Source organism: Diadema antillarum, unplaced genomic scaffold (genome assembly GCF_040938485.1).
Source record: "Diadema antillarum isolate AM-2024a unplaced genomic scaffold, OU_Dant_1.0 seq00000768_RagTag, whole genome shotgun sequence".
NCBI lineage: Eukaryota > Metazoa > Echinodermata > Echinoidea > Diadematoida > Diadematidae > Diadema > Diadema antillarum.
The window spans coordinates 2,746,308-2,890,486 of NW_027271658.1; the positions used below are offsets into that span (position 1 = coordinate 2,746,308).

Sequence of the window (144,179 nt, forward strand, 5' to 3'; positions counted from 1 at the left end):
GCGCCATGAGAATCCTTGGCTATCAGTGACAGTTTTTTCACATCAAGGACCGTGACGGATCATCAAGGCAGCTACATGGACCTACACGGCAGCCACACAGCAACTACATGGACCATTATGTTCAAACATGGTATTACAGGGATGAACATGGATCTTCACGGTCCATAAGTGATGAGAACGAGTATAAGATTGATGAAAATCCAAAATCAGCTTGCTTTTTGATAGATTTTCCTCTGCTGGTGTGGTACGTGTCACTGCCTTGTTGGTATGTGTAGACGCCCTGATGGTCCGTGTAAATGCTGTGCTCTGCCGGCATGGACCGTGTAGTTGCTGGGTGGGTCCGGCATGGTCTGTGGAGGTCCGTGTAAGTGCCATGGGGATGCCATGTAGATGCCGTGCTGGTCCAGCCTCATGCCGTGTTGATACCGTGTGTACAATCATCAACGCTCATTGACACTCCATCCGGGGCAAAACTAGCCCGGAACTCCCCGGATCATCACCGGCATGATCGGGGATGGCCTTGTAGATCCTCCTGGATCCGTGTTTATATATGACTGGGGCTTAAACTACAGTCACAACACTTTAGATTAACAGGTAGGCAATGCAATAGATCTATCAGTTATTCACTATGACTCTGATTTCACTGAATGCATCTAATGATACATAATTCACACTTCATAATTCCCATATTTATACAGGTGGAAACTATCATGGTGTGGAATTTTAGCACATTTTGCGCAACCAAAAACAAGAGTGAAAATGAAAGCATGTAAATATTTTTGCTTGTTATATGTACCACTGTCTAATGTCTTGATTCCATGGAATTAGAAATATGTGAAATTCATCTTACTCAGCAGAATGCGACAAATTATTTGTGTGAAAATATCCACTTTTGCAGTAAATAATTCATAACCAGGCTTGACTTCTGAAAAATAAAAGCCAAGAAAATGTGTATTACCCTGTATATCAAATTGCCTTTCAGAAATCAATAACAAAATATGTTTCACCAAACGTATATCAGTATCAACATTTTTGTCTATCTGGAATTAGTCGGTTACAATAGAAACCCTGGCAACAAAGGGAGCAAGATTTGGACATTAACCCCAGCCTAGCTGGAATTTTTTGAGTCCTTGCTTAAACAGCTAGGTGCATCAAAGTGATAGAATTCATGATTGATATAAAATTGAAAACTGAAAAAAAAATCATATTTCATTCAATATTCAATGAAGTTAGCAGATGTTCTAGTACCTTAGTCAAATCATCTGCAGTTAAATTAATGAATGCTGACTATTTCTGTTTATTCAGAAGATTTGCAGGAAAATAAATTGAAAGAGCATTACCTGAAAAACTGCAGACAAATCGGTCATAATAAGATGGGAAGTGGTTTCGTACTTATTCATTTCTTATATAGACAAGAAGCAAAAGCACCAACAAATAAAATGCATTTCACAGATTCTGTAGCATCTGCATTATACATGTATGTACTTACATTTATACAAGTGTACAGATAACATTTCTTTGGTGATGACCCTAATTCATGTCCACATGACACTGCTATTTCACCCCCCCCCCCCCAAAAAAAAAAAAAAAAAAAAAAAAAAACTAGAAATGTCGCTTTGGCGACTGGTATGCCTCCGCCATAATGCATGATTTTCCCAATAGGTCTAGATAGTACATGTGGACAATGTGTGATTACATTTTCACAAAATTGGCAAAATATTGAAATGACAAGTTTGTCACAAATGTGTTGAATGTTCACCTTCCTTGACCTAGGTTTAATTGGATGAATAGGAGAGCATGTATCTAGGGATTGAAGGACTTTAACTCGACTTTGACCCATTCATACATTTAGGCATTGAGTAATTTTCAAGGTACAGGTGTGGAGAAAAAGTGCAATTTCTGAATTGAATAGTAAATTGTTACCATTTTCATCTGGCCCTTGACCCTAAAATTCATAAGATAATCACTTTCAGGTAGAACATGCATAATATGTACTAAGTTTCAAGATAACTTGAGCCACTTCCGAGATATGGAGGAAAAAGTTAGTTCAGCACTTTCACTTGATCTTTGACCTTTGAGGCAAAAAAAGAAGAAAAAAAAACTTTCCAGAGAATTTCTATTAGGTTACACATGTATGCATACACCAAGTGTAAAAAAAAATAACCCTGCTGGCATTGCATGATAGGAGGGAAATAGTAAAATTTTGAAGTGTTGCACTTGACCTTTGACCCCTGACCTTTGACCCCATGAACCCTACATTCTCTAGATAATCACTTCCAGTCAGCATATGTACAAATTGTATATACTATGTTCCAAGAAGATACCTTGAACAATTTTCCAAGGTATGGAGAAAAAAAAAGAAGTTTTAATATTTTTACTTGACCTTTTGACCTTTGACCTTTGACCTCATGACCCAAACTTTCACCAGAGAATCTTAATTGGGTAATACATGTATACACTAAGTTTTAAGAAAATATCTTCAGGCATTCAATAGATATGGTGGAAATAGTGAAATTTTATGTATTTGACCCTGACCTTTTGACCTTTGACCTTTGACCTCATGACCCAAACTTTCACCAGAGAATTTTAATTGGGTAATACATGTATACACTAAGTTTCAAGAAAATATCTTTAGGCATTCAATAGATATGGTGGAAATAGTGAAATTTTATGTATTTGACCTTGACCTTTTGACCTTTGACCTTGAGCATGTGCACCCAAAAGTTGATAGACACAACTTCACCCCCTAATACACATACATGCCAAGTTTCATTAGGATACCTCAACAGGTTTTGATAGTTACCTTGTCCACAAAATTCATTACGGACGGACGGAAGGACGGACGGACGGACGGAAGGACGGACGGACGGACAACCCGAAAACATAATGCCTCCGGCACCACTTCGTGGCGGAGGCATAAAAATGTACCAAAAGTCAGTAAAGGACATACACAAAGAAGCTTCATACCTCTTTGGAGTAAACACAACATGCCAACTGGCGAAGGTTAAAGGGACTGTACAGTAGTTGTTGAGGTGGGGATTCATGTTTTGAACATTCCTAAGTGAGATAATGAGAAACCTCTTATGAAATATGAAAGAGCATGTGATTTTAAGAAGGATTCAACGTTTATTTGATGAAAATTGGTTTTCAAATGGCTGAGATATCCCCAAAAGTGATAATAATAAAAGGCGACATGCCCCACCTTTATTAGGATCTCTTTGTTTCGCCTTGTTTTTGGATATCTCAGCCATTTCAAAACCGATTTTCATCAAATAAACTTTTTATACCCCTTAGAATTGCATGCTCTTTGACATCTCATAGAGTGGTTTCTGAATATCTCGCAGAATGTTAAAAGCTAAATCCTCACCCCGACCAGAACTGTACACACCCTTTATTAACATGAAACACTCTTCCCTTTCAATGAAAAGAATTCATAATGGCATTCTTTTGATGTTTTCATATGGTGACATGGAATTCACGCCAAATATCACTCACATAGACAGCAAACTTTTGATGCACATTAGAAACATCCACACAACATATTTAAGCGAAAGAAACATGGGACAACTTATAGTCATGGGTCTATCATGTACACATCTTTCCTTCCCACTGATGAATAAATCATTTTGTTTCATCTTTTCTGATCAGCAATAGTCAATGCAAAGAGAAGTACACCTCTCACACATTGAGTGTGCCTTCCAAGTGCTGTACACTCTGCCAGGTAGAAAAGAGTGGAATGTTTTAAGATGGACAGATTGGTTTGTGGATGATGCCTTATCCTCACAACACAAGTAGTCTGGGCTTCCTCCCCTGTATCACATGTTTCTGTAAGGTAAGACAAAAGTAGAGAGAGAGCATGAAAGAGAAGGACGGACAGACAGAAAGGCAAACATACAGAACATAATACTTGAAAATAGAAACAATCATAAAATTGCAAATGATGTTGCAAATCTGGTCTGCAAATATCTAAATAGACATAAAATCCTACTTCAGACCTTCACTAAAATAACTGAAGTTTGAACATATCAGAGTTTTCTGGTTAAAATGTTGATACAAATAAATGAATTCTTTACAAAAACCATAAGTTTGAGGTTTCCACATATTTGTTTCAGTCAATTTCCTGCCACTTACCAGAACTTAGACATAAGTCTCTGTCTTTACATGACATCATTCTAATTTATCTTCCATCCACAATACTAGACTGATGTTTAAAGGCTTATCTTACTCTAAGCTGTGAGTTCATGACTCCCCCATCTTCTCATATTACAGCTTGTATTAACAAAAACTGCTGTGTGTGAGGGCAGTGTTCAGTAAATAAGCTGATGTAGATTATCATTCATCCAGTTGAAGTGTAAACTCCAAAATTATTCTAAATCACAAAACTGGAATGGAAACTTACGTCGGGCGATGTTTCACCGATTAACAATCAGCTTCTTCTGATGTCCTGCCAGTGGAAGAATGGTCCTTATATGTGTGAAGTCTTGCAGGAATTTCATGCACTGATGCATTTTCAGTGCGTGAAAGACGGCTCGGAATCTCTGGGATCGCCCAGTCCCAGGCATGTGAGAGGTTGAAATGGAGGCCCCCCTTCTTGTTGAGGCTGGGTTCCTCCACTCGTTCCCAAATCGATTCTTTTGCGCCTCGTTCAAACCAATGTGCTTCTCTGTCAAGCACTACCACATCCTTGTTGTTGAATGAGTGGTTGGTCTCTTTAAGGTGTGAGTAAACAGCTGATTCTGGGATGCTGTCCATGTTGCTTGGTCTGAGACTAGGCGATCTGAGAGATTCTGAGCTGTCTTTCACCTACTGAAAGGGCGTCAGTACGTGAAATTCTTGCACGACTTCACACATATAAGGACCATTCTTCCACTGGCAGGACGCCAGAAGAAGCTGATTGTTAGTCGGCGAAACATCGCACAACGTAAGTTTCCATACCAGTTTTGTGATTTAGAATAATTTTGGTGTTCAGTGAATACTTTGGGCAAGGAAATTAATGTGTTATAGCTTCAGATCAAACTAGAAATGTCGCTACAGCGACTGGTTATACCCCCGTCAAACAACATTTCATAAGCTTTGGTCAAAACAACATTTCATAAGCTTTGGTCAAAAAACTGAGGAAGTAGTTAAATCCGCAAGATCTTTCCTTGATCTTCTGCCATTAATATGCCGTTACCATGGCAACGTACTTTCGGGTACTGTCGAAAAATGCGTCTTGCACATCTACAACCAAAGGCACACGTCTGTACCAAGTTTCATGGAAATTGGGCAAAAACTGAGGAAGTAGTTTGCAACACAAAATTTTCCATCATTTTGGCTCATAATATGTGAGCTGTTACCATGGCAACATACTTTTTGTCACTGTCAAGAAATGTGTCATGCTGACCTATATCCTAAGACAAACATTCAATATGAATTCCATGAGAATTGGAAGAACACTGATGAAGCAGTTTTGCCATGAAGCATTTTGCCCTATATTTTACCGATAACATGCCGTTACCATGGCAACGCACTTTTTGCCACTGCGGAAATATGTGTCTTGCACATTAACATATTCAGATGAACATCTGTACCTAATTTCATAAAAATTGATCAAAAACTGCGGGAGGAGTTCGCGACGCAAGATTTGTACCCATTTTTGCCCATAATATGCCGTTACCATGGCAACGTACTTTTGGGTACTGTCAAAAAATACGTCTTGCACATCTACAACCCAAGGCACACATCTGTGCCAAGTTTTAGGGGAATCGGTTGAAAACTGAGGAAGTAGTTCGCGACGCAAGATTTGTACCCATTTTTGCCCATAATATGCCGTTACCATGGCAACGTACTTTTGGGTACTGTCAAAAAATACGTCTTGCACATCTACAACCCAAGGCACACATCTGTGCCAAGTTTTATGGGAATCGGTTGAAAACTGAGGAAGTAGTTCGCGACGCAAGATTTGCAACGGACCGACCGCCCGACCGACCGCCCGACCGCCCGACCGCCCGACCGCCCGACCGACCGCCCGACCGACCGCCCGACCGACCGTCCGCTGATTCCTATATACCCCCTTCAAACTTCGTTTGGCGGGGGTATAACTAAAGGACATTGTACTCTTTGGAAGTATGCAAGTGACATGCATCCTTTCTGACGCTACAATGGTTTTAGCTATAAATTTGGCCACTGCAAAAGCAGATATCTTGGATCACTCACAGAGAATGGGGCCATAGGCTTGATGACATCATTGTATCTCCTCACGGCTTCCATGATGTGATGCGGCTGAATAGCCCTGTACTGGGTGAGGGCAAGGAGAGATGAACCGTTGCCCTGGCAACAAGAAATGGAAATGAGAGTTCCATAATACAGCTGACATCAGTTTGGACATTGTTCCTTCACATCAATGACTTTCATATCTTCACACTATGGGCTTTCATGGCATTTTGAAGAGCGGTTATCACAGTTTGGCATCACACCAAGTGTATGTGTTTAAGCACAAGGTTTGATCTCTTGCATTTACACCCATAACTTTGCTCTTTCTTTCCATAAACAAAGAGATATATGACAGCCAATGCATACCAAAGCATATTTTGAAATTTCTTGGTAAAAGAGATTGCCTCTTATATGCAGATAAATACAACATACACTGAAATTGAGAACACTATTAGAGTTTCACTTAGGTCACTACAATCTGATTCTCTGACTTAGGAAATTCACAAGGTGAAAGTATTTCTGGTGCGAGGTACATCATTGTTATCTCAAAAAACCTATGACGGGAAACAATATGAAAGATGGCAACAAATATGAACTGTTTGAGAAAACACGCTTCAAAAAATATATGCAGTCAAGGAAAAGCATTAAACCATGATAGCTTGATTTAAAACACTGCAGCAAGATGCTTTATAAAAATATCCTTGAAATATATCATGTCTTCATAAAACTATCACTGAGTAAAACATTGGATTGCATTCATCGGTACATGTCCAATGCCTAGGTACCTTCTTCTTCTTCTTAGACTTTGCCTTGGGTGTTCCTGCTGCTGACAGAGCTGACTTGCTCTCCCCCTGTGACTGGGTGGAGCTCTCTGAAGGGTTGCTGTTATTGGCTGTTGCCAGGTTACCACCACTGTTGCCAGCACTGCCATTGGTGGAGGAGAGAAAGGGCAGTGCCATTTTGTCTGTGGGGGACTTTGGTGAGGAGGGGACAGGGGACTGGGAGGGGGTAGAGGGAGGGGTAGTGGTGGCTGACTTAAACTTGGTGTGAGGGTGGGTAGTTAAAGGGGAGATGTTGCTGAAGCACATTGGGGCCATGGATTTTGAGATAGGGTCACAAGGGGATGCTAACATGTCCCTCTGAACCAGAAGAGATAGGTCCATAAGCTGTTGGGGGAGGGATGAAAAGATGTGGAAGGTTACATACAGGAGTTAGAGCAATTTATCAGGTGCAATGTACACACCAATCATATTATAAATGGTACTTATCAGGAAATAATGGAGCATAAGTCTACCAAATCTTTACCAGTAGCATGCAAAATCTTTGAAAATTCTACAAAAAAATTGTGAATAAAATTTTACCAGTTAGCCCAAACAGAGGGATGGTGCACACCTACTGGGGCAATTGTCTATGGGAAATGCATGTTGCAGCAAAATTAGTCCGTCCTCAACAGGTTAATATAGGATAGCACACCTCAGAGAGGAATAATGCAAACTTGAGAGTCAAGGTTACAGTAAAAGGTTCTCACCTGAGCCACTGTCTCATATGCCAGGTATCCAACAATCTCCATGGCAAAGGCGTTTGGTTTGGGCTCAAGGTGACTGATGTCTAGCCACTCCTTGAACTTACTCGCTTTCTTGACTGGATAAAATAGAATATGATTTCAAGTGATAAAGAAAACGTCTTTGTCAACAAACCCAAGTGACATCATTCTATACACAGTGTGAAAAAGCAGCTTTGAACGGCTATACTAATGTTATTTCTCTTACAATGTTTTGTTTGCAGTCTTTTTTCTACACAGTGTATATATGTATGAGAGACTAGGTGTTATTAATATTTTATGACATACTTTGACAGAGAACAAACTTCAAGTTCAGATGAAGTTGCCTCACATTTTAGCATAAAAATGTAAAGATTCCAAACAGAAGTCAACTGAGTGACAAATATGATACAATGAATGCACGAGAGACTATGTGATTAAAACAAAAATGTTCTCTCTTGCACTAGAAAGAAATACTGTCAAGTAATACATGTTTGATAGCAACGAGTTTGATATACATTATTACTGGATAAAAAAGGAAGATTTAATATATGAAGAGACAATTTGGCAGACATCAAAAAAGCAGAGAGGGTAGCGAAAGGAAGAGGGACAAGAGGGTGAAGTCAGGAGGATAGGAGAGGAAACGAAATGAGGAGAAAGAGGAGGACAGAGGATAAGATGACTTCTGTCTCTCAGAAGTTGATTCACTCCAGCATCTGACTCACTGAAATTCATCTGTCGTGCTTCAGTGTACTCCTTGTATGCAGTGAGGTCCATTCCTCGTGCCTTCTGGTCAGCTCGGTCCTGTCGCTCCAATTTGATTGGGTCCACTTCATCCGAGTCCAGCAGGACTGAGAGCTCCCCCGTGTGGTCAATGCTGGACAGGATATCTTGGCACAACCGTCTTCGTTTGGCCTGAGATGCTTTTTGCTCTGGGAAAGAATTGGGGCAGGGGATGGAGTTGTTTCACGAGTTTAATCACTGAACTTTACAATCACATAGTAGCTTATAAAATGTTTAATCATCAGGTCAGCAATTAAAATGTATAATCATCAAGTCAGTATAAATTTCACTTTAATGACTGTTCACATGATTACACAAATCTGATCAATGAGTAGGTGATTTGAAGTTTAGTGTAAGTGTATAGGTAGTGTTAGTACCATCTCAACTCTTGCACCAGTGATAATCCTGAACTTGAAATCAGGTGCTCTCTTTCCCTCACTGGCTAACATAAGCCCCTAAGGATCATTATGCCTCCGCCACGAAGTGGTGCCGGAGGCATTATATTTTCGGGTTGTCCGTCCGTCCGTACATCCGTACGTCCGCATTCGTTTACGCGATAACTTGAGAAATATTGACTGGAATTTTACCAAACTTGGTCCAAGTATGAAGTATGATGGGGCAATTGCTTGATTAGATTTTGGTTGAAATCGGCCAAAGGTCAAAGGTCAAGGTCAAATCGTGAAATTGTATCCGTTTATGCGATAACTCAAGACTGGATTGAGCAAATTTCACCAAACTTTGTCCGAGGATGATGTATGATGGGACAATTACATGATTAGTTTTTTAGTGAAATCGGACAGAAGTCAAAGGTCAAAGATCAAGGTCAAATCCTAAAATTTATCTGTTTACGGGATAACTCAAAACTGGATGAAGCAGCTTTCACCAAACTTGGTCCAAGGATGATGTATGATGGGACAATTAGTTGAGGAGATTTTAGTGACATTGGCAAGAGGTCAAAGGTCAAAAGGTCAAGGTCAAATGCTAAAAATGTTGCTATTTCCCCCATATCTATGCAATGCCCGAAGGTATTTTATTGAAACTTAGTGTAGACATGTATTACTGTGTAAAGATTCTCGAGAGAGTTTCATGTCATTAGGTCAAAGGTCAAAAGGTCAAAGGTTAGGTAAAAATGTTGCAATTTCACTTTCTCGCAAATGGTTCAATATATCTTCATGGAACTTGGTACATATGCATGTACTGACTGGCAGGGATTATCTAGGGAATTTAGGGGCCATGGGTCAAGTCAGGGGTCAAAGGTCAAGGTCAACTCCTCAAAATTTTACTGTTTCCCTCATATACTATTATATGCAATGCTTGCATTATTAGTTTTAAAACTTAATATATACATGTATTAACTAACTTTGGAGATTCTCTGGGAAATTTCCAGCCAGACAGTCAAAGGTCAAAGGTTAAGGATCAAAGGTCAGGTTTAAATGTGAAAAAAAAATCTATTTTCAGTACTGTAATTACACTCTTTCTTCATACCTTGAACATTACTCAATGCATAAACTTATGACAGGGTCGGTCAGAAGTCAAGTAAAAATCCTCAATTTGCCAAATATATGTACCTGCACTCTTAGACAATTATAGCAAACCCAGTTTGAGGGAAGTGAACATTCAAGACATTTCTGACAAACCTGTCATATCAATATTTTGCCAGTTATGTGAAACTGTCATCACACATTGTGAAGACATTGTACTATACACCTATTGGGAGAATCATGCATTATGGCAGAGGCATCAGTCGCCATAGCGATATTTCTAGTTAAATATGTCATTTCAAGTTTGGTATTGGTGTCAGCATTTCAATATGAATGAGATCAACAATCACATCTTGTAGGTTGAGAAAGACAAAGACGTTAAGGTGCCACTAACCCTATGGCGTTAATGCCCTTATCTTTCTCAACCGACAATCCAATGATGCATGTAATCTCAAATCACATTGCATTATTCTTACTGTTGGTGTTGGAGTTATCTAGCACCAAACTTGAAATCACCCTTGGTTAGAAGCACAAATCTTATAAGTCTCTCAAGGACCTGCATCCACAAATCTGCGTTTTGTATTAGTTTCTTTGTTTGCATAAAATCAAAATAAAAACTTGCATCATTTGCATCATGTTATTGGTTTGTTGTACTGGACTAGCACTAATGACTCTAAGAGGTAAAGGAGTTGCCGTAGCTAAGTCTACCAGTAGAATAAAGAACATGACAGACTCGTGAAAGAGTTGTGAGGTGACATTATTGCCATATCTAATGTGCATATATGGTTGCAACAGATATCACTGTTTTGTGAAAAGATATGAAACTGTGATATTTCTCATTTGATGTCAAATTTTGATTGAACATCCTACCATTTGATTTGTTCAAATCCAATCTGTCATTAAATCAACTTGACTATGGAGTTGCATGGCACCTTAAAGGACAAGTCCACCTTTATATACATGTGGATTGAGTGAATGCAACAATATTAGTAGAACACATCAGTGAAAGTTTGGGGAAAATTGGACAATTCATTCAAAAGTTATGAATTTTTAAAGTATCTGCATAGTCACTGCTGGATGAGAAGACTACTACAGTGTATGATGTCATATGCGTACAACCATATAAAGAAAATAAAAAGAGAATTTCACAAAACTTTACTTTTTGAATAAAGTGCACATTTCTTCGACTTGTTACTGACATATGTTAAGGGTAATATTATTCCCCCTGCCTTCTGAAAGAGAGAAGTCAAGTGTTCTTTTGTTATGCGAGAAAAGTGAAAATATGTTGAATTTTCTTTATTCTTTCTTTATATCGTTGTACTCATGTGACATCACAAGCTATAGTAGTCTTCTCATCCAGCCTTGAGTGAGCAGAAACTTCAAAAATTCATAACTTTTGAACGGATTGTCCGATTTTCCTCAAACTCTCAATGATGTGCTCTACTAATATTGCTGCATTCACTCAACCCACATGTCTATGAAGGTGAACTTGTCCTTTAATGCAATATCTCTTCATGCCATCAGTGCAAGAACGTCATTAACTGTCTCACCGTCTGTTATCCCTCCTTCTTCCTCTTCACAGCTCATCTGCCTTGTTATCTTGTGTCTGGTGTCCTTAAAGTTAAGAAACTGGAAGAGTCTCCTCAGCTTGCTGTGGTCTTTTCTCAGGAGGAAGATGAAATCCTCAATACTGATGAATCTGGCTCCACGTAATGTACAAATGTCTGCTGCCCTTTGGAGCTGGGATACAAGTATTGAAATGATAAATTACATTTTTTTTTTCATAAATAATCTTAACACCACTATGCTTATCATGCACGGTAAACAACTATCTATACTAGATGCTTTTCATATATTGAATTTCCTAAGATTAAGAAATCCACATTGTTAAATGTTACCATATTTTCATTTCATTTTCATTTTCCTTTCATCTCATTTCAGTTATTGTCCAAACGCAAAATTATTATATGCCATTCTACAGCCTAACAATTCCAGTCCATCCAGTAGTTGGGCTCTCAATATCAACATCCTCACACATGATACATTGGACAACTTCACTTACCAGGACCAGCATCTGGTGGTGTACAATGTCTTCCACTATGTATGCAGACTCATACAGAGGATTTTTACAGTCTCCAAGTGCAAACCTACATGGGAAACATGAATGGAATTCACTTATCACAGCTATAGGTAATGTATGATAAAGCTCAACAAGAAAATTCACAAATCTGCAGATACAAGATTAAAGGTTTTGGCTGCAAGATGAAAATCTGTAAGAATACAAGAGTTGGAAACCACCAAAGTGCAAAGTTATACTTTGCTATTGCTTTCACAATTGGTTTTATTTTTTGTATGCAACTGCATAGTCTACTGCCAAGTACATGTACATGTACATGTACTTGTAAATATTGATTTGTAAATACTGTATATATTTCGTTTGTTTCTGTTTTTTGTGTAGGTCACCTATTGTTTGTTTTAATCTGAAAGTTTATGTATGCATTGTAAACAGGGTTTCCTTGAAAAGCAGGTCTGCTGGCTGTCAGCAGAACTGAACGGAATGTCCCTGTTAAAAGATGTAAGTTGGGGATAAATAAATAAATAAATAAATACTGTGCTTCATGACTCATCATAACTTACAGGCCAGTGACACCTTGAAAAATAACCATGTTTACAAATCTATGCACACATATGGAATTCAGAAAAGTATGTTCACCCTTTTCTGAAGTATACATATATGATTCAAAAGTCAAAGTTAATGCCATTCAGGATTGTAATGAACATGTTCAGTCCTCCACCAACACGTTATGCACATATAGGTCCTACCAGCTGAAACTGTTTTTTTCTTCACTATTTACATGTCTTTTCCCATTAAAGGATAAACACACAAAATCAGTTTTACTTTGTATTTCCAAACTTTGTGTACTTAGTAGATATATCATCCACTTAAATTTTCTATGTCATTCAAATTTTGATTTTACACATGGCATTTCTGTATCTTTGTTATAGCATTAGTACTCATGCACCTACATGGAATAGCCCCCTCTTGTGTTAGCTTTGTCATTGAATAGAGAGTGTACAATGCTTTCACCAATCTATAGTTTTCCTCTTTCTTTCTTTCTCTCCCTCTCTCTCTCTCTTTTCTTGAATAAAGTTGTAACAGCATAATGTAGTAAATGTTGCATTGAGATTTGTTTGTCTAATTTCAATACATTCATAGCAAATTCTTCCATGGCAGTAACTGCAGGGGAAAAGTAGACACTTTTGAAACTCCACAGTAGAAGGGGGAGGGGGATATTTTTTTCTTCTTCTTCTTCTGTAGACCACTTCAGGCATTCCTCATGACTGATTGGTCAGAGTAAGACGAACATGGACAATTTGATCTCCAGTGCATACAAAATGGTGCAGCTTTAAACAACTTTTCATATCACAAGAGGTAAATACATCCTTAATTTCATTATAAACTATTATCAGCATCATCAGGCTCTTGTGTTAAATACTTGCACAGGCATTCCTTATCTTCTTCATTATAAAGCTAGCTGTTTCTATACAGGCCATGGACTTTTCTTTATGCCATGTCAGTAAGTCTTGCATGAAGAGTGTGTATTGCTCTCCATTCTATGCAAATTAGTTTATGCAGTAGGGCCACTTCTTCAAACCTGAAAAGACATTCATGTAAACTCATCTAGGTGCCTTGCTCAGGCCAGAAGGTGACTCATGAAAACATGTTTTGGACAAGAGGGTGAGTTTTTGACAAATAGACCTGTTTATGAATTGCTACAAAGGAAATCACCTTTTCTTCCCAAGGCAAGTTTGAACATGTTGTTATCTCACCTTTTAGGAGGGCTACTGTCTTGCAACCTTCTCATTATACACAAAGCCTGGTTAATTCCACAACATTGCCCTCTTTTTTTTCTTTCTGTTTTGCCTCCTCATCATAAACAAAGTTCCTAGCAAGAATTGTGAAGTTGTCTTTTTGCCTTCTCAACTTTATTCAAATGTCATTCAATTTCATATCACAGAAACAATTCAATTTCAATTCATTCAATTTTCCACAATCAGACAAAATATAAACAAAATATGACTGTGATTAAAAATAGCAACAAACAATACAAAACTGTGTTTACATGACATTATTAATATGTACATGTGTATAATCACCACAAAGGGCTGTACGAATTCAAGAAAGTGGATGGGGATAACAAAAGCAAAGTTGCTTATCGAGGTTAACCCTACAAGCATGCCACACACAGCGAATCCCATCAATCAAGTATCATAAAAGCTATGTATGTATGTATAGAATAAAATTGTATGTAAAGGGAATGAAATATGTTCCTAAATCATAAAGAAAACACAGTCATACAAGCAATCAAGAACACACACTCTCAGACATACACACACACACACACACAACAGACATGCACATGCATACAACTATGAGTGCAAATATCATACACGAACATATTATTATGCCATTATACTACCTAAACATTGTCCTTACTAAGGTACATGTACCAACAGAAGTTTCAACAGGTGTGAGCAGTTTGAAACCATGTATTTGCATGCATGTTCATAAAAGTTTCTGTACTGATCCCTTTCCATGAATTATAGAGGCCAACAATCACTGGGTCGAATCTTCACTCTGACATAGTTGAGAACATATTTTATAGAGGAAAGACTGAACTGTATCAAGTGTATTACTACTGGAGATGTTAATAGATTTCATGGAACTGGTAATCATCTTCTCTGAATGACCAGGGGAAATAAGGGGAAAAGACTATCCGGTACAGAGAGAGAGAAAAAAAAAAGTTCAATAATCAAGGACAAAGTGCCAGGATTAGCACTCTCATATGACAGTGATATAGATTTACAGCTCGCTGGAGTGAGTCCAAATTCAAATCTAAAAGCTTGAAAAGAGCTGAACTGAAATTTTTTAATGAAAGGGACATTTGCTGTGATGAAAATAACAGTAGAATCTAATATGGCAGGTAACTGGGGAGGCTTCAAATATCTCCCACCTAAAATTGTCCAAGAATACAATAATGAGGATGACTAATGTTCCTCACTTTTCCTGTGAATTCTGTAACCTTTACCATGTTTTCCAAACAGCACTCAGATTCATGATTACACTATCAAGTATTGCATGGTAAACAGCCCATTATGATGTGATAAATGTGAGATATGGCACCACGTGGTAAATCAAAAAATGGACAAATAAAACAATAATATTAATAATAAAAAGAAAAAATATGCAGCTTGGTTGCAGCTGAAACCACATCTAGAAGTGGTCCCAAATTATCATTTACACCAAGCTTGCATTGTGGCAAAAGCTAGGTGTAGACACGGCCTAAGACAAATTAAGAAAAGAATGCACGAACGTAGTTCAAATCTAGTCCGTGGTTTAGGCATATTTCAATTGTGTATGACACATCTTGATAGACAACAGACATACCTACATGTAATAATGATTGTGCACAAGGTATGCTTTTTTTACCTCTGCCAAGGAAAGAGGACGTTTTGTGATCATCTGCGTTCGCTTGTCGGTTTGCAAAATAACTCAAAAAGTTGAGAACAGATTTGAATGAAACTAGCAGGAAAAGTTGATAATGACACAAGGAACAGAATGATTCAATTTTGGTAGTGATCCAGGAATTCATATGGATTTTTGAAGGATTTTTTATCTTTTTGCAGATGGAGTCAATGAACTTGGGAGTTCAAGCTGCGCCTACATGAGGTTTGCATATTATGCGCTCTAAAGCGCACGCTCTGCTCGGGCAAGGCGCTACATAGCTGAAAGCTGATGACGTAAACAAAAGGTTTCGACTTCTATTTGGGAAATATTTGGCGATTTTCAGCATGGGTGAACAATGGGTGGAAATGAGCTGCTTGCAGGATGTCTGCACTATATGAGTGCTTTTCTAGTTTCATATTGTATATGCTATATATTTAGAGAGTCTAATTTTTAGCTAATTGGGACTTCCCAACAATTTCGAGAGTAGTTAAATTTGTGATAGTAAAGTATAGTACCAAACTGAAAAATATAAGCGTGCATGTCACATTCACGTCAGGATCAGAGTCATAATTTTTGTGTGTCTTAAAATTCATGAATATGGTAGCACCTGACCTGTGAAATTTGTAAGAATAAAAACTTTGTGAAATATTTGGTGTATACACTAATACAGTACTCGCTTTAGCCTCTGGACTAAACCATGAATTTCATTTAAACCACTTTTGTTAGTTTTTGAAAAAAATGTTTGTTTCACTCTGCTTTGCTTTCCAGAAATGCCCTGTGAGATGCAACATGAATCACTGCCCCTGCTTCGAATAAAACCAATGGTCCATGAAAACCCAGACAGGCCCAAAGACTGGGGTTGGTTGCAAGGGGAGTCACTAAAACCATATCTCCGCACCCCCTTGATAGAATGCTCGTTGACATTTGACATTTGAACCAGATTCACACATCTTAGAAGATCACAAGGTTCATGAACCCCTATGGTCTCGCATAGAAGATTACTGCTCTATTTTGTTCCAGTTTTTGTGTGTGCATCAGGACATAATTGCTTTGACATAATAGGGATGTTTCATTCCATGACATCACTGGGCAACCTTTCCAGGCACTTCCCTCACTGTGCTGAAATTCCCAGGAGGTGACTGATCTGCATTCTACTATTTACTGGCTTGTTACAATGCTGAATGTTCCTGCAAGAGACTGTACCTGTTTAAACTAATTCTGTTGCAATGTCCTCCAACATGGTTATTGGGGTGGGGGGGGGGGGGGAACCATTAAAAAAACATTAAAACACTTTGTCTTTCGCTACCATGTGAACAAGGACAAATGTCATAATGTTCAGGCCAGAATATCAAGTTTAGAGCACAACTCAAAACTTGACTCTCGTGTTTCTGTCACAATCTACTGGTACTGGTTTAATAGTCATTTTAGTTGTGATGTAGGCCTAAATAGTTTCACATGGTCTTACTATAAATGAGCATTGGTAGTCACTTGCTTGGTTGTCAGCAATTTACTCCTGCTTTTAATTTCATTTTCAGAGTTCCACTCACTAAAAAAAAAAGAAGATGGGAATTCCACTGAGTGCGCAAATGGTACATTGAAATATAGCCTCCCTTCTAAGTAGAGAAAGATTATCCCTACCAGAAATATCCTTACCCTCACCTTCTCCCCTTAAAACAAAAACAAACAACAATAACAAAATGATGTAGCTTTTCACTTTTCACAAATGAGTTGCTTGAAATAAGACAAATACAGTTGGTTCAGTAAAACATGAAATATGATATCTTTTCACAATATTGATGAAAGTTTTTGACAATATTGCAGTTGTTGAAAACTGTAGGCCCTATGTACTAAAGAACCAGTATGTATGCCCTCCAGTAGCCCCATCGCTGTTGTTAAAAGGGTGCTTCTTGCAATGTTCACCAAATTTGACTAGCCCTTGTTCACACTTTTGTGCCAAACCTGTGGTACTTGCCCTTCTTGTCTTATCAAACCCAGTGTGTGAAGTGCAAGACATATATTCATACACAGACCGTTGACAATGCACACACGATGAAGTTGTCATAACCACGATGCTGACACACTTGACTGAGTTGAACATTACCTTCACCTGGCAAGCTTTGCTCACTATGTTCACAAGCACTGTAGTCTTGATTCTGGACTGTTTGTTTTGGTGTCATTACTGTACCATGACATTATTATGTACTGAGAGGGTGACTTGTACAGTGTAAATTAAACTCACCTAGATGCCTTGTTTAAGACAAGAGGACAACTTAATATCAAAATGTGCCAAGGTGTCTTCTTCTCTCAAATAGAAAGCACTTGGTGAGTTTGGAGATGTCTATGTCCTGTAGTTGTCCCATAGAAGGTACCTTCTCTTCCTACAGGAGGTGCCGACGCAAGTTTCAAAGAGTAACCTCGCCATGCTTTAAGCTCCAATTCAAGATGCGTTGTGTGTGTCGAAGAGGGTAATCGCAGGATCCTCAGAATCTGTTTGTTCTTCTCAGATCAGAACAGATTCTCAGGATTGTGCCATTACACTGTTTGATGCATGTATTGGACATGCTGATACTGTAGGAAACAACTACAAACTACTACAGCAACAATATCAGTCAAGAATCCAGACTAGAGCCAAAGAAGCATGCAACCTCTTTTGGCTTTGGTTTCAAATGTGACATTCAAATATTATGCTAACTGAGAACATAGTTTATTTCGTGCAAAATGCGCTGCAGAGCATGCATGCAGAAACATCAACATGAAGCATATCTACATGGTGCATTGCAGATCTGTACAGCTGTTTCAGGTGAAACATTACCCTTTGCTGATCTTATGCAATCAGGATAACTTACAGAAACATGCAAACTTCTGTACTATTACCATAGAAATAAACTCATACTAGAAATTTGATGCTAATAAGCAATGGCAAATCAGTTTTCTTCCTGTGAGAAGTATAAGAGTGCCAGTGATTGTATCAATAAATTGGTTACCCTAATACGCTAACACCAATAAATATGAAATGGGGCATATTTCACTTCTTTTGAACCACACTTGATCGACACCATTCACTGTAATAAAAAATCTGTAAACCACAGAGGGATTAACAGGATTATCTCATCAAGTCACGTCTCAGCGTTTTTCCTACACATCATGAGGGGGGTTGTGTGTGCGTGCACACACATGATCATACAGTCTTCAGTTGAGCACTGGAGACATGTTGAAAGTCAGCATCCCTGTGAAAGGGTCAACAACCGTGAATCCTCAAGGCCTGTGACATGAGAGACAGATCTGACTTCAAGGAAGTGATCAAACGTCGTCTGTGATTGATCCTGACACATTGTGTTGTCACTGATCAAGTGGAGGTAATGCAAAAGGCATGGCATTTCCAAGCACACAATTTTAGGAAGGGCTGGTTTACTGTCGGCAGTCATATCGTAGGTTTATTTTGCATGACAGATACAACCGTGCCTACATCTGGTTACTCTATAATGATCTCTTACCCTACCGAGAAGTATGAGAATAACTTAAAGCATACATTATGTAAGAGTATCGTGATATTTTCGGCAAGGGGTGAAAATATGTTGTGACAAATGGGGTTATTCATGAGAAAATCACTCAGTGAATCCATATATTTGCTAAAAAACTAAGATAAGATTTTCTCCCTCATTTTTACATTTCGGGAAAAAGAATAATGCTTTGATAGCTTTGATTTTTGTCAATATACAAGCACTCAGAATCACATCTGCAGCATCTTAGGAAAGACATGCAGCAGTGAAGAAAATATCTGAAACACATATTTTGGAACAATGGCCTGATCCGGTAAGAATGATTGTGCATTACATCAAATAGGCAAATAAAGAGATCATATTATGGGAATAGCAATAATTTACACATTTTTAGGTGTTATCAATTTTTGGGGAACAATTTGAAAATTGATGTGCTACCGTTCACTCACAGCAAAAATATAATCACTTGGTTGTAAATGAAGCATTTTGAATATCAAGACTGCACATGCCTCAACTATAACTGGAGCCATCTAGTGTGATTAGATGCATTATAAAATGGGTTCAAGAATGTAGCCAATAGGAAGCGCTGAAATGAGACACACCTCCTTCCTTTACTTCAGTACAACTGCACTGCCTGTAATCCTATGGTAGATTGCCGATCGTCTGTGCGCGCGGCGGCTCCTTTGATGAATTGCATGCATACGCGTACGCGCTGTCAATCCTGTAAACAACTTCTAGTTCGGGCTGCCGGCCGGCCGGCCTGTCTTCCCTTGTGCATAACATATGTGGCGTACGTACGTATACTGTACTATACGTACACTTTGTACAGTACAGTAGACCAAGCGTTATGGGACCGGACGCGTACATGGAGTCACTTTGAAGAGCAAATCCAACGATTTAGCAGGTTAATTCTCACGCCGTTTTCAGAGTATGTTGTCTAGTAGGCCTATATGAGGAGTCTATATCAAGTCTTTAAGGTAAAGGGTGCATATTCTATGTAAAATAAGTAAGTTTTCATGCGGGTGTCCGGAAACCCAACCCCCCATTATACTTATACTGTATGTGCGGGACTTCCGCGAGTGCGACGTGCGTAAAAGTTTGGGACGAACATCTTCGGACGTCTTGACCCACAAAGGTACGTGAAAAACACTGAAAAATGATGTTAGTTTTCGAATTTTCGACCCATTTTATAAAACAAATGATGCACAGGATTATTTCGTGGCGTTAGTGTAGGCGTAGTGCACTCGAGGGTATTTACAATTGTGAAACATGCACGAGGCGAACCTAACGCACTCTATCCTGTGCATCATTTGTATATTTTGAGATTTTAAAAATTGCCATTTTTTCACCTGCTGTTCACACAATCCACACAAGGCAAATTATCCCAAGAGTTTGAAAAAAAAATAAGCTGTACTGATTTTTGCAGCAAGATTTACATCATAAGAGTTTACAATTTTATTGTGTGTCCACACACAAGAATTAACATTTTGTGAAAATCAGTTTCAAAAACTGTTACCAGTCATTTTGGGTGTGTGTGAATGGGACTTATAACTGGTCTGGGATGCATTATGCCACAATCCATGTGAGGGGTTTGAAATGCTATTAAATGAGGTTATAGGAGTCTGGAGACAAAGGCAAAAGACTCATAACCTCCCTGCATTTAAAACCCTGACTTTTGGAACATTCTACAAATTCTTGACAACAAAAGTCATCATATGTATAATCTAATATCATATGGTTTCCTATAACTTTAATTTTCAAACTGCATAAAAAGACATTGCTTGTATCAACTAGATAGTATAAAATCTTTGTTTAATGTAAGCATAAATACAAGCAAGTAAAAAGTTGTGGTAATTAACAAGAACAAATTAAAAAAAAAAATATCGCTTATCAACTAGATGTGATGTAAATTTTACATAATGGAACTTAAAGGGGAAATCCAGTCCAAACATAAGTAAGTCTGATAAGAAAGAGTAAAATATTACGAGTTTGACGGTAAAATTTTGATCGAAATCGGGTGAAAAATAAGAAAGTTATGACATTCTGAAGTTTCACTAATTTTTGAGGAAACAGTTCTTGAACAGCAAATAATGAATATGCAAATGGCATAGTGAGCATGTCATTCCCTCACAACTTTGTGCATAAAATTGTGAAATTTCCAGCTTTTCATTCAAACGCAATTATGCTCGAGGCTCAAATCCTGATATATCTAGCTGACCATTATTCTGAAGTTATTCAACCAGGAATAACATCATGTTTCAGACTTCAATGACAGAAACATTAAATTTTCATCATTTTTTGTACACGTTCAATGAAAAATTGTGAGGTTATGACATGGTCAGCTAACTCATTTGCATATTCATATCCACTGTAACTGTTTTACAAAAATTAGCAAAACTCATCTGATTTCAGCCAAATTCTTTCCACTAAACTCATAAAATTTTACTCTTTTTTTATCAGACTAACTTATTTTTGGACTCGATTTCCCCTTTAAGACCCCAGTTATCACACAGTACAGAAAGATTAGTGTCACACAGACAAAATGAACTTGATTGAAGGGTTTGTAGGGTCTGAATAAAATACTGAGTTATTTCTAGAATTTCCCCTGCACTGTACAAAAGATATAAAAATTAGGGATAGTGAGGTGAGAGAAGGTAGCAATCACTGACAAACATCCTTGGCCGACATCACTGAGAGGACATATTTGTTGGTAGGCTTAATTGCTTACCGGTAGTACCATTTCCAAAGAACAGTCTAACACTTCCTTCCTATCATCTACTTTCTAGGCTTGAATACAATGTGGAAATGTTGTGAAATACTAAAACAATGGGGGGGGGGGGGGAGGGGCTTCATGCTCACCTGAGCTTTCAGATGGATTTGACTCTGATGTCACCCCATGTGACTAAAGGGCTTTTTACACTTGTAAAATTTTGCTTAGCCCCGGACCAACGGTGGGGCTAAGGGGGGGGGGGGGGGGGGCCTTAGCCCCACCGTTGGTACGGGACTATCCTTAGCCCACTTTCTGTTTACACTCGTTTTTGCCAAAGTGGGCTAGCCCCACCGATAGTACGGTACTATCTGGCCCTGCAAAATAGCAGGGGTTAGCACCGCAATTGCGGTGCTAGCACCGCAATTGTGGTGCCAAGCAAGTGAGTGTAAACAGAACGAAAAAATAATCCTGGGCTAAGCGACGGAGACGAAGTCCGACCCTCACTGACCAATCAGAAACGAGGTCATCAAGTGCTGCCGGTGCGTGCGTGTACGTGTACAGTACACAGCGTAATTATGAATATTCATGTGGTTTGGAAAGTCCTGGGCTAAGAAATACGAGTGTAAAAAGGTCAGTCTTCTCCTTAGCCCCGGACAAGAGATAGTACGGGACTAATTGGCGAGTGTAAAAAGCTGAAAAAATTGGTACGGGACTAACGATAGTCCTGGGTCAGAGAAAGTCCGGGGTTAAGAAACACAAGTGTAAAAAGCCCTTAAGACTCAGAGAGGGAAGTGATCTTTTTAAACACACCTTGGGTTTAATCTGCATTATTTTGGAATCATATTCACAAACTCCAAGTCTATGGTCATGATGCTAATATTATGTGGATAACAGCAGCATCAACATAATGAGGATTACTCTGGTCTCGCTCCAATTTCATGACCAAGTTAATGCAGATATTATCTGCATACTAAAGTGACTTTATGAAGGGGTGAGATACAAGATTCCTTCAAAATTTGGTTAAAATCCCATATCTAAATTTTAGAGGAGGTAAGTGTCAAAGATCACAGACAATATGGTGCATGATGCATCATAGATGACAGTTAAGAAAAAAAGCTTGCAGTTAGCTCACTATAACCCTTGGCTTTGGCAAGCTCAAAAGGGAAAAAGGAACGAAACCAAGTGTATTTTCATATGTCCTATAAATACAATTATTGTAAACAGAGCTCACAGTAAGAGAATTCTGATTTATTCATCCACACTCCCCATGCACAGCTGAATCACTGGTGCAAGTCTGCAGTTTTTCATACCACTCGTTACTTTTTTCCTGCTACCATCAAATGGCATTGACCTTCTATGAGACTGACCTTGCTGTATAGAGCAATTATTTGCAATAGATTGATTAAATATCCCTACAGAATATTGCCTTTTTTTCTATCTGTGTCAACAGCATTGAAGCTATAAGTAGATAATAGCAAGATCATAGTAATCGAATAAAAAAAAACTAGGTCATGAATACACAGAGTCAATAGTGGCACTGCTAGTGATGGACGCACATTGCATACAAAACCAAAAATCACGTTTCTGATACATCCCCTTTGAAGGTCTATAAATCTAGCACTTATGTTGTGCATGCACAGTGGTTAAAATGACTTGGCACACAATTCTTTCTCTTCCATTTTCAGTTTTCTCTATATACTTCAAGCACATCAATGGAAAACATATTCACTTCCTAAATTCTAAATCACTACTCTGTTTATCATTTCTTTGATTTATTTATGTCTGTATAACATGGTATCAGTTTAGTATCTTAATCACCATGTGGTGCCATTTAGCTCTGAGTGTGTAAATGGTGGGAATGTGCAAGTGTGTGATCTGTGTTTTTGTGTCTCCCCAAACTAACCTCTGGGCATTTTATCATTAGAAAAATAAAGTTCAATATTTAGCTATGTAAAGGGAATGTATCATAATGTAACATGTAATCATAAAATGGAACTGGGAATAAGACACTAGTCCTTACTCTTCATGTTATTGTCACGAGGCTATTATTTGTACTGCTACTGTTATCAAGACCACCATGAGATTGTATCCAAATCATTGTTAGTAGCAGAAGAAATTTCACTTTTATTATTACTTCAGCTGTCACCTACCTGGAAATGTATTCCTACAACATGGCTGCACACTGGTGCCGATCCGACGGTCCCAGACCGGTAAAAGTCACTGTCGGGCCAGTAACTTTTCAGGAAATCCACAAGTTACCGGTCCGACATGACCAATAAAAAATAGCATTGACGGGGTCAGTAGAAAGAAAAAGAGCAGCCCCGATCAGGGAGAAATAGAATGCAATATATTGCATTGTTCAACAAGTTTTGCGCAAGTTTTCGTTTATGTTTACCGGTGCAATTTGTACAGTTAACATAATTAGTTTTGAGCATAAGCAGTCGATGAGATGGTTATTCGCGCTCGCTTGCGCATTGGCACTGGTCACACACTGCCATGCCATGCAATACATGCAAAGTATGTACAATGTAATTTCCCGACCCCGGTTTATTCGTTCGTTTGCTTGCAATTGGCGGTCATGCCAGACACAGAGTATTGACAGAGGAGCATGCATTTCTGGGTCATTTCACTAATGACTTTTTAACGCAAGATCCGATCCGGGCTTCGAAGCAGTGTGGCAGTTGACACGTTAGAACTAATTTACTTGTGCCGATTTTTAGAAAAACTAAAAACATATTCAGCAGTAAATGAATCTGATTGCATTTATTTTCAATTTATGCATTTCACAAATGAATATTTTCATTTCTTCAGAATAGTCTCATAAGGAAGACAGGTGCAAAAAGGATCAAGAAATCGGCCTTGCAGTGTACCTTTCAAGAACACATGCACAAAATATGACGAGATTATCGGGAGAAAAAAATAATTCATGAAATCACCGCAGTCCCGTTGAAATTTTAGGAAACAATAGGCGCAAAAAGGATCTTGAACTCAGTCCTGCATGCCGTGTTGGTTATCAAAAACGTATGCACAAATGCGAAGAAATTATCGGGAGAAAAGGAAAGCACGCATTTTCAACCCTTCTGGTGGGTGCATCACAACAGGTCACAGGGGAAATAATTCATTAAATCATCGCAATCCCGTTGAAATTTGAGGAAACACTAGGCGCAAAAAGGATCTCGAATTCGGCTCTGCATGCTGTGTATTTTTTTCAAAAAACGCATGCACAAATGCGAAGGGATTTCCGGGAGAAAAATAAAGAACGCATTTTCAACCCTTCTGGTGCGTGCATCACAAAAGATTACAGCCGAAATAATTCATGAAATCATCGCAATACCGTTGGAGTTTAAGGAAATAATACATAGGCGCCAAAAGAATCATGAATTCGGCCGTGTCATATCATCTGAGAATGCATTTACGAAATGCGAAGAATTTATCGGGAAAAATAAAGGACACATTTTCAAAACCTTTTAGCGCGTGCATCGTAAAAAGATTACAGCCGTAGTAATTCATGAAATCATTACAATCCCCGCTGATATTTGAGGTAGAAATAGGCACAAAAAGGATCGCGAATTCGGCTCTGCATGCCATGTACCTTTCAAGAACGTTCGCACAAATGCGAAGAGATTATCGGGAGAAAAAGAAAGAACGCATTTTCAACCATTCTGGTGCGTGCATCACAAAAGATTACATCCGAAGTAGTTCATGAAATCGCCACAATCCCGCTGATATTTGAGGTAGAAATAGGCGCAAAACGGATTGTGAATTCGGCCATGTCGTATATCTTACAAGAACGCATTTATGAAATTCGAAGAGTTTATCGAGAAAAAAATAAAGGACACATTTTCAACCTCTTTTGGCACATGCATCGTAAACGATTACAGCTGAAGTAATTAATGAAATCATCACAATCCCGCTGATATTTGGAGGTAGAAATAGGCGCAAAAAGGATCGCAAATTCGGCCCTGCATGCCGTGTACATTTCAAGAATGCTTATACGCAAATGCAAAGAGATTATCAGGAGAAAAAGAAAGAACGCATTTTCAACCATTCTGGTGCATGCTTCACAAAAGATGACATCCAAAGTAGTTCATGAAATCGTCACAATCCCGCTGATATTTGAGGTAGAAATAGGTGCAAAAAGGACCGTGAATTCGGCCATGTCGTATATCTTATAAGAACACATTTACAAAATTCGAAGAGTTTATCGAGAAAAAATAGAGGACACATTTTCAACCCCTTTTGGTGCGTGCATTGTAAAAGATTACATCTGAAGTAGTTCATGAAATCGCCACAATCCTGCTGATATTTGAGGTAGAAATAAGTGCAAAACGGATTGTGAATTCGGCCATGTCGTATATCTTATAAGAACGCATTTACGAAATTTGACGAGTTTATCGAGAAAAAATAAAGGACACATTTTCAACCCCTTTTGGCACATGCATCGTAAACGATTACAGCTGAAGTAATTAATGAAATCATCACAATCCCGCTGATATTTGGAGGTAGAAATAGGCGCAAAAAGGATCGCAAATTCGGCCCTGCATGCCGTGTACATTTCAAGAATGCTTACGCAAATGCAAAGAGATTATCAGGAGAAAAAGAAAGAACGCATTTTCAACCATTCTGGTGCGTGCTTCACAAAAGATGACATCCAAAGTAGTTCATGAAATCGTCACAATCCCGCTGATATTTGAGGTAGAAATAAGTGCAAAAAGGACCGTGAATTCGGCCATGTCGTATATCTTATAAGAATGCATTTACAAAATTCGAAGAGTTTATCGAGAAAAAATAAAGGACACATTTTCAACCCCTTTTGGCACGTGCATCGTGAATGATTACAGCTGAAGTAATTAATGAAATCATCACACTCCCGCTGATATTTGGAGGTAGAAATAGGCACAAAAAGGATCGCGAATTCGGCTCTGCATGCCATGTACCTTTCAAGAACGTTCGCACAAATGCGAAGAGATTATCGGGAGAAAATTAAGAACCGCTTCTGGCACATGCATCAGAAAATACTACAGCCAAAATAATTCATGAAATCATCGCAATCCAGCTGAGCACCAAGAGTGTGAAATGCGCAGCAAGTTAAGTAACTCATGTTACTCTACGTGCGCCGATGTATTAGTCACAAACGCATTTGATACAATCTGATTTTGTTCATTATCATTTTATACTTCACAAACAAACATTCAATTCTTTTTAAATGGTTCTATACACGAAGAAGAGATATGAGTACAAAGCATCACAAATTCGACAATGCAGTGTACTTTCAAGAACACATAAAAGATATTGCGAAGAGATTTTCGGAAGAAAATTAAAAACCACATTTCAATCCCTTCCTTTTTTTATTCTTCCTTTTCATACCAACAAATCAATTTGCAAATGATTCCTTTTTGTTCCTTTTCAATGTAATGATCCATAAAGGCTTTCTTGTGCAATAAACAATGCAAGTTTACAAAATATTGATCTGTAAAATGTACATTTCTTTTTTCTTTTTTTTTCTTTTTTTTTTGGGGGGGGGGGGTAATGATAGTCGACAAAAAACATGAAAATAAATTTGCAAGTCATTTAATGCTTTTTTAGGTGGTTCTTGATGACCAGTAAATTTTCTGTTCGGACCAGTAAAAAATTGGTGAAACGGGGTATTACTGGTCCGACAGAGACAGGTCAGACCAGCAGAAAAAATGGGTTAGTGTGCAGCCCTGCCTAAAATATTACTAGAAATATTGTGAAGAATTACCTCAAGCATGCTAGATCAGTAGGAAACTTCCCATTAGTATGTTTTTGCACATGCACACATACAATTGCAAAGTCAGCTACAATATGATGTGGTTGCTGTACAGGCGTGATATCTAATTGAACTGAATTTGATGGATTCTCAAATCATCATGCACTCACATACTTCTCCCTCTCTCCTTTTCTCTCTAGATATTTAAATTATGGCCCATGACTTTGCAAAAAATGAAACAATTAAGCACTGTGACTGTATAAAACTGCATGATGTCAACACTCGTCTTGTGCATAATGCTCCATTTTTGGATTACAAGCATGAGACCAGCCTTTCACACACAAAAGTTAAATATCCGGGAGAGATATCAAAACTGAAATCTCTCTCAAGTGCTTATTATCAACTAAAAGCAAAATGTAAACTCATTTACCAGGGTGTTTCAAGAGACAAGTAGAAAACTTTCTCTCTCAATATCTCATGGTAAGATAACAGCACTGTTTACTTTTGTGGATTGTACAGGCTCAGTCCCTTTATGAAGCATCATTACCTGTATTTGTGAATAAGATTCTTTCAGGCTTTGATGTTAAACTTTCTCGCACAAAATAATTTCTTTGAACTTGTTCACTAATATGTGCTTCAAAGGACTTTTAAACTAACATAATCATATTTGTGTGTATGTGTGAGAGAGAGAGAGAGAGAGAGAGAGAGAGAGAGAGAGAGTTTTGTGGGAAATTTCATAACTATATGTCACCAATGATTCATATATCTATTTAGTCTGTGAAATATAAAACACAGTCTTTAAGCATGACATGAATATATTAAGTAAACACATATACTGTACTACATCAAAATGTTTGCACGATTATTCTTTGGTGCTGAGTGGCTCGAAAACATATTCGCGGCTTCTTGAATTCGCTCTGTGCAATTGTCAACCCATTCAAAATGGGCAGTAAAATTGTGAAGATATTTTCAGAGGTTTAAGAATTCACTCTAACTAGAAGTGGCGTGAAATACGCAAAAATTAATGTACCGCGAACATTTCTGCATTTACAATATATCATCATGTACATGTGTGTGTATGTATGTTCACGTAGATACATTTTATTATATAAACTGCCCTCTTGATCTTACATTTTGTTGTCTAACACAGGTCCTCTGTGTTTGCAACTGCTTTATTTTTCATCTTTTCAATTTTGAAGTTGTAAGAAAGTCTGCACGATATGCCATTATTTTTTAGGTTTCAAGCCAAATATTTTGTTTGGTTGTTTGTGTTTGTCTTCTTTTGTTTCTGCTGAAATGAGGGAGATTTTCTTGTGCCATACTTCTCTACATGATGAGAATAAAATGGTCTGGAAAACCCCAAATTAATATGAAATTGATTGCTTTATCTCCTGGGCAACTCGACGATCATCTGTGATCAAACCACATCCCCTCTGCAAGTTCTGGGGGAGCTCATTTTCTGGTTGGATTACTTCAGTATGACTAATGCATATGAAACAGAAGAGCAAACAAAAGGCAATGAATTTATAACAGCTGGAGATGACCACTTCTAATAAATTTGGTTTTTCATTGCACTTAAATTTCCTAAAATAATTTACAAGTTTAACCTATTTACTTCACTGAAATATTCCAGGGTATGTAGTCTGATCATTGACTGTTTGGGTAGTATCGTGATTAAGTTTGGTCCAGTCTAGTTCACCTTATTTGACAATCAATTTTTGAATGCACTAGCTTCAGTTTAAGATAGGAGTAAAAAATAGGGGAAAAAATGAAGAAGAAAAAGATCATTTGATCTGGTATGGGACAGCACATCACAAACTGTAAGTAAGTGGACAGATTAAAATCAATATAAATAGCATCTCTTGGCATTCCCCAGTGATTAACAAGTGGCATGCTATATTTTCTCATTGTTTCCAAAGACAGATCAGTGAATTGAGTTTCGAATAGTCTTCCATCAAGTATTAAATATATAGACTCATTCTGTTTTTGAAGAAGATTTTTCAGTTTCACAGCACACTTATTTAAAACCTTCCGATTTGGGCAAGACTCATTTAAAGCATTAAAATTGGGTGCATAACAATTTTTTTTTTCCATCACATATTTCGAATTATCTCAGCTACAAGTGTCTATGACATATTGCGGCAAAAAGGTCACATGAATTATTTCATTATGATGAAAATCACTATGCCCCAGAAAATGGACTTTCATATTTCATAATACTCATATTTACACCACTAATAAACAAAAATTATATTGTTCTGTTAGTTTGATTTATCCATATACATGTCACATGAACATGGTATAGAGTTGGACACTATGCATACACAGATGATATTTATCAAACAGCTCCATGCTAGAGACTTAGCTTTCTAAAGAAGTCATGTGGGTAGAATCCCATAGTGAAAGCCTTCAAAGCAACCCTGATTTCCAAGAACTTGATGACAACATCTCAAGGAGAGATAAGTGAAGAAGGAAGGCTTATAATCATTCACGTTTCCTCCAGATGATGGAGGACTTATTTACCCCCTTGCATGAGGTATGCGCCCCACTCTCTACACAGCCTACACAAGAGCATGGTGTGAGCCATTAGGTTCACATATGTAAGAACTTATTTGCAATGCATTTTAGAAACGTCCACTTTACGAGAAATGCATTGAGGTATTGCATTTCAGAAATGCCTCTTGCATGTGTAAAGTCACAGACACTGCAGATGAGTCTGCTCACTGACAACCAAATGCAATGCATCCCATATAACAGCTGCATCAGAAATGCCATGGCCTGTCACTCAAACCTGCAACTCTCAATTCAACTAAATGCTGCAAGGGTATGTAACACCATAGGTGCATTCACATTTACATTAATTTTACTTCACATTTGAAATACCACAGTATTCCCTTATATGGTATTTGTGACATGAAACTTTAAGTTTAGGTCGAAAACTTAACTGTCGATGATTAGCTCCACTTGTGAATTAACGACGCGGGTTCACACGTGCACCTATAACTTTAAGTTACAACTTACAAGAGAGCCCCACTCAATGATTACAACGACCTTGTGCCCATACAAAATAGCGCAGTGAACTAGACGCAAGGTTCATGATAACTCACAAGCTCGTTGCTTATTGTGTCCACACGAAGCGAAACTACGAGTGGGGACACCCCGTGGAACGTGGAGAAAGCGTAAACCCTAAGATGTCTCGTGGTTCTAATCATCGACTAAACTTTAAGATTGCTAACTTTCGAGTGCGTCTACATGGTGCTAAACTACAAGCTAATCATCGAGAGTTAAAGTCGGACAATCGTCATCCCTAATGGTACATCATTGCGTAACTCTTCGGAACGAACGAAATTTGTGCATGCAATTGTGCAATGCCAGACTGCAGTGCTATCCATTTAAAGGACAAGTTCACCTTCATAAACATAAGGATTGAGAAAATGCAACAATATTAGTAGAACACATCACACCAGTGAAAGTTTGAGGAAAATTGGACAATCGATGCAAAAGTTATGAATTTTTTAAATTTTTGTGTTGGAACCGCTGGATGAGGAGACTACGACAGCTTGTGAGTCATATGCGTACAACAGTATAAAGAAAATGTAAAAGAAAATTCAACATATTTTCACTTTTTTCGCATACTAAAAGAGCACTTGACTTGCCTCTTTCTAAAGGCAGGGGGAATAATATTACCCATAACATGTGTCGGTAAGGAGTCAGGGGAATGTGTACTTTTTTCAAAAGATGGAATTTTGTGAAATTCTCTTTATATTTTCCTTATATTGTTGTACGCATGTGACATCTAAGTTATTCATACACAGCAGTAGTCTTCTCATCCAGCGGGTACTGCACAAAAACTTCAAAAATTCATAACTTTTGAACGGATTGTCTGATTTTCCTCAAACTTTCAATGATGTGTTCTACTAATATTGCTACATTCTCTCAATCCTTATGTTTATGAAGGTGAACTTGTCCTTTAATGTGTGGGACGGTGCTGCCACTGACACGTGTGTGTGTGCGTGTGTGTGTGTATGCATCATACACAAACATTGTGACCGCGATCTACGGTGATTGGAGGAGAGAGGCCAGAAGACGCGTGGCTCTTTTGGCCTCTCTTCATGCGCATGCGCACTGTGAGTGTGCGTCCATTCGGCACTGATCGGAAGCTCTCGTGGCTCGGACAGCCATTTTGGGTCAGGTAATTTAGATTCCAGTGTGTGTTCGCTGACCAATTGAACCAGCGCTATTCTCATTCGGTGTCATGACATTTGATACAGAATGGGGGAGGCAGCGTGTTGCATTCTTCTCCGTGCCGCACAAACCACTCGCCATGACTGTAAGGCTTTAAGTTTTCAGCCTAAACTTAAAAGTTTAGGAACAGCGTGTGAACCTAACTTTTGTGATATATTCACTGAAAAGTGTACTTCAGCAGCTCAATACCATTTTGTGTTGTACTGCCAACCTTCATGGACAATACTATCTGGTACATCTGTATATGCCATATATATTATGTGAGTATAATGTTTTGTGAATTGAGACTATAGTGATACAATTTTTGAGTACGAAAATTTGCAATTAAGACCCACAACCACAGAATGAGGAAAGTATTATCCCATTTCAAGCTAAAACTTGTGACCTCGCTCCGGCGGGGAGGATATACGCCACATATCTATGCTCTAAAGCAATATTTTCACAAGATATCAATTTGGTGAGCACAGCTAACTCATCACAGTTGCTAAAATAAGAAAAAAAAATAGATATATACAGTCAATACAGTACCTTGTTTCGCCCATACACTATTCAACGCAATGAGCATTTAAGAATGATTACTTTTGTCACAAAGACGGTGCTGCTGAGAATCACACTTCAGGTAGAATGTCGACACAAACTGAATTCAATTTCAAAAGTATCTAGTATTTATGATGATATAAGGTGACCCGAATTCTGTAGCACATCAGTAGCAGTTAAAAAATAATGTAAAATTTTACTGGAGCCATTCCTTTGCATTGTGTAATATAAATGGAAATTAAGAGCTCTTGCAAAAGAAATAGTAACTTTTAAGCATATTATGAAGAAAATCCTTCATGAAGAATGAAGACAAGACCTCATCAAACAACTAATGTCTTGATGGAGCTCTGCCCATTTTCATTTCTTGATACAAATAAACTTTAAATAAACACGAGCATATATGTACGTACATGAATGTTTATGATTCAGCATGCCGTATTTACACACATTGTAGGAACTATTTTTATGTTCTATGGTCACAAAAAAAAACCCAAAACAGTGGACCATGTTTGGTCATACTGCATGAACTTACTCATTCACCCTGATGCACTTTTCGTGAATTGTCAAACTGATTTTTCAATGATCTGTTACCTGTTTTTTTAATATTTGCAATTTCATCAGAATACCCCTTTTTTCCTCTTGTTCTTTTGTTTGTTTGTTTGGTGTGTGTTTTTTTTTTTCGCAGGAGAGGATGTACTTGAACTTTTAAATGTTTATTTCATCAAGTCAATACTTTTCAGTTTCAGATCTTCTTCGTGCCCCAGTAGGAAATGATTATGATCCTGGTCAAGTGTGACATTTACACACTGGCGGGCACCTTCAGATTTTGAAGAATATACAAAGATCACTTTCACTTCTCACTGCCAAACCAGAAATCAGATTGATGAGAAATTTGGCAGGGTATATCAATGCCTAATGCAATATCCAGGTGAAATTCAGAGAAAGTAAGGAGAGTGGATAAAAAGGGAAACCACCTTTAAGTCAACACTCCAGAAATGTGGGAGAAGGAAAAATGTGTCACTGTATTCACTATCCTCCTAAATTGCAATTGATCCCTTTCACCTAATAAAGTACAGGCATAAATTGAACACATTTGGTGGCACAATTCTCCTCAGGGAGATCAAAAATTGCATGTTTGTTATTTCAAGCATGTGCCCAGTTTATGAGAACCTGTGACAGTCTATTGGCCATACACTAGAGAAGCAGGAAACTCTGCCGATTCAAGAGTTCCGTACTCCCATATCTTCCCCCTTGAATTCTTGGCTTCTGAGCCAAGGCAGAGAGCATGTCAGGAGAGACAAGGGCTAGCCTACATACAAGACTGGGACTATGTTTTCTGCAAACTAGAGCTTGTGTGAGGGACTCACACATGCCACTTCACTTCCTCTCATAGAGCAGGGTGCTATAAAACCCGATGAAGTGGTCTGCCCCACATTCCCACTACAGAAGTCTAGCGAATGATGCCAACCCCTCTGGCTTGCCCCAGGTGACTAGCAATCATCAGAAAACGGTATCAACCATGAACATTGTGCTACATGGACAACAAGAAGACGAAGTGATAAGTGCTTTTTACACTTGCAGATTTTTGCTTAGTCCCGTACCAACGGTGGGGCTAAGGGGGGGGGGGGGTGGGTGGGGGGAGCCTAGCCCCCACCATTGGTACCAGACTTTCTGTAGCCCACTTTCTGTTTACTCTTGTTTTTGCCAAAGTGGGCTAGCCCCACCGATAATCCCGTACTATCTGGCCCTGCAAAAGGGCAGGGTTAGCACCGCAATTGTGGTAAACAGAACGCAGAAATAATCCGGGGTTAAGCGACGGAGACGAAGCCAAAACCCCACTGACAAATCAGCTTGTTACCCTGTGCAAGTGTTTCCGGTGCGTGCGTGTATATAAAGTGCTCAGCGTAATCATGAATATTCATGTGGTTTGGATAGTAAGGGACTAGGAAATATGAGTGTAAAAAGGTCAGTTTTCTCCTTAGCCCAGGACAAGAGTTTAGCACTAGTATAGTATGGGATTTATTGGTGGATGTAAAAAGCTTAAAAAATTGGTACAGGATTAACGATAGTCCTGGGTCAGAGAAAGTACGGGGTTAAGAAACACAAGTGTAAAAAGGGCTATAGAGCTGCAGTACACAGATTTTCCTTAATGTGCCATTTACATGCTTGCCACATACTGGGTTTTGTTGTTGTTGTTGTTGTTGTTTTGTTCTGTTTTTGCAATAGATTATACCTGAACCTACTCTGTGTCCAAAAGCCTATCACAAAAACAAAAAAGAAATCCAGCTATCAGGCACAATGTGAGGAGGGAAAAAAATCAGCTTTGAAGAGTATATGCAGTAAAGCTTACAGTAGATTAATCAGTCAGACACACTAAATCAAATAAAAACACCAGACTAACATGCTTCATAAAAAAACAGATGCAGATTTTAGAACATTCTAAGAGCATGAAAGTCAGACAGGAAGCATTTCATGTATCATAGTGTATTTCTTTTTGTCTTTATTGTGAAAGTACCTCATCTTGAAGTTTTCCAGAGTTTTTTTGTTTGTTTGTTGGGTTTTTTTTTTTTTTTTTTTTTTTTTTTTTTTGGTCTGTGACATTATCATGGTGTCATGCAGCCCTTGTCAAATGGATTCCCCCTGTACAGTGATTGCAAGAAGAACAAGCAGAGGGTCAGTATGCACCATCAGGTGTGTCCTTGGAGGCAGATCTTGCCAAATTTCTTTCACAGCCTAACATTTCTTTATAGTGCCAGAGTAAAAGATGGACCTACACTGTTGTAAAGCTACAAGCCTTTGAATCTTGCTGCCACATAGATCGAGGGCTTGTATATTTGGGTAAAATGCATAAAATTTACTCATTGCTAATCATTCGAATGACAACATAAATGGTAACAGAAAATACTCCAACATTGCTCTTTGAACTACATGGCTTTCTGATATATTTTACTCAACTCATGAAAAGAATAAATTGAAATCATGTCTTGTTTTAGATTAACAGCATGTGTGATGGTCATTCCTCCTTGCTTCTCTGTAGATAAGAAGAATACATCATGTCTATGTCAAATTTTAGTGAATATTACATTATCTGATATTAAGACTGATGAAAGCATAGTTCCACCAAGTAATGAGGAATAAAAAAAGAAATCACTAAAACAGATTTAAAGAATTTACAAAACAATGCCTCCTTTCTAGCACATCCATGAAGTGCACCATCCATAAGCCAATTATTTTGAGCAAACATAAAGTATGCCTGGATCCATGAATGCAACCTATGGAATATCAGCTTCAATAAATCATTCCTGAAAGTACCAGGAAACAGAATAGGGACTAATTACGGGGAAGAAGCGTGAGAAGTAAGCACTCTGTCAGCTCCCTGTAAAGTGCTCTCAAATCCCCAGGATTCCCTCCCCCTCACTTCAACACTCACTGCTGCAATGATGGATGGAACATGAAGTCCAAACTCTATACTTGCCCATTTGCAATGCATGTTAATGATAGGTTACAAAGAGCCCTTATTTTCCTGAAATGGAGCCACAAAAGCAGACAAAAATTGTGCCTGTAAAGCAGATAAATTTTGGTATTCACTTTGCGATCACTCACTCTCTACAATCCTAAAGAAGTTTCTGAACCTGAGTACTTGAATGGACCTACAATTATTACCCCATCAATCTGCAAAGAGAAAAAACAACAACTACAAAACAAAACTGTATACAATAATGCAAAACAAGAATAGATGAAAAACTGTTCATTTTGTTTGTCTAATCTTTGTTTAAAGCGTCTGAATTTTCATTATTATGTCTTAAAGAAGCAGTACATTTTTTTTTTCAGGAATAATTGAGTAAAGCAGTTTGTAAATATGATTTGACTGCAAAATAAGTGGGTGCATCACAAATGCCTCCTTTCAAGTTGTTTCATATGTTGCAGTCACTAAGCTAGAGCTTAATTTCACTCTCAATGGAAAACCCTAGGGGCAATCCATTCCAAAGACCTATGAAATAATATCAGATACTATACATAACTTTCCATACTCTTTATCTCACAAGTGAAGGCATAACAAAGTTACAGTTGCTCAGATCGTGACGATGATGTCATGCATGATGAAGTCGTTTCAACTCGAGCGATTCTTTGACAAATCAAAAAGAGATTATGACTGAGATTGAAGGGTTCTACCATAGGGCATTTATATCGCTTCTTGCCGCAAGCAAAACATTCACGTCTGATATCTATTCATGCAAAATACTCTTGCCACACCTATAAAAATTCCTTAGACAAGGTCTTTGAGCCCTTTATACAGAGGAAGAGATGAAGCATGGAGGAATCAAAACTACCATGGGGCTCATCAATTATCTGGCTGTCATCATGGAAGGCATGACAAACTTTCTAGGATCTAGGAAAGAAATGGGGTGGGTGGAGCACTTGTACTACTTGCCAAGTCTTAATGACATTTTCCCACCACAGAAGGGAAACGCAAGATTAGATGAATGTAGACACCATTCATTAACAATCAGACAGTATATTCTCAAGAATTATCTTTAATTGGTATTTGGTTCAGTACAAACTCAAGTATGCATGCAAGTATTCACACATCCCCAAACAAAGGAGTTTTCTACTTCTGTAAGCCATTAACTCGACAAGCATTTTCAGTATTTCAGTCACAATTTGCAGACTGATCTCAAGACTACTTTTCTTGCACTGTAAGTCACAAGGAATGATAAAGCCCATCTTCCACTATGCCGCTCCTGCCACGATTTGGTAATTTTTTCAGATCGGGAAGGATCAGGTACAACATGAGCCAATCTGGACAAAGTATGATGTTAGAATGCTTGAAGAACACTGTACTTATGACCAACACGTGCTTGATACGCTCTTAATTACTACTATGATCGGAATGAGATATTACAATCTCTGACACTGCAGCTACACTTTATAACGATGTAATCATGCTGTCAGTGTGATGTTGCTGATGTTATCCAATCTATGCATGCTGTATGTAAGCTCTGAACGATCTATATGATCTTATCACCCTGTTCCCCTGTCAAGAGAGCTGAAAAGTGCCCGATGTGCTCTGATGTACCCTGATTCGACCGCTGATCCTCAGCATGTAGAACCAAAGAGATAAAATGTGGACCTTGGAGAGGCTCCCAAACTCACGGGTCTTCTCCTGCAGCAATTCAATAGTAATCAAAGACGTGCTGAGGCTTTTTCTTGATGCCCTTGCTTTTAAAATCTTGTCTTCTTCCTGTTGTACATATAGATGATTTCCTTTATGCTTAAATATTTCTACCATGTCCTCTTCTCCCTCCTCTGTTAGCATCACATCCAGTCTCTGCAGTTCTTTCTTTGCCTTCACAGGTAGCTGCTTTGCTCCTTTATTCTCTTCTTTGAAAATTTGCATTCCTTCTTCTTCATATTCTGCCTCGACAGGTGCAGCGACAATGTCCTCCTTCTCCTGTAGTTTTCTCTCCCGATCTCTCTGATCTTCTTCTGGCAGACTTTTCAGCTGCAAATAAAATTCTAGTGAATCGGCTGCATCCCTTTCATAGCAGCAAGAGTGGAAGACATGCATAAATAAGTCTGGGAAAGCATAGGAACCGCATAGTTAAAGTGGAAACATCATAATTGTGGGAACGCAGCATACTGAGCGCATTATAAAAAGAAGCGTAGTGAGAGCGGCGTTAAAGCAGGAAGGTCCTGTAGTGATAAGGGAGAGCAGCGCAGCAGTTGGGCCACATCAGTGTCTAGTGTACTTTCCAATCTTGTGCCAATGTTACTACGCTGAGAACGACTTCATTACGCTCATCCCGCGGTGTTTACACTGTCACTACGATCTCTCCACTTGCTTTATGATTCAAAATGGGGCAGTTTTGATTGGGGAGATCAGGAAGAAATTTTGAACATGTTCAAAAAAAGTTCGCGATCTGAGAAAATACCCGCTTCAACCCCATCCTCCACATGCTGCTGTTATGATGTTTCCAATTTAAACCGATCCCTCTACACTTTTGCTGCTCTCTGCCAACCTGATAGATCAGGACAGCTTCAAAGAATAAAAGAAACTTGCTAAATCTCATCAAGGTGCCTCCTTAAGTGGCAAGAAAATGGGAAGGTAAAATGGCAACTTGTTTTAACTTGCCTTCAGCCAGTTCTGAGAAGTCACCTTTCAACCACATAGTACAGCTTCCATTTGTATGTACCGCTACGGTTTATGTATATGAGAGAGAAATGTCAGCCTATATGCTGCATGTGGTAAGAACCTTACCTCTGTGGTAAAGACATGACATATTCCTGATTATGTTTGATCAGTGAAGGAAATAATCTATCATTTTGCTTTCAAGTAAGGATACTGAAGCAATATTAATCATTCCTACTGAAAGCTTGATGGTATTCAGATTCATGAGCTGGATTTGGTAGATGTATTCAGATGCCAAGTCCTATCATATGAAATTAGTCAAGGAGGGTGGGGGGGGGGGGGGAGACATGACAAATATCAGCTTTAAGTTTTGATAGTTTCAGTGTAGAAATAACGTTTAAGGTAAAAGTTAAGTATTTCTCTCAGTCACTTGTATAGTATAAATAATGTAATTGCATCATCTCTTGACAGACAAAACACTGACATTTCAAAGCAATAAGACAGTTGCTCTACAACTAGACAAATTACTGACATATCATTATTTTCTATCAAAAAGATATTGAGCTTGTTCAATTTACCTACAGCTCTTTGACCCTTATGTGAAATACTCTTCAATGTGTTTCTACACTTCAGATTTTTCTTTACAAAAAAAAATCACATACTTCAAGTTCAAGTTCAAATTCAAGTTGATTTATTTCATTTCCAACAAACAGATAATTAGGAATACAATAAATGTTCGTATATACAGATGTCAGGAAATCAGTACAACAACGCGACGAACATAATAACATGTGATTAAGGCACCGTAAATTATCAACAAAGATACAAATAAATGTTATATCATTATGGTAAAGGCAGAAACAAAATTGCTTGAAATGGAGGGGACTGCTAAAGAGCAGATCTTATAGTATGCAGTCCCCTCATGGGAAAAAAAAAATCTTGATAAACTTGATAATAAGCTCAAAAAAATTCAAGAAACCAAATACACATAGTTTCTTGAGAAAGATAAATCTTTAACTTCTAAAATAATACTGGGAATACAAAGACCATCACATCAAACACTGATGAAACACAAAATATAACAATGCAGAAAACACATCATAAAGCACGCATTTGTCAGAATCCTGAAGTATATCTGACTGGTTCTTTATTTCTCTTTCAGTGCTCGACAGTTGAGTGACCATCAAATGTTGCCATGGTTGCAAAACTGTGCAAAAGTCATCACTTGCGTGGGATGGGTGTGTAATGACTGAATGCCTGGAATCTGAGAAGCCCCCAAACTGTGTCACAGACATGGACTACGATGTGCATCCCATTACAAACCAGATTTCACTCTGAACGTCGCTTAGGGAGCCATTCCATTTTCAGGTTATAGCTCAACACCCTGGAGCTCCCCGTTCAAAAATTAGAAGCCCAATGATGTAAAAGACATGCTTCTGTTCTACGTATATTCATGCAATTGTACTCAGCTTATTGTTTCAGTATCAAAGAAGTATAATGAACCTCTGCAACCAAAAAACTCATATAAAAGCATTGTTGCTACCCAATTTTGTTGACACCAACTCATATTTCCAGAATGGACTTGTGACAGGTGAACTGTAACACACTTTTTAATGCAGTAATAGTATGCATTAACTCCTTAATATTAAAGCAAATAAGTGTGTTTGTGTGTTTGTGTGTTTGTGTGTTTGTGTGTGTGTGTGTGTGTGTGTGTGTGTGTGTGTGAGTTGTGAGTCACGGCACTATGAGAAGTACTGATAATAAGTACGTTCTCATAGTGAAAGTTTCAAAATTTGTGTTGTGAATGGGTCATGCTTTTTTGATTCAATGTTCTTGCAGTATTAAGACATGTTGAAAACTTGGGTTGCGATCATTTGCAAAGAGCTGATCTACATATGTACATGAATAATGGTGTGCTTACTATGTCATAATATACTGCGGTGGCTACACAGCTGGTAAAATAAACCGTACACAAATGATGCACAGGACAGAGTGGATCGGTGAGAACTGGATGCGCGAGTTTAACTTTGGAATTGTTTAAACCCGCGAGTGCAGCGGGTGGGTTTTAGACTGCTCCAAAGTTAAACGAGAGCATCCAATTCTCACTGATCCACGAAATAGGCCTGTGCATCTTGTGTTATAAAATGGGCCCATGAATTCATGAAAAATACAGTACTCTCCGCATTATCGGGTAGGCTCAGGCAGAGCATTTATTACCCGATTAAGCGGATTAAGCGGAGTACCCGATTAAGCGGAGTAAGCGGAGTACAGAAGAACACGTCTCATTCACAATTGACACACACAATGTGTATGTACATGCATTGTACACTGCACCAAACACCTACACTGTATGCTTAACACGCGTATTTGCATGGCACATTATACATACCTTACACTTGCTCAGTCACGAGCAATAATTTACACTCTTTTTATGGACAAATATGTCTTCAGAAAACTTTGTCGTTTGACTATAGACTCCTCGCTAACAGGCAGGCATTTTCCGAAATGAACACGTCTCTCTGCGTGCACTAGTCATGTAGAACGTCGGGTTAATTTTCGAGAATTGACTGGGGAAAAGCAAAATTATGGAGCTGGTGCATGGCCTGATTTTCGTTGCAAATTTCTCGTATTGTAAATGTTGTTGCAGAGCAAGGGAGGAGCGCAAGTGTGTTCAACTCCTGTCTGTCTACGGATGCAATTGTGAGTGTCAGCTACATGTAATGTTCGTTTACGTGTGGCAAGTCGGTACTGGCTCACGTGTTTTCATGTTTAATCACTCCCAAAATGATCAGTCTTTTTTGCAAATTAAGCAGAAAATGCGATTAGCCGTGGAAAATTTGACATTCATGATTTCTTAAAGTGTTATATCTGCGATAAAATGTGGGTAGTAATTAGATTAGAAGAAAATTATTTACCCATTTATGCGGAGAGGCAACCCGATTATCAGGTAATTTTATTGTGTATTGGAACTGATTTTGACATTACTACCCAATTAAACGGAGTACCCGTTTAAGCGATACCCGATTACGCGGAGAGTAATGTACAACCATTTTCCCAATCATGCATCCGGTACATCTACAACACTGTACAAGACTTGAGCCATGCATTTGGATTTTACCGGATGCACAGTTCAGTGTGGATCAGTAAAAATCGATGCATGACAATTGACCAATCAGATTGCAGAGATTCCAAAGCCCATTTTATAACATTTATTGACATATACGGTGCATTGTGGGACATAAATATATATATATATATATTTTTTTTTTTTTTAAGGTAACTGTTCACAACGTAAAAGTCTTTGACTTTTTGCAAAAAAAAAAACTGCACAAATATTGCAATTTGGATCATGACCCAAATCACGCAAAATAGCATACTAGTTTGCTTCACAACTGTAAAAGTTTCAAAGTTTGGGTTGCGATCCTGACCAGAATTGGCCTGCAGTCATGTTTTCAAGGAACACTCCCCCTATAACAGGTGTGAGAAGCTATTTGGTTGCATGTAACTGAACATTCAGCCCTATACACTTACAAGGTATGTCATAATGCTTTGTCATCATAGGGAGTAGCACGGGATGGGGGAGGTTGAACTGCACTATTCAATAATGTACTTGGTGGGTCCCTGGATATGCTTCATTTGATTGGATGCATCCTGCCAGACTGTGACTTTACCCTATCAGTTCCTATATGTGCATCAAAAGTACAAAATTAATGTCAACCATCTGCACTGATGTGAGCGTACTCATTGTTCAAAGTTTATTGTTTATTGTGAACAGTTTATGTTTAAATTTCAAACCTCATGCAAACTCTAAGATGAATTCAATTCAATTCAATTATTTTATTTCCATCGATAAAAGGAAATACATTATACATAATGAATAAGATCCCACACACAGTCATGAAGGTGGAGCTCTATTAGTTTTAACCCCATACAAAGAAGTGCATGAGCTCATCAAAGTAAAACATTGAAGACAAAAACAATGAGATAAAAATCATCCTGGGAGTTAAGAGGCAGTATGGTTTTTCTTTAAATCTGCTTTTGCTTGCTGTCACCATTGGGGAAGGTTCCTCGGGAAGAAAGAAATTTCACATTAAAATAATGAATCAAATGTGACAGATCAATACAGATATCAATGAATTTGTCAATATAAACAAAATAAAATTGAAGATAAGGTCATTCTAAAATTAAGTTCTTTGAGGGCAGTCAGAGTTTTCTTTTTTCATATGACCATAATGTCCCTGGTGTGAAACTCTTTAGTACCTGAAAAGCTGTTAATGTCACACTTTCTCAATATTCTCTTCTCATTTTCATGGAAATAATGTCATAAGTGACACATGCACTCAGCTAATACTGATCAACTAAACTCCTTCATAGAGATCATTTTCTGTGCCTGTGAAAAAAAAAAGAGAAGATAGGGGATCTACAAAAGAGATATTCTAATGTAAGATGCTTCACTAAAATTCTAACACTGATGATGAACAAAATAAAAATCCACTGACTTAATTCAAATTAAGTCAGTTAATGAGTCAAGTTAATGAGTTGCTGTCAGTCAGTTAATTAAGTCAGTTAATTAAGTCAAGTTAATGAGTTGCTGCCAGAAACTCACCAGACTCTATTAGCAACAAGCCCTCCTGGTTTAGAGCATGACAATTAAAATTTGATCCAAAGCAGATCTATAGAAATGAGAAAGTTGTGAAATTGCGAAGTTTCGCAAATTGTCACAAAGCACTTCTCCAACAGTCAATATGAATATGCAAATGCATGACTTGATGTCATTTACACATTCACAACAACTGATCTAGAACTGCTTTATAAAAATCAGTGAAACTTCATAATTTCATAACTTCCCTTATTTCAATGCAATTTTGATCAAATTTTTGCTATTGTGCTTGTAAAAGCTTACTTTTACTTTTTGCATCATTTTACTGGAGCAAGACTTCTCTTTCAAATTAGCCATAAGAAATGTACCCATCTTAGAAGCATTTTACAAAATATTGCCTAAGAAAAAAAAAAACATTTGGATGAGTGGTCCTCACAGAAAGTTAGTGTGTCCTTCCATGCACCCCAGTGACTCCACATTGTCTAGTGGGATTAGTGTTTTGCAGTAAGATGACGACAGTGAGTAGCAGGATCCAACATGCAGTCAATGGCCTGAGATTACTAAGCTGTGATGAGGAGACTTTTTAATAAGACCGTGTATCGATATGTTAATCCCTATATACATCACGCCCTAAAAACATTCTCAGCATTACTTTGTTTGTGTATTCAATTTGCTCTTGAAATGTGACAGGTTTACACAGATTTCACGTCATGTTTGTTTCAACATAACCAACATGACCAAGGCAGCATAGAGTTCACATATTTTGCATTTCTATGGGAAATGCACCTTGGAGAATCTTCATTATAAGCTATATGATAGTTTGAGGCCAACTATCTCTGAGATCCTCAGGGAATTCCACAAAAGATTATTTCCTGACAATCCATTGTTAGAAGTTATCAATATTTTTTATATTCTTGTATTTTCCATCTTTTTTGCTTTTGTGTAAAGTGCCTTGAGCATTTGATCAGAATGGAAAATGGCGCTATAGATATTGTATTATTATAGTTATTACTATTATTTTTTTATATTATATAGTAATTCAGGTTAACATGATATCCATTTTTTCCAGATTAAACAAAACAGAAACATTTTTCCTCCAATACTTTTCTACAATATTTTCCATATTTTTCATCTCAACATGATGTGTGAACTAAATGAAAAATTTGAATTAATTTTCATCTATTGCATTCACAGGATCCATATCAAGCAATTAGATATTTCTTCATATCATGGATCAGGTGAATAGCAAGGTGACAAAAAAGGAGAGGTACCTGGATATTCTTTTCTTACGCCCCCTCTCTAATCAAGAGTGATAAAAATCCACCTAGAAATGTGAAGACTGCACATTTATATCATAACCCCATTATTCTCCAGTCAGTCTACCTGTGCCCTCATTCTTACGGCATTCTCCCCTCGTCTTTTCCTCCCTCCTTTTTTCTATCCCTCCCTCTTTTACTCTTACTCTCTCTCTCTCTCTCTCCCTTTATTGATAAGTCAAATTTCTGTATTGGTTTTCTACACCATGTGCATCAGTGAGTCTGTGGACATAAGAAAACCAAGTTTCCGTTACAAAGTCAAAGTTAATTATCCTATAATCCTTTTCAACCCTTTCAAAATGTAATTTCCTTGGCAGTGTTGGTGAAGGGGATTTTTGTTTTTGTTGTGGGCAGGGGGTGGGGGTGTTTTCATCAAGGGCCTGAAGCTCACCAGCTGTCTGGAGCTAAGCATCTGACATGTAATCTTTCCTATCTTTTTTCCTTTGTCCTCCTTTTACAGGTATCTGTTAGTGTTATAAAGATGTGGCAATGCATTCTCATTTTGTTCTTGTTTTGTGTTTGTTCATCAATTAAAGGAGAATTCCACCCCATATTTAAGCTGGCTCCCCAAAAGACGGCATAATTTCTTTATCATGTATTTATGTTAGGAAAGACAATATAGTAAAGATTAGTAGTTTTGTTCAAGCAAATATATGGTCCGGGTCCTTTAAGGATACGCTATCACCACTTCATCTCCTTTGCATATGTGACTGTAATCAGTTTTCACTTTCTCTTGAAAACACATGGAATTTTGTTTTTTAACCTTTATCTAATTTGAATGAAGCCTTTCATTGTACTTTTATATGATTTTCCCTATAGATCACTCCCTAATTGGTAATATGACATATTTTCACTCCATCTTAATTAAGATTATAAAAGAAGTTGATTGAAAAATGTCAATTCTTTTATCTTCTTGACAGAATGGACCACTATTGCATAAAAATACTGGAGACCACATGTTAAACACAAATCATGCAATTCAATTCTATATTGCTTATATACAGTGTAATCTCCCCAAAGTTATAAAGAATAATTATATGTGACCACCCAGCTCAAAACCCACAAAAAGAAAGCCAAAACTAATTTCCACTTGGATACACAATTTAAAAGAGGAAGCTCTAAGCTTTAAAATGATATATAACTTGTTAGAATTGGAACATCCTAACAAATTCCATAAGTGATTAAAATAGGAAAGAGTTAGAAGGTGCACTTTCATGGAAAATGGAGAAAAGAAGAATTAAAGATTAGGGTCACTCAGGTTTGCAGTGCAGGAGTACCAATGAAAATGTATTCTAATTCATAGCAAAACCAGTGCCTGTCTGAAAAAAAATATGGTCTAGAAAATTGTTCAAAGCCATCAAATTTAACAGCAGTACAAGAAAAGATTACTGTCCCAGGTAGGACAAACTCAACCCACATGAAATATTTTGATCTATTACTCTGATCTATTACAGAGGATCTCAATCGGCAATTTTTTGTGGATTTGAGCTGGGCGTTTAGTCACACATGTTTAACAAACAAACAAAAGAGAAGGAGAGCCCTTCAGGGATAACACAAATGTGGACACAAGGAAATGCTTGAATCAGTTTTTTTTTTTTTTTTTTTTTTTTTTTTTTGGGGGGGGGGATGGACAGGTGATGGGGTATTCAGCAGAAAAGAGCAATTTACACCTATAAATGGTTCACATTAACTTAGGTAAGTAAAGTAGGTACAAAAACAAAAGTCATCAAGGAACAGCTGGAGTCAATTAATATGTGGTAGCATAATATGACAACATTCTTCACTTCAGAAAGGTAGAGCAGAGCCTTACAACAAAGCAGAGAATACACGTTGACGTGAAAAACTGCGGTCCGGAAGAGTATCGTTAACAGTCGTTAACTAACAGCCACTGCGAAATGTCAAACGGGATGCTTGGAGACAGAATCATATTTGTCTTTTCATTGCTATACGGAGGGTCAGATGGGGTCACATGACATTTGGGGCCTAGAAGGCTACACCAATCATACAAGATTCTCTCCACATTCTTGTTTGTTTGAGGGTAGCCACGGATTGGGCAGTTTGCCCAACAAGGGTCTGAGGTCGGAGCAAGATTAAACAGCAGCGCCAGGTGTCAGCGACAACAGGATTGTCACAGAGGATAAGTGACGTTCTTTGCAAAGTGCTGCAATGTACAGCAGTAGTAGTGACACTACTTGATCATGCTAAGGACTGCTGTCGATCATTTGTTCATGCTCTGAATTGCTAGCTTCCTCAATCACCGGAATAATGGAATCCAGAAAATTGCAGCAGGGTCAGAAGGACTCGGGAAACCCTCTTCACCCCCTTTGTTCTCACAGAGGTTCTGAGATCGATACTGTAAAACATGATATATTCGCGACATGAAATTTTCGCGAATTGGAGCCAACGGCCTCTTTCGCGGCATGAAGTTTTCGCAAACTGGAACTGGTATTCAATGCATATAGTGTACACTGTAGACAAGAACTTTCGCGTGCATTTTAATTTCGTGAATCTTCGCGAAATTAAAATGCACGCGAACATTTCTCGTTTTACAGTATACTGTATTCAAGGAATCATGTTCAATCAGACCACATACAAGAACCCTTCGCAAGTAAGATGAATCATCATGGACCTTTAACAGATTTCACACTTGATGTGATTAGGGTATTTGTATCAGTTTCTTGGGATTAAGTGACAGAAAAGAACAATGGCATGTATATCAACTGATACATCACAAAAATGTAAACGGGCTAAATGAAAGCACTGTGATACACTTTCAGATGTTCCCCTTCAGTTTAAAGGGTGTGTACAGTTCTGGTCGAGGTGTAGATTTAGCTTTTAACATTTTGCGAGATATTCAGAAACAACTCTATGAGATGTAAGGGGGAATGCAGTTATAAGGAGCATCAAAAGTTTATTCGATGAAAATCGGTTTTGAAATGGCTTAGATATCCAAAAACAAGGTGAAACAAAGAGATCCTAATAAAGTTGGGGCATGTCGCCTTTTATTATTAGCACTTTTTTGGATATCTCAGCCATTTGACAACCAATTTTCATCAAATAAACGTTAAATCCTTCTTAAAATTACATGCTCTTTCATATTTCATAAGAGGTTTTTCATTATCTCACTTAGGAATGTTCAAAACATGAATCCCTACCTCAACCAGTACTGTACAGTCCCTTTAATGATTCATCATTGCCAGTGTACTCTCATTCTTCACTAGCACATGTTGAAAAGGTGCCTAGTGGTATTAGCAATCTGTATAGAATTGGAATTATTTTAAAACTGTCCCACTGTGAATTATATGCATTCCTTCATGACTTCTAAACAATAATAATGATGATATGTAGCAGTGCAGAAGTGATGTGTAAAAAAAAAATGTGGAGATTCATATAGAAATGTGTTTGCTACAGCTCAAAATAGTAAACATACATGTACAAAGATAATGTAGGATAATTAGAGAGTAATATCTTTTATGAAGAAAGTCATTTTACGCTTAAAGGACACTAGCAGACTTCACAAGTAGTCAAACAAAAATAAATATGAATATGTGAGACATAAATTCCACAACTTGATATCTTTCAGATATCCTGATTATACAAAAGCTTTCTGTGTTTTGTTTGACTTGACTCTTTAAACAACAACAAAAATATTGATGTCAACTTAAACATGATGGAGAAAGTGGTTGTCCCGGTTGTTTCCTTATTGCACAACATCAAAAGGACTATGAGTGGAAAAATTCCGGCTCATTGTGGTTTCAACTTCTCTCACAATAATCATGCTTAGGACACAACAAAAAATTAACTTAAAAATGGACCCTCCACTCTTCAGGCTTGCACATGTATGCCGTACATAATCATACACTGATAAAAATCCATGAAATATCAACTTTTAGTCCCAATAAACTACAGGAAAACTGTACAATGTTGCTATCAGGTGTCAACAAGAAGCAAAATTGAGAGAAGGATTGAATACCATCCTATATAAAAGAATTGAAAACAAATTTACAGTACAACCATACTGCAGCCACTTACAACATCAGTACTCTCAAGTCTACCTGCAACATGACAACAACCTCGCTCTTTCAAGGAAGTCAAATTAAAGGTGTATGGTCCCGGTGTTTTAGTCAAATGCGTACGCGGGCGCACTGCGCAAGTTTCCTATAGAGACCTTATGCTATCGACTCCTCTTTAGCGCTTACGCTATGGCCCACTTCCCGAGTCCGAAGAAGTCCGATTCGCTGTAGTCAGTGGTCGGATCACAGTTTGGCTCATGATTCGGCTGAGGGGGATGACAGCTTTAGCAAACTTCTTTTGTGATGTCATAATAACAAGCACATATGCATGCACCCTGGCATTACTACAGACTGCGCGATGCGCAGAGAAGACAACGAAGGCAACGTTACTTAGCAACACCTACGCGCTTTACTCTGGATGACAGCTCAACTTCGGTAATCTTCGTATCAATGCTAACGGTGAATAATCGGTGATTGGCAGTATCATCAACAGCGCCCTCTACACTACCGGGACTATGCACCTTTAATACTGTAAATGCTGATATTTTTGCAGGATTAATTTTTCACACTGAGAGGCTCAAAAATATATTCGCGGGTTCTAGAATTCATGCTGCGCTATTGCCAATCCATTTACAATGTGCAGAGTAAATTGTGAAGATACTATCGCGGGTTTTAGAATTCATACTAGCCAGAAGTAGTACAGAATATGTGAAAATTAAAGTACCGCAAAAATTTCTGCTTTTACAGTGGTCATAGCATGCTTTAAAAAATAAATGTATATATATATACATATATATATATAAACGAGAGTAAAGAGGCGGTAGACGTTGCTTAGCCCTCACAAGCTGAAGACACACGACTCACACTTTACATATATATATATATATATATCAATAACTAAATATGGTACTTTTAACATTCCTAACAATGTGCAAAACAAAAGAATATACAACTAAATTACATTTTAGTTTATTTCAAAATTATATCTTCATATGATTCTCAAAATGTTTAGATAGTGACAGTATTGCTATGATTGAGGAAAATGAATAACATTCCTCCACAGTTTTTTTTAAATATACTTCTGTGGTCTAAAAAAGATACCTTCATAAATTGTAAAACAGGAAATGCATAATGTTTGCACAGTATTACAAACATTGCACATTTTATCAATAATGCTCTCCTTGCACAGAAAGTACAACAATCATAGAGAGCACATTCTCAAACTATGAAAGAGATATACCTTTTTAAAATACTTTTTGATGTAAATTTCTGTGATACTGACCCTACACCATTTCAAGGCAAACTCCAGGAGCAGATTTCTATCAGCCTATTGAAATACTGGGTGTGAGGAGAAAACACAAAGGGCTAAAGTCTAACTACATACCTGGTTTGGAGAGTCATGGCATGAACAAAGACTGCAGCCATTTCAAACAATTCATGAAAATTCAATGTCACACTTATGATAATGTTAGCAAGAGTTACCTTCTTCCCAAATAACTTAATTAACTAGAGCACTCGCACAGGAGACCTGTTCGAGCACATGTATCCCCCGAACCCATCTCCCATACCCCATCTGGATTACTTTTTAGGCCAGAATGTTGTATAATATGGCAACTGTCGCAAGATACAATAAAATCTGATGAGAAATGAGGCTGGTATATACATGTAGCACATACAAGGAATATGACATGTCATCCTATAAAAGTTTGCGCAATGAGAGCTCTGGTAATGAAAACTTTTGTTACCTAGAATAATTCCCCATAAACCTCCATAGCAAGTTCGAATAAAATCCGACAAGAAATGTGGCTGATAGAGCATGCACAAGAAATGTGACTGGCATCCAAGTTGGAGCACTGAGGGCACCACCACCACAAAGTACAAAACTGTTGTGTCCTACATGTACATGTAGAATGACCATCCGTTCACCGATCCTTAGCAAGTCTGAATGAAATCCCATGAGAAATGAGGTTACACGCAGTATAGCACATACAAGAAATATGATATGGCAACCTTAAAAGTCGGAACAATGAGGGCGCTGTCAATGGAAACTTTTGTTACCTAGAATAACCCCCACAAACTTCCATAGCAAAGTTTCAATAAAATCCGACAAGAAATGTGGCTTATAGAGCATGACAAAAAATGTGACGTGGCCTCCAAGTCGGAACACTGAGGGTGCTGTCACCACAAACTGTTCTGTCCTTCATGTAGAATGACCACCCACACACCTCCTTAGCAAGTCTAAGTATAATCCAGTGAGTAACAATCAAGTTATTGCATAAATAAGCATTTTTGCAAATTTTGACATAAGGGTAACCTTTGACCCTGTAAAAGGTGGAACAGTGAGGGCAGCATTATCAATAGGTATAGGTGTATAGATTTGACTATGATACATTTACGTACCAAATTTGAAAAAAATCGGTTGCGAAACAAGGCCAGCGTCGCACACACAAGCAGACCCTGTTAAATTTACCTTTTCATGTATAAAGACGGAACAAGCGAGGGCGCCACCACCAAAAACAATAGGTATCTTCATTTCACTATAATGCACCTTTTTGACAAATTTGAAGAAAATCTGATAAGAAATGTGGCTGATACAGCGCACACAAGAAATGTGACATGGCATCCAAGTCGGAACACTGAGGGCGCCGTCACCACAAACTGTTGCGTCCTTCATGTAGAATGACCACCCATACCCCCTCCTTACCAAGTCTGAATAAAATCCATTGAGTAACAATCAAGTTATTGCATATATAAGCACTTTTGCAATTTTGACATGATCAGGGTGACCTTTGACCCTGTAAAGGGTGGAATAGTGAGGGCAGCATTATCAACAGGTATAGGTGTATAGATTTGACTACGATACATTTACATACCAAATTTGAAAAAAATCGGTCGAGAAATAAGGCCAGCGTCTCACACACACACAAGCAGACCCTTTTAAATTTACCTTTTCATGTATAAAGACGGAACAAGCGAGGGCGCCACCACCAAAAACAATAGGCGTCTTCGTTTTACCACAATACACCTTCATGCCAAATTTGAAGATGATCTAAGAAGAACTGCAGCCAGTAGAGTGCTCACAAGAAAATCTCTGCGGCGGACGCGGACGCGGCGGCACAACGAGGCCAAATCCATAGTATCCCCCGAACTCTGTTCGCAGGATACAATTACAGAGTGTTCAATGAGGACAAAACTAAAAGTATTGTTCTTTGTCTAGTAGACTACACCCCACAGGAAATATGAGCCTTCAGATTGGACACACCACTGTCAATGTATCACATACCGTGTAAAGAAACCTAGGTGACCAGATATTGTCCATGTCAGATCATGTCAGTGGAGTGTGCCAGGCAGCAAACTTCCACCTGAGAAACATATCTCATGTTAGAAAGTATCTTAAGGGCTTTTTACACTTGCAAATTTTTGCTTAGTCCCGTACCAACGGTGCGGCTAAGGGGGGGACTTAGCCCCACCGTTGGTACCGGACTTTCCTTAGCCCACTTTCGGTTTACACTTGTTTTTGCCAAAGTGGGCTAGCCCCACCGATAATCCCGTACTATCTGGCCCTGCAAAATAGCAGGGTTAGCACCGCAATTGCAGGGTTAGCACCGCGAGTGTAAACAGAACGAAAAGCGAGTGTAAACAGAACGAAAAAAATAATCCGGGGCTAAGCGACGGAGACGAAGTCCGACCCCCACTGACCAATCAGAAACGAGGTAATCAAGTGCTGCCGGTGCGTGCGTGTACTTGTACAGTGCACAGCGTAATCATGAATATTCATGTGGTTTGGAAAGTACGGGACTAAGAAATACGAGTGTAAAAAGGTCAGTTTTCTCCTTAGCCCAGGACAACAACTTAGTACTTATTGGCAAGTGCAAAAAGCTGAAAAAAATTGGTACGTGACTAACGATAGTTCTGGGTCAGAGAAAGTACGGGGTTAAGAAACACAAGTGTAAAAAGGGCTTTACAGAGGATGCAGGTGACCATGTAGTGCGCTTTCTTGTTCTGAGCAGGCTTGATTATGGAAATATGAATGTCAGCGATGTGAAAAGACTCCAAAAAGTCCAAAATTGAGCAGCTTGCCGGGTGCTTGGTGTAAAGAGTAGATTACCTAATGCTCCCTTACTGAAGCAGTTACACTGGCTCCCCATCAAAGAGCATATTAATTACAAACTAGCCCTTTTGGTTTTCAAGTGCATGATGAACACTGCTCCATAATTACCCCTACAGTCTCCAGATATCAACTCCAGTCACAAAATGACAAAACATTACTTCAAATTCCACAAGCAAACACCAAGGCAAAGGAAGCACATTCTCATATGATGGACCTGATATCTGGAACACTCTACCACAACAACTCCACCTACGTGTCTCACAAGAAACTTTTAAAAGGGAAATCAAAACTAAACTGTTTGAATTTAATTATGTTGTCTGTATATTTTGTGAATGTTTATGTAATTTGTAACAGCGCTTTGATCAGGTCCCTGTAAAAGTGCAAAATAAGAAATTATTACTGTTATTATAATAATAATAATTATTATTATTATTATTATTATTACTATTATTATTATTATTATTATTATTATTATTATTTTTATTATTATCATCATTATATTTGTTACTATTATTGTTATCATTATTATTATTATCATTATTATTATTATAACTATTATTATTATCCTTATCATTATCATTATCATTATCATTATCATTATCATTATCATTATCATTATTATTATTATTATTTTTATTGTTATTATCATTATCATTATTATTACCTCCACCAAGGGGGGAGGTTATGTTTTCGTTACCGTTTGTTTGTTTGTTTGCTAGTTAGTTCGTTAATTTGTCCTAGTGCAAAATAACTCAAAAAGTAGTTAACGGATTTGGATGAAACTTACAGGAAATATTGAGAATGACACAAGTAACAAACGATTAAATTTTGGTAGTGATCCGATAATTTTGGGGGAATTTATAAAGGATTTTTGATATTTTGACAGGTAGGGTCAATGAACTTGGGAGTTCAAGCTGTGCATTTTTGAAGGTTTAAATGCGCACTAAAGTGCGTGCTCTAGTTTCAGTAGGCGCGAGGTGCGCCACGCAGCAAAGGCATTATGACGTAACAAAGGCTTCTATATTGGGAAATCGGGCAATTTTTCAGCATGTATACCTATAGGTGAAAATCATTGCTCTCTATGGAAGAGCCCAGATAGCTTTTCCCCAGTGGTGGAGAGGAGAAAAATTCTCTGTGGGAAGAGCAAGATCATCGGTGGAAAGTAGCTGCTTGGCAGAGGTCTGCGCTCTCAGAGTGCTTTTCTAGTTATTATTACCTCCGCCAAGGGAGGAGGTTATGTTTTTGTTACCCTTGGTTTGTTCGTTCGTTCGTTCGTTCGTTCGTTTGTTCGTTCGTTTGTCCGTGTGCAAAATAACTCAAAAAGTAGTTAACGGATTGGGATGAAACTTGCAGGAAAGGTTAAGAATGACACGAGTAACAAACGATTAACTTTTGGAAGTGATCCGAGAATTTTGGGGGAATTCATGAAGGATATTGATATTTTGGCAGGGAGGGTCAATGAACTTGGGAGTTCAGGCTGCGCGTATTTGAGGTTTGCATGCGCACTAAAGTGCGTGCTCTAGTTTCTGCTGGGGGGAGGCGCACCGTGCATCTGAGGGTTTATAACGTAACAGAGGCTTCTACATTGGGAAATGGGGCGATTTTTCAGTGGGTGAAAATCACTTATCTCTATGGAAGAGCAAGATAATTAGTGGAAAGTAACTGCTTGGCGGAGGTCTGCGCTCTCGGAGTGCTTTTCTAGTTATTATCATCATCATTATTATCATTATCACTATCATTATTATCATTATCATTATTATTATTGGTCATTCAATGGGAAATTCCAGTCTGAGAGTCTAATAAATTTGGATGTACTGCCCTTGTGGCGATGTGCATGTTATTTCACTACCAATGCTGTTGAGATGGTGAGTGAAGATATACGTAGAGCGAGCTAACAATGATGATTCATGCTTCTAAACCTGCTTCAATGCCTTTGGTCTGAAAGTACAGTGGAGAAAGTAATCTCTGGAATAGAAGAATTTCCCACATTGAGTCATCAGAGTTCAACAGGTAGCCATAGGGTAAAGTCAACCTACACACACTATCTGGTTCTATACACTACTAAGAGAATTCTTGGGATTTGATGATAGCAACATTTAAAAAAAAAAACCAACACTGAACTTCAGCTTTTTCCCTTTCTGCATTCAAGCATTATTAGAAATTCACTACTCTATGTTTGAACTTCACTCTGCCTGTATACATGTGTATATGAGGAGCTGTGCGGCTCAGCTGAAAAGACCTTTGACTATCAATCTTGAGGTCTCTGGTTCAATTCCCTGGCAGCAAGAGTAGCCTGTGTCCCTTGGCAAGGCACTTTATCCTAATTGCATAGTCCTCTGGAGAAGCATTAGTGCCATTCACATTGCACTAGAAATAACACATTTTTTTTCGGTTGCAATCCTGATTTTACAGACAGAACAGAAGGAACACATTTTACAGGATATTTGGGTTGCAATCCAATTTGCAATACTTGTGTGTGTGTGTGTGTGTGTGGGTGGGTGTGCGCGCGCGCGCGCGCATATGTGTGTGTGTGTGTGTATTTGCAAAGAGACTTGAAGTTGTGCAATGAGAAGGGTGACCACAAAAAATTTTGAAATTATATATCCCACAATGTACCTTGCTTGTTGCTCCTTGCCATTTTTACTAGCTGTGGCATGCCGTGGTATACTGAATAACATGTGTAGGACCCCATTTACAGTGCGAGGCTCGGCCGCGGCTCAGCCGCGGCCAAGTCTACCTTCATTTCAGTGTAAACGCGCAAAAGGTCAAATGCGAGGCCAAAATTGGCCTCGCATTTGGCCTCACTCTGGAGGTGGTCTCGGCCGCGGCCGAGCCGCGGCCGAGCCCGGCCTTTTCTCAGTGTAAACACAAACTGGGCCAAATTGCGCGGCCAATTTTAGTCTGGCTTCCAGACCCTCTGCCTGTATCTTTCGCTATTCAGGATATTAACCCCCTCAATGTCGAAAACTAGTGTAGTTTACGGTGGTTTTGTCCTGCAAAGGATTTTTTCCTTCGGCAAAGGCCTTTGCCCGTACGGCGACTTTGTCGCCACGGAATTCAGTTGGCAAAGGGTCTGAAAACCAGACAATACCAAATTGCGTTTGTTTACAAGCAGAGCGCCACTACGACAAAATATTGAAAGGTTTGAATCAAAAGCGCGGCCGAGCCCGGCAGTGTAAACGGACAAAATTGCGGGGCTCGGCCTCGCAATTGAGGCTGGGCTCGGCCGCGGCTCGGCCCAGCCCCGCACTGTAAACGGGGTCTAGGTCAGCTCTTTGCACATAATCGCCATCCAAAAAGTATCAAAATCTTTTACAGTGAGAACATGGAGTCAAAAGATGCAACCCTGATCGTGACTCGAATTTTGAAATGTTTGCAATGAGAATGGCAGTTAAATGTCAAAGGTCGACCACATGGTTGCTTGCTCACAAGCATTCATTGCTTCCGGAGTAGCCACTTAAAACAAATCATCTCTACATTCAATTCACTTTTAGAATGTATATCTCACCTGTTCTTAACTTCGGGGTAGTTGTGAGGAATATCACGGGGAGTATTTCGCAACGACAGCAATGTACCATTGGAACTTCATTTTCAAAAGCTCTCAAACAGATTACTTCCTGAATAACAGACAGTAGACATCAAGGTCACTTTCAGGCACTCATGGGGGAGAGGTAGGAAGGAGGTTAAAGGACAAGTTTACCTTCATATACATAAGGATTGAGAGAATGCAGCAATATTAGTAGAACACATCAGTGAAAGTTTGAGGAAAATTGGACAATCCGTTCAAAAGTTGTGAATATTTTAAGTATCTGCGCAGTCACTGCTGGAAGAGAAGACTACTACAGTGTTTGATGTCACATGCATACAACTATATAAGGAAAATAAAAAGAGAATTTCACAAAACTTTACTTTTTGAATAAAGTGCACATTTCTTCGATTTGCTACTGACGTATGTTAAGGGTAATATTATTCCCCCTGCCTTCTGAAAGAGAGAAGTCGAGTGTTCTTTTGTTATGCGAGAAAAATGGAAATATGTTGAATTTTCTTTATTCTTTCTTTATATCGTTGTACTCATGTGACATCACAAGCTGTAGTAGTCTTTTCATCCAGCGGTGACTGAGCAGAAACTTTAAAAATTCATAACTTTTTAACGGATTGTCCGATTTTGCTCAAACTCTCACTGATGTGTTCTACTAATATTGCTGCATTCACTCAACCCACATGTCTATGAAGGTAAACTTGTCCTTTAAAGACCTAATAAAATGGTTTAGGCATTTTTTTTTCTCAATGATGTAATAATATTAAATGTTCAATTCTAAGTAATTCTATGGTTGTGCGGGGTTTTTTACTGTTCTGAATTTTGTTCTATATTTGTTAACATAATGGATGCAATTTCCTCGGTTTTGAAAAACTTTCTATACTTTCGCCGCATGCAGCGCACTATCACTTCTAAATTGTGATGACGTCTAAGAACGGAGTCGTTCACGACCAGCCTAGCCTGCCGTAGCCAGCGAGCTGGCAAGGCTATGCTAGCGCAGCGCAGTGACAGCCGGCCGGCGGCTGGAGCTGGCTGCACTGGCTAGCGCTGGCGGGGGAGCGAGCTAGCGAGCGCATAGCAGGTGCTGCGCTGCACTATTGTCATTGGCTAAGCCTTTAGACAAAAGAATATTTAATGAACTGTATCGGATTTAATACTGCCAATAATAGAGATTACAACTGTGGTACGCTTGGATAGCCATTATTTTCGGCAAACTCGTGAAATAGGCCCCACCACTGCGTGTCTGTACTAATAGTAATACTACGGCGACTCGCCTGTTTCAGCCCCACCGTGTGGCGTTCATCTCGGTAAGTAAGCACGACGGTGGGGCTGCCTTCCAGTCAATCAATGCTCGTGAATGCGGCGAAAATGACTTCATAATATGGCCCTCGACTAATTTAACGGCCAATTTAACCATAAATACAACCCTACCTAACTCTAAACCCTAGGAGGACCTACCCTTGCTTACTATAAACGCACGGGTACGGTGCACGCGCACTGCGGTGGGGCCTATTTCACGATAGCCCCACCACCACTGCGTGTCTGTACTAATACTACGGCGACTCGCCTGCTTTATAGGCCTAGACCTACTTGTGAATCCAGCCCCACCGTGGCATTCATCGGTAGATAAGCACGGCGTTTGGGCTTCCTTCCACAGTATGATTTTTAGCATAACAAAAACTACTCGACCAAAATTGACGATCATTCTTGGTATCGTTTTTTCTTAGAAAATGGCGCATCTAAATTACTGATAACAAATATTGCAGAAACTGACTAGGGGAAACTGGTTAGGCCTTTTTTTTTTTTTTTTTGAGCCACGACCCACCCTGTAACAACATATCCCCCTAACCGTTAGGCGTTTCAGAGTGTAGCCTCTGTACTACTACCAAAGATTCTGCTATTACTACTTACTAGTCTACTAGACCTAGTGTCGTAGTGGTAATAATACTGCTACTAGTAGTAGTACTAGTAGACTACTACTACTAGTAGACTACTATAACTACTAGTAGACTGCTACTAGATCTACTACTAGACTACTACTAGACTACTACTATAGTTTAACTTGTAAGCGCCTGCCGACAGGCCAGGCCACGACCGGGACGCTCCCGCTTGCTTGCTGCGGCCAGAGTAGCCGCTCACTTTGTGAGCGAGCTGGGCCTGTTCTTCTAATCTACTTACTAGACAAACAGTTACAACTTACAATGTCAATCACGTAGAATACAGTATATCCTTTCTAACGTTAAACTATATGGGGCATACCAGACATACCACTCTGTATTTCCCAGGCGATCGTTTCCGTGAGGTCTATTCTCGGGCTTGGTGCCATGTTCATACGCTCTTGCACTGGCAGCGGGGGAGATGCAGCTGGTTCATATCGGTAAGGTGCAGCCCCACGATAACGTTCTGGTTCATCGGCTGCCTCTCCCTCCCCATCTTCCCCTTCAACTTCATGTGCCTCCTCTTCTTCTCCGCTATCGTCAGAGCTGCAGTCTTCATCATCATCATCAATGTCGAAGTTTACCCATATAGGGGAAGACATTTCTATGCCCGAGGTACCAGGTATCTGTGCAAGCTAACTTAGTGATAATGTACGTGGTAATGCGTATGTCGACAGTCAGTGGGTCGACCGGGAGCGCACATCCCGCGGGGCCCGGGCCTGGCCGGGCTAGCTATCGTGTACGCACGTGTACCAAGCTAGTAATCTGAGTGCTTGTGCTGAGCGGCGTCTGCTAACTGAGCTCAACTCCGTGCTTATACGTCATCAATCGGTTCAGGGGTGTTGGTCACGTGACTATCTTTTTCTCAAAAGCTGCAACGGGGTCCTCCAAAAATGTGATATTTGGGGGAGTTTCTAGAAGCGATAAAAACCGGAACGACACTGACAACATATTTACATTGATAATCATGACATATATTTTACATTTCTTTTGCATATTAAAACATTTTGCAAGCATTTTATTAGGTCTTTAAGCCCATTTGTTTTAGTCTTGATACTTCTAACTTTGCATCGCTGCATTCTATACCCTTTGATAAGTGTGTTTACTAACAACATGCCTTATAATTTCAATGTATAAAATGATAAATCTTATTGCACAAATTTAAGATAAATAAGATAAGGGAATCAGGCATCAATTGTGCTATCCATAATCTATTTTACTTCATCCGAACACTTCTGGTAGCTAATGTAACTTATACATGTACATGTATAACTGTAGTGGCTGTTTATCAGTTTATGTCCCACCCTCAGCCCTGGTATCCTTGCAAGGTAGAGTAAAATATGTGTTGTAATTGGTTAGATTGTTTCACGTGATTGTGGAAAAACTTTGGTATAGTAGACGGCAGGGCTGCCAACTCTCACGCATTGAGCGTGAGACTCACGCAATTCAACCAATTTTGACTGTCTCACTCTGATAAACGAAATCTCACGCTAAACCCCCTAAATGGACTGTACATGACTACAAAAATAAATATATCTCTAAATTCTCTGATATTCCGAATATCGATATGCCCAAGCCCAAAATGTCGAGGTTTTCCAGCGCGGGTGTAAAGCTTAACCAATAATAATCGTTTTCGGTTCGCGCGCAAAGACGAGCTATTGGATTACGATTGGCTTCTACCTATACCACGTGAGCGTAGCTTGTACTTTTGGCAAATTACAGTACATGTATGGCTATGACTTGTGCTTTACATTGCTTTACATACACTGACTGTGTACGTAGTACGTACGTACGTACGTACGGCCGCACAGCAGGCCGCCGCCAGGTGCTAGCCAGGAGGTCGCTCCGCTCCCTCGCAGTGTCTCACGCCAAACTCTCACTCAAGGTTGGCAGCCCTGAGACGGTCGTGCCACTGTACCAAACACTCACAGTGCGCTTACACATTATCTATGCAGGAATTCGTGCAGCGAGGGATGGAGTAGGAGAAGGCTAAGTATTTCAATGTATGCGCGTGTAGAGCACTGGATGCAGAATGTAGCAATAAGCAAGTCTGCTCTGCAATACGCATACACGGCTGTAGCTGTTCGTAAACAAGGTTACGGTTATCTATGCATGCAAGAAATTGCAGTACGTAGGCCTAAGGTGAGTCTAATGATATTCAACTTTACTTTAATTTACTTCAGGCATTGTAATGTATCTTTACTGCAAGTATACAAGTACTGTTTTACTCTGTTAAACTCACTTTGATTGTTTGTTTGGTTTTTTTTTTGGTACGATTCTTATCACTGAAGAAAGAGTGATGTATGTTATGTTATTTTTTTACTGTCGAGAAACGGAATAAACTTGAATTTGATAGATCTAGGACCTAGACAAACAGAACTACATGTAGATCAAGGGACTTATTTACTATAACAATTAGAGCATGCTCTATTGATGCACCAGTACTGGACTATAGAACTCCAAATACTAAATTATCCCTTGTGCAATTCTATTCACTTCAGCCTGCGGCCTCAGTGAAACAAAACAGCACTCGGGATGATTTAGTATTTGTTGTTCTACAATCTAGTATAGTGCATTGTAGAGCATGCCCTATTTGTGTACGCATGTGCATACACACACATACATACATTTAAAAAAAAACAAGAAACTGGAAGGTGCTGTCATACTCTTGACCAAAACTAACAGGTGGGTCTAGCCTCACCTGAATATTGCAAGTTCACTTTCTACACAGTCTTGCAGACTGTTACCTACGAACATAGCAAACTTGAGGTGCTTTGGGGACTAGGGACAGGGGACATGGTATCTATTTGTATATTCTATCACACTGGCACTAATGCCTGCCAAGTTTGTAGACAATTTGACTATGCATTTTCAAAAATAAAAAGATCAAAATGTACAACTTGGGCTCAAGCCGGTCCCCAAAGGCCTCCCATGGAGGGTGGGGGGGGGGGGGGGGGGACCCTAGATAAACTACAGTCACCAATGTACTCACTCATGCACTAACTTTGACCTCTAGTTTTAGAGAGAAGAAGATTTTAAAAGAATTCTCAATCTGGGGGCTTTGAGGGCATGGTGCCCATTAAAAATGATTGAGATCTTATCACCCTAAGGATGCTACCTGCCAAGTTTGGTAAAAATCTGTCATGGGGCTTACCAGAAGAAGATGAAAAGGTAAAAAGTTTATGCACGATACACGCCAGACAGTGGATAATGAGTGATCGTGAAAGCTCACTTGAGCCTTTGGTTCTGGTTGACTAAAAATCTATGAAGTTGACAGGATACAGCTATGATTGTTCTATACATAGGTTGTTAAGCACTCTACTTCAGCTTCCTTTCATTATGGGGAAAAACTGGTATGCATGATCAGTATGACACAGTAGCTACTTGAAATCTTGGTGAGGAATAACAACAAACTTCTCATATTAATTCTATAGGAGTAGAAAAAAAGAAGGTAATATCTAACAGGAAGGTATGGACACAGAAATAACAACAATGTTGCTCTACAGAGAAAGATAATATTCTTTGGATTTGCAGTGTCAACACAGAAACTACACAAAAGGATAAATGAAAATACAAGTGAGTAGATCTACACCAGACTGAAAAGTACAGGCTAAATGAAAACAAAAACTTCACTCACGTGAGAATCAAAATAAGTCAATAGCTGATGTAAGATTGTCAGATAATATTCAGCGAGTTTTTGTAGCCATATTTTTGATATTATTATACTCTGTATCTGATTTGTTTCCTTCACAGTATCAAGGGCCACTGTTTGTACATGCTGTTGTCCAATGAAGTTTAATAAGTCAATTATGTATAGGTTCACATTTCCCTATAGATTCACATTTCCCTATAGATTCATCAAGAATAAAATGAAAGAAACTTTTCACTTTTCCTAAAACTAGAAATGTTGCCATGGCGACTGGTATGCATCCACCACATCGCATGGTTCTCCCAATATGTCTAGCATACATCTTGACAATATGAGAAGACAGTTTCACATAATTGGCATAAAATTAAAATGGCAGTCACAAATGTGTCAAGTGTTTACTTTCCTTGAACCAGGTTTCATTTGGATGAATGGCTAAATTGTTAAAGAAATTTGAGCGCTTTCACTTAACCTTGACCTTTGTCACCTATAATTCTTCAAACAATCACTGACTGGTAACATCCATTTTCATGATAATACTTTAAACCCATTTCAAAATATGGGTAAAAATTAGGACATCTTAGCATTTTTACTTGACCATTGATCCCAGAGCCAAAATCTTCCCCTACAGTGTCATTGTGCAGTAACTGTAATGCATGTATATACCTAATTTGAGTACGTTTATGTATTGAGTAATCGCCAAGGTATGGAGAAATAGCATCATTTCAGCATTTAGAAATAGAAGTTTAGCATTTTAACCTGACCTTTGACACTGTGACCCCAAAATTCCCAAGAGAATTATACTCAGGCAGTACATACCTATGTACACTAACAGAGTTTCAAGAAAATACATTGAGCCACTTCCAAGGCATAGAGAAAAAAGTGAAATTTTAAAATTTTCATTTGACCTTTGACCTTTGTCCCCATGGCACACACACACGCACACAAAAAAAAATCCCTGGAGAATCTCTGTCTGGTAATACCTGCATACACAAGGTTTCACAAAAATACCTACAGGCATTGCATAGATATTGTAAAGGGAAATGGTGAAATTTTAACAATTTGACCATGACCTTTGCCCTTTGACCTTGAGGATGTGCACTTAAAATTAGGCACAACTTACTCTCCACTCTTACATACACACGCCAAGTTTCATTAGGATACCTCACACAGTTTTTAAGTTATTCTGTCCACAAAACTGATTACGGATGGACAGAAGGATGGATGGAAGGATGGACAGACACACAAAAACATAATGTCTCTGGTGACACCTTGTGGTGAGGCATGAAAAAACCTAATTTTCAGGGATCCTTTGGGCAAAGCAATAGGGATGTTGGCTCTAATAATCCAACTATACACCTAGGATACTCCACTTATCAATATTTCAATGAGCCAAGAGTATATTTGTAGCATTAGAGAGGGTGACTTACGATAGTGAGTTTGGAAATTCATAGACAATCACAACCTGACAGCATGGGTAGGACCTAACATTGCACTTACATCTTAGCATAGTGATTGATATATATATATATATATATATATATATGTATATATATATATATATATATATATATATATATATGGGCTGTGACGCGAGAAAAGGGCCCTTAGGGCATTAAATACTGAAAATGAGTTTTCACCTCCACATTGTAGAAGGAACTCTGACGTATTTAGATATATGCAAACCTTTTTCTGAAATTCCAGTCCTAAATGACCTCATTACGACATTCAAAAAAGCATGTTTTGTCCAAATCCTGTCACTGTTTGATACGTCTATGCATGTGTGCACAGTTAGCTGTTTGATCTTTTTTGTGCGTATTGCTTGTCAAACTTCTGCACCGTTTTCTGGCGTTTGCGCGCAGTGGCTCTACGGGCCCTTTTCTCGCGTCATGGCCCATATATATATATACACTCAGCAAAAAAAGTAAGTTCCCCCCTAGCATTTGTGGATATATCTCAAAATGTATTCAACCGATTTTCATAATTCAAACGGAAATGGATAAAGAATTTTAGTACTCATAACATGAGTGGCAATAATTGCCACCAGATATCATTATTGGTGTGAAAAAATGCATTTTATGTCAAAATGCATGGAAACAAAAGTTACACTTTAGTGATTTGCAATGACTTTTACACAAATAATCAAACAATCACTCATGATTCTGAACATTTAAGCATGGGTTATTGCATATTTCTCTATCTCTTTTTTTCATGAGCATATAAGTGAGGTATTTGATAATTGATATGTCCACCATCCGCAATGACCAGCCGCCATCTCCTCCTCATACTGTTAACTAAAGTTTGTACTTGGCGCTGCTCAATGTTGGCCCATGCTCTCTGCAAGATACGCTGAAATTCTTGCAGTGAAGTGTCATCTTTCAACTTCTTGCTCGCTTTCCACTTAATGATATCCCAAAGATTCTCTACTGGATTACAGTCAGGGGATCTTGCAGGCCACTCCATACGTTCGATGCCATTTCCCTCAGCAAACTGGTCTACAACTTGAGGGCATGATGCAAAATGCCCACAGGCACATTAATGTGATCAACCTAAATTGGAATTACAAATCACATGGCTTCTACCAATATTTTCATATTGAGAAGGCCTATTGTTCAAAAAGTATGCATAACATCTGTTCAATAGGGAAGCACATTGTACCTGAAGAAATTCCTGAGAATTACACAATTTAAAAAGATCATTTGATAACTAACATAGGAAATGTATACAATATACTTCCGATGGCCTAAAGTGCAACTTTTTTCCCATGCATTTTGACATAAAATGCGATTTTTTACACCAACAATGATATCTGGTGGCAATGATATGCCATTCATGTTATGAGTAATGAAATTCCCCATCCATTCCCGTTTGACTTATGAACATCTGTAAAATACTTTTCGAGATATATCCAAAAATGTTAGGGGGGAACTTACTTTTTTTACTGAGTGTATATGATATACATATGTGACTGTTGCTATCTACAGAGGTATCTGATCATTCTAATTTCTCATTCTGTCATTGTAATTTGTAATGACTGTACTTATTTCTTTCTTTTCTCTTTATCATTATTTCAGTCTGTCATTTCAGTTTAGAGTATGCCACTCCCATGATTTACCTTGGGCAAAGATCTCATACAGCAATATTAAAAAGTATAACTCTGTAAAATCTCAGATTCTGCTATTGTTAGCTGGATGCCGGTACAGTATTAACATCCTTTGCTTTCTACAGAGCAGTGCTCTCTCCATTTAGTTTATTTTTCTCCTCTTTTTTTCATTCCCCCTCCCTCTGTCCATATCATGGTGGGATGCATAATGTCGCCACACGTCTCGCAGATACATCTCTGCCATGTTATTCAATCCAGCCATATATCAGGCCAGCATATAAACTGCAATGAAGCAGGAAGGAGCAGAGACTGGGGGCTAACCTCATATGACAAAACAATATAAAACACAACACACACACACACACACACACACACACACACATACATGTGGAAATCAGGTTATAAGCAACAATTAATTGCAAAGCGATATAAGGAAGGGGGTGCAAAAATGTTTTCAAAGTCCACATCATCAAGGAGAGGCAATTCACTAGGTAGATTTGTGTTTCTCTGTGTTTTGTCATGGATGTATTTGTATTGAGTGGAATGATTTCTTCACTATTTATATTATGTATTATCTAATGTGTGCTTTGTTTTTACTATTTCTTGCATTTCATTTTTAAATGTCCATCTTATGCATGTATATTCATGTATGTCACTTGGGTCATGAAGATTTGCCAAACTTTGGACAATAAATAAAATGAAATGAAAAGAAATAAAAACATTTTCAGCTCCTGCAGGGCTAGAGCCAAAGCAGTCAAAACAGTTAGCATATTCTCACTTAAAATAAAACAAAAGATTAGTTAAAATCGATCAAAATTAATTCAAGTATCATGTTCCTATTTGAGGAACAAACTCTGCATTAGGCAATATAAGCCAAAATACAATGAGTTGATGTCTGATCTCAAACTGGAAACGTCCTTCTTTCTTTTCCCTCTATGTAACTGCCTCTTCTATGTTTTTGTCTGTTAATATTTTTGCTTTGTTCTTGTCACCACTTTTTAATCTTCTTTTTCTAATTCATTCTGCTCTCATCCTTTTACCCCTTTTTCTTTCTCTAGTCATACTCCAATTTCTTCTCCTCCCACTCCAACTCTTCCCTTTTTCCTTCTTTTCCTTCGTCTTCTTCCTCCTTCCTTCTCCCTTCACTCTCTTTTCTCCATCTCATCTGACTTTCTCTGTCTCCCTACGCTGCCTACAGTGTATCTCAGCCTTTCAAGCCAGTATGAGCCAATTTCAGGCATCAATAGCTCCAAATCGTCAGGAAATTTTCTGCCTTGCTGATGAACAATGCATCAGGCGCAAGAAGCACGTGTTGATACTTCCCACTAATGACAGTTTATTCTGTATAATGTTCTTTTCCTACTTCAGGCCTGTGCAAATGGAGTGGCACCCACCTGGATCGTATGATAATTTGCCAAACAAAACAAAAAAAAAGGACAAACAAATTTGTGAGGTTTGTTTCCTGTTGCCATTCAAAATCAACACCAGTCAGTGGATAAAAACGGGGCTTGAAGAATTGAAGGTAGAAAGAGCCTCATAGATTAAAAGTGCAACAGTCAATCAAAGCATACTTTTTTTTTTATCCAGCCGAAACAGAATAGCGTCAAATGAAAAGAAAGTGCAGAACATGCACGTTTATAAGAACGTGCACAATGAAATATATAGAAGCTGGAAAACAACAGGAGAAATGGGTAAAAAAAAAAACATGTCACACGCAGGAACAAAAAGGCAAAGCCAGTGGTATAGCACTAAACCTTGCATTCAAGCAAGCATCACCTATTTTCATGATATCTAGCACATAATTTACTACTCCTTGTTTACTGCTGAAATTGCCCTCATAACTCGTATTATCTTTTATATCTCACAATAAAGAAATATTTATTAAAGACATTCATATATTTCCTCAAACCAAATCTCAAAAATACACAAGGGCTAAATAGTGCTTCAGACAGAGTTCTGTGGTTATTTCCACGACTAATAGGCTGGAAATGATAGTGTATCTGCAAGGCACCATTATGCACTACCTTGAATACCTTGAGAGTGGTTTAAAATAGAAATGCACAATTGATACAACTCTGTTTGAAACAATGGAGATGATGAATGTCTCTAATGTTGGATGAATGTTACAATGTATATCTAACTGCTGAGGCAATGTATCAAACAATCTGTGATGTTCTGTGTTAACAAACTCAAACTTTCAACACTATCTATCACATTTCACACCTGTATCAGTCACGAAATCATGATGAATTTATTGGTAATATAATGATTAATGAGTTATTTAATTTCTCCCCCCCCCAAAAAAAAAAAAGAGAAGATTTGGGCAAACCATCACTTCTTGAAGATTAAACATGGAAAAAAAGACAAACTATAAATATAATATAATATATATAATAAATATATAATATAAATATAAATTATATATTCATGCGTTAGGATGCTTAAACTGCAGCAATGCTAACTGATGACTTCACTCAAATATTTCCCAACAAGCTGGAGTGCAGAGTCAATTGTGGACTAGGCAGCAATTTCATTCTGAGTAACATGCAAACACCTAGTCAAAGATATTTACTTTGATCTTCTTGCTTCTGGACAAGCTCAAGTACAGTGAAACTTCTCACTTCTCTGCTTCCTTTCTGTTTTTCCCCCAAGACAAAATCTCATTTTCACCTGCCATGAAAAGCTTTGAAGCACAAACAGGGTACCCTGGTCTCGCCCCCCCCCCCCCCCTTTGCCATTTCATCCACTGCTACAAAACCACAATACTTTAGGTACTGTCTACATTTCAAGCTGATTTTGAACATTTTTTTTTCTCTCTCATCCTTACCATCTTCTTCTGATAGGAATAAGAAAGTGGTGAAAATAAACATCCTGGGCAAGCAGGTGTTGATTTAACAGATAAATTATGTATCAAGACTCTTCCTCTTGTATAATGTTATAATGCAAGGTGACACAAGTACAGGAAGAAGAAACTGGGCAGACTCTTTCCCTCTGTAAATCTAACTATCTATCTATCTATCTATCTACCTATCAATATATACTATCTATCCATTTACCTATCTATTATCTATCTATCTATTTATCTATCTATGTATCTATTATCTATCTACTGTCTATCTATCTATCTATCTATCAATTATCTATTTACTCTCTATATATCAATCTATCTATCTATACATACATACGGCGAGAGAGACAGAGAGGGATACAAATAAGTGGTTGTTTTTTTAAGGTCAAAAGAGTATATTGCACTAACATAATATTTGAATAAACACTGGAAAAAGAGAAATCACATACACCAATTTGAATCTGAATTTAATTTTTTTCTCATATTTCACAAGAAAACCAAATATGATACATATCAAGATAAAAAAAGACAAGAACAACTATGACTTGAAACATAGAAACATATAGCTACAAATATAATGATAATTATTATTATTATTATTATTTTATTTGGCTTTTCAGACATTGCACATGTACATGGGTAAACACAAAGCACATTTGATTCAGCATAACAAAAATAAGATAAATCACAGTGTTTTAACACAGAGACAAAGCACAAATGAGAGAAAAAAAAAACAACAACCCTAGATTGTGACATAGAAAACAGGTCTGCCAGGGGCAAGAAAAGAATAATACAGCTACAATGACAATCTTAACAACATGACTTTGCAATAACAGGAAAAAATAATTTCATATTTAGCATTACAGTTCACTAAAAAGAGATAAATACTCATGAAGAAGGAAATGGTGACTAATTTGGTTGTAAGTTTAACCAAGGAAGTACGAGCCTAGTACCTCCTTGGTTTAACTTATATGTCCTGTAAAACCTAAAGGAATGTCACATACATCTTTCTAGTATCTAAACCTAAGTTTGCTGAAACTTTTATCATTCTCCTTGTTTGATCATGAAGTCAACTGAAATAAAAGACTGTAAATGCATCTTAAGTATTAAACAGTACTCTCTTCTCATAAAATTAATCCAAATTTTGTCTTTAAACTGACAGTGTTTAATATCTCATCAAGATACTAGACAGTGCATCAAGAATTTGGCATTCAGAAACTTTGCCACATCCATTGTGACCTTGCAAGCCATGGACGTACTGTGACATAGTCACCAAAATCTTATGAGGTTCTTAAAAAGAACACAAGAAGAAGCATCAGCCGAGAATATAGGAGTTAATCCCAACAATGGCTGAAACAGGTGTGCACCAAAGGCAAGTCATGTTGGTCATATTTTTAGCTGCAGCAGGCGCCATCTCTGGCTGTATGTGTCACAGACAGGTGATAACTTATAGGCAGAAACCTTACCTTCACAAGACATAAAAAAGACAAGTTTCTGTCATGAAAAAAGAAAGGATAACTTGCAATCTTAAAATTTGTGAGTTTATAAAACACATTTAATGGATATGTATCAGCAAGATATTCAGTCATGTAAACATTATGCCACTAAAAATAAAGACTAACATTGGTTTCCATATTGTTTCATGTTTGGGGAGTTTGCGGGCCTACTGGTTGGCTCTTTAACTGCGCTACTGTACAAAGCTGTTATTTTGGTGAACAGATATTTTCGTGAATAACGAGGTTTTCGCGATTTGACACTGAGGCTATCATAAGTGCACTGATGCCTGTCCATTCACTATGCCATTTTACTGCAACCAAGATCACTGCATTCTCTTGTGCTTGAGGTTCATTTATAAGGAGGGATGGGTGTAACGTTAGACATGCTAACATGCATGTATCTGGCCAGTCACGGTCATATGGTTTCCTCCCAGCTCAGAAGGTGCCAAATGCCCAAAAATGAGCAAGTTTATATTTTTGTGCCGCAAATTTAATACGATCCAGATCAGGTAGTGATATTTTTGCAGGCTGTGAAATTTGTGGCCCAACATCAATTTGAAAAATTCGCCAAAAAAAAAAAAATGAACCTTCACAAAAATTATAACTTTTACGTTATAAGCCATATACTGAACAAGTCTAATATTTCATGAAACAGGACTTCCTGACAATTTCATGAGTGGTTAAATTTGCGATAACAGAGTACACTCATTAACAGAGTAACGTTCGTGCACATGTCGAGATAAGAGTTAATAACTACGTGTGTTGTTAAATTCATAAATAGCACCCAACTAACAAATTCACAAAAATAAAAACCTCCTGAAACAAATGGTGTAGGCAGTATCCATCCTGTGAGCTGACAACTGCCAAAGTATCCGTTGCTGAATACCTATCAAAGTGACATATTTGAAGGCTGAGCAGATGAAGAACAGTAAGTTCTATATCACACAATTAATGGTAGAGATAAAGCCATAATCATCCATGTCTAGGGCCACACATGTTTTTTTATCTCAATTCCTGCCAATTGCTACATATATGTAGCAATTATGGGTCCGCAGATCTTTAGTAGCTCAAGATCCTTCAAGATTCAGGATGTGTATCAGAAGGAAGTCAGTAAAAACAGAATGCTGTGAAGCTGCTTTATTTTTTTAAGGGACTGTCTGCTAACAAAGACACCATTACACATCTCTGGGTGAGGTTTAGATGGCATAAAATCCCTTGAAAATACAGATTCGATGATTAATTCCTGACGTGAGTACTTTTCATAATCGTGGGGAAAATGACTTGTAAAATGAAGACCTGGTTAACCACATCCCTATTTGTAGTTTTAACAAACTCGGTTCTTGACAATTTGTGGTAGATTTGTTTACATTATATTCATCTACATGATACAGGGTTCGTGGAATTTAGGGTTATCAGCGTTTAACACTATTTAGATGATTTCTGACAATACACTACCTTTACAACTAATTTCCAGGGGTCTGTGGATCCAGGAATTCTGCCTTTACAAAATTAAAGGGGGGGGGGGGGCACATGCACCCATCAAATTTTTTTCTTTTTTTTTTTCTTGGAATCACCACTGGCACTTGAAATCCTGTCACAGATTTAGAAGACAGAATCCACCCCGAAAATAAATGAATTCCAAAAGCAAGAGAAAAATTATGTATAGAATGTTGCAAAAATGACAAAAATGGGATAAGAAATAAGGAAGATGGGACAGTTTGAAACTTCCCATTTTTTTAAGAAAACATTTCTTGACCAGTCCTTATGAACAGTGAAATGAGTGAGCTGATTATGTCATGCCCTCACAATTTTTCATGAATGTTATATATGTCATTCAGAAAAATTTGTATTTTTAGCTAAAACAGGTAAAGCATATTCCCACACCAAAATATATCAGAGTGAACATTTGTTCTTACTTTTTGGGGGTGGTAAGTTTTAAACTCAGACAGCTGAAACATGAGATTTTTGTCATTTCTGTATATGAAGTGGATAAGAAACTGTGAGAGCATGACATCATCCACTTGCTGATATGAATATTCATAACAAATGGTCAAGAAGTGTTTTCCAAAAAAAATTGAAATTTCTTATGACATTTTTCACTAAGATACAAAATGGTATAATATATAAAAACTATATAAAAAAAAGTGGAAGGACTTGCCCCCCCCAAAAAAAAAAAAAAAAAAATCCAAAACAAACAAACCTAGACTAATTCCTTTCTATTTGGCTCCATATTTCACTCCCACATGAACAAAATAAATGCACATTGACAAACTAAATGTAGACTGTACCCTCTACCATCCCTTCAGGGTACTTGATATAATACAGACATGAAAGAATATGCCTTCAGTCAATATTTCTGCTGCAGCTTTGCAACATTTTGTGGCTTTCACAGCATCAACACTAAGACTACCAAACAAACTCTACCACATAACTGAATTGAATGTAGAGAGAGAAAAAAAAGAAGATGATCGAAAGCTCTATGCACAAAGATATAAATGTACACAGATATGTACACAAACATTTACCATTTCCTGTCACTTTCAGCGTAAATGAGATTGGAGCTTGTATTTGAAAATATCACACGATCAACATTCATTGTGAGAAATGTATTTGCTCATAATACAGCAAGATACCATGCCTACATCACACTAATTTTGAATAGGAAACTCCAAAAAGCTTTACACCAGTCCAACATTTTTATTGCAAAAGCATAAAAGACACTTCAAAATGAACAACCCTACAACAACAACAACAACAAAACCCTTGATTGGCATTGTCCTTTCAACAGTTGCTTTAATGTGTCACTGCAAAGAAGGAGACATGATATATTGCCTTTGTGACCAAAGGGGACAAAAGGGTTATTAAAGTTCAATGACTTGAATTGCCTATCTTGTTTGGTTGGTTTTTGCATACAGTCATTTTTTTTTTTTCAGTCTCTCCAAAATCCCCTTCCCCTACATACACACAAATGATACAGGCTGCCTCCTGCATAGAACCTCAGAAGTAAAAAGCTTGATGGGTGAATTCCTACACTGTAACATGTTATTCATTTTGATGTCTGAATACAAAATCCTCAAATGTTATCATATACTAGAGCTGCTAGATGTTTGAATTCAATGTGCTATAAAGAACACATCTGATAAAAACAAGAGTGTTAATTTTAATGACTTTTCCTGTGGACATGCATTTATCCTTCCTGATAAACTTAATATGAAGTCTATTGATGAGTGCTATTGGAAGCCCTTAATGGCAAATCACTTTACAGGTACCAAGAGGAGCACTAGAGTCTAAAAGTATGAATAGAACCTAACAGGTGCACACCATGATTCATTTGATTCACGATATCAGATTACATATATATTGACATCAATATTTTACATTATTATGTCAAGAGTTCATAAGAGGTGAATATGAATATGAGGAGTATTCTGTTTCCTTATTCAGGCAAATACATATGAGCAGAATGAGCAGATTTGGGCATGTTTGTGTTTCCATATGACCATGAAACTTTGACTAATATGAATATGTTGGACTGAAAGACATAGGAATAAAGAAATACAGAGTATATGTGTTAAACTAAATAAAGTGACATCAGGAGAACAGTAGAAGCAATATTACGGTATGTAGTGTCTATTAAAGGAATCAACAGTACCATTATTTAGAAAAATGAATGCCTTAGGCAATCTATACTATTTGATCTGTTGTAAAATCTTCATTTTAGTGATCTTAACTTAAAGTCATTCATATTACATACATTTCCTTATGAGTATACCATCAGATTAAAAAACAACAACAATACCCAAAAGAAATAGGACATTGGGATGTATAATCACACTTTATAATGGAAAACAGATGAGAATTCAGCTTTACAACTTCACTTCTTGTTGACAACTTTGCAGCATACAGCACATTAGATGATGTGGACATTTCTGGGACTACATGTCTACATTAAAAGTGATTATGTGCTCAGCACACTTAATGCGTGTTGCCTTTCCTCGCCACTATCTTTCCTTCCCCTGAGGAGTGTTCCTCCCCTGGGATATAAATGATTCATGACATCTTCATTTAGACCCTTTCACCCTTTTCTTTATTCAAGGCAAGGATGTGCATAAGTGGGAGATTACAGCTGCCCAGCCCAATCAGAACTGTGCATGGGAGATGGTCTGAGGAGACTGTTGGTCGCTAACAAGGAACAAATGACAAGGTGGCGGGGACACTTGAAGGCTGTGGCCATACACTTCAGAGTGCAAAGAGAGTGGGCTAGTAATACTTTTACAAAGCTATCTTTAATACTCAAGTTACTGTAAGTCTACCATAAAGTAACTACCGCTATATTTGACGGGTAGTGTTGTAAAACCAGCAACCCACAATACAGAGTAAAGACAGGACAGTACCAAAGAGGGTTTATCACAAGTCTGCCATAGTACTTGGTATCTTCATGAGAGTCTCAATTTACCTAAACAGTAAAATCATGGAGAGGATATCATAGCAGTCACATATCAAGACTGTATTTTGCAACAATTGTGCCATTCCAGTTTCCTGACTGGCTCCTCAATATTGTAAACTTGTGTTGTGTAATATTACACATAGCTCCTGATCAATATAGCTAACTGGGAACAATTAGAATGTGGTGAGCACTAACCCCAGCCCACCAGCATGCAGGCAAAAAATAAGAATTCTCTGTGATTGGTCACCTGATTAATCCAGTAATCAGTGCTACAAATTCTAAGGAAAAAAAATAGATAAAAAACAAGCACTACAAGCTTCATCCCCTGAAATAGGTTCTAAAGATTTTGCTGAAAATATTAGCTTGCTCTACATTGTATTTTATTGGAAATCTGTGTGTATGGAATGTGTAGAAATATGCCCTTGATTTCCCAAGCCACATTTTGATCAAAGTACATTCACTTGTCCTCATTTCCTATGATGCATCTATTATTTTACATTTAATGTTTCATTCAAATTGGTGGCTTGATGCTATTAATCATAAGGCTTTTCATCATATCCTTTATACCTTTACAGGAAAAAAAAAATGTACATATTAAAAGAAAAGCAGTGAAATTGGCAGTACCACTTGACTGATCTTGCTGTAAGTTCAGGGCTACAAAAGCCTTTAATCTCCCTCAGAGCTGGCTGAGGTTTGTTGTTGTTGTTTTCATTCTCCTGCTCTGGCTGGGATACCACAACACATGTGCAAGAGGGACTAGTGCTGTCAAACCAAGAAACGTGGCGCATCTTGAAATCTACACCACTGTCACGATCAGCTCTCCTGCGCTTTCCTCACAACAAATTCCTCACAGTTAACCCCTTCGCCTGGCATTACCAAAGTTGCCTAAACTGGTTTGAGGGAGGAGGGGTTAATCAGGTTCAATTAAACACATGTGTCCTGAGCTAGCAGCAAGTGCGTGAAAGCCATAAAACCTGCCACACCAGCTGTTTTGTCTCCACTGAAAGTACTAGGTAAAGAGGGAAAGGATCTACTCTTTAAAGGACAAGTCCACCCTCATATACATAAGGATTGAGAGAATGCAGCAATATTAGTAGAGCACATCAGTGAAAGTTTGAGGAAAATTGGACAATCCGTTCAAAAGTTACGAATATTTTAAGTATCTGCGCAGTCACTGCTGGAAGAGAAGACTACTACAGTGTATGATGTCACATGCGTACAACTATATAAGGAAAATAAAAAGAGAATTTCACAAAACTTAACTTTTTGAATAAAGTGCACATTTCTTCGACTTGCTACTGACGTATTTAAGGGTAATATTATTCCCCCTGCCTTCTGAAAGAGAGAAGTCGTGTGTTCTTTTGTTATGCAAGAAAAATGGAAATATGTTGAATTTTCTTTATTCTTTCTTTATATCGTTGTACTCATGTGACATCACAAGCTATAGTAGTCTTTTCATCCAGCCGTGACTGAGCAGAAACTTCAAAAATTCATAACTTTTTAACGGATTGTCCGATTTTGCTCAAACTCTCACTGATGTGTTCTACTAATATTGCTGCATTCACTCAACCCACATGTCTATGAAGGTGAACTTGTCCTTTAACCCATTTCATATCAATTCCTTGTGTCACAGACATGACTTTACTGCTGATTGCAGGTAGTCACCCTGCTTTGTATAGTTCCTCTCCATTCCCACATATTTATACTGTGGATGACAAAAGAAAAGAAAGCAAAACATTGCCAAACATTTTTTTCCAAAAAAAAAAAAATGCATTCATAGTCTTGTCAAGGGGAAGGCAAGTCTTCCTTTCATTTCCTGTTATTCTGTAAGTACATTTAAAGATGTCATGTCTACAGGGAAAGTGCATGTTGACAGGAAAGTATGAGAATGACATAACAAAATTATGAAATTCCAAGAGATGATCTGCAAATGATATCACACAGAATGCTTTGGCCACTTTAATGCCTGAACATCCATTCAACATACCAGCCTGAAAACTAATCAAACAGGTGGTCACAGTCTACAATATTTTTGCACAGATTCAATCATTTACTCTGGATATTAACTTGTTACAAGAGCCCTTTTATCTTCCCTGAATGTGAACAAAGGTATGATCCTCATCTACCTGAAACAAGTGATGCAAAATGGGTATTGTGGGGGTGGTTTTTTTTTTCGATCTTCATACTTACTCTGCATCATATTCAAATAGACAACATTACAGACATTCCAGAAACATATCAAGCTAAGACTGCTGTGATACCAGTGAGTAGTGCTCTTATTACATTTACACACTGGTAATAATTGTTAGTTGATAACTGTCATTCAAATAATCATTATATTCTATCTATTGGTTTGAATCTTACTCATATCTTATTTCATCTGCTGCTTTTATCTTATTGTAGTAATCAGATGTACAAAGATGATTTCATATTGTTGGTGTACCAGTAGATAGTCATTAACATAGAGATACAGTTTTATGTTGTTATCTCTGAAAACACAATACTTACAGTGTAAATTCCACACTACATGTTCAAGTTGGCATTTATCAACAAAGTAAACTCAGACAAAGGGAATAGTTGAAATTTCATTTCATCACCCTTGCATTTTTCTGGATTAAAGTGAAGCAAGTTGACATACATGAAAATAAAACCTGACACACCCTGATTTTTTTGTGTGTATTGACAGTTGGCTTGCAGAGGACATTTTCTTGATTTAATTTGATTTTTCTCAATTCTTGATAAGTAAATATTTACAGGGGTGAGACCTTCACCTTGTGCTTTTGCACTACATGCTGCCCCCTGGTGGTAGCAAGTAAAAACCTCAAGATCACTTGCACAACTAAAGACACAAGACAGCAAAATGATTCCACATTAACTTCTTGTAACAGAGCATAAAATTATATGTTTTTCTTTCCTAATATGATAACATAAAACCCAGCATTTCACCTGGTGTCAACAGCTTCATTCACATAAGATAAAATAAAAGATAGGTGCATTGGTTTCATTTTGATAACGTTATGTTTAAAGTACTTGTCATGTCAGCAACCACTGATCACCTCATAAGTATAAATTCAGAAATGGTAGAGAACATTAAAGGTAAACCACTGATCCATAGCAAAAGCTAATTAGTCACATGATGTGAAATTGAACTTCTGGTGAAAGTCTAGAATATGACAGTAAACTCCACCAATGATCGCTACCTTTTGTGATCTCATTTTGGTGTACAGTCTGATCTCTATTATCCAGTCCTCTCTTATCCGGACTTCTCTACTATCCGGATGCCTTCACACAGTGAAGGCCACAAAGAAAATGATTTCAAACACAATTAAAACTCCTACAAAACTCAAAGAATTTACCTACGATATTCTTACAGAAACCAGTGATGAACTTTGTAGTAAGATGTTTCAACTTCACGACTATCATTTTAAGTAAACGAGCATAAATCACAATTCTGTTGCCGTGTACACTACCTACATAGCTACTACTGGGCCGTACTCGTTGTTTCTCCCATACCCGGCCAAATCGCTTATGGGGACGGGCGTTGGTCCCTACCTGGCGGGATAACAGAGGTCGGACTGTACTTGTTCACATGACATGACATACACACAAAGAACTGCATCCCTCTTCATCAAATCTGTGATGATGATATCATAAATTATTCATATCTATTTTCCCTTCCCACACATAAAAATTACCCCCCCCCCCCCAAAAAAAAAGGGGGGGGGGGGAATAAGAACCCTGGAGGTCAATTTTGTCCCCCATGCCTGCAAGCAGTGTCAAAGAGAATGGGAAGAGTGCCCATGGGTGTGAATTGACACTGACGGGATGGGAAGAAGGGTGCTGGAAGGAGTGTTGTGATTGAGCATTACCCCTCCTCTCCCCCCTCCTCTCCCCCTCCTTGTACCAGAAATGAATCACACACGACGGCGCAACTAGATCCGTAGCAGGGAGGATGCAGAGAGAAAGACAAGGTTATTAGCCGCAGAGAGGATAGGTCTAAAGATAAGCATTACGTCATGTTTTGCTTCAAGCCAAGGAATATCCACTTTTGCTTGCTCTTTGTTCTGAACACGGTTGACACAAGGGAAACAAAGTCCTGCTCATTCTTTCTGAAAGGGTATGATTTCTCCAATGTCTGTTAGCATGTTCACATTCCAAGCATGTATGTTTCTTCAAAACATTTGTTTGTATCACCAGACGTTACCATGATTTTCTTCCCATCAAAGTAGTGCTCCTGTCTATCCAAGTCCCAATTAAATGACAGTGCCTGTCCTGCAAAATTAGGGTAAAGTGCTCATAGCTTACGTTTGACATATAAGCTTTAGGTAGCTCACGTACCGTAGAAACCTAGTATAACTTCCATGATAAATGTCAAGACTTATAAAGGGCTGTGACAAAAAAAAAAAAACTTGAAAAGCAAGTTGTTTCTTTCTCCACACTGCCTTATTCAATCATGTATTCACACAGCATCCATGTTTTCATTTATTCATATTCAAGCAAATGTTATTAATGTTAGAGAGTAGGGAAAGTCCAGAGAAAAATTGATTTCTTTTTTATACTGATGCACTCACCAAGTAATCTGAAGAATCAATGAACTCCTGCTACCCAAATGGGCCACATTTGGAAAAATCCATAGCAATTGGAATAGCTTTCACTACAAAGAGCTCCTTAATGTGCAATCACATGGTGACTATTATGCCTATAAATGGGGTCAATATTTTCCCTTCAATATAAAAGAAAAAAAAATCATGCAGTGATTCAGAAATGTACTGGAAGACAATTTTCCACTTCTTTTATTCTAAATATTGCCTGCTTGAATCATGTCAAGCCTTGGCCACAAAGGGGAGAGAAGAAATTACTGATTTTTTTTCTCCCTTCTATGGCCCTGAGCATTATGATGTGAACAGTCACAGGAACAAAGGGCATTTCAATTCAAGGTCAGAAATAGGAGAGGAAAAGTAAATTGCCTGATGTGTGTGGGGATGGAACTGCACCGTTATTAGTCACCACATGGAGCCTTATACCCTGACTGTTGTCACTGCTGCTGACAAAGAAAGGAGGCAATTGGTGGGTGATTTACTTCCAAGAACTTTACTTTCGGTTTGAACAATCATGCCAGCAGAGAAAGGACTATTTGTATATTTTGGCACCTGCCTATCACACATATTTCAGGCACTGCAGACAAGTCTTAGCACTGCAAACAAACACATTTACGATGGACATTCCAGACATCATTTTTCACCCCACATTTCTAAATCTTTATGTGCTGGTTTTAATGTCTATCTTTTCCTTGAGGTATGACTAACATCTTAAGAAGCAAACAATAACAACAAGATAAAACACTGAGAGCTATGACAAAGCCTTTTGTAAATAGAGTAATCCAGCAATTCTCAATGTATAAATATGTATATAAATATCTTCCCTGGATCAATTCATAATTTCTAGATTACTCAATATCATGATTTGGACTGGCATACTTCTGCTCTACCATACTACATCAAACCCACTTTTCCCATTCAGTCACTAATTACGTAATCCATTTTTTAAAAATTTTTGCTTGTCAGCTGAAGAAACCCGAAAGTGGAATCATAAAGTTACACTGAAGGCCTTTTTTTTTTTTCGCTTGTTAGCTGATGAAACCCAGAAGTGTAACCAGAAATATAAATGCACGCCCCCCCCCCCCCCCCTTGAAAAAAACTGGTGACGCCTGTCATGGCAGATTGAGTGAGGATATATCAACACTACGGGACAACAGCCTTTAACTAATGTCCTTTAGACAAATATCCTGTATTAATATAAGACCAATTTCCTGTGGATAGAATATTAACCAGACCACTAGTTAATATATTTCACTTGTATCTGAAATAAATCACTTGTAATTACACCAAGTTTGGTAAAGTGACCTAAACCATGTCTTTAGATCATCTACATATGCTACTTTCTTCCATGCTTTACTCACATAATTCTAGGTTTGATTGCTTTTTCTTGTGATCAAGTTTTTAAAAGTGTTTAGATAGTAGGCTAGATGAACATAAATATGTATCATGTAGACTAAACATTACATTGAAAACATAAAAAATGAGTAGTACTTATTAATTCGAAAATGAAATAAAGTTCATAATGTTGACGGTTTGTTATTCTGAAACACACAAATTCCCTACACCTAGATATTCACCAATCTGAAAATGAAACAGGGTTCGTTAATCTGAACATTTGTGGCATTATTCTACATCAACACATATAAGCACTATTTACGTCGATGTAGGGCAATTTGTTAATCTGTTGCAATAAAAAAAAAATGCAAGAATTTCCTGAATTTGAATAATTATTGGCATTATTTCCATAGTTCATAATTCTGAAATGAAACAAGATTTGTTCTTCCGAAGGTTGTTAATGTGACAATGAAAAAAAGGTTCATTTTTCCAAAGGTTCATTACTCCAAAAATGAAAAGAAAATGCATACTAACGAACATGTGAAATTATGAACCCTATATGCATATTTCTCCAGCCCATTTCTATGTTTGGGAAGATTTTGTTTGCCTTCTGGTAACATGCTTAAGCTTGCTGTCACGGAATATAATCTTCATTTTTAAGTCTTTAAATTGCATGAGTCTTACAATTTTAGTAAAGGGCAAAATATACATGTCACAATTGTGCCAGATACACTTCAATATTTTCACAGATCAAGTTATTCCTTGTACTGTGATTTTTCCTATACAGCAAATGTTAAAAGATAAACATGCTAGTGTTTTATTTTTATACAATAACCTTGTAAAGGGGTATTTAATTTCAACTCATAGGCTGAACTGCTAGCGTAATAATGCTACAGTTATAATTCCAGAGATTTAGTAATATCAGCTACCCTTGGGATTACAGTAGTCATAAAGGGATCATGTGATTATCATTGACCTAGAATGTAATCTCAATTTCTGCCTCCCAAAAAGGCTCTGAAATCAGCTGTGATGGCCATTTGGGCTCATGGATTTTTGTCATATATTTTTCCAAGAAATGTATTATGATGACAAACTGTTGTCACAAGTGCCAATGAGTAATAAGGATGTGCTCTGTTCAACTTGCTCATTTGCCACGGCAGTCACAGTGTGGATGAGAAACCTAAAAGGCTATTTTGAAAAGATGTGAATGCAACTAGACTCGGAATTTGTCAAGACTGACAAATTAGGTGATCCAATTTTTTTTAAATCGATGATTGCAAAAATTTTATATGATAGGATGTTTTGTGGTACAACAGACCTACACATATGCATTAAATGTTATATCTTGGAAATGTTTTTAAATCACTGTGCCCAAAGGTAAACAGGACCTTTAACCTGTTGAAGACTAGTCCAAAGTATTCTTGGCCAGGGCTTGGAGGTGGTCTATAGTGGGATGGGTTTCAAGCATCTCACAGTCCCTTCCAGCTTTGTCATGTTCTGCCATGTTAAGCGCATGTTTTGTCACTGTTGCTTTACGATTGCTGCACCGTTGGTCCTGTTTTGCCGCATTTTGTCAAAGTCTTCATGGCAAGCTAGGGTGTATGGAAGCAGTTTTGTTGCTGGAGTGTGATGGTTTACAGGCCTGACATGCTACAGGTCATTATGTTCTACTACGGTCTGACACAGCATGCGCAGTACGGGATGGAGGAAAAAGCTGGGCTGAGAAGGGAAACTTCATGAGCAGCCCCCTTCCCCACGGCCCATCATGGATAACTTGCTAGACTACATGTATTTATAAAATCTTGGCAAGACCTAACAAAACTTGCATACATAGAAAAATGTGGCCCAAACCCCACAGGCATAGCACACTGTGTTTTGGGCAAACAGGGCTGCTGAGGATGCTGGCAATATACTAGTAATGTAAACGTAGCATTACACAGCATCATGACTATTTCAAGTTTATTTCACATCTTTGAAAAATATAAAACACTATAAACATATGTATTTTATATAATAGTATATTTGAATATGAAAGAAATAAAAAATATCTCATGACTTATCTCACATATCATGGTCGTTAGAATCAAAACTAGTGTATAATTTGAAATATAACATAGATAAAAACTATGTCTTTTGTCTGACTGTTTTATACTGATCTGAACATCCAACAAATGTGAATGGAAATAGAATTGAAAAAATTATCAAAAGGTCACTATACTTCATTAGAAACATTGTAAGTGTGCTGTATCTGCTTGAACATTATTATTCTAGACCATGCCCTTGATATATACAAGCATGGACATTGACCAATCACATAAAATATGTGAATCCCAGGTTTCACTGCACCATCATAATTATTGAAAGTAGATATAAAGTTGTATGTCTGCATGCAAGGTTTACAATTTATACTAAAATTTCTTGTAATGAAATTCTGGCAATCCTACGATTGCACAATTTTTCACATATAAAAACAAACATCGAAATAAGACTCTTGCACACTGTACTTAAAATGGTAGTTTTGCAGTAGAATGTATGAATGTGTGTCTAAGCATATGCCTATATGCCAGTCTTTTGTGCACTACTCTAAATTTTGATGCCCAGCAATCCAATTTTTGTATTTCCTCAAGATTTGATATCTTTGAGAAGATATGATGATTGCACAGGCACAGGCTTTTGTAAACATCACATAGAGTGAAGCCATGGTTTTATGTGTAGCTCCTTCTTCACTGTATCAGTTTTGTTTCATGAATGGCAACAGGAAATAAATAAAGCATAAAAGTAGCCAATGGTTACAGCAATTCAATATCAGTGTCATCATCAAGGCATCTAAGTGATAGTCCAGATGGCATTTCCACCATGGCATCCTCAACATGCATTTATTCCTTACAGTTTAAATAGACTCACAGACCCTGTCTACATGTCAATGAATATTACTTCACGGAGATACTTCATTTGATATAGGATGTGTCTCATAGAAAGACTGTTATCAAATCAATAAAATCTATATAGAGTTATGGCAACAGAGTGTACGGAAAATTTGGGCAAATTTGTGCAATTGTACAAATCACGACTCCAATATTGATAAATTTAATGACACATTTCAACAACAAACAGTCACAAGAAATATCAACACGTTGCTCTTTAATGTTATAACAGTGTGCAACTCATAGAAATACAATGTAGCATCTTTGGTCTGTTGACCTACCTAAAATGTTACTCATGCCATATCTTCTGAGAAAGACATTTCCTTTATGCAGCTGTATATTCAAATTTATACAGATATTTCCTTTGGTCACATGCTACACTCCAGACTCAGAAAGAACATGTCACTAGTATCCTGAAAGCAAATCCAGGAAGATAGAAATGGTTTAGCCTTTTTTTATAGGACAGAATGAGCTATGTGATATAAATTCCCAATCACACGACCAACCTGCATGAATGCTTTGACTAAACTTTGGAGAAGAATTCAACATCTTACCCTGATGCCTCTGGACGACACGTTTCAGCAATGTGCTGAGCATCACAGCAATTTGATTAGGCTGTTCTACTGGACATCGGATGGTGACTGGCAAAATTCAGACCACATCTGGTCATAGGTGAAGAAAGGCAGAGTGTGTATGTGTGTGTACATGTGTGTACATGTGTGTGGGTATGTGTTTTCATGTGAGAGTGTACACTGAGTGTTATCTTGAGTGCTATCACTCATGTTAAAACAACACATACCAGCTGCTGCAGCTATCATTGAAATCATTGCACACATCTGTCATCACAGTTTTTGATGTAGCCAATCATACTGTATGCTAAACAGGGTGGTACAACTTGCACACCTGTAGTCACTCTCTATCAATTCACAGGTCATTGTAGTCTTAAAGCCAAAACATTATTACTTCTGGTATGCATTCAGAACTGTCAATGAGAGTAAAATAATGTTGTAATGACACAATTTCAGTTGCTTAAAGGGAAGGTAAACCCAAAAAGCAATGTGGATTGAGTGAAAGCAGCAACATTAGTAGAACACATCAGTGAAAGTTTGAGGAAAATCGGACAATCGATGCAAAAGTTATGAATTTTTAAAGTTTTGGTGTTGGAACCGCTGGATGAGGAGACTACTAGAGGATATGACGTATAAATGGACAACAATACAAAGAAAATATAAAGGAAATTCAACAAAAATTCACTTTTCTAGAATTATGAAAGAGCAATGGACCAACCTCTTTCAGAAAGCAGGGGGAATAATTGCTACCCTTAACATATGTCAATATCAAGCTGATGGAATTTGTAATTTTCATGAAAAATTGATTTTTGTAGAATTTTCTTTATATTTTCTTGGTATTGTTGTCCACTCATACGTCATAACCTCTAGTAGTCTCCTCATCCAGCGGTTCCAACACCAAAACTGTAAAAATTCATAACTTTTGCATCGATTGTCCGATTTTCTTCAAACTTTCACTGATGTGTTCCACTAATGTTGCTGCTTTCACTCAATCCACATTGCTCTTGGGGTTTATCTTCCCTTTAATGACAAAAATGCAAAATAATAGCCAAGAGGGTTTGCCAGAAGTCCACAATCTCGCAGCTTACCCAATCGACATTGCTAAGTGATTTTTTCATAATCAATTATAAATACCTGACAACTCAGACCACAGCAATATCCTTCAATCTTCTGCACAAGAGTGAATCACATGCAGATTACGATTACAAGGGCAAGATCGATCATCACATAATGTTCTACCTCCACTATGGTGAAAGGGGAGGGCAATTCCCGAATAAAAGTTGGTATCTCCCTATACCGACTTTCATATTTCACACTTCTGAACTATACACACACACAAAAGAACTTGTTATCCTGGCAAATTGCCTCAGCCAGAGAGGTTTTTTGGTAGAGCTTTCTGATATTTTGTGAGCAAATTCTAATTGGTTAAAGATGAATTTTGAACCCCGACAAGTACCATGTTTTAGCTTGAAGAGGAGAATACATGTGGAATGAGTGAATGCAGCAATGCTTATGAAATGCATGAGGAAAGTTTGAGGAAAATCAGACAATCCGTTAAAAAGATATGACTTTTCCAAAGTTTTGGTGCAGTCATTACTGGATGAGAAGACTACAACCAGTTGTGGTGCTACATATGAAAAACAATAACAGGAAAATAGAGTAAAAACTCCACAAAATTTCATATTTTATGAAAAGTGAACACACCATCCACTTGTTACTGACATATGTTCAGAGTGACATTATTCCCCTTATTCTCTTTCATTATGCTAGAAAAGTAAAAATATGTTGCATTTTCTTTATCTTTTCTTTATATCACTTTTCACTCCTGATGTCACAAAGTGTTATGGTCTCCCCATCTAGCAATGGCTGCATCAAAACTTAAAAATTGATAACTTTTGAACAGATTTTCAAATTTTCCTCATACTTCAATGATGTGTTCTACATTCCCTAAATTCTATATTTTTGGGATTCATGTCTCTTTAATGTTGTAAATGTGGAGCATGAGGGTTTTGTGCAATGCTGACAGTAAACATCGTTTCATAATCTGATCGGAGGAAACCACACAATGTTCAACTGCCAAATGTTGTACAATTGTTGGTGAGCTAAGAACCTAGAAAATGACTCATATTTTTAAATTCTTTTGAGGGATTCCCATACTTCTTTGCACTGTAAAAATATTTAACAGACAATTTTATCTAACACTGCTTTGACACTTATGAACCTTGATTTGAATGTTTGTTTTTGTTTGTTTGTTTTTACTAATGCACGCACAAATGGCCAATAATTGACCTTGTAGTCCTGAGACCTCTACATGTGTGTGCAAGTGGTTGATTTCAGGAAATGGAGTAAAATCAGGCTAAAAGAATGGCATCCTTTCCCTAAAATTTGATGTTTAGTAAGAAATCATATGTTTCACATATTTTCAGGAAACAATTGAATTAGTTCCAACTACAATAATAAAGATAAGATGTGATAATGCCAATGTATGACAAGGGTGTCACTGACCTTTACACAGATCTTGACCAAAGATCTTGTTCTGACATGAAACTAAAATAAATAAAAGAAGGTAATGTAAGTAAAGCCAGCCCATGTGTAACAAGGGTCCATGAGGAGTGCTGTAGACGTTGCCTGAGCCAGCCTGAAGCTCACGTGTAAACGGTTCGCAAAGCAACCTCTGGAGAGGTAGAGAGGCATCATTACATAAAATGACATATGGCATGGTCAAGTGATGTTTCACAATACAACACTTGAGACTACTTTTATTAATGAATGCTCATATCATAAAGATATAATGGCTTTTTAGAAGTGTTATGTAGCACCTGACATCCCCAAGGGAGTTATATTTTCTCAAAGAGATTACATTTTCCAATCACCAACCATAATACATGTATCTGGACCATCTAATATTACTGGAGTATTGCCTCACTACACAAAGTAATAGGGTACATAATTTGTGTATGTGTGTGTGTGTGTGTGTGTGTGTGTGTGTGCATGTGTGTGTGTGTGTGTATCTTAATGCTCTCATGCTATAGCTATGCATGAGTAGGCGCTGAGTTCATCTAGCATCTTTTTCAAAACTTTATGCAGACATGTCAACATCATCTACATTTAATGTGCGCAAAACCTCCTAAAGTTCATGCTGCACAATTATAAGAGAGTCTCATACATATTAATGAGCTTCCACTACCATCACAACCCAGTGCCCCTGAAGTCTGTATGCTGTCTTCTAACACGCTGTATAGTTGCATATTCCATAGCTATAGGAATACTCAATGTATCTGAAAGTACCATTGTGAATGCTTCTACAATTGAGTGGTAATTCACGTATCACCTGTTAAAGTGATAGTTCCAACCTTGACATGACAATTCCCAGGGAATTATCAGTTCTTTAGAAAATTACAAATAACCTATTTTCCTTAGCCCTCTTCCATCCCTTCTCTTTCCCACTCCCTATCTCTCACTTCTCTTCTCCTTTCTTGAACTTGATTGATAGGTGACATCTTTCACATTATTCTTCCCTCATCGTTGAACAACTTAAACAATCATAGCTTGGAAGAGGAAAGCCGGTGTTACTCCCATTCAATTCATCCTCTACTGATGATTGATCATGGCTGATAATGACTTGTCTAATTGAGGTCAGTCGATGATGGTGGAGAGGTCTGCATGGTGTGCTCTTTTCACCTTCCTCATGGTTTTCCCCGGGCTACATGTAGAGCAGTGAACTTGGCACACTTAAAAACACCCTAATGAGCTTAAAGGACCAGTAATACATGCAGCTCTTTTCAAATTAGGGGACTTCAAACATTTTTAGGACAATTTACTTTTATAAGATGTTGATTTAAATAAAAGCTACAAAATCAAAGCAACTTACCAGAAAAAAAACAAGTTCACCTATAAAATAGATATGAATTACATGAAGAGAGCCAAAACTTGCTGAAGGGACCATATAGATCATTATATCACAAATGTCTAACTATACTAGGGCACTAGATAAGAGATGATTTACAAGTATACTGTAAAACGAGGAATGTTCCCGTGCATTTTAATTTCGTGAATTTTGCAAGCGCCAAGATTCGCAAAGTTAAAATGCTCGCAAAAGTTCTTGTCTACACTAAATGCATTGAACAGCAGTGGCAAATCGCGAAAATTTCATGCCACGAAGAAGGCCATTGGCTCCAATTCGCGAAAATTTAATGCCGCGAATATATCATGTTTTACAGTATGTAATGCAGAAGAAATCAATTATGTGTTCCAAACTATGTGTGTGTGTGTGTGTGTGTGTACAGAAAAAAACAAGAACATGCAAGTTTTGAGTACTGAATTTTTAGCATTAAAGTGACTAGTGCAGAGAATGTACTCATCACATGCAAAATAATATATGACATATCTCCTTTCAGATAAAAGTTACATACCGTACAAGGGAAACTTGGCAACGTTATATCGCATGGTCTTCCCATATACATTTGGAGACTATATATAAAACTAAAATCCTATTCCATTTCTTGTCTAAATGATACCAATAAGAATGCAGTCTAATTACCACCTACCCCCCTCCCCCAAAGAAAAACACATAGAAAAGCAGGATGCTTGGTTTCATGTGTTAATGGCCACCAGGCTTACATTTGATATACTGCTGCCTCCGGTGCCACGGTGCTATAGAGGACTTACTATTAGGAAATTCCTCAAAAGATTCTTGCACACACACACACACATACAATGTACACAAAAGTGATACAAATCACGATTCAAATCGCACTTTTTTGTGCTCTGGTTCACACATGTACAGAGAAAGAAAATCATGATCTAAATAGCACTGGTTCAGAAAGAAAAACTGTGACTCAAATTGCACCTGTTTGAGCAAGTTTAAACTTCAAAAACTTTGACAGTACATAAAGGCCGTGTCACCCCATTCCGGGCAAGCTACAATGTACGTGGGCTTGTGGCGAGGAGGTAGTTTCCAGCACGTAGAAGATTTTCAGCGGGCGAACAAGAATGTTTGCAATTTTCATTCATGCCCTGTCATACCGTACGGGGGAACTTCTGCACCTTGACTTGCGGGGAAACAAATTTACTCCCCGGAGCTCTCCGCAGTTGGTCCGCACCTGACAGTATCTAGCACGTAGTTGCCCGGAGGTGCTCACGCAAGTCCGATTTAACTGCAGCCAAGTTTTGAGCATGACCAAAACTTTTTCCAGATGAGTCGCGGGAATGCCCGTAGAGGTCCACGCAGAACGCCAGTAGGAGACCCTTAGCGGCAGTACTTCCCAGGCAATTCCCATGCAGGTACTTCGCAGTCCCGTATGCAGCCAAGATAATGACATTCTGTGAGATTTCAGCCATTCCATTAGAGGAATTCCTTCACTGAGTTGTCAGCCCCCACGCGACTGGTACAAAGGTCACACAGTATACTCGCAAGTATAACGTGTCCAGCAAGTAAGACACATGCGCTGACTCGCACAAATCCTTTTCCGCCCTCAGGAATGTCCGGTATGCTAGAAAATCCCTACACGTAACAAGCCCGAGTAGCTTGCCCGGAAAGGTGTGACAGGGCCTAAACACGGTTGCGGGTAAAAAAATATGCGTGCGCACCTCCGGGCGACTACTTTTGAGATACATGCTAGGTACTGTCATGTGCGAATCATCTACGGGGACCTCCGGGTAGTCAAAATTGTTCTTTGCAAGTCGCACACAAGGCTGGTGTGACACGGCCTTGAACTAGGGAGTACTACTCACAGTATTGTGCATGCTACTTGCAATGTTCTACAACTGATTACTCTTGATCAACTCTATGCACCTGCTGCAAGCTGTGAGCCTGTGTATACAGCACTGTTATACCATGGTACAAGTACAATGTTTGTTTGTGTTCATTTGTTTTATTTAGGAAATATGGAACAACCAAGTGTCAGCGCATAAGGCGTGGAATGTGTCAACAAGCAAGGGATTGCAGGGAGCGTTTTTTGGAAGTATTTTCGTCAGAGACAAAATAAGATCATCACAATGTTTCTCAGTCTGGCAAGCATCTACAGAGATCATCATTGGAAGTCCCTCACTAAATCTGGTTGCTGCTAAAGTCCCTGCACTGGTGGAACAGCATTGTGCTGGCAATGTCAAATGATTAAAACTGATTAAAACTCACAAGTGAAACCTGACCTCTACCATTGCAAGAAAGTAATTGTGTATGAATATTGTAGAATGTATATGGCCTGTCTGTAAACAAAATTTATACAAAAGCATGTGTACATTGTAATACCGCCACAATGTATTAGTACTTGACTCTACATTAAATACATGAATATAACAATACACGGGAAGCGTCCAACGCGTGCCTTGCATTGTAGGGTGTCAATTACCTGTACGATTTTGCATGGCGTTCATAAAAACTTCACACCACAAATAATCATGACTGCTGTATAACCTGTTAGTTTTGCAAGGGTTTAATTTTCGCAAATTTCTTGAATCACAGTTGGATCCCAAATTCAAGAACACAAAAAAAAAATGTCGCCAGGTGATAGGGTAATAGTGCATTTACGTTTGCATTGGGATCAATTGGTGAAAACAACATCTCGCGAAAATATCAATGACCTCTTCTTTCGTGAAAATATCTGTAGACGAAAATAACAGCTTATACAGTATTTCAGCAACGTCACACTTTCAGTGGTGCACAGATCGCGATTTAAATTTCACTTATAGTCATGATCATTATGTCCACACATGTTAAAAAAAAACAGTTTTTGCAAAGCGATTCAAATTGTGACCGAAATATTCACGACTATTGGTGGCTATGTGAATGGGTCTGAATAGTCTATCTCTGTGGCAAAGTAACACAATAATCAACCTTCAAAGTGCAGTTCAGTTTGATCCCTCTTCCATTCATAGATCGTACAAAGAAAGAGGCGTGCTTCGTGGAGCACAGAATACAAATATTGAATAGGATAAACAAATTGAGTTTCTTTATGTGGAGTTAATCATCATCAATCACTGATAATTACCTGGTTAGTGGCAGGATTAATTGATCAACACAGAAGAGATTCTGCGTACTTCAGAGATAACAAAAGGAAGTGGGAATCTAGAATCCATGTATACAAACAGGACGAGCCTATCCTTTTCACATACAAAAACTACACGTGTACAAACGTGGAACTAACAGCATGTTAAATGGAATGGCTTCATGTGGATTTGTAAGCATAAGTAAGATAACAGCACTTCAGTTTATTCAAAAGTAATAGCATAAAAAAAATGAGTGACAAATTCAAATAAAGCCAAATTGGGGCAAAAATATTGCAGGGCTACAATCACAAACTTACAACGAAATTTATATACTGTATATTATGCCAAATATTTTGTAAAGTTTGTATTTTCACGAATTTGCAGAGTCAAGCGCTATGTGCAAATCTAAAAGCACATGAAAATACTAACTCTAATCCTGACATGAATGTCTACTTGCACGCATGTCTCCCCTCAGTACTGTACTACACAATCGCATATTTAACCACTCATGGAAATGATGCGAAGCTCTGATTTGCGAAAAAATTATATTCACTAAACAAAGCACCATAAGGGTTATTTCTATGGTATCTTTCTGAAGTACAATGCTTTGTGTAAAGAGATTCTACATTTTGAGTCACCATTCTTTGTGAAACGTAGAGATTGATTTTCAGGTGTGAATAGAGACAGTCAGGCAGTCTACACCTGAGAGCACTTTTGGCCTAGTCTGCCTGTTAGATACTAGAACAACAAATAAGAACAGCATCAAAACAGGATTTCAATGGGACAATGTATTGAGGGGTGGGGGTGGGAGTGTTGGGGAGCGTGACCGCAGACTTCTAAATGGGTGGATTGCAATTGTGAAATGGTCAAATAGACATATAATCTTTGGCCCAGGTTCAGTGACCTTGTGGCAGTGTTAACACTGGGAGATGTTTGCCATGGCTGAGCAATTTGTAGTGAGTCACTATGGGTAGTGCATGAACAATGCGTAACAATGCACACAGAGCTACTGTTTTGACAACAATATGAACGTGCCATGGCTATATATCTTTCTTTTTTTCTTTACGGAACCTGATGACTCACCTCATAAAAGCAAACAACTGCATATCTGTAAAAATACATGTTTGTTGGTTGTGAATTATGTAAATATACATATATGATTGTACTGAATTCTCAAAATTACAATCTCCTTACTGTGAAGATTTATGATGCCATTGTCAGCTTGGGAAACAAATGAATCACATACGTGAGTAGCTAAAATATTTGAAAGTGATTAATTGCGTGCTTTGTAGTGAACTGAACTGTGTGATATCCACCTTGGAGTAGAAATTCATCCCACAAAGACAGCCTCTTTGCTTTACATTGTGCAATTAAAGAAACAGATTGGCACATGTTCGACAAAATTCAAATAAATATTCTTAAAGATAGTTATATTAACTGCTTGAATGTTGGCCTGTCATTCAGCATCATCCTCATGGGAACATCCATACATCCTCTGCAAGACACATTCCTTGTCTAGATATCAGTCAAGAAGGATTTTTCCCATGAATGGCAGAGAAGAATCACCCATTTCTATCATGGGGAATGTAATAGCATGTTATACAGGGCATGATTTGTGCACTGTTATGAAGCATGCTTCAAGAAATAGAGAAAGTTTTGATACTTCATTTGTAGAACTTATGGAATGTTACACAAAGACTGTTATAGTCATGCGACTGAATGGGTCTACTTTATTTCCATATATCTACTACAGTGCCAGGATACAAGATCACAACTTCAAAATTTGCTCATATTTTCCTGATCCATCAAATCTGCATCACTGCTGTTGTACACACACTTGGATATACTGTTAAAGCTAAAAATGAATTAATCTTCAAACATAAAAAAGAAACTGTGGAAACATGCACATATATAAAAATGACAGATTCAAAGCAATTCAACAGAAGTGCAAGTGTAGATTACGGCAATTGTGTGGTCTTGTAAATATGACATATCAGAGGGATGATGGATAAGTTGAGAGTTATACTTGAGAGCTGATTGCTAGCATAACTCCTGTAAGACCTCTTTTCAGTTTTTAAAGGATAAATCACCCTAATGAGAGAGATGGTCCTGCTTTATATTATATAAAGTATTGTGTACGAGCAGCAGATGATGCATCACGCGTTACCCCGGGGTACCATTGTACCCTGGGGTACCACTTTGTGTAGCCCCACCTCACGTCCACTCGAGGACAGCTGCAGAAAAATGCATGCGCTGTGTGTGCGTGTACATAGTCATTCCCATGCTACTGCATGTTATATGGATGCATGGTACGCTGTGCTAGGAATAGCGTGTGCTTCAGTGCAGTGCGGTGCAGTGAAGTGCAGTGGCTAGCGCGTGCTAGCTCCAGCACCAAAATGATTTCCACTTTCTGGCAACCCAGGGTACAACCTTTTAAAAAAAAGAAATAATTCATCAAAATGGCTGATTTTTATTTGGTACCCCGCGATACCATTTATGTCATCAGATATGAAAAGACTTTATGGTTATATTTAATGGACAATTTGTTGATTTAGATGTATGAATGTCAATATATGTTTTTTTTTCTGCAAAATGTAATGGAAGACAATAGCTGAACTGTATATTCACGAGATATGAAGAAGCGATGTTTGTTTGAAGATACAGTGAATGAGCAACATGGCAAGCACCAAACAAAGGAGGAAAAGTGGACAAGAGTTGCCAGTCATCATGCAGTTATCATAGCTTGTATTCTGAAGAGGCCATTTTGCTGACAGAAACAATAACGGTTGAAGTTCACATGACATTCATAAACTTTAAAGTTTAGCTCCAAGTTTTAAACTTTGAAGATTATCTTGTAGTTCAGCACTGTGTAAATGCACTTTAAAGTTAACTTAGCTACATGTATCTCAAAGATTACAGACTGATTAGAACAATAAGCAATAGTAATTTTTCTCAAAATGTCAATGTATGATTCTTGACTCTCATAAAATATCTCACAAGGTGAAATCTAGTACATCAAAATGGCGTATACAAGTCTATCATGTAAAATTTCTCTATGTTATAACAAAGTCATGCACGCTGACTACTGTTTGAGCACACCATGTAGCAACCACAATGATTTTTGAATATCTTTCCTTTAGTAATTGGGAACAGAAAACATAAATGTCCAGCATATATCCAAAAATTAGTTGATGCTTTTGCATAATCCTTTTTTCAGAAGTCCTAGAGTTGTTGTCAGCATATCAGTGTTCAAACTCACTAAGACCTTTAAAAAAAAAAAAAAAAAAACATTGTTCATCACATTACAAAGGATATCTGCTAGCTTGCAAAACAAAAATATCTGTTTTCCTTGTTACTGACAGATTTCCAAGAAAGAAAAAAAAAAGCTTTTTCGGTCCTTAGAATGCACTGTTTGAACACCTCACTTTTCCTTTTCTCTTTTTATGAGATAGCCATGTACCACCTCAGAGCACAAATGATGCAAAACCACAAATTAAAGGCTCACCGCTGGAAAAGCATTTTCTAGGTCCTCCGTATTTTTACAAACATGCTTATAGAAAAGGTTAATGTGAAAGATAGTCTGTCAATCAAAACAAAGCTTGTTATACACTAAACAAGGGCCATTCACACACACTTTAAATTACTGATTTTCAAAAATAGATTTTGCAATGTAATGCGCAAACCAATTAATTCTTGTGTGTGGACACACACATACACACAAATCACTTAATATTAAAAATGAGCATTGCAAAACATGGTCGAAGTATTTGGATTATGGTCTCTTTCTGAACCCCTAGGCCCGAATTCACAAAGGTGGTACAAATGAAACCATGGTTTAAAGCCCAAACAAAGTTCTGGTACGCCTGCAAAAGTTATCAAATTTCGGTCCCAAATGTGAACGTATGCTTAGGAAATGTGCAGGATAACGATGTTGTAACAAGATAATCGATGGGTAACGACGAAAATGCGAAATATTAACCAAAAAGGTTCAGTCTCAGAACTTACCCGAACGGGGTCAGGCTAAACTCGGACTCGGGGATAACTCGGCTTCGCTTTGACGGCGGGATGAGTTGTAATGGTTGTCCCTCTGATTGTACAGTGTTGTCCTATGGGAGCGGCCTGTATAAACTAGCGCTTCGTGTTCTGGCTAGATCGCAGTAATGGTCCGAGCTGTTACAACGCGCGCATCAAAAACCTCTTTTGCGCGCATGCAAAATTAGTGTGCGCCTATCAAGCACCTCTTTCCCTGCGTTCAGACGATCCCCCGCTGCGAGGGGAATGTCCCGTTTGCCAGGACATCCCCCGGCAATCCCATCGTGTGGACACTCGGTGGGACATTCCCCTGTCCCCCGGCAAGCTTGTCGAGCCCGGCAACAAATTCTGGTGGGGGACAGAGCGCGCAGCTCATGCAGCTGTTTTTCTCCTAAGTGCGCATGCTCAAAATGCAATTTTGTACGCGCATACGGTGCCTAGCCGTGGTTTGTCCCCCGTTCACCGAGGGATATCAAGACACGTGTGGACGGTCGATCGTAAAAAAGATACAATCTCTCTACGCGCTCCCCGCGATGTACGGGGATCGTCTGAATGCCGGGTAAAACAATCAAAGGCGCTTGATAAACAACAACAAAAACTCCAAAGACCGCGCGTCTCAGCAACTGAGGACCGCGCGCTGTCATTTTTGTTTTGTTTTGTACAGGATTACGTTAGCACGCACTTTCCTGTCCATTCAGTTAGGCCTCATTTGGTATTATGCAGTGGCCAGTAGAATGTGGCGATCACGAACTGCGTGTGAATTGCCTGAAGTAGGGTCGAATTTTTCCCGAGACCGAGTTAGTCTGGAGCCTTCTGGAATAAAAGTCGGTTTTCCTACTATTATTATTTTTCTCAAAATACTCCAAACCGACTCATCATTCCGGCAAACCGCGTCAGCCAGGTAAGTTTCTTAGTGGACTCTTTCGATATATTGCAAGCAAAAATAAAATGGTGCTAGATGGGTTCTCAAGCACTTACCGAAACTTAGTTTTCACTTTAAACCATAGACAAAAACCATGGAGCGCCAAGTGTCGCACAGATTATTTCGTTACGAAATTGGTCATTTCGTCAACAAAATGACCATTTCGTGCACGAAATGTTCATTTAGTTACAAAATGTTGTCATTTCATTACAAATTGATCATTTCATCGACAAAAAAACTGATTTCGTAATGAAATATTCCCTGCAACACTTGGGGCTCCATGGTTTTTGTCCATGGTTTCATTTGTACCACCTTCGTGAATTCGGGCCTAACTGTCCAAGGTTACAGTAGTACATTTTTGGAAAAGAAAAATTATCAGGAATCCACTATTATCATATAGTAACTGTAATATAGTTACGCACATTACAAAAGAGATGATTGGCATCTAAGAGGTCATTTTGCTGAATGCTAAAATTTGGCCACCATGTTTGTTTGTTTGTTTTGTTTTGTTTTGTTTTGTTTTTTAACAGAAAATGAGGTAGTGTTACACAAAGCTATAACCCAGGGATGTGGCGGTACCTGGGCTATGCCGTGCTGAATCATGTGAACATATTTCTCTTGCATGTTAGCGCACTAGAAGTTGAATGGTTAATTGACAAGCTGCAGATTTTGTGATACAGCTAATGTAAGAACATTGCTGGCAGTTGGATGTCAAAGGGAGACTTTGGTCAGCATCAAAACACTCCCAAACATATCTACACATGGTTTAGAGACATGTTTTAGGGATGTGGAATGTGAATACAAACAAGTTCTTTTGTAAGTCTGAAACTCCTCACTGTCATGTCAGTACATTTCGAAAGTATGCACTCACCAGCATTGGACACTTTGTTGTTTTTTTAATTTGGCAAGTGGGAAAACACATCTAGGCTGATCATTGTTCATGCTGGTCTGACAGAGATAGTTTGATAATGGATGACACAGATGCTGACAAACACTGAGGAGACTTCACACTTGTAGCCTTGCCAGATAAACCCTGCTCAAACCTCTCTCCAGCAGGTAAAACCAACAACTGTCTTCCAATGTGGAAGGGGCATACAGTTTGCACTGGTTTTATGATTTAGCAGTCCCATAGTGGCCACAAGATTCCTCATCACATCTAAATCTCAGGGCAGGGTAATATTTTTCCATATTTCTCTGCATTGATTTACCACTCTGTCAGAGGGAGAGCAAAACAAGACTACCCCCAGACAGTTAACCCACTAACTATTACTTTGTCAGTCCTATCTCCCTGCCCGGTCACGTCTGACTTCCACGAAATCGCCTGAATATGGCACAAGATTCGGCGGAAGTCACTCTGAAAATATTTGCTTTCTGCTAGTCTACGCTATCCCTCCTTAGTCTTTGATACAGTTTGCTTTTGAAATGTAGAATAGATGAGAGCAAAGCAAAAGTAAACAGTTAAGCACAATCTGGTCAAAGATATGAAACTTTAATGAAACTTTAATATAAAGCATACATATCCTTGGACAATGCTTGGCTTATACCTAAATTAATATGATATTAAAGGCAAACTTGTAGATTTACTTTTTTTAACTAATATGAAAGTCTGGTATCCAGACAAACAAGATGAAGACTCTTGAGACCTTGAGGGTTGTCATTTTGATGGCATTGAAAGTTTATTGACCTGGTTACGGCTCAGAGGCAACAACCTTTCTTTTTCACTTTTTTTTTTGGGGGGGGGGTGGTGGTCTTGGGAGGAAAAAGGAAGAGGATAAGAGTGAAATGAGAGATGAGGATCATGTGACACTGTTGATAATGATATACCATGTGCACACACATTTACCTTAATTGGTTAAATTGATACAAGTTGGTATTCCTGTTCAAACTGGTCTATTCCACTTGGTATCATGAAATCACACATGCAGATTTGTGAATACAGTATACTTGGGTGCACAGTTTCCCCCTTAACCTGTTGAGGACAAGCTGATTTTGCTATAACATGCATTTCCCATAGACACCTGCCTGAGTACATTCGGGACTAGTCTTCAACGGGTTATAAGTAAAGTTACACCATTGTGCTTAACATTAGTGCCAAACTTCGAAAATATTCCCATAACTGTTTGATCGTGTGCAAACGCAAATAAAGATGGTGCTTTGATATAAACTTATCTACATTTGTAGCTGTTTCCCAAAGCTATTGTTCACTGTTTTCAACATTCAACTCTATCCTACCTGCAGAAAGCCTGTAAACATGCATATTTCTCACACATTGTACAGCAGACTTTGATCCTGCACATAAATCCTGTTTCTGAGAAATACAAATATGACACCAGCAAATCATGGTCACCAAGAGTTCACAAATTCTTCTTTCCTTTCATTGAAAACAGAGCAATCTTTTCTGGGGGAGACCTTTCTTCTCAGGCAAGATTTTCTCAATGGTTGAGGCATGCAAAATAATGTTTCAATATCTCCCTTGGAGGTCCTTGTCATATATCCCCAGACAATGGTATAGAGAGGTCTAACTCACATTCACACCTTTTTCTACACTGAATTGATCGACTGACTTAAAATGAGTCACATTCACATGTGTCTTGACCCAATCATAACCACCTCCCTTTTCTCATATCAGATGTTGGTGTACAAACCAATAGGACAGTTGTGTAGTTATGACAAATAACCATTCTATATGGTTCAATTATTGACACAAACAGCAAATTGAAATAGCGTATTAAAGTGTAACATGTGCCACCAAATCATTAGCTCGTACTATCTGCAAAATGATCAAAACTCATATTCTGATGGAGAAAATTCTGCTCTCAGACAAACTGGGTTCAGACAAAGAAATTCCTATCATTTGACACATCATTAGAGCTAAAATAGCCCAGTGACTCAACTTCAGTGTGACAGGAAAGAAACCCTACCTGAAATACAACCTATTGTTATAGAGATGCCCCGTCCCTAGTCTGGGATATACAGACACAATATGGCACTGATTATCAGTCACACACTGATGCAAAATAAAACTAAAGAATTTTCTGTGACCCAGCATGTCTGCCAAAAACTTTGATATAAAATCTCAAAGCCCAGATCAATTTACAATCTTTGTAGAAGAGTAGCTGTGACACCTGACATGAATGATTTCAAGAACTGCTATGAATGATGTGATAAACTGGTCTGTGTGATTTTAAACTATAAACATATGTCTATGACCCTTTGCTGACTTCTAGCTGTAAGGACGCTAATCCTTTCACTTATAATCTGTCTGGCTAATCCCTCCCTGCCTCTTGAAAGGGACTAAAAGAAAAGTACTAGTAACCTAGTCTTCTTCAAGAAGTCACTGGATATATTTGGTTTTATGGGTCTCCTCTCATTGTAGTAGTACTAAATCAAATGGTAACTCAATCTCTATTGAAGTGGCACTCTTTTGAAGTGATTTTTTTACAAAACTTCAACGTGACATCATTGATTGTAGTCACTGGTGCACAGCAAATGTTTGTTCACTCATCTATACGCAGCGAAATAAGGATTGAGATCTGAGACACTTCTTGCATTTTCTCTGCTTTTTCTTTAATGTATTATCCCTGTAACCTTGAGATGGGACAATGTGTGTTTATTCTGCTTGAATGCTACACCATACTTGTATCATACATTGATGCCAATATTTTTTCATGTTTGATTGTCATCTTAGATACCTTTAGTATACATGACTGCTTGCATCAAAGCACTCTCCCCTTGTACAGGCCTTTGACAAAGTTTCAACTAACTTCTGGACAAACAGATAAAGCTTTCATGGATTTCTCCACTGTTGGCAACTATTTTAGTTTTAAACTAGGGAGAGGTTTGTGGTATGCCATGTGAGAAGTCCTTAGAAGGACTGTGGAGAGTTTTTCTTGACATCAAAATATTAAATCTGGAGCACTGTCATTGCACGCAAAGTGCTAGGTGCATGTTGGTGATGAAGAAGGTGTCATCTTTGAAATTTATAACTGAGACATGTTTCCAAGTGACATATCATTTGGAACACCTCACACATGATGTGTTGTCTATATCTTCTACACGGTACCGTAAATACTTGTGCTGATCACAGTTTTGATTTAAACAAAGACATGTGCAATGATTGTGATAAAGGAAATAGAAAGGAATGCCAAACTTAGAATGTAACACTGCTTAATTCCATGGTACATTCCAGCCCCTCTCCTAGGATTAGTTCCCTACCAAGTCAAGGTGTTTGACCTCAACAGCGGTCCCTTCAAACAGTTGTCTCCAAGATTTGCCTACCTTATTGTCTCTTGCTCCTTACTGAGAATCCCTCCTTATAGTTGTCCTCATACCACCCGGGAGTAATGCCCACATTTTCTGCCAGTACCCCTCCTCCTTTCTCCTTTCAATGTGTGACCTATTGATTCTGAAGCAACCACAAATTCCTTTTTTTTTTCAAATTCTGAGAATCTTTCATTTGATTATTTCAGATCTGATTGTGTTGTGAAAAGGGGAAGCACTTGTCTTGGCCAATTGTGACTCAAATCTGTCACAGTGATGTGAACCTATTGAGTGATGGCCAACTAGTAGATTAAGAGGAAGTTTTTGGCTCTGCATAAGGAGATAATTTGACTGCTTTTTTATTCATCGGCTCCCCAAGGCAGATTATCATGGATTCTCTGTAATCTCTAATTGATTGAATGTGAATTTCAAATAGGTCCTCCAAACCTGGCTGGAGTTGATATAATGAATCTGATCTACCAAATTTAACTATTGTCCTGTTGTGCAGCATCCATTCATGCCTCTTGAAATAGAGATGATACCATTGGTTTGTAAACTAGGCCCCTCTGTTAGATAACCATTTGTCATAATGTCTTAATGTTTAGACACACACTCCTGAGATGGTCCATGGGTATTTTACTGGGACTTATAGCAATAGTGAACTGTGAATTATGAACTTTTTGTAAGCAAAGGGATGTAAAACAGTTCAATACTAGAAAAGCACTCAGAGAACGCACACCTCTGCCATGCAGCTCATTTCCACCCATACATGCATGTTGAAAATCACCAAATTTCTCAAACTGTAAAGAAGCCTTATGTTTACTAGTACTGTATAAGCTATTATTTTCGTGTAATATTTCGCAAATGAGGAGGTCAGTGACAATTTCGCGAGATGTTGTTTTCGCGAGTTTGACTCTGAGGGTATCATTCATAAGTGCACTAATGCCTGTCAATTCGAGATATTTTCATGTGTTGTTAAATTCGCGATCCAACAGTGATTCACGAAATTCGCGAAAATAACAGCTTATACAGTACCTCATCAGCTTCCTGCTGTGCGGTAGAGCAAAGCACACACTTTAGTACGCATTAATGCAAACCTCAGTATTACAGTCGGACGATCGTCATCTCTAATGGTGCGTCTTTTCATAATCTCCCGAACGACCGAAGTTTGTGCATGCAATTGCGCAATGCCAGACTCGGTGCTATATCCACAAACGTGTGGGACAATGCTGCCACTGAGACACATGTGTGTGTGTGTGTGTGTGTGTGTGCGTGTGTGTGTGTACGCATCATACACAAACATTGTGACCACGAGCTGCGGTGATTGGAGGAGAGAGGCCAGACGACGCATGGCTCTTTTGGCCTCTCTTCATGCGCATGCGCACTGAGAGTGTGCGTCCATTCGGAAGCTCTTGTGGCTCGGACAGCCATTTTGGGTCAGGAGATTTGTAGTCTAAAGTGTTGTTCGCTGACCCATTGAGCCAGCGCTATCCTCATTCGGTGTCACTACATTTGGTACAGAATGGGGGAGGCAGGGTGTTGCGTTCGTCTCCATGCCGCACAAACCACTTGCCACGATTGTAAAGGCTTTAATACAAGCAGTTTGAACTCCCAAGTTAATTCATCCTATTTGCAAAATGATAAAAAAATCCTTCAAAAATTCATGGAAATTTCCAGATCACTATCAAAAGTTAGTCATCTGTTTCTTGTGTCACTATCAACCTTTTGTGTAACTTTCATTCAAATCCATTCACAACTTTTTGAGTTATTGTGCAAAAAGACAAACAAACCAATGCCAACAAAACAATTAACCTCCTTGACAGAGGTTTATAAATTATACAATGGTACTATAGCCTTGTTAACCTATTTCCACATTTGTCTTCATTGTGTTTTGTGATGTCTTTGAAATAGGACATCTCTATCATGAAACATTAAAAAAAGAATAAGCATAAGGGTTGAATTTTTCAAAAATCAGTGAAGGTCTGCGTGATCATGCATCCATTAAGCAAGACTTCTCCCATCAGAACAAGTTTTTCTTGCCATACTAGCATTTGATCATGACACACAAGACATTGTAAATCACTGAACCCAGACTTCCCAAACATTATGTAAACACATAAATTTTTGTATGAGTGATTTTTCTTTTTTGTGGACAGCTGGGTAAGCTGTATTTTACATGTTTTTAATTTCACAGAATTGAAGATAAAATTGTATTACATTAGTAACACATAGCAAGCAAAATATTAGTGTGCTTTCATTTTTGTGTTAGTTTAATAGCACATGATAATTTTCACTTTCTCTTACCGTTCCACAAGAAGCAACAACAGAACAGAAAACATAAGAACTACCATAGAATGTACCACTGCTGTTCTGTTTTCCTGCTTCTACACACAGAATGTCTCATTCTTGGAGGTGACACTGGACTGTGTCATAACATACCGTAGTCATTGCAAATCTATGCACACATATATGTGTATCTTCTGAAAAGGAAGTAAGATATCCTTTCTTATGCGTGACTTAAACTATAAATTTTCTGGAAATCAGACAGGATATATACCATAAACAGGTAAGACATGTATCTCTGGCAGGAAGGAAGAAGTATAGTGCCTATAGGTCTATGCTTACAGGATTCAGCACAGAGGAAACATCAAGACTCCTTCCTTTGCACCCAAGTCTCTACCTCCCTAAATCCGGTATAATTCTTGTTACCATAATACTCACAAAGACTCCTCCCATCTTCCTACCAGCTAATACACCTATACACCCAAGACAACGTCCCCCTACCATCTCCTCCCCTTCCCCCTCCCTCCCTCCTGGCTGGTGACTGCTATATGCAAATTTAATTCATACAGGAGGAAATGTCAATGCCCAGATGGTCATCTACCCCTGGCTTGGAGGAAAGAAGCCGTAGCCAGTCAAGTGTGATTAATGACTCTAGGTGGCTCCATTACTTGATACAGCTAACAGTATCAGCTTGATACATCCCCATATACACACCATACTTCTCTGTGATAACATACGATGGCCAAGAATGTGACAGAGAATGAATAAGGAGTCTATGGATACACTGTATATATATGCATAAATACCTTCCTTGATCGCCATAACAAAGGGACATTTTATCAAAGTGACTACACTGATGTACATTGATATAAATTCTGAATCGGCTTGAGTTCAAGCATAAAAGCGTAAGTCCATATTGATGTAAACTGGCCAAAATGACCAATTTACAAATGATTAGTTCATCACTAGTACTGTTGGTTACATTTCGTTATTCCGAAGGTTCATAATTACCTCCGCAAAGGGTGGAGGCAACGTTTTCTATTACAGTTTGTTTGTTTGTCTGTGTGCAAAATAACTCAAAAAGTTGTGAACGGATTTGAATGAAACTTGCAGGAAAGGTTGAAAATGACACAAGGAACAGATGATTAAATTTTGGTAGTGATCGGGACATTCTTATGGATTTTATGAAGGATTTTCGATATTTTGGCAGGTAGGGTCCCTGAACTTGGGAATTCAAGCTGTACATTTTTTAGGTTTTCATACACGCACTAAAGTGCATGCTCTAGTTTTTGCTATGGCAAGTGCAAGTTGATGAAGTAACATAGGCTTCTGTATTGGGAAATCAGGTGATTTTCAGCATGCACGCCACTATTATGGGCGGAAATCACAAATCTCTATGGAAGACCAAGATCATCGGTTGAAATTAGTTGCTTGGCAGAGGTCTGTGCTCTTAGAGTGCTTCTCTACTTCCACAAATGAAATAAGGTTTGGTATTCTGACGATTCATTAATCAGAAAATGAAATAAGGTTCATTATTCAAAGTTTCGTTCATCCAAAGTGAAATAGGGTTCAGTATTCTCAAGGTTCGTTAATCCAAAATTGAAATACTTGAAGGTCTGTAATTCCAAAAGTGAAATATACTTAATTTAGCTACAAAACATGGCATCTTAGTTAAAAAGGACAATGGTAGAATACAATGAAGACTGAGTAAAAACACACACACGCACACACCCACACATTCAGACAAGACATGTATATATCATATACAAATAGCCTGACCAGACACTGTGCGAAGCACAGCATCAGACAGGCGAGGCCTCACCTTCAAAGTGGGGAACCACAACACAACTACAAAACTTATGAAAATTTATACGTTCTCATAAAAAATGTATACTTTACACACGTTAAGTGCATGCTTATATTACAGAAGGTTCATAAGTCCATAGAGAGCCCTCGCAATATTAAGTCCATGGCACAAAAAAATGACACTTTCTGGCGCAATCCCTGTCCGTCGGGGTTCATCGTTGCAGAATTCAAACATTTTTTAACAATGAGAACATACTTACTATTAATTTTTTATTCAGCCCACTGTTTATGGGATCCTGATGAATCTTGAGTACAATCTATGGGGATTTCAGTCTCAAGCTAGAAATGTCACTATGGCAACTGGTATGCCTCTGCCACATTCAGAGATGCCAACCTCTCAGACCTCAAATCAGTAATGCTATAAAAGCTAAAAAGCAGTCATTCGAAATAAAAAACAGTAATGTTGTCAGTGGTGGATCCAGAGGAGGCGCAACCGGTGCACGCCCCCCCCCCTTTATTTTTCATTGAAAACAAAAGAAAGAAAAAGAAAAAAAATGAAATGAAACCAGGAAGTAGCACCAGAAATTTTAGTTGCGCCCCCCCCCCCCCCCCCTCCTTACAGAATTCCAGGATCCACCCTTGGTTGTGCATAATGCTATTTACAAAAATGACAAGCCTCTAAAATGAGTTGCATACCCCGATTTGTTCATCAATTGTATTCAACTAGATTGCAGTCTGAATTCGCACCATAGCATGTTATTTAGCGAAGATATACAGCAAAAATAAAAACAAAGAAATACATAGGAGGAAACTGTCGTTACTAATGACACTTTCCTCAAAATCACCAATAACAGAGCTGCCAACATTTGGAAGCACAAATTAGTACTCAGCAGCTCCAAAATTCATGATTACATATTGCTGATGTGAGATAACAATTTTACATAATTGCCAAACAATCATCACCTGGTAATTATATACTAATTTTCATTATAATACTCTTTAAAGATAATAAAAAGTTTTGGTACCTCAAAAGTTTCCCTGAATTTCCTTGTCTTGGTTTGTGTTTTGTGTTTCACGTTAAAGTACGTTGTCTGTGAGAATTACTCGCCCCAAAGTGCTCTCATGTCTTAGTAATCATGCAATAATGGTTTCGTACCAGAGCCGTCGCGGTACCGCGTTGATAACGTTGTAGCATATGGGACTGCTGGTCGCTACGCGTATGGGGTTGCTAGTCGCAGTTAATTGCATGATTACTAAGACATGAGAGCACTTTGGGGCGAGTAAGTCTCACAGTGTTAGTTATATGAAAGGTACTTTAAAGGGATCGTATAGTTTTGGTTGAGACTTAATTTCAGGTTTCTCACATTTTTTGGTGAGATAATGAGAAACCTCTTATGAAATATGAAAGAGCATGTAATTCTATGAGGAATTCAACGTTTATTTGATGAAAATTGGTTTTGAAATGGCTGAGATATCGAAAAAAGAGCAATTCCAATAAAGTGTGGGACCCACACTTTATTACGATCGCTTTGTTTTACTTTGTTTTTGGATGTTTCAGTCATTGCAAACCCGATTTTCATCAAATAAACTTTGAATTCTTCTTAAAATGGTATGCTTTGTGCTATATCATAAGTGTTTTCCTGGTATCTCGCAAAAAGTTAAAAGCCCAATTTTCATCTTCACCAATACTGTACCATCCCTTTAAGTGAAACACAAACTAAGACAAGGAAATTCAAGGAAACTTTTGAGGTACCAAAACTTTTTATTATCTTTAATAGCCACTTTAAAAATATGGAAAACAAGTGAAATTCTAGCATTTTTACTGGACATTCACAGTCGCAGTGGACGGGTGCAATTAACTCACTGTTTTCATTTTGACCTGACCTCGCTTTCCTCTTGAATGAACATGTTCCGCTAGGAAAGTGTCGCAGCAAAACTGCTGTAACTTTACTATTTATTCACATTTTTTGATAATCCAAACGGTTATGAAAAGTAAAAACCTCATTTTAACCTGCCATTATGTTAACTTTTTTAAATAACGACGAGAAAATATTCCAAAATGGAGCATAACTTCACTCTCAAAACGGAAAATAATTGTCAGAAATCGTTGCTAAAATTTCACATTTTGACTTCGTGAACAACAAAAAACTTTCAAGTATGTAAAGCCCCCGTTCCACTATGCCGTTCTCGCTACGATTTGACAATTTTCCCAGGTCGGGAAGGATCGGGTAAAACCTGAGCCGATCTGGACACAGTACGATGTTAGAACGCTCTAAGTACGCTGCAGTTACGACTACCACGTGCTTGCTACGCTCTTACTACGATGATCGGGAATGAGACATTACGATCTCTGCCGCTGCCGGTACGCTTTAGAACGATGTTGCTACGCTGTCAGTGCGATGTTGCCGATGTTATCCGATCGATGCACGCTGTATCTACGCTCTGAACAATCTATACGATCTTTTCACGCTGTTACCCCGTTCAGAAAGCTGAAAAGTGCCCGATGTGCCACGATGTACCCCGATTCGACTGTCGGTCTGCAGTCAGTCAACTTATTAGCATGCAGAACCGAAGAAATATACTGTGGACCTCGAAGAGGCTCCTCAACTCACGGTTCTTTTGCAGCAATGCATTGTATAAACAAAGACGTGCTGATTTTTCCAAGGCTTTTTCTTGATGTCCTTGCTTTTATAGTCTGTCTTCCTCCAGTTGTAGATGATTTCATATTCTTCAAAATTCTGCTATGTCCTCTTCCTCCTCTTTCAGCATCACATGCAGTCTCTCTTTCTTCGCCTTTTGGGTAGCTGCTTTGCTGCTTTCTTCTCTTCTTTTTCTTCATCTCTTCTTCTTCTTCGAAAATTACAGCTAAAATCACTTCCTGTCTTGTGCCGATGTTACTACGCTCAGAAAGACCTTGTTACGCTCATCCCGCTGTGTTTACGCCGTCACTACGCTCTCCCCGCTGCGTTTACGCTGTCACTACGCTCTCCCCGCTTGCCGTACGATTAAAAGTATGTCAGTTTTGATCGGGGAGATCGGGAAGAAATTTTGAACCGGTTCAAAATTTCTTCCCGATCTGAAAAAATGCCCGCTCCAACTCCGACCTCCACACGCTGCTGCTACGATGCTTCCGATCCCTGTACGCTTTTGCCGCTCTCTCCCGATCTGCTAGATCGGGACAGATCGGGGTCCAAATCGTGATAGTGGAACGGGGGCTTTACTAAGTATGTATTTCTTTCCGGAACTCTAAAATATCACATTCGAGAAGTCATGCATCCGGATATGTCTGGAAATTATCGAAAGTGGTGCACTTTCTACCTTCGTTCCGAGCACGAAATTTCATAGTCATTCGCATACGGGAAGACAGGGTACAGTCCCACATACCCACATCTTTGTCGCTCTAACGTCACCTGTACTTCAGTCCCGTACGGCACTGCTGTACTCTGATTATAACTCGTACTGGGAATTCGTAGTTGTAATGTTACTTACTATAGTGCCGTAAAATCTGCGTTAAGTCCGAATAATCCAATGTCATGAATTTGCAACTGCATAAATGGTATCATAGCCGATAGATATTCAAATTTTTGCTACATTCTTTTTAATAGGCCAGTTCTGATAACGTAAGTGCTTGTCTTTTAGGTGGCGAGGTCCCCAGCACACTTCTACATTGTACTTATCGACACCCCACATCCCACTCTCGTAGCATGCATGTGCAGTTTACTAGGCATCCGCAGCAGCCACCTCGCATCGCACAGTAACAGTACGCTGCATTGCATCGACCAATCAGCTCGCTGGATCGAAGCAGCATGGGAAAGTCCATTCATTGCGCAAGCGCAAATAAGTTTTTGGTTTGCTGCTCCAAGATTTTTGACAAGATACTTCATTTATTTTCACTTGTAACTTCAAAAATGGGTCTTCGGCAAAGCGAACAGGGCTACATTAACGTCCGCACATGTCTTATGAATATGTATGTCAAGTTTCATGAATATTAAGTGGTGCGTCCAGATGTGTCTGGAAATAATCGGATGGTAGTTTTCCGAGACAGAGAAACATGAAATACTGAATAACTTAAAAAGTTCTTGATTGTTTCTTGTGATTTTTCGTATGTAGATAGAAATCATGATTTTGCATTGATACTTAAAGTTTAAGCGATTTTGGTCAATGTATAGCGGAGATATGAGAACGTGAAATTTTGGTGAAAATGAGAACGCCCAATTCGCACTGCCTTAGTGACGGTTGAAAATTCAAAATGTTTTGTGGGTTTTTGGGGAGTTAATTATAGTCGTCCGCTGCGACTGTTCAATCCCATGGCCCACAGCATTCCCTACATAATCACTGTGTGGTTATGCATTATGTACAAAACTGTATGTATACCAAGTTTATTGAACTGCTAATTTCAAAAGTGTTCATACATTCAATCATTTCTAGGGAATGGAGAAAATAGTATAATTTCAGCATCGAATAATGTACTTTTACCATTTTAATCTGACCTTTGACCTTGATCTTTGAAGTCTGATGACCCCAAACTTCTAAAGAGAATCAATATCAGGCAATACATGTATAAGTCTCATGAAAATACCTTGAGATATGGAAGAAAAAAGTAATATTTGAACATTTCAACTTGACCTTTGACTGCTGACATTTGATGTTATGACCCAAAACTTTCCATAGAGAATGGTAATACATGTTTTATATTCTAAATTTCATAAAATGTATTCAGGCATTGTAGAGGTATAGGGGGAAGTAGTGAAATTTCACCATTTGACCTTGACCTTTGACCTTGAGTGTGTAAGCTCTAAAGTTGATAAGCAGTTTGGTCTACTCATGCATTCATATTATGCAAAGTTTCATTTGGATAACTCAAACAGTTCTTAAAAATATTATTGAACATTGGGAGCAGTGATGAGAAAAAAAAAATGAAATTAACACATTGGATGCATAGATGTTCAGTTGTATCACAAAACACCCTACCATAAAAAAATTTTGCAGCAAAGCCGCAAATATTCGGAGAATCAGAGATATCACTAATTTTCTCAATAAACTGTCACAGTGATGGTTTATTCTAGAAGCAGTTTTGAATAAAACTATTGTTCACATTTTGTCTATTTAATAATTCTTACCCTCGATTATACTGATTAACATTTCTGCGTTAGTTGTAACTCACATTTTAGAACTGTTTTAAAGCACTAAAGCTGGTTTTTTCTATTCTGCAAATGTTTTCAAGGGACTTATTAAGTTACGTTTTACACAAAATCTTTTATGGACAGACCGACAAACAGACAGATGGATGGACGAAGGGGCAGACAACCTGAAAACTGATCGGGTAATGACTACTCACTGAATGTAAGGAAATTCTAACATCAGATGAATCAAAAATCTAGAGCCACAGTTAATAATACATTGTACCTATCCAACCAAAAGTAAACAAAAAGCAAATCCCATATTATATCTTACATTTCATGTTAAGACTACCTAATACCTTTAAGCTGTCTGGCCTTCCTGCTCTGCTGACAGTTTTGGCCAGATTACATCATGTCAAGTGCTCCCAACAAACATGTCACCTTACATGTATGTATGAGGGGAGCAAAAACAGAAAGTGTGTTCCTAGTCTGGCACACACAGAGAAAGTTTGGCAACAGAGGACAAATTTGCAAAGCTGTAATTTTCCATCCACATGGGATAAAACATGAGCCTTGACTCAACCACTTTGTGCACCACACTACTTCATAAGCCAGACTGAAGACTCAAAATCATGGGGAAACTTTGGTTTGAAGACCAGCTTGTAAACTTCATCAAAACAAGCACCTTACAGATTTTCTGATGATTACTTGAGCTCACTAAATACACTAAAGAAAAACTGACATATCTTTCTTGGCCACCTAACAGAAAACAAGATAATGGTAAATAACATATAAATTATTATTATTCAGAAATCATTGGTTTATATTGCATGGCATGAATAATGTGTCTAAAGCAGTTCTGCTTATTACAAAGAAACAATAATCAATGGGCAACAGAGAAGAGAAAATAGAATAAAACAAATAAATGGCAAGTGAGATATCATCTGATTTCATGCATACAACTTTTTTTATTCACTGCATAAAAACAAATATTGCTTTTCAAACCAAGATATGATACTTGTCACTTGACAATTTGGAATGTCAATGACCTTTTATGCTCATTTTAAGCACAACCTCTCTTACGAGAGAAAAACACCGAGGCCTACATACACAGTGACTTGCACTGGAAAATTTTCTGTAATTGTATGATCAGTACAATTAATGTCCAGGGGAGCCCCGAGAGCGACCGATTTAGGAAGAAATCTGGACCATTTGTCATCAAACCAGCAGACATGGCTGGCTTTAAGGCTATCATATGACTTGAACTTTTGGCCACAATTTCCCAGAATTTCTTGTTCAAAGGAACCATACTTGTGCATAGGTATTTAACCTTAGCGGGCATACTGAAAAAATAAAGTGAGTACTGTAAACAGCTGTCTGACCACAGAACCTGGGATCTCTAGATTCTGAGTAGGCAAGAGAGAAGGCAAGATAGGATAGGATGAAAAAGAGGGAGGGAGAGAAACAGGAAATTCAATACATATACAACAAAAGGCTAGAAGTATGGTTAGAAGGACTAATGGGAAGGGAAACATGCAAAGTGATTGTCATGGGCTTTACACACTATCTGTGAAAAATATTGACAGTTTCATATCAGTTTGAGATCATCACTTAAGCCATGAAAGCATAAAAGTTTTAGGTGTTTTAAATGTAAGAGATAAGATTTCTGAAAAAAAAGTGGAAACATTCTTTTTTTCTAACACCAACATTTTTCACACTTTCTGAAGGATAACATGTGATTACACATCACTGGCAACATAACCACCCTTTGTCATCTTGCATGATTAACTTTTCACATGTTTCAGCCACCCTACTGGATCAAATACTATAGGTTCCTACTGCATATGCCATACAATTTGCAATGTTTTTATTGATATCAATTTCATGAGTTAGCTGATATTCATGAAAATGACCACTTGTGAAAATAACAGTATGATAATAATATGGGATCCTTTATCCAGGATAGCCTCTTGATCTGTAGCATTGCCACTGCTCTTCCTGAGAGGGTCCTGCCGTTATCATTACCCCAACATTGCCAGGTACTACAGACTGCATACACCTGGGCTGAGGGCATGGTGGGTAAAAACATCTTGTCCAAGGATGTAAGCACTTCACAAGATTTGAACTTGGAACCTCCCATTGAAAGTCGAGTCTTCTCTGCCATGCCACAGCACCCCCACTAAAACTGCCTCCCATAACACAAATTCACTGCATATTGTCTCAAAGGTTTAGAATTGTAAACTTTTCTCCTGAAAAAGTGATAATATGTATTTCTCATTTGTGACTGTGGTTCTAAGTCATAAATTCAACCACCCAAAATATCATCGCACAAGTCCCAATATGTGAAACATTATGCTTCCAAAATATTTGGTGTATACAATATTACAATCACTGTCCTATCCTCCCATCTCCTCTAGGACAAATTTCTGTGCTCTTGGTAGGAGGTGAAAGGGAAAGGGAAGGGATTTTGGAGAACCTACATTACTTGGTGAGGATAAAACAATGACCTCTACTGGAGAGACCATATTAACAGAATAAGCAAATGCTAAAAATTGGTGAGAATGTTGTCACTTATCATATCTTTCACATAAGAACAAAAATATAGATCTATGGCACAAGAATGGAAGACCTTCAGCATGCCTCCAAATTGTTACATTGTGTGTTACTTATGTTCCCTAGATGTTACCAGTAGACCACAACCAATCCGACATTTGGTTAACCACTGTTCATTGAGATGATGGACTGCTGGACCCCTGACAGATTGAGAGATCACTCAGAGATGGTCAGTCATAAAGTGACCACAAGCAGCTTAGCCACAAAGCAAGTGGCTGTGGTCATTGTGGCAGCCAATACAATATTGCCACAATTTGCTCCTAACTAGGCAAAGTTGCCATAAGTGATACAGCTTACTAAAATGTTCAGCTTCATAAAGTGCTTTGTATCCAGTGGCAACCAACCATTATCGTTTTCATTATTATGGGAATGCAATAGTGACAGGACTATTACTAGCTTGCTTATCAGACAAGTACCAGGCATGAATATTTGATGGAAGGGCTTCAGGAAAGCCAGTAAATTACCCAAACATTTCTGTTTGATAGTCCCTTTCATTTCATCATTCTACAAGACTCTTGTTCTTTTTTTTTTCATCTAGACCCTCTCCAGTACTTGTTGGAAATTCCTACTTGACTTGGTGGACAGGCTACAGGCACACTAACATCTTCTGTGCATCCTCAACACACTAACATGGCCTCCATCTATTCATGGCACTACAACAGCTCCATGATCAGATAAAGGAAAGCAACAGATGGGCACATACACAGACACAAGCACACACACTCAACTTGTAAGTTCAATCACAGCATCAGTTTTATTTTGTCTAGATCAAAAACATCAAATTACATCTCATATATTGGGTCATTTCCCCTTGTTACTAGCAGGCTGCTTCAAGTTTAATCCAAAGTTTAAGCCAAAACCCCTAATGATTTTGCACTGGACGGATCCAGTTCCCATATGCAATGAGTTAAGAGATTCTGACAGAAAATCCAATGCTAGATATGTGTCAACGAGGGCATGTCTCTGCTTTTCATTGCCACTATCACACCACAAAGAAAATTTTATGTCAATAGTGGCATTCAAATGCTGCAAGCATGTATCACAACTTTCAGACAGCATTGGTACCAGTCGTCACTGGTAGAAAATGTTGATCTAAAGCGGAAAAGAAAAACTTGTCACAAACTGAATCATTCATAAGGCTTCTCTCGATGAAAAGGAAAATGTACAATGTATCAATGTAGTCACCTGAAATTCATTACACAATAGCTCAAACTGGAAATATGATAATTCAACAATTAGAAGAAACTTACATCATGCTCTGTATCTCCGAGATGAAGTGGACTCTGTTTGGTGGCTTGGTGGCGTGAAGTGGGGGGGACAGGGTGTTGCCTTCTGATGGACTCATGGGAAATGACTGGTTGCTCTGAAAACAAGATTGAAATGTGCCACACACAAAATAAAATGCGAATTTTCACACAAATCTTAAAAGTTCCAATGCAGATCCATTCACATTTATGACAAATTGGAGATTGTCCTCGGGGTTTGATTAGAGACAGCAGCTTCTCTTGCCCAGCAACAGAACACGTCTGAACATTTATGATTTAATCTGTTGGGCTGACCGCAAAGAGGGGAAGCTAGAGTCAAGGGCCTACTCACTCTCAATTTTATTTAAGCCTTCACTGATGAGGAAAAGACATTGTAGTCTACATAATGCTTGACTCATGAGAGGACTGCACAAAGTGACTAAGCTTGAATCAAAACATCTGTGCACACGTTCACTCACTACTTGCAGTGAAACTCAGGAAAGTATGCTTCAAACTTGATTACCTCTGACAATGTTGTAATTGTTATAACCTTTGAGTTGCTTATGATAAATGTGTCTTGAGGAAGGAATGCATATATCCAGCAGGTTAAAGTCAGAAGAAAAACAAAAACAAATGCCAGCACCATGCAAGTAGAACTGACAGACCCAGGTCCCCCTTTAAGGTAGATATATGGCAGGCATCATTCCAACATTTCAGTGAAGCCACAAAGGACATTACTGAGGCCGTGTTTATGCTTCCCTTCTTCGGGCCAGAATCAGCATTTTGAAGCGTGATTAGTGCAAAACGCCGTTGCGTTCATGCTCACTTCGATAGAAACGCTGATTCAAAACGCCGATCCAAAACGCACAAAAAGGTGCGTTTACGATCGGCGTTTCTGACTAATCACGTTTGACGGGGAAGCATAAACGCAACAGCGTTTCTAAACGCGTTTAGAGTGACGTCATCTAAACGCCTTTCCGGTTCACGTGAAAAAGCGCGCGCTGCCTGGCCAGCCAGCTACCCTGGCCTGTGCAGTTTTCCCATGTACTGTGCATACGCATGTCTTTCCCAGCTGCTCTCCCAGGCCAGGCCACCGATCGCAGTGCGCGCCCCAATTTGACCTGCCTCTGCTGAGGTCAGCGAAGCAATCGCAAACACTCTTTCCAAGGCTCGAAGAAAGTGAGCATAAACAGTGCTCCCGTGAACGGCGTTTTGAATCAGCGTTTTGAATCAGCGTTTTGAATCAGCGTTTCAAAATGCTGATTCTGCCTTCACAAATTGAGCATAAACACACCCTTACAGAGGACAGAGTAGTTCATGTCAATGCTGCTTGAACTTAATGATGTTCAATACTGCTGTTTTACCCAGGATTTTACCATATGACAACCTGTTAAGGTAGTCCCTCCACAGAGATCAAGGGACACTGCTAGAGATATGACAACCAGTATAATGTATCCTGCAAAGCTCTTGGAAAGGGAAGTTTTCCTTGAATCCCCTTAAATAACCATTTCCCTCAAATGTCTGAAGTGCTTTGCCATAGAGAGGTACCTTGTCAATGAAAAGGGTATCAAGCACATATCACGATGCATGGGAAACTGAGGGCTTACTTGCTTGTCAGGTAGATATCAAGGTATAATTGTTGAAAGTGTATGCCTCTTAAACCTCCCTGGCCTATGCATGTATCTGAGTATACTATATTAGGCAGACATCATACCACATTACATTCTGAGGTAGTACCTATTCCTCGTTGACAACCCTCTGATAAACTGTTGCTACCTGCTGGCACTTGCATTTGGATATAGGCCTACCAAACTAGTTTTTTTTTTTCAATCAAAAAGTAGCTTTATTTTGATGCCAAATAATACAATTGTTAAAGGAAATTAAGATTTTGCAAAAGGGGGCTTGCCCTGGTTGTCACCATGAAACTGAAAAATCTTAAAAATGCATCATGAACACTCTGCATTGTTTCTGGCCCCATGACCTAGTGGTGAACTAAGGGTTCCAGCAAACCACAAAGAATGATGTATGAAGCAATGTCTTTGACCTGAATTACAGTGTTGCTTGCTCTGCCAACACCCTGGCATGGTTTGTGGCTTAGAACATGGTCTCCATGAAGTAGCTACAAGCTGCCAAAGTTGCCCACATGGGTTGTTGTGGTTAAAAGCATGTGTGTGTGTATGTGTGCATGTGTGTATACATGTGCATTGATGTACATGTGAATGTAGAGTACATTGGGCTGTCTGCTTTCACAGATTTTAGATTTTAAAGACATCAAACGATGTGAGCATCACTAGTAACAGATGAATGACAAAGAAACATGTCCTGCCCTTAAGTAGAGCAGACACTAACGCCAACCATCCATTTATTCATACTTTGTCTCAGAGTTTAGCAGGAAATCATTTATTCAAATGATGATGCAAATGCCTGATTGCTATCAATGGCAAAGGTAACTTCAAATCTGACTGGCATCTTTCGGTGACGTACCTATCATGGTATGAATTTAATGCTGGTAACGATGACGGCAACAGAATATTAACGGCTATGTCTTGCTTCTACTGTGGAGGCGAGACTAAAGTTAAGTTTTAATCTATTTCCTTTATATTCCTATTTGAAAGCAAGCTTCGGAACAGTTAGAAATCAGTTACAAACAGATTGAGAAAATTTCTGCAATCTCATTGGTCAACAGCTGTGTGTTGATTTTGCATCCAGTAAATTTATCAAGTTGGGACCAAGAAATCATGTCAACAAAGGCACTTTGTTAACTGGTAACTTTTGATTTGCATATGTACATGAAGAATTTCATTAGAGATAACATAAGTGACAAGTAAGGACTTTCTCATTTTGATTATGTTACTTTTGGGGTTTATTTTGGCAAACTTAATGCATAGATCAGATGTGATGAGCAAGAGATCTATTCCAATTGGTCTAGCGCTCACCTGAGCGGGACACTTTACCTTACAGCCTCTGTTTACCATTGGTCGCAGTGATTTTAAAAAAGTTCAAATCATCGTATCTGATGCATAGATAAATCAGTTGCATCACAAAATATCATACCATATAAAAACTTGGCAATAAAGTCACAAATATAATGAGATATTAATTACCATTTTTTTTAAAATAAACCATAAGTGTCCGTGGTTTATTCTAGATACAATTTTAATAAAACAATTGTTCACATTTTGTATAACAATACTTAACATTGATTATACTGATAAAAATCCTAATGTTGGTTGCTTTTATCCCTAACTCACATCTTAGAACTATTTTGAAGCACTAAAGCTGTTTTTTTTTTTTCATCTGCAAAAGATAAATAGTGGATCTAATGGCACTGAACCTGAGGGAAAAATTTCACATTTTGATAAAAGATTGCTGCAGGCCCCTAGGGAAACATCTTCCAAACTTTGGGTATTTTATAGGCCCTGCTCTAGGGGCTCCCTCTGAGGCATCAACACCATTTGTACAGACTATGATTCCTTCCCCCCACTGATAATTCTTGCTAAGTTTGGTGAAATCCAGCCATCTGTTGTCGACAAGAAGATAAACTGGTAAAAGATTATGAAAATTAGTTAATTTGAGGTGTATGAGCCCTGCTCTAGGGGTCCCCTATATCATGAGGCAACGCTATTTGTAAAAAATATGATCCCCTCTTCCTCTCCTTAATGATCCCTGTCTACCATCCTTTGGTCACAATCAAGCAACCTGTTTTTAAAGGCCCTGTTACACTTTTCCAAGCAAGCTACGTGGGCTTCTTGCGTGTAGGGATTTTCCAGCACGCAGTGTAATTCTCTGCGGACGGACAAGGATTTGGGTGAGTTTTGCGTGCGTCTTATCTGCTGGACATGTTCTACTTAAGTTCTAGTTACGGGCAACATACGGGCACTGCGAAGTACCTGCATTACAACTGCATTGTTACCTGCACGGGAGTTGCCTGCGAGGTGTGGTCACTGCGAGCCTCCTACTGGTGTTCTGCTTGGACCTCTGCGGGCAATCCCCCCAACTCACCCGCAACAGGTTTTGACAATGCTCAAGGGCCTGTCACACCTTTCTGGGCAAGCCTTATCTGTGACAATTTTTGCTATCCAGAGGACCCTGCAAATGGCCCACACCCGACAGTATCTACACGTATCTCGCCTGTAGTTGCCAGGAGGTACGCACGCAAGTCAGATTTACCAACAGGTTCTAGGTGAGTTGCCAGGATTGCCAGCAGAGGTCCACGCAGAACACCAGTAGGAATCCTGTAGCTGTTGAAAGTCACAGGCAGTTGACCCGCCTGAAGAACATAGGTTGCCCATGGATCTGTGCCTATGTGCTGGACACGTGTGTCATCTGTGGGCATTCTAGAAGCATAATATAGGTGTTTTACTGGCAAGGAGCAGTCTTGATAGTGCCAACATCCTTGTAGCTGGTCAGTTCTGTGAGCGTGGAGCAAGCTATACGAGCAAATTGCGTGTATGCTGAGGGTCAGCTGCTGCCTTTCTGCTGGTTAGTTGAGAGTCAGCTGCAACCAAGATAATGACATTCTGTGGGACCTCTGTCATATAAATAGTCCTTCAGAGGGATTTCTTCACTGAGTTGTCAGCCCTCACGTGCCACATGCCTGACACGCAGGTCACACAGAATACACACAAGTAGAACTAAGTAGCGGGTAAGACGCATGCGAAACTTGGACAAATCCTTGGCTGCCCACAGAAATTGTCCTGCATGCTGGAAAATCCCTACATGCAACAAGCCCGCTTAGCTTGTCCAAAAAGGTGTGACAGAACCTAAACTTGGCTGCGCATAAATAGGACTTGCCTGCACACCTCCGGGCAACTATGAGTGAGATACATGCTAAAGTGTCATTTGCGGGCCATCTGTGGGGACCTCCCGATAGCAAAAATTGTCCCCAGCAAGTCACACGCAAGGCTAGCCCAACCACACGCTGTGCAAAGCACAGCGTCTGACAGTCGAGGCATGCACCTTCAAAGTGGGGAACCACAACACAACTACAAAACTTATGAAAATTTATATGTTTCTTATAAAAAAATGTATACGTTACTCACGTTATGTGATAAGTCCATGGAACAAAAAAAATGACACTTTCTGGCGCAATCCCTGACCGTCGAGGTTCATCGTTGCAGAATTCAAAATGGCGCCTTGACCTCTGCATATTACGCGCATGCGCTGCGGAGAGATCTTTTGCGTGCGTGCGCTGCTTGAATGTAGCACAGGGCTGCCAACTCTCACGCATTGAGCGTGAGACTCACTCATTTTGGTCCTTTCTCACTCTAAAACTTTATTTCATTTGCACACATTTCTATTAATCTCACTCATTTTGACTCCTAAATTATAGCATTGGCCTATGGGAGTCTCACTCTCAACTAGTTGCCAGTGTTGGCAGCCCTGGTAGCAGCACAGTCGACAACGCGACCTTTTGAAAGGGCATTCAGATCGCGTGACCTCCCGATATTCAAAATGGCCTGGCGTAAAAGACGATGTACCGTTCGCACATGCTGCATATAATCATCATTTTCGGTAAGTTGTGAAATGTGCATGTCAATATTGATAGCATAGATATGAAGTCTCTAATGAAGATTTACATTAGATGAGTTTGAGGTGACAAAAAATGATCTAAAGTATCAAAACTCAAAGCGACTGCAATGCGATCACAGAACTCTCTTTGTGTTGTGGGTCGTGACGGTACAGCCCTGTCACTATTTACAGCGACTGGGCAGTGTAAAGTTAACGCAAGGCTTGCCCAGAAAGGTGTGACAGAGCCAATCATGAAAATTAGTTTTTTTTTGCAAACTTTAGACCTCATCCTAGGGGCCCCCTCTGAGGCACCACCCAGCATTTGTACAAACTCTGATCCCCTCCCATTATTGATGATTCCTGCCAAATTTCATAAACTTCAACTTCCATTTTTTCATGTGGTTTGGATATGCCAAACAATCTCCAGCAACTATCGTCAATTTTAGATGGTTCAGATCACTAAAAAAAGGTTATGTGGGTGCGTTAAAGTTCAACATCTGCATTCGCTCCTAATTTTATGTACAAACAGAGAGAAAAAAAAATGCCTTAAATCTACTCAGTCTGTGTGCGGTGTGTACGTGTAGCTCTGACCTCTGTCAGTATCACTTTTACTAACTTTTTAGACTAGCTAAACCCGCTAACCTGTTATTCATTACGCTAATGAAAAAGTCGAGCGGATATTCACTTTTCTTTGTTACACAACTTCACAAGTAACTGTCACCTCTGGAGCTGTTCACTGTCTGGAACTATGCTTCTTTCTTAGTCTGCTCTCTTTTGCTATCTGTTTGACGCACACCATGCACCATGCACCGTGCACCGTACCTATTTAAAGCCTAACAAGTTAGGGCTAAATAGTAAAAAGCCAATACAATCAACCTCATACAAGTACACACTAACTATTCATTGCATGTATGGGACTAGCCACGGCACCCACACGAAATGTCAACGTTCTAATCAACCCACTGAGCGTTCTTACCTTACTTTCATGGCTGCTACCTGTGGAAGAAGCATCTTTGCCTTTATCAGACTTCTTCGATTTCACTTTTTGCTTTGTCATCTTTATCATGAAAGTGCATTTCACAATCTGTACAGGATTACAATGAGTAAATTTGAAGCATATCGTCTCTCTCGAATTGTGCTAATGTTATCACAACAGTACGCATGCGCGAAGGTTTGATAGCAGACGACGGACGGAAAGCGTGAAGAAAACACCTGTTGCCACCTGGCTCCACGACTGTCCACAGGCATAGGTCTGCAGTAACCCCAGGGGTTTCCGAAATGTCTAATTGTCAGAGGATATTTTTAATTTGACACAGAATACTTTTTTAGACCTAAAATAATGATTTTCCTTTCTTTCTAGCTATGTTTATTTTTGTTTCTTCCCCAAGAATTTCCATCTTCTTCCTCGTCCCCTACCCCCGTCTCTATCTCTGTCTACGAGTATCTCGCTCTGTTCATAGCGATGGTTATTTCAGGGAACATAATCTTGTATTGAATTTATTTCTTACAGACAACTTGGTTTTTAAGAATACGATTCAACTTCATAGTGGCTGCAATATCATTTTTTTCATAAACACATGCAAGTATATTATTATCATTATCATTATCATTATTGTTGTTGTTATTTATTCATTCATTTGTTTATCTATCTATTCAACACTTCAGACATGTGTACATTGGTAAACACAAAATACATTTGATTCAGTATTACAGAGATAAGATAAATCATAACACAGAGACAAAGCACAAATGAGAAAAAAAAAGATTATGACATAGAAAACAGGGCTGCCAGGGGCAGAAAAGGTAAACTTAATTACCACGACCCGCAGGTCTTCTACCCTACACCCAATAAACTATGTCAAAATCTGTACATAAAATATCACTTACATTGTATCAGTCACAGTGACTTAAACATTTATGTTAACTATTATCAGATGGTTGAGTGCTTGAAAGTACATGTATTCCAAAAGTTACGGAGAGTGAATAATGTCACTAATGCCCGACCAAGTAACGTGCATTCACAAGATTCCCAAAGGCCAGTGCAAGCTCCGAGCAAATTGAACATGTAAATGATTATACAGGTAATCGTAAATAAAGCAGCTGAGCGCAGGTGAGCGGTTGTTGATACCGATCATTAGCACACTAACGCCCGGTGAAGAATAAAATCGGGCCTTGAGAGGTAAAATAAAAGACTAGTCACGTGTTTGTGAAAGCTCTCGGCCAAATATTTCCATAACGATCCATATCACCATTTTATGAACCTATACAGCTACCATTCTGTTGGGTCACCGTCCATCAAAAGTGTGCCACTCACGTCAACCGCGCCTCACATATCCATCACAATCCTTATGGTGAATAATATCGGATCACACGTGTGATTTTTTGAGTTGGGAAAAAAAAGCTCAATTTTTACTGAGTCACTCTGAACACTGACTCCAATAGTGAGCTCTCCCTTTTCTCTCCAAACAAGGTTCATGGTCCTGCTTTAGCACTTTGAGACATTTTCGATTTTATTCGATTTTATTTCAGCATCTTATTTTTTCAAAAAAAGATACAATAAACAAATTAACTAAATGAAATACTTAATGCAATTTCTACCATTAAAACAATATCATGGAGACCGACCTGGTCATAAATAAGTCAATCAATTACAAGGAGGAACTGCAACTACAAGAAAAAGAGGTTCAACCTGCTTTGCACCTTTACGTGTGACACAATTGCACCTTCTAAGGTACAACTTTGTACCTTTATGATCTGAAAGGTGGAAAATTGCACCCGTAAAGGGCCGTTCACACTGGAGCGGTTTTGCGGCAGCGGCAGCGGCAGCGGCGTGCCGCAAAAATCTCTCGCGTGTTGTTCATGTACAACCGTTCACACTGGAGCGGTAGCGGTGACTTTTCAGAGCGGCAACCGCAAGCGGTTTTCTCGAATCGCTCCGCAGAGCGATTTTTCTAGTCTGCCGCTGCGGCGAGGTTGCTATTGACCAATCATAATAGAGTACAGTTCGTGACGTTATTATGTGGGTGGGGTCATAAACTTTAGCTTGAAAAAGAGTCTCGCAAAGGTGCAACACGTCGGTCGAAGAGCGGAACGAAGACGTCCAGAAAAGACAACTTTTGTACAATAAACTCAATTATGTTCACAAAAACACTCCTGAGGAAAATATCGAATTGGAGACCATTGGTGATGAAATCGGGCTAAATGGTAAGTTGCTCATTTGGTTTTCTCAAGGTTTTGCCATTTGTTTCGACCCTTGACAGCGGTCACTCTCTTGCAGAGGCTACATTGCAGATTGTAACTTACCACGTATTTTGCCATAGACGCAGACTCGCCAGCGAAAGAAAGCAGTCTATCAATATCACAGTCCCGTATACGCCTATCTATGTCTGATATAGTATTCTGCCAACGTGGTACTGAAGCCTTGAACTTGAAGTCTAGAGTAGATCTAGAACTACTAGACCTAGGTCCAGTACGAGTAGGATCACTCCTACTATCCGACCAGTCCCACACCTACTAATGACCAGTAATGTATGGGGTCCATAGATGGGAAGGGCTTCTCATGTGATAAATGGACCACAATATGGTGGATTGTATACCGGTACTAGCTGTTAGTAGGCAGGAGGTAGGGCCTGGCCCTAACATTCATATCCTCATTTTTTTAAAAAGTTACGTAGGCAGGCGTATACAGCATATTCAACGTTACAATATGCTTCTTAACTGTTAGTAGACTAGACACTCTAACATGAGATAGATTTGATATCATAACTCTCATAGAGTATTTTTGAATTATTTCTAATAAAATCAGAATAATGTAGGCCCTGCCTAGAGGGATTTTTTTTTTTTAATTAGAAAGTAATTCATAAGTAAAAATTTGGCATTAATTAGAGCTAATACAGGGAAAAATGGTCAATAAACTGCAAATAAATTCAAATAAAAACAACAACTGAAACACCTTGCCTCTAGACCTGATACAGTTATTGTTAACGTTAGACATAGTTCTGGACTCTAGTCTAAAGTTTCTAGACCTAACGTGCATGGAATAGTGTCTAGGCCCTTTAGGTATGTTCTGGGTATTGACTCTGCCTCTATACAGGCCTAGATCTAGGTCACGTACTACGTAGGTGTTTTTGTGCTGCCATACTGCCACCGCACTGGTATAAATGCATATACATAACCACAACTTTGTCCATTGGCATTGGCATGATAAAGACAATCTACTTGAATTTACTTGCATTCAGTCTCGCATCATCAGACAGGCAGTGAAGTAGGACTGATTTGTCTTGTTAGAAAGTGAATCAAATCCTCTCATGAGTCTCAGGCTGAGTCTGACCAAGTTACGGGTAATGTTTTAAAATCACTTTAACTGTAACTGTACTGTAGCTGGTAAGCATACGTGTGCATAATATCTTGTCTTGCCTTTCCAAAGATGCCCACATTTCCCACAATCAATAGACTTGGACGGTTTCTTCAATGTATGGTATTAAGGGTACCAGCTATCGGCAGGGTACATCGACACCCTGCATATCATGGCTGTTTGCATATACAGAACAAAAAGGTACGCATGGGATTAAGTGCCATTTTATAGCTATGAAAACAGTAACAAAGAAATGAAAATCAAGCCAACAAAACAAACTAAACACGTTTCAATTACACATCCACACAGTAACAACGCATGACTATGATATTCACATGTATTACCTATGGAGGGAAGGGGTGCAGATCGTGAGGTACCCTTTTTCAGCCACGCAAAGAAAATGCATCGCATACACTAAAATTGCATAATTTTACAACAGAGATTTGGAATCAACAGAACGGTCACAAGATTTGAAACTGCAGTATTTACAGCTTATTTGAGGAAAAACTTTGGTGAATTTGTTTTATACTTTTGGAATAAACGAGCTGCAAATTCATAGGGTGCCGATAGGTGGTAGGCCTACCCTCATTCATACAATTTAAATGCCAGTGATGCAGTGGTTGGTTAATTGCTGACCCTTGACATATTGTATCAAGGGTTGAAGCAGCCATTACTTCTTCTGGGAGGCTGTGCCAGTCCTTTGTGTTCCTCAGTAGGAAAGATGACCCTCTGTATTGTGTTCTGCAGGTAATTCAGTACGTTAATTCATGTTGGTAGCAATACCAAATGTATATTTTCATGAATAGTTTCATTGGTAGAAGCACTTGGCATTTTAGTAGCACTTACACTGTGCTGCAAAATGAGCAATTTAAGAGCAAAAATCAGATATCAAAAGTTCAGGCAATCAATTCCTGCATGTGGTGTTGGTTATGGGAGTGAAGGGCTAAGGTGCTTTTTAAAAGAGACCTGTTTATATTACATTTTCTTTGTGCTGAGTAAAAAGTTCCCCCTATTCATATAAGGAAATAACGTTATAATGCATTGTACATGTATAACACATCATTTGTATAACACCTCACTTGTATGAACATTATTTACCCTCAGGTAAACAGTGATTGAATCTGCTTCCCTCCTATTCAGCGAATGCGGAAAGACCATGCAAAGGAGGCTGCATCCCTGACCAGGCTTTGATGCAAGCTCACTCATTGACTGGAAAGCTGTGAGTTTCAGCTTTCAGGATTTACTGAAAGTGCATTATTCAAAAGATTGACATTCTAGGTACATTTATACCATAACCATTGTTCAGAACTTGACCTTACTCCTGTGGGAGGAAAAAACAACAACTTTATTTGGGAAGTGATGCTACATGTATTGTACTGTACCTGATAATTCTAATGACAACACAGGTACATTATTTTGTATGTCACCTAGAACTAAAGAGTGAACTTATTAAGAGTAAAATTTCTGTGAAGGCACATCTTTTAATCTTTACCCTGCCCTTTCATTCAAGGAAATGTACATGTATGTAGATTCTTCTCTTTCTTTATAATGTATATGGCAACATCCCATACATTTGACAAGTCTGACAATATGCAGCATGGACCAATCAATCATTTTAATAGTATATATTATAGTGTACCATAGGTGCCTAGGTCTAGTAATTGGCCCATACCAATTTAATCAGTTTCGGAGGACATGAAAATGCAAGTTAAATATAACTTTGAATGTAAAATATCTGTCACTTTTATTTTATTTATTTATTTATTTTTTTTTATTTTTTTTTTTTTGGGGGGGGGGTTGGTCAAAAAAAAAATTGACTGAAGACAAAGTTAGAGGCACACTTCTTTGCAAAGATAGTTCTGGTTTGTAATTAAGCTAGACATGGGAAAAAACAAACAAACAAACAAACAAACAAATAGCACCATGAAGGCCAGAATTGTGTGAATTGTTCTGTTGTGATCTGTAGCTTTCTTACAGGCCTGTACTACCTCCCCATTCCCTTCTGAAACAATTTTGCCCCCTGTTTCCAGATATCATGTTTGATTCACTCCTGCATGTGCATAGTAGATCTGCAGCTTTAAAGAATGACCTTCTGATCTTGGTCACTCTTGCTCCCAGTTTGCTGGAGTTGCTAGTAAATATATGATACAAAATTACTGGAAATATCATGTGTATAAAGGCATAAGAAAATAGTGCACATCAATATGTCTTTAAAATTTTTACACTGTTTCCATATATGCCTGCCTTTTTTGTTCTTCCAGGAAGGACTGTTTTAACTACTCATATGTGGTCGACACAGAACATCCGCAGTCACAGCCCTTCATCCTTCTTATTGGAGAAAGCAAATTATACCCTCTTCAGGTACATGTATCTGCAGTTGTGGAGCACAGGGCACAGTCCTCAAGGCATTGTGGGTACAGCTGATCTTGTCTTCAAGTTGATCTTCGTTCTAAATCGCAACTACTGGCCACATTGCATGGCGGTGAGACCATTTTAAAAGGGACTCCTGTACAAACAAGGAGGATTTGGCATTCAAGGCATTCAAGGATTTTGTCCTCAAGGCATTGTGGGTACAGCTGATCTTGTCTTCAAGTTGATCTTCGTTCTAAATCGCAACTACTGGCCACATTGCATGGCGGTGAGACCATTTTAAAAGGGACTCCTGTACAAACAAGGAGGATTTGAAACTTTGGCATCCATCCCTTATTTTCTAAATTTGCCGAGTCAACCATAATGCAACCATTTATGTATCATCTCCACCCTTCCCATATCAAGTCTGCAAAATAAAACAGCATTTGCTTGAGAAGTACATACAATGTTATGGGGAAATAAGCACTGACCCATTAATTGTGATCTCCTCATAACAGTGACCATGTTATTTCACAAGCCATTTGCCATTTGGATATTGTTGTATTTTGACTGTACACCTGTACCATGTATGCATGATAAGGTACCTTTATATTGATACTATTAGTGGTTAATGCTTCTCTGAAACATGTACATATAATTTATTCACTTTTCAAGGAGTTAGTTTTACTTATGATAATGTAGACAAGTATCGAATATGTGAAAAGCTGCTAATTCCAGTACACACCACACCCACACATAATGTGTACAAGTTGACAAGGGATGTACAGATCGCACCAAACTGTGACATTGCCATGGGGACTAGTTCTAAATGACCTCACCTGGCCTGAATATCTGTCAACAGTATTGTTGCTAACCATGATGATGCTTGCACCTGGTTCCAACCCAAGTTACAACGACTCTCTTGCTTTTTCAGGAGTTGACCTAGAACTTGGCATGTGTGGCCACTATTACAGGTAAATGTGGCATGTAATTAATGTGTTGCCATGGTAATGAAAAAAAAAAATCTATAGTAAATTTAACCAAGATATTGTGGATCAAACTACTTTCAGTCTTTATAATGTGAATGGTAATTTGAAAACACAAGATATAATTGTCTTCAACTGGCATCCTTCATGTATCACTTGAGTAGTGAAGATGTACCCCACGCAATTTCATCTATGTTCGTAAGAAGTGATCAAGTTCTTCATGATTATCATACAAGGCAGGCTATTGTGTATCACTTCGCAGTTAGAACTCAACTCAGGAGAAATGTGATAGCATAATACATGTACAGGTCCACAACACAAGAATTCTTTGCATTGCTCCCAGGTAGGCCAGTAGCCAACATACTACACGTCACTGTATTCAAAAATGTGATGAAATTCCACCTTTTCACTATGTACCTACATAGTACCTGTCACATGTGTGTATTTGACTTTGGAGTATGGATGCAATATTGTATTATGCTGCATGACAATGAGTAAAATGATTAGCAGTAGACCAAGCACTTTATAGTGTACCTGAAGCATGTTACTACAGATTTTTGAAAGCTTCAAGTTTATCTTGAAACCCAAATCTATGAATGTTGACATGGCATCGAATATTATTTTCATTACATGTATAATCTTGAATACTCGGTTTGTACCTTCCTTGCATTAAATTAGTATTTGATGTCAGATAACTCATAACAGGTCATTGCATTATATGCGTAATATGTTGCTGTTCTGTTTGCTACTTGATTTTGTTATCTGACTAGCTAAATTGAACCATGTAAGCACCTAGGTGCCCATTTTTGTTGTATTCCTTTGTTTATCCTGATTTTCTTGTGTTTGTGTTTGTAACTTCAATACATGTCCATATCATTGAAAGTCTCAAGCCTCATCCACCCTTATGTATCCGCTCTTTCTTGCTCACTTCATTGGATGAACTCTGTACTGCTCTTTTCTCTCAATCCTATTCTCTCCTATGTTTTTCCTGTCCTACGTGTACATGCGTATCCGAGTAATTGCCCCAGAGGGCAATTACCCCCTGACTAAATACTGGTTAGTGGTGAGGTAAGAGTAAAGATTAGGGTTAGGATTAGGTCAAGGGTTAGGAGTTTGGGTTAGGGTTAGGATTAGGTTCAGGATTAGGATTAGAACCAGGGGAAGGGTCCGGGGTAATTGCCCAGGGGGTGATTGCCGTAGACCCATGTACATGTAATACAAGTACTTTTTGTTTATTACTTAGAAAGATTGGTCCTTATGAGGTTTGAAAGTGAAATGTAAACAACTTATTTGTTTTATGTTGTAAAGTATGTAATTCTGCTGGGAATTTGCACTGAATTAATTCTTCTTTTTTTCAGATGTAGGAGATGAGAATAATATGCTTACGATATAGAAAATTGGTCCAAGATACAAATTACATTGGTGTTAATTATCATACATGTACTTCAATCATTCATAAAATCCAGTACCATACTACCATTACTGTATTGTTTTGACAACTTATGTCTATCCATTCAGATTTACAAAGTTGCTCATACAGTGTCAGATCTTGTGAATTTTCATTTTACATGTGAATGTGCTATATTACTTCCCTTCGCAAATGTCAACAGTATTATGTATACACTGTACTTTATTTCTGCAACAGACTGCCATATTAGATCACATCAAATGAGATTTTATGTTGGAACAATTGTCCTGAATTCGTGTCTCAAGTGCTAAATTTGACATGTGTGGTTTGTTATAGTGTATGTACATTGTTTGATGTGTATTTCGAGTGATGTTTGTCATTTACCGACATAAGTTTGTTAAAAAAAAAAATTCCTGTTAACTAATGTTTTCATTCGGTGGTTAAATTTCGAAGAAAAGATTTAGTGCAAGGCCACAAAACTTGCTAAAGATAAAACCGACCTCAGTTGGCTTTTGGTAATCACTTCACCCAACAGTTGTGTGGTTCACTTGGAAATCGACTGTCTGTTAAAATGCTATCCAGATTTCTGAAAGCGTAGATTTGATGGTGTAATGCAGATGTATGAATTTGAAATCCAAACTGACATCGCGCGCGTGTGTGTGTGTGTAGTTTTTGTTTTTGTTTGTTTGTTTTTTCTAAGAGGATGCAAAACGGCCATTAATTTCTTCCCCATGCATAATATAAAACACATGTTATGGAGAGTGAAAATGCTACTCTTGTTTCTCCATAGCTGGGAGTACAGTATGTGGGCGAGTTTACTATGGGCCGTTTGTGGATTACATTATACTCTACATACGTAGATCTAGTAGGTTTGAGTAGGAGAGTGAATGGTAGGCATATTCCCTAAGACATCCCCTCACCTTTGTAACTATGACACTTCCAAAAAGAGCATGAACTGTGACAGAAATCAAATCAAACATTAACATTTCATCCATATAGAGTTCATCGGTAATAATGATAATAATAATACAGTATACCTTGAATGTGCCAATTCCACATGACTAACATGCTCAAGGCACAGTAGGAAAAGTGAGTTATGAAGTACAAAATTACACAAACATGCACATGAAAATGAATGACACAATCATGATGATCTAAATATATATATGTATATATATATATATATATATATATATATATATATATATATATATATATATGTATATATATATATATATATATATATATCATAATACCGGTATACTATTCTATGGTAAAAGATTGGAATGACAAGTAAAGAAGTATGTTGCTGGTTTTTCTCTTTTTTTGAGAGCTCATCTTTCATACAGTTGACTACTTTGCCGACACCAGAAAAAAAATACTAATCATTTTCTCGTTAACATGAAACAAGATAAGATATCATTACTTTGGATGCTGACTAATTTTGTATAAAAAGAAAACAAAATAAAAAAACCCAATAAAACAAAAACAAGGAAAATGTGACTTTCGCAGATCATATTTGAGATATTGAGGTGTTAGATGTACACATTTTATGTACCTCCTTCTCAGTATATATGGCAGTGGTCCGATGCAATAATTTCTGCGTGCATACCAATATCAGTAACACAAGGAATATTTTGCAGTTTCATTGAACAGTCTGTGTTGAAAGTGTTCTTTTTTTTAAAGCAAAAAGTTGAAAAGCTGAGATTTCAGTACTGATTGTCCAATAGTCTTCTTGCATGTTACGCATCCTTGATTTCCTTTATTGTTTGTTTCGTTTTGGAAAAGTGATTTTGTAAATTCTCAGATCCATGGGGAATGTATTCACGGTATACATGTGCATGATAATTATGTAATTGATTACTAGTAAACTGCAGGTGCCCAAGGGCAACAATCTAATTTGCATATTACGCGCGGCAAACCGCTCCAGTGTGCACAGCGTGCCGCTGCGGCAAAGTTTAGCGGCAAACCGCCGCCGCTGCCGCTGCCGCAAAACCGCTCCAATGTGAACGGCCCTTAAAGGTGCTACAATAATTGTGTCACACGTTAAACCTATTTTCTTAGAGTGTAATGTTAAAGGACAAGTTCACCTTCATAAACATAAGGATTGAGAGAATGCAACAATATTAGTAGAACACGTCAGTGAAAGTTTGAGGAAAATTGGACAATCGATGCAAAAGTTATGAATTTTTAAAATTTTTGTGTTGGAACCGCTGGATGAGAAGACTACTACAGCTTGTGAGTCATATGCGTACAACAGTATAAAGAAAATGTAAAAGAAAATTCAACATATTTTCACTTTTTTCGCATAATAAAAGAGCTCTTGACTTGCCTCTTTCTAAAGGCAGGGGGAATAATATTGCCCATAACATTTGTCGGTAACGAGTCAGGGGAATGTGTACTTTTTTCAAAAGATGGAATTTTGTGAAATTCTCTTTATATTTTCCTTATATTGTTGTACGCAAGTTATTCTTACACTGCAGTAGTCTTCTCATCCAGCGGTTGCTGCACAAAAATTTTAAAAATTCATAACTTTTGAACGGATTGTCTGATTTTCCTCAAACTTTCAATGATGTGTTCTACTAATATTGCTACATTCTCTCAATCCTTATGTTTATAAAGGTGAACTTGTCCTTTAACATATTTGCAGAGAAATGAACAGAAAAGAACAATGTATATGAGACCGCCAAGGTAAGCGTATATAGAATCTTAAAGAACCAATGATGAATGAAGAAAAATGTGATATCCGTCTGCACATGAGTATAATAATTTGTATGCTTTGTAGGTCGTTTGTTCGTCTTAAAGTGCCTGGCAAGACGTGTAGATGGATCCAGCCCCACCCACCCCACGTACACACACTGACGTCTTGATGGGACAAGAACTAACGGTCCGCCCTGGGAAGCGTGTAGGCATTGATATAGTCATGCAATGATGCACCTTCATCGTTCTCGAACCCGCAGTCAACAGTCCATTTCACACACACACAAGGTTCATAGAAATATTGTGCGATGTTCAGATAATATGCACTTATGTTGTATAAGTAGAAGCATTATGCAAAGTCACCATTCAGGCTGTTTGCTTTTGTTTTGGGAGTTGGGTTTGTTTTTTTTTGTTGGGTGTTTTTTTTTTTCTTTGCTTTTTTTTTTTGAGACATGGGATGATGTGCTTCTGGACTCTAAAGATTATATTCCTATACGACACGAGTAAAAGTGACTCATCAAACCGTTTCATGAGCAAAACCTAACAGAAACAGCTGGACAGTTGAACAATAAGGACTAAGATTTAAATTACATTTTTCACATGTCTTTTACGATTTCGTCTAAACACATCCGGAACTATTACATCAATCAGATCTTGAATGGAAAAGGGTGAAGGCGAACACGTACTTTTATGATCAAAACGGTGTTGTGGCATCCATAAAATAGTTATCTGAATATGTCTGCTGTGATAATTCCTCTCTTGTAACGACTTTGACAGCCGTAAGCAAATGCGGGTAGCTGGGTAATTACTGCAAAACAACAGATCACATGTAAACATGCGCTGAAACAATTGAAACGAAGAGGGTTCCGCGCGTCCTGCGTCATTTCGTAATTACGATTTCCTCGCTTGGCCATGAAACACAACAAGCGGGGCATTTGACGTCAACCAGCTACACGTGGTTTCTATCCAAGTTTCCTGAGAGCAAATGCGACCCCTACACATTTATGGGCGTGACATAGCACCGATCTTCAGAGGAACGAATTTTTCATACAGCCCCCCCCCCCCTTCCCACATCATCGCCATCCTTACTTTCAAACATTGACATTGAGAAGAAAGTAACATTTCCAGATGAAGGAGCCAAGAGAAACCGATCGAAGAGATTAGCACATAACTCTTTATCACATCCACGAATTGCACCTGTTAATGCTTAGTGGAAATCACTTTATGGAAATTTATTGTGACGGAATGTTAGGAAAATTTTAGCCAACATTTGCCAAAAATATATGGCACGTTGCTATTCTGGTGCAAATTACGAGGTATACAGAAAGATATCTCGATGTTAGGATGAGTTAAAGTGGGAAAGAATAGGCTGATTCTAAAAATGTGGTATCCAAGTACGGAAAATCAGATTTAGATGCTCTTATTAATGATAGTGAAATAACGTCATTGATGTATCTACAACACAGTAAAAAGAAGACAAAAACAAAAAACAAAAAACTAAAAGACCGAAGAATAACGAGAGTACTGTATAGGCAGACACTCTGAGTAATTGAAAAGGCATATATTTTATGATTCGTTATAAACTTTATACTTACTATAATCATTATCATTTAGAATGCCCATTCATTGGTGTTCACTGTTGGACGATGGCAAATATTCATTAGATTTGTCCAATCTTGTGGACAAGTGGTAATGGTCACTTTTCTTGCCATTGTTTCACAGCTTTGATTAAGCATAACACGAAATGTCAGGCCATGTTCAAGAAGATCTCAATAAATCTACTAAGAAAACAAAGATCTCAAAAGATGTGGAATTCCACAGTCAGTATTCATGTATTCAAATATTGTATTACATGCTAATTTGCAAAAGGCAATGATGTAATCTCCTCACAACTCTTCCATTGGTTTCTGAAAAAAAAATACTATGAAAATAATCATGTTTTAGGCTGATGAATAAGCCACCATTACAACCCGACTTAATGCCAAGTCATCAATGATCAGTTACTCAGCTATTGTTCAACATATTTTGTAAAATTATGAAAATTGCATGTCTGTGTGTCATCAACTGTGACACTGACCCTCTGACGATTCTTGTGGTATATAATGCAGCCATGATTTCACAGTTATACGCAGAAGCATTTTATATACGCATGCACGTTTTACTTTTTACACGCAAATTGACTTTAAAAAATTAGACAATCGCCTTCGTTCTTTCTTCTAACCCTCTATGAGTGTAACATTTGATCCGTTCTTTTCAAAACGATCATGCAGAATTATGAAGTGCTACGAAATGATATTGTATTCGTTCATTGTGGCATAATATCATTATCAATCTGAGTTAACTAGGAGCTGAATAGTTTCAACAGCAGAACAGACATAATCATATATTATTTTATACAATGTCTCCCTCTCTCTTTCCACCAGTTCACACCGATTTTTGCGATGAGAGCCCTTCCAGAATTAATGATCTTCGATGGTATCGAAATTACAATATACATTTGAATTGACATTTCCTAATCAACGCAGGTGTGCAATCTGAGAATTATTGTGAAAAGCTCAACAGAATGTACAAAAATGTGTAAATCAGTGCTCAACAAGACAAAAAAAAAAGCAAAGTGTCCGAATAAGTTATTGGCAATAATACGCTGGAGCGAAAAAAAAAATATCAAATCACACTTCAAGGAAATGAAAGGTAAATTGGACATCTTATTCAAGGTGTAAAGAATAGTCTTGTGGTTGCTCTTGTAACTATTGTTGCTGTCAAGGTTTATGATATGAACAAAGCTTCAAAATCAATTATGTTTTGTGTATGAGAGGTACCGGAAAGGAAAGTGAAATCTCAAAAAGTTTCACTATTGATATACAATCATGTAGTACACGATTCAGAGAGGCAACGATACTTTGAGTCTTTGATGCAGTAGAGTGCACACCCGTTTTAGCGAACATGATTATAACGAAAATCTCGTTACAGCGAATTTAAAATTCAGGTCCGAAAATCTACTTGATTGCCCGACTCCAACAAAATATCGATATAATGTAGGAAAACTGCCGGTCCCGAGGACTTCGTTTTAACGGAGTCGCCTGTAGCATACATGCCCCCCACCAATAACAAAAAAAAAAAATAACAATAATAATGATAATAATAATAATGATAATAATTGTAACTTCTGTTACCTTATCCAGATGAAGTACCAATCCTTTGACTTTCTGAAGAGCTTTTATAGTAATGAGAGCCAATTTATGAATAGCAATATCATATATAGGGCCTAATATGATAAATACCTGAATGACTATTAATCATTATCTTATGAAAGCGAAATCTTCTGGTCGATTGATAGAAACAAAAAGTCTAGGGAGAATAAAATTCAACGAATCCATTAATGGTGTCCTATGATCATGCTTCATTTCTGATATTGGTAGGAAGCATATTACACACAAATTGCCTATTACACCTCCTGTAGTCTTCAAACGAAATTTGAAGGAAATTGGTCAGCTACTATATTTTTCAAGTTGTCATTATGAATCTGTTTATGGCTGGATGCAATTACAGAGGAGAATCGACAAGATAGATAAACAAAGATGAAAAGTATCAAAACGTAATTTCATTTTAAACAAACATTAGCGCGGCGTCATAGTGATGCAAATAGCTCCGTCAACGTTATTTTCTTCTTTGAATTAGGCAACATCGCATGTGACATTTACATTATTTTGTGTGATTCCATTAAATTGCGCGTCTGGTAGTAACTTACTAAGAACCAGTATACGTTTTTATTTGGTCCTATAATGGATTAATACGACGTTGGTTACATCCTTTAGTAACTGTTTATCAATATTATCATCATTATATTTAGTATCACTAATCATCAATGTGCATATTTGCTATGTTAAAGGCAATGCTCTAACAAAGCCTCATACCAGTATATAATGCAAAGCTCTTATACTCCTTTCCGTAAGTTTGTTCTTCCGTTTCGTATCCGCATGAAAACATGAGAGGTACAACCTTCAAAGTCAATGCTAAGTTTGAGAAATCACACACACACACATCATATATTTGCAGAAGTTTTGTTTTGTTTTGTTTTTGTTGTTATTGTTGTTGTTGTTGTTGTTGTTTTGTATATATATATATGTATACATTTATATATATATATATATATATATATATATATATATATTGGCTTACATATGAATGTAGGCCCTACTGTTGTTTTGTCACCAAATTTTCCTGTTACACACGGCTGAATAAAATAGTGTCTCCGACTGTGCCGTAACAAGGTTATCTTATCATCTACATTTGTATTTCCTCTGTACTTTAAAACAAGATACTGTTTACAACATGCCATTATATACATATCAGTTAACAAATACTCTAGCTGTACATAGATTAACATTGGTTGAATGTGTTATTTGCATACTGTTTATCGAGAGATCCACGTCTTACTAATTCCTCTTTTCAGTGAATTACTCTTTCCATCGCTATATGGTTTATATCTACTTCTATGTCGATCCTTGCAAAGTGTATATGCATTGTTTTTCTCAGTCATTAGCACACATGTAAAGGCTACTTTGTATATCATCATCTACGACTTGTACTTTTTTTTTAAGTGTTAAAACAATATAATCTGTCAAATAGGGCATGCTTAGTATCATTACGTTATTTTTCGTTGGATTGAAATAAGTAAAACTGAATCGCAATCTAAAAAAAAAAAAAAAATTGATTGTTTTATATACTTCTGGTACCAGGGTTCTACTGTTGCTATTAAGCGAGAAATACGAGCTGACGAAGATTCAGGCTGAATTGAATGCTGGGTAAAGGAAGCTTCTACAGTTCATCTGAGGTAATAAAAGTTACCTCGTTTATCTGACCTAGTTTTTTCTCCAGATTTTGCTTTTGCACTTCATCCGAATCCAGACGATCTGGTCTTTCCAATGTTTCGATGTTCTGTTGATACCGTGCCAAAACAGTTACGTCAACCGAGGGTCCAAAGTCGAAGAAGATGCATAATGTATGTTTACTGCAACATTGCCCAATCGAGGGTAAGGTTACTTCCACAGTACATAGCACGAGGTCGAACCGTTGTTTTGGTGCCTAAGATTCTATCGTTTTACACTGTTTCCTTGGAATCCCTTCAATTATTCTGACGTATTCATGCATGCAATATCCTGAATGGCGAACGTGATATTTGGCGCGTTTGCCCAATTCAGCCGCCCGTATAGAAATCAACAGTTTCAAGGTATATCATTTTCTTTTTATTGATTTCACCCACGATTTATTTGGATGGCTTAAAAGATTGACGATAGATTTTTTAGGAATAATGAAGGCCATTCCCAACAATCCACAACTGCAAATTTGCCTTTCTTTTTCGAATCGTGTCTTCATCCGTCTCCCATCATTATTATCACAACACTCACAGTCAAGATATTGCAATATGTTCCAGTATCTTAAAAGCAAAGAGCTTTTGTGGAACTCTCATGGAATTTCGGAATTTCTTTATTTTCTTTGTCTTTACTTTTAGTTGAATAGTAGAAGAAAGTGTTACATTTCACTCGTCCTAGTGTGTTTGTTCTAAATCAAATCACTTAAATACTGATGTCCATTTTGCTTCCTATTTTGCTTTTCCGCATCAAAAGAATTGTCATCATGTCTGATCAAGTTTCCTCAGTTATCCTCTGCTCCTTCCTGTGGTTTCTTCCTTTTATTTATAAAGATGACAGATTTAAGTGAGAATTACTGTTAAATGACATGTACTTGCAGTATTGGTCACCTTTAGTTGTCTTTGTGTGCATTCGTGTCTGTTTGTGTGTGTTTGTGAGTGTGTGCGTGTGTGTATTGACTTAAAATGGCCGGGGATATTTATATTGCGCTAATCATGAATGAAGTATACTTACAGTGTGTAAGTACGTATTTTTGTCAAGTTCATATGAATTTTGTTGCAGGCCCTATTCATTCATTCTTTTGTTTTTTATCTGTTTTTGTTTGTTTTGTGTGTGGTCGTTTTGTGTGCGGTCGTGTGGTTTGGTGTATTTTGTGTGTTTTTGGATGGTTTTTTTTTTTTTTTTTGAGTGTGTGTGTGCTTTCCACACCATGACTTGCGTTGGTGTCATTTACAAATGTGTGGGGAACCATAAATTGCAACGCAACCATTACTATCATAATTATTTTGCAACAATACAACAGCATTATCATTTAAGTCCGTTTCTGGTGATTCTTCCGAAAAAAAAAAATAAAGAAGGGTCATTAACAACGTACCCTGTGATCGTCACACACTCATCGTTCAACGTTTATAACCTACGAATGAAGTAGCACACCGATAATTGCCAATGAAGCGGAATTTCTGTTGTCTTGAGTAATCTGTGGCGTACTGGACTAATGACGAGAATAATACGGTGTTCATTGTTTTAGATCAGTACACGCATTAGACGAAACTTCATCAACTTGAATAGAATATAAATATCCAGTCATGAACATGTAGGGTCCCAACTAGAGATTCGCAAACCGTTTGTTTGAGAGAGACCATAAAAAAGAGAAGATAAAATTAAGTATGCAGTGTGAAGTATATTGTGTCACGCAAGTGTACACAATATACAATGAAGTGTGCCGGTTCTGAATTCCCAGCGAAACAGCATTGTTTGATCTAGAAGGAATGTTTAGATATAAAAAAACAGCAACAACAATTTTGATCAGAACAAAATAGGGCCTAGATAGAGACCCATATACAACGTAAATTAAGACAAATTTCGATTACCAACATTCATGTGAAAGAAGAAAAAAATCTTGTAATGTGTCATCGTCATGAATACTAACATTTATTACTATTGCCAACTTTATCACTTAGAATTGTGTGCTGTCTAGTCTTGTTTCATGTTTGTTCGCGTCTGTTAGTCTTGTCCATCCCGTTTTGTCCCGTACAGCCTTTTCTCCAGCAGTTGTTTTGTTGTCTAGTCTTGTCCTATGTTGTTCACGTCTATGATAGTAAGTGTATTTATCTGTGAATCTAGTTCTCAGTGGGCTTCCAGACTTCTTCCTCTTTTTTCCTCTCCTTTTGTATTTATGATGCCTTAATTAATCTTTCCATTGATGTTATTATTCCAGAGGGGCCTACATTCTACAAGCTCTGTCTTTTTAGTGGGTCTCTCCATTTTTCGCACTTTAAGCAAAGTTATACATGTACTTTATTTCGATTTCTTCTGTTTTTTTTTACTACAATGTATAATTACTATAAGGTCCTCCTCAATTGTTTTACATTCTTTTCGATACATAATGTTCTGTTTACCTTATTCTCTGTTGTCAAAAGAAGTGTAACTTATATGTTTTGTCGAAAAATGAAATAAACTTTGAATTGAATTGAATTGAATTATGGCCGTTGTTGTAGTCATCATTGTCAGCACTAGCGTTATCATTATCAACATCATTAAGTAGTGTCACTTTTATTATAAACATAAAGTTCATTACAGATAACAATGGTGATGACGGAAATCCAAGGGGAAAAAAGTGTGATTGTAGTCATATAGGTAGTAGTAATGATGGTATATGTGGTGACAGTTGTAAAACATGCTGTATAGTGGCAGCAGCCATAGCTGTAAAAGAGGTTAGTGCCGGCAATTTTGTTGTTAGCACAATAAAAGTAAACAGCGAGGGTAACAGTGGAAGCGCAAAAAGCACTTCATTTGATGATGTCATTGACAGCGATCTCGAGTTTCCGGGAATGCTGTACAGGTCGATGATATTCTCCTGCCTTGCCTGCAGAGGTCACAGTACAGTAGACCCAAAGTGTGACAATGTCGTTACCTATTCATCATGTGTGCGGGGGTGACAGTTTGCCGGAAGTAGTTCTGCGCTCGAAGCAGGAGGGGTCACAAGGTCAAGGGTACCGAGAGATATCAACTGCCATATCACACAATTTCAAAGATCACTTTGTCACACTTACTCCCAACGCTGCCTTTCCACCTAGCAGACAATGAATAAGGGCCTATTGTATTATGCATCTTTATAATTTCATTATCATCATACTGAGTCATAATAAACAGCTTTTGTTAGAACTATGTCTGTTCTCGGTTATAGTACAAAGTTGAGATGAGTTAAAGAACAGATTTGATTTCGTGGAAATATTGTTTGATATTCATTTTAAAAAACAAACACACACACACACACACACCGACACACGGAAGGAGAGGTCGTTTACCTTTGGCATGCCGCCAAAACTCATTGTATGAAATATTCTTGGGGAAATACCCAGGCATGCATTTTCAACTCTGGCAGAGAGACTGCTGGTGGCAATCTAAGCAAGTCAGAAATCTAGATTCTATACAATGTTTTTTGTACTTTGTTTTGTTTGTTTGTTTGTTTGTTTGTGTGTGTGTGTGTTTGTTTGTTTGTCTTTTCTTGTTATTTTTACTTAATTGTTTTATGGTCGTTGTAAGAGCGCAAAACGCACGACATGCTGTGATGGCGTGATCCCGGGCCTGTCACTCTCTGATCGAGAGTCTTTGCTGAATAATCCAGAACCTTACAGGGTATAGTCAATAACTCAAAACCAATTGCGCCCCACCCTACATACAAACAGACATACGAGAATGCACGAAACGAAAACAAGAAAAGAGACCCAACTAATAATAACACTATAACGTCTCTAATCACGAATAAGGTTTCGGTGAATTGCGTCAAATCACTTTTTAGTTCCTTGAGAACCGCTACTCGAGTAGAATGAACAGTAAACCAGAAATATACATTTTGAAATTGGTATTTTGTTTGCAACATAAGAACAATAATTTCAACCAACTTTTTTACATGTTGCCCTTGAACATGAAGCATCAAGTGTCTCCCCATCTGTTTTACTGCTGATATTGCAGGCACAATAATATATGGGGTATAAAGTTTACTTAATCAATTAATATTTCGGGGTAAAATTCCCACGACCCTTCACCTAAAGTGGATCTTCGTCATCCGTTGGGGCTTTACATTCTGATTCATCCTCTTTATACATCCTCAAGGATGCGGTGCCTTCAACTTTATCAGTCTTTGGCGATAGTGTTCTATGGATACATATTGAATATGAATGTATGTATCATTACAAATTACATGGCATAATCAGAAATCAGTTAAGGTCGATCGCGAACAGAGTACAAATTTGTGATTTTGTCAGTGCTGATGCTTTGCTACTTTCTCTCAATCATAGCGTCAATTTACGTCAAATTGCTTGACTCATTGCTTTGTGAGATGAGCCTTTCTTCACTGACTTTGTCAGAGATCTTTGTTAATTCGGTGAATGCTTGTCAAACAATCAATTAGCTCGTGTCAACGAGGCTATAAATAAGTCTTGGTATTAACAACGAATGACATTCATGTTCATTTATAGAGCCATGGATCTGTTTGGGGTTCGCTACGTCGTCAGTTGATGCTGTGCCAAGATAAGGTTAGTCATTCGGGCTTTCCTTGCACCGAAATTAGACTGCATATATCTCTTCTATCCTAAGTTAACTTTTTTTTTTTCACTCACAACACGATATGAAGAGTTTGTTCGCAAAAACCGATAAGTCCATTTTTGAAAATTTTGAAATACGGTCTCTGTCATAAAGTACAAAATAATACCTTTTATATGATATATTGGTCACTACATATAAAGGTACATTTTTGAAGTTATGGTCAAAAGAAGCAAAAATTTTCTTATTATTCTCTTTATTTTTCTTGACCTCTAATCACAAATATCTCCAGTTGGCAAATATGGACTTATCGGTTTTTGCCAACAAACTCTTCATATATTTTTGTTTTTAGATGCAGGGCCTATTCAACCTCATAATTCATTAAGATATCGCAATATTCTTGTCCACGGATTTCCTCGCATTTGAGCCGATGCCAGAATTAACTTATCCTTGTTCCTTTTAGCGACATTAACACAATCTACAGAAGAGAATGACTGTTTCTGGTTTTGTTTTTGTTTTCATTTTACCAAATCTGAATACGAATTAACTAAGCACGAGCATGACAACTTAGTACAGTCACGAAAACAGTAAAGAAGACAGCAGTGATGTCCTTGAAGTTTCTACGGCACTGATTATCGTCATCACATAACTTTGTGGAGATGTTTTTGCTGATATAATCTCATGACTGTGGGTTTCATATGATTTCAAAAATGCTGTGGTGGATGTTGCAGTGGGATTACTCATGGGGAAACACTGACGAGTTTTGTGTACATGGTTGCGTGTGTGTTTGCATGTGTATGTGTGGATGTTTACAGCTTAAACGTTTGTAAAGGTGACTTGAGAAAAGTGTTATCGAGAGATTCATAGCAATTGAGCAATTGAGCCTTAATCTATCAAAACATAAGGGGCTGCTCCAGTAGGAGTTCTGCAGATCTACTTACAAAAAAAAAAAAGGTTTTTTTTTGAAAGCAAGAGATTATCAAGCAGAAATTGAAGAACACTCATAATCATAATCACTCAAAATATAGTTTCCCCAGGAGATGATAGTAATAATAATAATAATAATAATAATGATAATAATAATGATGATGATAATAATAATAATAATAATAATAATGACGATAAAAATAATAATAATAATGACGATAATAATAGTAATAACTGCATTTATATGGCGCTTCATACTGGTGTTTCTAAGCGCACTGGTGCTATTCATACAACAAGACTAGAAAACATAATAACATTAGCAAAACCAGCATAACAGTAACAAAAGAAGAAGAAAAAAAAAACACATGTGATACAGTGATACAATAATTAATAACTATCTGTGTGCGCCTCCAGGAAAAAAACCCAACTGATTAAACAGATAAGTTTTGAGAAAATTTTTTAATGATTCAACAGATGAGGCATTCTGAATATAAAGAGAGGGTTTATTCCAAAGGGTGGGGTAACGGAAGGAAAGGCTCGGTCACCATAACGGGTTTTTGTACGTGGGCCATGAAGTAATTGGAGAGAGGAAGATGAATGGAGGGGTCTGGCAGAAGAGGAGGAGCGGAGAGAGACTAGGTTTTAAAGAGATGAAAGTCTTCTTCTATGTTCTGTAGTCTGTTATATCAAGAGTAATTTAACATTCGTCCTGTCTCATCACGCACGTTTGGCGGTTGGTTGCAGAAGATGGGAGAAGTCCCAGCAAGTGCAATAATTTAAAACAAGCTAAAACAAGATGGAAGAAAACTTCCAAAGTGTGTCGAGTATGACCACCAAGTCTACCTTCATTCAAGTGACGTGAAATGCTGTGGCGCCAACTAACCGAGCGTGCAGAGATTTTCAAACCGTGCTTTCTTCTTCATGCTCATCATCCGCGCTGGAGGCGCATTCCTCCCCAGGCGAGATTCTGACTCGAGGTTTGGTGGATGGGGACCGTCAAGGCAGGTGCAGACCGCTATGGTGGCTAATTCAAGGAAATTCTAAAATTATCCAGACTGCCAGATTCGGACCAGACATTTGATGTACTATTCTTGGCCATAGGCCCTACACAAAGGCATATTGCAACGTAAATGATCGTATCTATGGAGTACTATGATTAATACAATCTGAAACAAACCTCTGCAGGCGCGAAGTGGATCTTTCGGCTACTCTGCAGTGGCCAAACCTGCTTCGTCTCATAGCCAAGTACTGTCATAACTGACGTCAAGGCAGTTTGCGCTTCTTAGTTGTTGCTTGTTTTGTTTTTCATCCGAAAATATTCCTCACTCCGTAATGGAAACCGCCATTTCCAATGCCGTCCCTCAGACGTGCTCCAATAAAAATGTACCCCGTATATTTATCTTCGTCTGAGCACCCTTCCTCATTGTCGGTGAAAGCGACCGGAGTCGCGTCTGGACGGACGCCGGCCTCTTGGCTAGACGCAGACTGGCGCTCCTTCTCGGCTTCGGACGTCGAAACTTGCTGACAAGAAGCCATGTGATAGAACATGACTTACTTTGCTGTTTTCAATCTGATATCTTGACAATTTAATACAATCAACTGGATCATGAAGGTAGCAGCCAATAGTTGCTTACACCTATATTTCATGAGACATCATAACTGTGCATGAAATAGTGACTATTGTTTTTCTCTAATTTTATCTTTTTTAATATTCATCTTTCGAGTAAAATATGAGACATTACAGTCTCTATGAATTTGTCATCACGTTTATTGTATCTTCGCATCATTTGCAACCATTTACACACCACATACATCTAAGTATAATTATGTTCATGTGTGGCAGTCATATATGGAACAGGGAGTGGCATGTCCATTCGGAGAAGCTTACTGCTAAGATTGTAGACGAAGTGTCGCCGTTCTTGAAAACGGTAATTTAGCAAACAGTGATATTATATGACCATTGTTATCCTTAGTATGAATCTCCTGTTGGTTTTAAGGAAGTAACATCAACCCGAAAGCAAAACCTCGCTATGCCATCACAACCTATCACTTTGCCAGGAAATCCAGCTTGATCCATACATTTCAGATGATAATTACGTTCTGCAGTCTTCGCACACGAACAGTGTAATATGTATTCGAACTAATTAAGTAATTGCATCACTCTTCTTTGCAATAGGAGACATAATGTTTGTTCTTATCCAAACAGGACATGCGATGAGATCCATGGCGATTCAGGGAAAAATAAGCTGGCGATATATAGGGCATATAATATATGTCAAGTAAATTGATCTTGAAAACAGACATGGGAGAATGATATAGGATAGGTACTTGCATCAAGGAGGTATGGCTCATACCTCCTTGCTTGCATCAAATTATAAAAAAATGTATGCATGAATTGAAATGAAATTAAACAATCTAATTCTCTAATCGTTAAATTTGATCAAGACTTTGCTTTAAGATTCGCGTTGTGTGACAGACAGTCTATATTATGGACATTAGATTACGTTCCAATAGCATTGTAGTGTATTTTTGGTATGATCAGGATTTTATTCCCACTCTATCGAGTTAATTTTATTTATTAATTTACCTGAGTTTTATGTTCCTCTTCTTGTCATTGTTGTCCATATTACGGTTGTCACCATACGTGTAAAACTGTCCTGAATGACTTTCTTTTGTTCTATGAGCAATACCATGCTGTTGTCGTCGATAGCACGCCCCTGCGCCCAACTGCCGCCGAACTATACGGCTTCCGACAGGTGTATATGAGGCTCACCTAAATTGGATGTGATGGGTCCCAAGAAAGGGCGTGGAATCCCCGACGAGGCAAGAAGAAGTAGGTAATTAAACGCGAGACGCCACTTTTTTTATTTTGGACAGTTCTGCCGCGTAGATCGTATCGTAAGATACCGATTAGACATCTTGATGACGCATTTAGGAAGACTCGTTTTCCTTCGATCTTCCTCACTCGTGAAAGATTGCTGCCTACAACGTATTCATCATTTAGACAGTGCATCCCCTGTCCCAGTCTTCTTTGTTCGTGAACTTTGTATGATTATGTCATTCGTACGCAAAGTATTTTATTCCTAGTTCCCTGTTGTCGCTTGATTCACTCTCTTACAAAATTCGCGCTCCCTCTCTCTCTTTTAGCTGTCGTCTCCCTAATGGCTAAAAGAAAATCGGCCCTGATATTGCAGTAAAAATAATGTTTACGATTTGAAGTTTTGAAAACTGAATCATGATTACGTTTTGCGTTTCCCAGACTGTAAAGCAAGACCCTTATACCTCTTTGCTGTCTAATCCTTTGGAGGTGACTTCAAGAAGTCGGTTCAGTTGGTGTCTGTCTGCAGCAATTACTTGCTTCCCTGTTTGTCACTTGAAATAAAGTTCAACTCAAACTTTTGATCTATAGATGTCGTGTTTCTTGTTTTGTAACATAATTATTTGAGACTGATCTGTCTGTAATCAATTAATATTTTCAAGCTTCTATTTTCCGCTTCTATGTTGCATTGAGCTTTCCTTATCCAAGTGAGTGTCAATGCAGCGCTACTGCAGACAGTGTGCGTGACATCTATCAGACACCACACGAAACTTGAAAATTGATATTCGAAGAGTGAATCGGGAACATTTATATCTCCCTGAAATATTCGTTTTATCGTGGCGCTATACAAGTAAAACCCTACAAGATGGCTGATAACTTGCAATATTTCCTTGATTGAGCTTCTCTGTCAATTAGGAATATTATAGGAACACTGGGATAATGCCAAATATTAGTGAAATACGGATGATTTAAAGTGCTTTATGTGTGATACCAAATGCTGCTTTACAGCATATGATTATATTACATACATATATTTCGCAATGTGCACATTATTTCAAAGGATAAAAGCAGGTATTACATTGAAATCTATGTAATAAATAACAAAAGTTACATAATTTTTTATTATTATTATCATTATTATTTATTCGGCATTTGCAAAACAATACAAGTGATAACAGAGAAACAGAATAAACAAACAAAACACAAGAAAACAAAGTGTCAGGCTTTCCCTGTTGAGCTTCCCGAAGGAGCCGGGTTGGAAAAAAGCAATCAAAATCACTATTTCACTCAAAATTCCACTCAAAGTCAAATTTCATTGAATTTGATTATGAGTTAGTCCAGATTTTTAAATGCAGGTCATATATGGCGGTAATTCGTATACTTGTATCTATTAATGACAGCATCAATACCCTATAGCCTCCCTACTACTATTATTGTTTTGTATGATCATGAATGAAATAAAGTAACCTCCCCATCCCAACATTGTCGTTCATGTTCGTACTCAAGATTTGAAGATTCAATATGAAGTAACATAAACAGAACTACGCTGACTGAGCTGTTTTCTGATGTTCGCATTAACAAAGCAATAGTGAAGCACACAAAAT

The 144,179-nt window shown here is 38.2% G+C and overlaps 1 protein-coding gene across 1 annotated transcript; it reads right to left on the reverse strand.

The window, feature by feature from the left end:
• Positions 1–3,343: 3,343 nt before the first annotated feature.
• LOC139738812 (transcription initiation protein SPT3 homolog) lies at positions 3,344–118,765 on the reverse strand. The gene is made up of 9 exons (XM_071649449.1): positions 118,594–118,765; positions 112,113–112,225; positions 12,059–12,143; positions 11,547–11,736; positions 8,458–8,664; positions 7,721–7,833; positions 6,978–7,358; positions 6,196–6,309; positions 3,344–3,825 (listed from the first exon to the last, which is right to left on the reverse strand). Exons 1-9 carry the CDS (start codon positions 118,681–118,683, stop codon positions 3,781–3,783), a joined length of 1,338 nt encoding a protein of 445 aa, XP_071505550.1. The 5' UTR covers positions 118,684–118,765; the 3' UTR covers positions 3,344–3,780.
• Positions 118,766–144,179: the final 25,414 nt, after the last annotated feature.

Coding starts and splice junctions, on each gene's coding strand:
- LOC139738812 (XM_071649449.1), bottom strand. CDS start 118,683: ATGATAAAGATGACAAAGCAAAAAGTGAAATCGAAGAAGTCTGATAAA. Junction 7,834..8,457: donor AGCACGACAGATGAATTTCA/GTGAGTCAGATG, acceptor TATTTTATCCAG/TCAAGAAAGCGAGTAAGTTC. Junction 3,826..6,195: donor AGCCTATGGCCCCATTCTCT/GTGAGTGATCCA, acceptor CTTACCTTACAG/AAACATGTGATACAGGGGAG.